At 39.4% G+C, this 121,320-nt stretch overlaps 4 protein-coding genes across 6 annotated transcripts; all 4 read right to left on the bottom strand.

The window, feature by feature from the left end:
• Positions 1-1,016: 1,016 nt before the first annotated feature.
• Positions 1,017-29,400, bottom strand: LOC117300084 (urea transporter 1-like). Of its 3 annotated transcripts, XM_033783769.1 has the most exons (7): positions 28,136-29,400; positions 23,607-23,737; positions 18,112-18,605; positions 13,984-14,188; positions 2,809-2,956; positions 2,202-2,336; positions 1,017-1,556 (listed from the first exon to the last, which is right to left on the bottom strand). In XM_033783769.1, the coding sequence occupies exons 3-7, from the start codon at positions 18,546-18,548 to the stop codon at positions 1,318-1,320; spliced, it is 1,164 nt and encodes a 387-aa protein (XP_033639660.1). In that variant the 5' UTR covers positions 18,549-18,605; positions 23,607-23,737; positions 28,136-29,400; the 3' UTR covers positions 1,017-1,317. The 3 variants fall into 3 exon arrangements, with proteins under 3 accessions (XP_033639660.1, XP_033639661.1, XP_033639662.1); XM_033783770.1 differs by lacking the exon at positions 23,607-23,737; XM_033783771.1 differs by lacking the exons at positions 23,607-23,737; positions 28,136-29,400 and adding an exon at positions 24,776-24,796.
• Positions 29,401-32,328: 2,928 nt separating this feature from the next.
• LOC117299776 (phosphatidylinositol transfer protein beta isoform-like) lies at positions 32,329-40,659 on the bottom strand. The gene is made up of 10 exons (XM_033783291.1): positions 40,497-40,659; positions 39,517-39,547; positions 38,045-38,193; positions 36,925-37,021; positions 36,015-36,095; positions 35,240-35,305; positions 34,641-34,703; positions 34,163-34,255; positions 33,506-33,628; positions 32,329-33,165 (listed from the first exon to the last, which is right to left on the bottom strand). The coding sequence occupies exons 1-10, from the start codon at positions 40,574-40,576 to the stop codon at positions 33,088-33,090; spliced, it is 861 nt and encodes a 286-aa protein (XP_033639182.1). The 5' UTR covers positions 40,577-40,659; the 3' UTR covers positions 32,329-33,087.
• Positions 40,660-43,308: 2,649 nt separating this feature from the next.
• Positions 43,309-58,296, bottom strand: LOC117300210 (transient receptor potential-gamma protein-like). Its single transcript, XM_033783937.1, has 17 exons — positions 58,162-58,296; positions 57,898-58,024; positions 55,515-55,630; positions 54,981-55,088; positions 53,898-54,104; positions 52,824-53,009; positions 51,893-52,089; positions 51,064-51,266; positions 50,418-50,560; positions 50,049-50,077; positions 49,192-49,265; positions 47,928-48,264; positions 46,911-47,106; positions 45,771-45,938; positions 44,439-44,486; positions 44,142-44,266; positions 43,309-43,382 (listed from the first exon to the last, which is right to left on the bottom strand). Exons 1-17 carry the CDS (start codon positions 58,264-58,266, stop codon positions 43,316-43,318), a joined length of 2,436 nt encoding a protein of 811 aa, XP_033639828.1. The 5' UTR covers positions 58,267-58,296; the 3' UTR covers positions 43,309-43,315.
• A 2,998-nt stretch (positions 58,297-61,294) lies between these two features.
• Positions 61,295-93,800, bottom strand: LOC117300075. The gene is made up of 5 exons (XM_033783754.1): positions 92,483-93,800; positions 68,277-68,505; positions 66,616-66,881; positions 65,729-65,886; positions 61,295-64,568 (listed from the first exon to the last, which is right to left on the bottom strand). The coding sequence occupies exons 1-5, from the start codon at positions 92,985-92,987 to the stop codon at positions 63,684-63,686; spliced, it is 2,043 nt and encodes a 680-aa protein (XP_033639645.1). The 5' UTR covers positions 92,988-93,800; the 3' UTR covers positions 61,295-63,683.
• Positions 93,801-121,320: the final 27,520 nt, after the last annotated feature.

Raw genomic sequence — 121,320 nt, 5'->3', positions numbered from 1 at the left:
CGAGAGGCTCAACTTTGACCCGACCCCCAAGTATCTTGGTGTAACTTTGGACCGCAGCCTCAATTTCTCTTTTCATGCTAAAGCTGTCGCGTCCAAGAATGAGGCTCGTGTCAACCTGCTGAAAAGACTAGCAGGCACCGGCTGGGGTGCATCCTTTGACACCATGCGTACCTCAACCTTAGCTCTGGCATACTCGACTGCGGAATACGCTGCGTCTGCCTGGAGTCACAGTTCACACACCAAGAACATCGATGTTGTCCTCAATTCTGCCATGAGGCTTGTCAGTGGCTCATTAATAGCCACCCCTGTTGACAACTTGCCCATACTGTCTGGCATAGCCCCTGCAGAACTGCGGCGCGACTTCATGAAGCTGAAGCTGTCCAGAAAAGCCAGTGAGCAGAGCCTGATCCCTCCACCTTCCCATCCTCAAGATCAGAGGATCCCTCGCAGGCACTTCGCAAGCGACGTGTCAACGCTACTAGCCCGCCACCCTTACCAGCCCTCCTGGACAAGAGACAGATGGACCGATCAATGGGGCGCATCAACATCACCGCTCCGACAGTTCATTAACAGTCCTTCAAATAAACCACATGGTTGTGTTCTCCCCCGCAATTCTTGGGTTAATCTCAACAGACTACGCTCAGGTGTCGGCCGTACCAAGCATTTCCTACACAAAATAGGAGCTGAGCCATCCGACTCTTGTGAATGCGGTGAAGCACAAACCATCAAGCATATTGTCTCCGACTGCAATATTTACCAGGCTCCACATGGTTTTGAAGGCATCATGCAGCTAGACGATGACACGGTAGACTGGCTTTCTTCCAGTCTGCCCGTATAAATCACCTATCTTGAACCTGTTGGCTACCACACGCACAAACAAACAATAAAATACGTGAATATTCATGCTGCATATACATTACGTAGGTTCAGTGCATGCACGCTCGCTTACGTGCGCACATACATGTACAGTCATGTACATGTCCACCGGACGGTTTTTGCATAGCCCCGGACACGATTGCATATATGCAAAAGTGTCGGAAGCGGACAGTATTGCATGGCACAATTGCATCTGACACAGGCATACATGGAGAACAATCGTACAGTGAACAAAGTTTCTTGTTGCTTTCGGACAGAACAGAATTTCTTCTTTTTGGAGAGTGATAAGTTCTGTAAATCTTAACTAGAGACTCTCGGACGGGATGGTCAATATATATATATTATTTTCTAAAAAAGATAAATCTTAAAAGGTCCATCTCCTGTATCAAAAAGGGGCCGAAGAATAGTAAAAAATAATATGCTTTAAAACAGACACTGCCCTCAAGTCACTTCTAACGCCTCCCCGTCTGGGACATCGGCCACGCCCCCTGGTTTAAACTTTCTCCTGTGGTCCTCAGGCCACGTGATCTTGTCCATCGGGACGCGCATGAGCAGTTTACTCTCGCTCGTAACGAGGAGGAACAGTCCGGCCGCAATGCAGAACGGGAACGCGATGTCTGGTAGACCCGCTGGTTTGAGAACGGCAGACAGCGCACCTTTAACAACGGCGGCGAATATCGCTGTGGAAGATAAGAGAGGGAGAATGTGATGTCAGAGAGTGGAAGTTAGACAAACGAAAATTCAGTTTATAAGTTCAATTCAATTGTAACATTTATTTTCTTTGCACAAAACTTAGGGCCCACTTTCTTAAACATGCTTATGCGCTCTCGAACAGGCTGGTCCTGGAGAGAGTGCAATATCAGTTTTATAAATAATTATTATTATTATAAGGCACTGGACTTCTCAAAATAATTGTTAGCGAAAAACCTTACTTGGTATTACGAGCAATAGTTGAGAGCTGTTGATAGTATAAAACATTGTGAGAAACGGCTGTCTCTCTGAAGTAAGGTAGCTTTTGAGAAAGAGGTAATTTCTCACCAAGAACAAAATGCTTCAGACCTGAAGCCTTTTGCATCTGAAAGCTCACAAATTTTTGTGCAACAATGGTGGTTTTCTTTCATTGCTCTCTTGCAACTGTGATGACCAATTGAACCCAAATTGTTCACTGATTTGTTAGGCCTACTTTGTGTAATATGTTGGGATGTACCAAGTGAGAATACCGGTCTTGTGTTGATCATGCCCGTGTGTTACGCATTTTTAAGTTCACAAATCGCTTCTGAACTCAAATTAAAATGGTAATAATACTTAATTCCATGCACACTCACCCGAAAATAGAGCAACCAAATGTGATTGCCACGTTAATACGAAGAAGAACCCACCGACTGACGCACATGTCAGTACCGAATTATAGCTCCAAAGCCCGGCGTAGATATCTGCATGCGGAGCGGCCATGGCTAGTCCTGTTTAAAAGGGAAAAATCATGGTATAAAAAGTTATAACCTAATAGGCCTATAGTTTGGATGGCAATGGGCTTCTCGATTTGAGGTAGGCCTACGTATAGAGAACCTTGTTTGGGGAGAGCGTAAGGAACTCTGCAAACATGTTATTATTATAAGCACCAAACTGACAATTAGCCAACCTCTCCCATAAATACATTGGTTTAACCGTTTATATTTATTAATTATAAATTGCGCAGATCAAGAAATTTTGATTCAGTAACTAGACAACAATACTTATTCTCGTCATTATGAGACCAGTGGTAACTTTGCAGGATTTAAACCCACAACCTATACGGTGATTGACAGTCCCGGGCCCAAATTCATATAGAGCTGCTGGTAACCTTATTTTTGTAAGCAAAATTGTGTTGTGATTAGCAACTTGTTGTGCTAAAGCAACTATGAAATTGGGCCCCCGTAGTATAGGTTACCTTACCGGTGAGGGTGCCGAGTATCGAGCCGATCACCCCGTGTAGGAACACTGTAGGTGAGCAGATGAGCATCGCCAATGCCATTAAGCATCCAGTAGCCAGTTTGTCGCACCCGTAACACTGCCCGATACCAACTGGTATTGTGCTTAGTACCTAACAAACAACACATAGAGAAAGTTACTTGATATTATTATATGAAAACGCCCATTAGAAATCTGAAGGTGAAAAAGGGGCCGCTGGGAAAAGCATTGTTGTCGCAACTCGAGGCCATGACTTTTTGTGTGTGTGTGCAGAATGCCATTTTGGTTGGTTGGAGCAGAATGCAGCTACACTTTCGTATTTCAGTTTTTGGGGGAAAACAGAAGTTCTTGTTATTACGAAATTCTTTTTCTACTTCTTGGGTGCTATGCCATCAAATCCTGAGGTGTGTTAATCAATGATTTAGTGTTAATTAAAGTGTGACGTCACAATGACGTCACACTTGAATGAAATCGCGTCCTGAACTAAGAAAACACGGCATGCACAATTAATTGATCATTATAGGGCCCAAGGACACCAGTCTCAGATAAGCATGTGGGATGATAGCTTGGCTTTTTGGTTAACATAATTTTGTTGTGCTAAGCTACTTGTTGTGCTTAAGCAGCTTATAACATTGGGCTGAGACATTTGGCTGTAGCATACACTCTAAAAGCTCCTGGGTCAGATTTGACAGTTTCTCTTTAATGCTCTTAAAATAAAATCAAAATAATTCCTTGGTCTATTTTCAAAATCATAATAGCAAAAAATACCTTAAACAAACACCTGCCAATCTGAAAGCAGATGTCACTTTGTAATTCGACGGAGTCTATACCCTTTAAATAAACAATATTGACATTCAGTCAAGTAACGGAAAGCGGCTGATTTTTTGCTCGATCAAAGAAAAATAAAAAAATAGGCAGCCACACTCTTCAGAGAAATAAAACGGCCCAAGCACCTTAATAGCTTCTGCTCTCCGTTCAGACCTTGAAATTATTACTGTTTAAATTGAGTCGTAAAGAAAGACGACTATACGGCTCGCAAATTTCAAGGAAACCTGATTAGTTCTGCTCGTGTAGCTAAATGTCAGATGTCGTGAAATTTCAGTTGTGGAGCAAAAACCGGGCAAATTTGCCCTGCTGCGCGGAATGAAAACCAGTAATGCACAAAGAAAAGAAATCAGAAATGCACTTAAAGACCTATTGGGCCTCTGTGAATGCACCTGCTGAAAACGTAAATGCGTGTATTGTGCGTCTGTTCATTGGTCACTTTCAAGGAATTGATATTTAATTTTAAATGACAAATCAATGAGAGGAAAAAGAAATTACTTATTAACTCAACGGTCAGTGGGGAAGTAATTTAATTGGAGAGAATATACTTTGAGAGAAAACGCGCACCACACGCTGGGAGAGATTGGGGAGGCAAAAGAAATTAAAAAAAAATTAGTTACAATTATGAGTAGCCGCGTGAAATTATAACCACTACATATTGAGTGGTTTATTGCAACAACAAAAATCCTTGGATGTCAATATTACTTTGATGATATTGCCGCAAGATACTCGAGTCAAGTGATGATAAAAAATCGACCTTGCTATTAACATAAACTTTTTAAATTAATAAATCAATTCGGTGATTTTTTTTTTCTTATTAACATTTCGCTTACACTTAAATTCAAGTGTCCACATTTAGGCAAAATTCGAGTTGGCGGCTAACGACTACGGCTACAACTGTTGCTTAGAGTAACGTCAACGCACGCGACGCGGTGGTCTAGCCGTAGCCGCAGCCAATCAGCCACAGCCATGTATATATAGCCGCCAATTCGGATACGTCTATTTCGGCTCATGTATATAAAGACTTAGCCCACGTAGAAATTATGACTCGGTAACATACACCATTGACTGAATAAAAATTCTGCTTCTCTGAAAATTATATCTGAAAATATACATCGGGTATGCCTTCACTTTAATATTATTTGCTAGCATGCATATAACAACCCCAAGGCTATACTCAGGTACAGTCGGATATTGCGTGTCGTGTATTGCATTTCTACAAAAACTAGAGGACTTGGTAAAGAAGAATATTACACGGAATTAATGTTCAATCACGCTTAATGTATTTCCACGTTTTTGAAGTTTGTCCTTCACTTTTTTTTTTTTTTTTTTTTTTTTAGAAGGAAAAGGAGGAAAACTGTTTCCACATCACTCGGTACAATTTCCAATCGATTTTATCATCTTTAAGTACCGTTATTATCAGATACTATTCGGGCATTGGATTTTACTGAGGCTGTGTTTTGCTGTTGGACCTTGGTTGACGGACATTTTTTAAAGAACACTTTGCCTCGGATTGGTCGAGTTGGTCTATAAAAAGCGTTTGTAACAATGCATCTCGATTTATTTGTGTTGATGCTTCTCGTCAGTTTCAGGGGGAAATTTCCTCAGCACTAAAGAATTGCCATCCTGACATTTTTTTCCTAATTTGGTTGATAGGATTCCTTTTTTTTTAACCAATTGTATAAAAAATTTGATTCCAGGTCTTAGGAACGAGCAAGGGGGAAAACAATGGCGTGTTGAGATCGAGCACCCATGGGAACGAGGTTGCCAATTAACTAATACTTTGTACAAGCTGATCTGTGCTCACTCCAGGTTTTACAAAAACATCTCGCTGACCTCAAACCCACAATAGGTCCACTCTCATTTATTACCAACCCTCCACAAGGATTTCAGATAGAAAGGACAATACAATTTCTAGTCTACGGGGGCTGTCATGAAATTCTGTTCTCTAAAATTGAACTGTTCCACCTTGAATATCATCTCCAAGATTGAAAACAAGTACATTGTAATTAGATTTTGAATTGTTTTTCGAAGGCTAAAAGCCAAATCAGGGTTGTATTACTTTATTTCTTGATTGTGTTGTCTAGGAATCGTGTAAACAGACGGCCAGATTGATTGTTTAACCTTAATGTCCCTCATTATAATCCACTTCTCTGACGGCCGCTATTGATTTTATTTGTTTGCCTTTCTGTGGTCTTGTCAGCTTATTGTTTTTTTGATTGCGAATACAGATTAAATACAGAGTCATGATGAAGGTCATACATAATAAAGGCGAGTTCAGACATTAAAGGATTTGGGTACTTCTTTCAAACACAAAACATAATGTCCATGGATTTACATCAAAGGGTCTATGTACTTTTGTTTAAAGACAAAAACACAATATCCACGGATTTACATTAAACTTGCAAAGTTTGAAGATAATGAGAGTAGAAAGCTTCCCTTGAAATATTACTTGCTGAGGTGCTGTAGTTTTTTTTTTTAGAAAAGAGTAAAACAATGTCATGAAAATAATTTTCTTCTCGGTGATCATGAGACGAACAAAAATTGGGCCATGTAAAAACGTATTTTCGTGACATTGTTTACTCATTTCTTAAATACTACAGCACCTCAGCAAGTAATATTTTCAGGGAAGTTTAGCGTAAATCTGTGACGTTGATTTTTTGTTTGTCCTACAAAAAGTACCTAGACCCTTTAATGAGATGTGAATGACATAGAAAGAAGGATACAGAAGGTTTTGTTGGTTCTTGTGGAAGGTTTCTTATAATGGTGGGGCAGATAATAAGGAAAATGTGGCGGAGATGTGCATTTGAATTTAAGCTTGGATTTTGGTTAAATAAGAGCATGTCAGAAGAAGGATATTTGGCTAATGGGCAATTTCAGATTTTGTGTTCTTATAGTTAAAAATGAGAAAATATAATTAGCTGTTGCGAACAACTTTCCAACAAAGGATCTATGGTGTAAAAGGCCAAACACATTGTCAATGGCCTGACGTTTCGACCACAGACATAAAGAACCTATAGACGGACAGCACCTAGTAAATCAAAGCAGAGTCTTTCTTGGGAGGCTAAATAACAACGCACGATACACATGAATCCCAAAGGCTATGACAACACAACAAACATGAACAGTAACTATGTTGAACATAAGCAGTGAACAAAATAAAATGTATATCATTCTATATAGGCCAACGGAAGAACGAGAGCATTTTTTCTTCAAAATGGCTTCCATTACTTTTTATTCGCCTTATTTACTTTTCTTTCCCCAAGGACAAACTGTAATGGCATTCAGCCCATCATCTCTCTCGTGTCCTAACCATGGAGGTAGAATTAATTTGAGTATTATACCTCCATGAACCGACTGAGTGCCAATTGATGCTTGCATCATCAAAGTCACACTCCTAAGATTGAGTTTTGTAAAGATTTATCTTGATGATTTGTCTTTAAGATTGAGCAGTCAACCAATGCCCCCTGCCACTTAGCTGTTTGATTTGCGTGAACGACACAGTGTGTAATGTTTGATGTTTCGTGTAAACTATTATAGGATTCGTGTTTCAGGAACTGTTAATATCATATCAGGCCAGATCAAGCGTTACATGTCTCAATTTGGCAGACTGTAGACTTTTGAACAAGTCGTTAACTGTCCCACGCGGCGAGATAGTCGAGTTGTGGCGGTGCTCTCGCGAGGAGCTTGGGATGATGTTAACGTCATCCCCAAAGCTTCTGATGAAGACGAAAAAAGCTGTAGCCAGTCGAAACGTCGAGAAGACCGACGTGTATCGCTCCATGCCTGTTAGTGTCTTGATGAATACAAGATTAGATAAGTCTCTTCCGTCTTCATAAAGACTACAATTATAAATGGTCGAAACGTCAAGAAGACCGCTCTACACGTAAAATGTGTCCTCCATCTCTCGTTAGTTATATTGATGAAGACTAGACTAAACTAAAGGTTAAAACTTATCCACAAGCTCTTACGTCTTGTAATAAAGACTAAAGCTGTATAACGTCAAGACCTGACAAGGGAACGACTAAAGGGTTTACATTATCCCAGATCTCTTCCGTCTTCTAATGAAGACTAAAGCTGTAACGTGTCGAAACGTCACGACTGGACAAATCGACACGATTAAAGGGTTAACCCTTAAGTCAATGTGTGGCAGGAGATTTTATCCCACTCTCTGTCCCCTCATATGGCGATCTTTGTACAAACTTCTTCTGATGTTGCCCTCTTTTCATCACCCTCCAGCCAATGTTCATTTCCCATGGGGGACAGTACCTCCCGCGGACAGGTTTTCAAGGGACACCATCACCATAAATCTTAGAGGTTGTGCTCGTGTTATTTTCGTGTACAATTTCAGGCCTTTTCCTATTGTTTATTATTAGTAACGGCTTAAATATCATGTGTAGAAATATTGACTCATGGGAGAACATACTATTTGCTTTCATCGAGGGGGAACATATTATTATTTGCTTTTATCGAGGGGTTTCAGGCGTTACCGGGCACTAAGGTATTCATTACGGGTTTATTACCCCCCGGGCATCATGTTCGTCAGTATGTCCTCGCAGTGACAGGAAATTAAGTTTGTTTTGTATAACATTAAAGGAAAGGAAAGTTGCCTTGGCAGTGTTTCAATTCCCGTTGCTGGTATAATATTATTATATTAAAACAAATGTCACATGCTTAGGTTTAGAGTTTGAGGTCTAGAAATCAAGCATCTGAAAGCACACAACTTCGTGTGACAAGGGCGTATTTTTCTTTCATAGTTATCCCGCAACTTCGGCGACAAATTTAGTTCAAATTTTCACAGGTTTGTTATTTTATGCATATGAAATGTTGAGATACAGTGAGAAGAATGGTCTTTGACAACATTTTGAGAAACGGCTTCTTCTAAAGTGCCATAGTTTTTGAGAAAGAAGTAATTTTCCACGAACTTTATTTCGAGACCTCAGACTTAGAACTTGAGGTCTCGAAATCAACCATCTAAACACGCACAACTTCGTGCGACAAGGGTGTTTTTTCTTTCATTATTATCTCTCAACTTCGTTGACCGATTGAGCTCAAATTTTCACAGGTTAGTTATTTTATGCATATGAAATGTTGAGATACAGTGAAACGAATGGTCTTTGACAATTACCAATAGTGTCCAGGGTTTGTAAAAGATACCAGATGGGATTTTGGCTGCTGTTTGTTTTCCTTTACTCTTCACCTCCCCCGCCTTTAATTTTTTTCTCATTTCCCCCTATTTCTCTTCCTTCTATTTATATATCATCATCACAGCAATCCACCTGCCATGTAAATTCTCTTTCCTAGTTCAGTGTTGAGCGTTGGCATCACTCAGTAACGACCCGCGCGGATAATAAATCTGTTTGTTTCCGACTCAGTCGGCGAAATGGGAATTCGTAAACGACTCTCCGAGATGCATCGCAGCTCGCACAAAGACACCATCGCACGGTCAATTTCAAAATTAATACTGGGCCATGATTTGTTTAGCTCGCTCGGCACGCACCGCTAAGCTGGATTGGAAAGGATCGTCCGAACAAAGTTAAAGTTGGTGAAAGACCACTCACTTCTCACTTCGTGTATCCCAACAAATGCATACAATTATATAGCTGTGAAAATTTGGGCCGAATTGGTCACCGAATTAGTTTGCAAGAGAATAATGACGGATAATAAAGGCTTCAGCTGAAGTCTTTTATAATTTGATTAAGAAATTAACTCTTTCTCAAAAACTACTTTACTTCAGAGGGAGCCGTTTCTCACTATGTTTTATACTAGCAACAGCTCGTATAACAAGTAATATTTTATGCTAACAAATATTTTGAGTAATTACCAATAGTGTTCAGTGCCTCGAAGTCAATATTGTATACCCACGGTCTTTGCGAGACAAACAAACTCTCTGTGAGTCCACTTGATGCCTATATTGCTATTATGGAAATTGACCGGCGTAGAACAAGGCAAGAGTGTCGCGTGCAGAACTAGAAACACACCGTCTTCAAATTGACCTTATCAGGGGACCTTATCCATTGACGTCATCAAGGGCCGAGTGGGCACCTCAACTTAGAGGTAAACCGATGAGGAATTATTGGAAACACACAGATGTGTACGTGCGGTGCATCTGATTGGTCAATGAAAGTCCCTCTTTGATCTGAGCCAATGGCGCTCTGCTCAAATAAATTGCTAACCTGTGAAATACGCTTAAAGGCACTGCAGCCAATTTCACGAAACGCTAGGATGAATCCTAACTCGAGTTAGGACGAGTAACCTGTCCTGACTTAGGATGGGTTCAATGCGTCCTACGTATTTGGATACGAAACTGAACCCGTCCTAAGTCCTAAGATTAATCCTAAGTTAGGAAGAGTTTGGTGAAATCGACGGCTGGACACTCAGTTAGTATAAACATTTACTTGGTAACGAGCAATGGAGAGCTGTTGACGGTATACAACTATTTGAGAAACGGCTCCCTCTGAAGTAACGTAGTTTTTTAGAAAAGAGATATCTTCTCCAAATATTGAAATTATTTTTTTAGTCTGTTTTTGTGTGTGGAGTCAATTTTTTTTTATTTAGCAGCCTGTGTTCTGGCAATAAATTACCCAAATGTACAAATTCAATTTCAATGGATATTATTTCATGTTAATCCTTCTTCTTTTAAAATACCTTTCCTATATTTGTTTCAAAATAAACGTCTTTAATATATAGCCTAAAGTGCTTAAATCAAGAGGAGTCAGCGTGCCCCTTTAAGACAAATCAATTACTTTTCTTGGCAGCCCCTTTCTCTTTATCATAATATAAAGATAGAAAATGAAGGCACATAATTTGTATGCAAGTAGGTTTGAACATAAAAAAAGCTGCGTCTGGAATTACTGACACTGTAAACACAGGGAGACAGTTTGACGATGTTTGTCTGATCCTCAGGGAGATGTGTTGGCCTACAGTTACAGTGGTCAAACTTCTCTAGTGGACCTCAAGTAAATATTTATCCTGCGTTAATAAAAAGAAGAAGGCTTGAAGGCATGCTGAAAGGCAGTGGAAACTATTGGTAATTACTCCAAATAATTATCAGCATAAAACCGTACTTGGTAACGAGTAATAAGGAGAGGTTGATGGTATAAAACATTGCGAGAAACGGCTCCCTCTGAAGTGACGCAGTTTTCGAGGAAGAAATAATTGTCCACGAATTTGATTTCGAGACCTTAAGTTTAGAATTAAGGTCTCGAAATCAAGCATCTGAAAGCACACAACTTCGTGTGACAAGGGCGTCTTTTTTCATAGTTATCTCGCAACTCCGACGACCAATCAAGCTCAAATTTTCACAGGTTTGTTATTTTATGCATATGCTGAGATACACCAAGTGAGAAGACATGTCTTTGACAATTACCAATAGTGTCCAAATGAAGGTTTGCACGCACCAATAATAAAACATTTTATTTTATTTTTTATAATAGGCCTAATTCATTTCAATATTTCAAAACCAGTCTGACTTCGCGAGTTAAATTCTATAAATCGGCCATGGTGGCTTTGAATAACGGCACATGACTCGCATGAATGCTCTGAAAATAATTGTAAAATATTGAGGCTTCAATAAATATTAAAATTGAGGCTTCAATAATAGTGGCGTAGTTCACCTCTTTTATTTGTGGAATTTTTGATGTAAAATTGTTGTGATTCAGTCTTTGTGCTGCGAGGCCAGTTTTTACCAACATTTATCTATCTAATAATGCTTTCCGCATGATGCAATTTTTAAAAAGAATTTGGAAATACTTTTCTGTGAGGAAAACAAAATCAAATCATCTTCATTTTTTGTCAACCACAGAATTTGATAACAAAGGGGAGAAATTAGCAGGCCTGCGTCGTTCGGCCAATCAGTTCGCTAATTTGCATTCAAGGGAAATGGTAAAGAATTTTGCTGGTTCTCGCTCTACATTTTTTCTTCATCTACCTGAATAATACATGCCTTCATTAAAGGCAGTGGACACTATTGGTAATTACTCAAAATAATTATTTGCATAAAACCTTACTTAGTGACGAGTAATGGGGAGAGGTTGATGGTATAAAACATTGTGAAAAACGGCTCCCTCTGAAGTGCCATAGTTTGAGAGAAAACAATAATTTTCCACGAATTTGATTTCGAGACCTCAGGTTTAAGAACTTGAGGTCTCGAAATCAACCATCTAAACGCACACAAATTCGTGTGGCAAGGGTGTTTTTTTCTTTCATTATAATCTCGCAAGTTCGATGACCGATTTAGCTCAAATTTTCACAGGTTTTGTTATTTTATGCTTATGTTGAGATACACCAACTGTGAAGGCTAGTCTTTGACAATTACCAATAGTGTCCACTGCCTTTAAAGGCACAGTGCACCTCTGTTTTTTTTAACCTTTTGAGTTTTAACATTATAAACGATGCACACAATACTTATAGACGTGTACAATAAAACTAACATGTGAAAGTTTAATTTCTAAAGGTGGCGCGTTTTTGACACATCGCCGAAAATTCGGAATTAATATGTTTCATGTAGGAAGAATAATCCCCAAGTAATAGGGATACCTGAGAAGCGTCACTGCAGTACTGCTTCTCAGATTCAAGTTTCGGGACATAACAAACTTATATTTGTTAACAAAACCCAGTACTTAGAAAGAAAATGTTCCCCAAAATACTTTTAGAAAGCTGATTATGCGCTTCTAACCATTGCGTTTTATTGCCATTATTTTTAACAGTGTTTACTAAACAAAAGAAACACAATGTTCACAGACTTACATAAAACTTACACAGTTTGAAGATTATGATAGTAGAAAGCTTCCCTTGAAATTGTACTTACTGAGGTGCTGTAGTTTTTGAGAAATGAGTAAAAGTAATAATTTTCGTCTCAGTTTTAGCATGTAAAAACTTAGCCGGTTATTGGCTTTCGTATAATGTCATAACTGGTTAAGGGGATTTTACATGCTAAAATAATTTTGGTCTTGTGAGACGAAAATTATTTTGTGACTTGTTTTACTCATTTCTCAAAAACTACACAACTTCAGTTAGTAATATTCAAAGGGAAGCTTTTCAGTATCATTATCTTCAAACCCTGTAAGTTTAATGTAAATCTGTTGACATTTTGAAAAAGTACCCGAATCCTTTAAAGGCCCTAGACAAAATTTTATATTTTTAGCGAAAAACCTTACTTAGTATAACGAGCAATGGGGAGCTGTTGATAGTGTCAAACATTGTGAGAAACGTCTCCCTCTGGTGAAGTAACAGTTTTTGAGAAAGAGGTAATTTCTCACGCAAATGTTAAACGACTTAAATAAAGCCTAAGCCTTATTATGCGTCTTAATTCACACCAATGTGTGCAGCAAAGGTTTTTTTCTTTCTTTCATTATTCTCTTACAACTTCGTTGACCAAAATTGAGACAAAATCTTCGCAGATTTATATTATTATTCCATGAATTGCTTTATTTGTTTGAGAAAACAATCAAACAATTATAAATTCTCGATATCGAGAATTACGGATTTATTTTAAACACATGTCATGACACGGCGAAACGTGCGGAAACACTGGTGGGTTTTCCCGTTGTGTTCTCCCGACTCCGATGACCGATTGAGCCAAATTAATTTGCACAGTTTTTGTTTTAATTTTTATAAATAAGTTGTGATACACGAAGTGTGGGCCTTTGGACAATACTGTTTACCGAAAGTGTCCAATGGCTTGAAGAGGAGAAAAGTATAATCAAAATACGAGGATTGTGTGTCTGCTTCTTCCGGCGAATTACTCATCGGCTTAGGTTCACTCCAAGAAAATTGAAAAAGTAGCACGTATCAGGGGATTTGTGTCTCTTGAGGATGAGGTTTATGCTTTCAGCGAAGATCGCAACAAAATGGGGGGGGGGGGAGAAGTAAGACGTCAGGTAAAACCGAAGTAATCTTTTCCATGGTGCGCTTTACATTAGTAAAACATGTTGGGGGGGGGGGTCCCAAACTGAGATTAAGGACGACGTTTCGGTGAGAATGATGTATAGATTTAACTAGCGACTTGATGATGTATTAACCCTGTGTTTGCACGAAGGTACACTCATACATCGGGAAATTAAATTGAAACTCGATATTCCAACTTGGTCCCGGAAGCAGTTTTTTCCTGTACACCGAAATTGTCGCTGTCGTAGTGCTTTTCAATGGGGATTTTTTTCTTCTTATAAATCGATTTCAAAAAAGGAATCTTAAAAAAAAAGTATCAGGAAAATTTTCAGGATGGCATATACTTCAGAAAAAAAACTGCGTCCTGGATATTCTTATTCACCCGAGATTTGCAAAACCTCTCACACTGCCTCAAATAATAATTACATAAACTTAAAATCTACCCACCATGAGCCAGTTGATCGGTTGATCCGTAGCGTTAGGCACCACCGTCATCATCCCGACTTGAGGTCCCGCTGGAGCGGGGCGGAAGTATGGATGGGTGGGGCCGGATGCAGCCACGAAGAGAAACGTGGCGACGTTGAAGGGTAGGTTGAAGGCAGGTATGCCCCACTGGCCAAGGAGATTGCCGAGTGCACTGGAGAGGAACACGCTGTGTGGTGGGAGATGGAGTAGATGTATCACAGTATTATTGCAGTCTCTGAGAAATGTTAGTGGAGGATCGGTGATATTATTTCAAAATCATGTCAAGCCAAACAGACCATGCAGAATGGATTTGTTGTGAAACCAAGGACTTCCCAAGTTAACTATTTTCTTTTCTTAAAGACACTGGGGTCGATTTCACAAAGAGTTAGGACTCGTCTTATCTCGAGTTAGGACGAGCTTATAGGATTAATCTTAAGGTCTGCATGCTACAGTGCAGGGTTGGGACTCGTCCTAAGTCCTAAGATTAGTCTTAAGTTGGGAAGAGTTTTGTGAAATCGACGGCAGGTCACCCACTGGTAATTGTCACAGATCTGTATTCGCATTGGCGTATCTCAACATATGCATATAACATAACCAATCATAACCAAGTTGCGAGAGAATTGTACAAGAAAAAAATACTATTGTTGCTCAAACTTGTGTTCTTACCTGCTTTCAGATACCTAAAAATGCTCAAGGCCTGAACATCTTTTAATGTTTGAGTGAACAATTACCCCGTTCTCAAAATCTACTTCAGAGGAAGTTCTTCTTTCAACGGTTTTCTGTTGCTCGTTACCGAGTAAGTTTTTTTTTTATTGCTTACAATTTAGTAGTTACCGATAGGTTCCAGTGCCTTTAAAGGTTCTCTGTATTGATGATCGGAAGAGAAAAATTACATCGAAACACCTAACATTTGGGCTATATTTTTTTTTTTTTAATAATGTGAGCATTAAATGTATAACTAAAGGCAGTACAGCTTGAGTGACTGAGATAGAATTTACCAACTCAATATCGTAAAAGAAACTATAGACACTATTAACGTAGAAGGGTAGGAACGGCAGAGTAGAGTTCAACTCCGGAACACTTTCGTGGAAAAATAGGATTTAATCCGGAACACTTATCGTTTGAGTACAGGATTTAACCCCCGTACGTATTTAAAGCCCCCTTTAATGGGCCCCGCATGGCTTGCGAAATACAGCGATTAAGTTCACGCGTGTTACTAACAGCTACACAACCACCGTACAATGTGATAACAGTTTCATTAGGAAAAGTGATGATATTTTTTTTTTCCAACAGTGGATCGTCTCATTTTTCTTTCGATGTAATGTAACAAACTGTTGCTTCAACACGAAGAAGTCATAAGTTTATCTACCCATAATACACAATACAAATAACATGGGAAAATTTCATTTAAAAATGTGGTCAATTAATTGGCAAAAAAAAATAATTCGCATCAGTTGAAATGTGCCCATCTCCTGCGAAACTTTCGCTGCAAAAAAAAAAAACCTTGTGACGTATCGCACTCGAATTCGCAGGAAGTATAAAACGGGCTATATAGGTCGAGTGGTGATATTAAGGCCGAGTTATAGTCGGTCGCGCGATGGTCGGGCGTCGGAAATCTTGACGCGCGATCATAAAAAGACATGGTTTTTAGGCCTCAGTCTTAAGATTGCGCGCAAGTCTTCCGTCGCGCGACCATCGCGCGACCGACTATAAACCGGCCTTTAGTCTTCAACAGTCAGTGGCTACTGGCGTTAGTGTTTGCATATTATAGCAAGGATCCTACTCGTGTGCCATATGGCACAGCTAAATACTCAGTCTAGAGGTAGGACACTAGACACTATTGGTAATTGTCAAAGACCAGTCTTCTTACTTGGTGTATCTAAACCTGTGCATAAAATAACAAACCTGCTAAAATTTGAGCTCGACTGGTCGTTGGAGTTGCGAGATAACTATGAAAGAAAAACACACCCTTGTCACACGAAGTTGTGTGCTTTCAGATGCATGATTTTGAGACCTCAAATTCTAAACTTGAGGTCTCGAAATCAAATTTGTGGACAATTACTTCTTTCTCGAAAACTACGTCACTTCAGAGGGAGCCGTTTCTCACAATAGTTTATACTATCAACCTCTCCCCATACTTTGTTACCAAGTGATGTTTTATGCTGCTAATTATTTTAAGTAATTACCAACAGTGTCCACTGCCTTTAAGCTGTAGATTTGGTTTTCAAGTCAATAATGCAGCACCTATAGATATAGCCTGACATTTTGAAATTGTAGCACGTGGACATAAGTGTAGCCCATTCAAGTATGCTGTATACTCGATTTTACTCTATGCAATTATAATCATGGATAGAACACTTACTGTACACCGTAAACCGTATTGGAATACATGTGAAATTTTTGTGTGTCGAACAGCGTTTTTAATTTTATTTTAGGGAGAGCAAGTGCTGGAAAAAACCTTTCCTTAAAGGCACTGGACACCCTTGGTTATTGTCAAAGACAAGTGTTCTCACTTGGTGTATCCCAACATACGTAAATAACAAGTCTGTGAAAATTTGGGCTCAATGGGTCAACGCAGTTGCAAGATAATAACGGCAAAAAACACACCCTTGTTGGACACATTAATTGTGTGCTTTAAGATATAAAAGGCTTTTGGCCTGCTGAAGTCTTTTATTTGAGTGAGAAAATAACCTCTTTCTCAAAACTACGTTTCCTCAGAGGGGGGCTGTTTCTCACAATGTTTTATACTATCAACCTCTCCCCATTACTCGTTACCAAGTAAGGTTTTATGCTAATAATTATTTTGAGTAAATACCAATAGAACTGGGGGCCAGTCACAAACAATAAAGATTACATAGTATTTTTTTTTCTTCTGATAAACCCTATCTTGTTAAACAGTTTTTTTAGCCAAATGAGAAAGATTGCATTTTTAAATTGCAGTCTATATTCCAATAGTTTTTCTTTTTATAACATTTTTGGAGCAGTAGTGTCTATTTGAGAAGCAGGCAGATGAGTTCCTTGCGAATTGAATTAAGACTTAAAGCTTGGGAAGGTCAACCATTCGGTAATTTGATTAAATTATAAACGTCAATATTGTGCAGTTATTTGTTATTGATATTCAATGCACTGGATGGGGGCAGGTGCGACAACGGATCGGGACTGACTGTTATAAAACATAAAAGACAATTAGATTTAAATTGTAAATATATCTCAGCATGACGTACGTTTTAAATTACGAACATTGTCGAGCTGGCCCGAGAACTGCCGATGTGCGATTTCGTTGGTAAAATTAGATATATAAACCGTGTATAAATCTCGTCATGATAACCAAACGAACACTGCCGAGCAAGACCGAGAACTGTCGGTGGGCGATTCGTTCACATTTGTTTTATATTACCCGTGTTTCTCGGCACTACGTTTGTTTTTTCTGACGAATTTAGCCGAACAAGACCGATAACTGTTGATGAGCGATTCGTTCAAATTTGTTTTCTTTTACCCGTGTATATCTCGGGACTACGTTCGTTTTATCTGACGAATTTTGCCGAACAAGACCGATAACTGTCGATGAGCGACTCGTTCACATTGTGTTTTTTTACCCGTGTAAATCTCGGGACTACGTTCGTTTTATATGACGAATTTTGCCGAACAAGACCGATAACTGTCGATGAGCGATTCGTTCACATTTGGGTTTTTTACCCGTGTAAATCTCGGGACTACGTTCGTTTTATCTGACGAATTTTCCCGAACAAGACATTGTCTGGCATCAAGTATAGCCCTAAAATGGGAGCGAATGCAAGGGGTTGTTTGTGAAAGATAGACTGGTCCCCTGTGAAAGACAGGCACCGATCTTGTGGGCCAAATCATTTGTTTCTACAATTATTTCATTAGGTTATGTCATTATTTCAGGTGTTCATGCTATAGGTGAATTCCTAGCCCTATATAGGACTCTTTCTCTGTACACAGGAACACTGTAGTACAATACGAAAGTGTAAGGCCGCCAGGGCTAGGTGAATTCCCAGCTCTCACTGCCACTGCCAAAGAAGAGCAAACAAACATACAAACGACCAAGCAAAACAAAACAAACAACCACAAACAATACAAAACACCAACCTGAATATAGCGAATAGGGCGACTGGCAGCAGGAGCAACGCCTGCCAGTCGAGCAGACCGGTCAACGCCGGTATCACCAAGCCGGTCAGTAGACCCTGAAACGCCACCCCACCGCTATCCACGCCCCCTCTCGGCTGTCTCATTGCCATGGCAGTCAGCTGGGCCACAACGAGTCCTAAGATACCACACAATGCCTGCCAGGGATTCTGAACGAACAAAGCTACCATGATGATCAGCCCGCTGATTGGGTTGTTCAAAAAGATGGGCTGTCCGAAGCCACGGCAGCAAGCGTTCAGGAATCGTACCGGGCACGGCTTCGTGGCGACCCACCGGTCCAGGGGCTCAACGGTCCCCGTAAAGTAGGCCGTGAAACCGACAAGGCGGGCCATGGTAGTCTTGGCCTCAGTCGTTTCACCGTGACCAAGTTCTGTTGCCATCCGCACGGTTTGATTAGCGTGTCTTGTTGAATCTTCAGTCCTTCCAGCACTTCAGTCCTGAAAATGGAACCATTCGAGTTTTTGTTATCACTTTAAAACTTTGGTAAATATGTACAACCGGTACCCACCATACAGTTTCAAGGCAGTGCATGCACCGCAGCTAGGCTATCATTTTGGCGAGAGACGGTGTTTTTAATAAGGAGCGCGCACGCTGTTTACAACATACGCGCCCAATGATATCACGCATCTCTACGCGCCATTTTGATTCCAAGAGACCCTTCTCCTATGACGTCACTTCTTTGCTACACGCCATGCATGCTAAATAGGGTCAATATTTCACCTCGGCTGAAACAAATATATATCTACCCTTTACCTCTATAATTTCACAAAACACGAAGATTTAACACGAGTTGCCAATGTCACAAAATGAGTAATGTATATTTTGTAATGGCACTTTGCTAATAGCAATTAATAAGAGTGATTTGCAGTTAATACCAATCTTTAGCTCTTTGTTAACCTGAGTCCCGGAGTGCTCATTTTACGGTTTGGACAAAGGGTAAAACAAAGTAGGGAAAATACAGGGGCCTCCCAAGGGGACTACGTATGACTGGGGCGCTCCACAAGAAATGGTGATGCTATATTGAGAACTCTTTCTTGGTAGACTTTTGAACAGGGGAGGGATTTCTTTTCAGCCTGCAATAATGTATAAATGGGCATGGGTTAAATACTAGAAATGCTGATTCTCTTAATGTTGTTCTCCCTAAGCTTTTACATGGAAGGTTTTAAAGCAATCTTTTGATCATTCTGGTGCTGCTAAATGGAGTAAGTTACCAACTGAGGCCCAACATGCATCGTCTGTTGGTGGTTTTAAAATATGTTTACACAAATAAATGTTTAAGTTTATTTTAATGAGAAAATAGAATTAGCTGTTGCAAACAACTTACCAACCAAATGGACCGAGAGTATAAATGCAAAAAGAAAGTTAATGGCCTGACGTTTCGACCCTGGCAGAGTCTTTCTCGAAGGCTAAATGACAACACAACAAACATGAACAGGTAACTAAGTGAAACATAAGCAGTGAAGTGGAAATACATGACTTGGGTTAGAAAGCATACATAAAAAAGCAGGGGGTAAACAAAGAATAGGGGGACAAAAAGGGGGGGGGGTTAATGGAAGGGACTGGCTTGACCACAAGCAAGAAGATGGAAACACAAAGGACAACATCAAGGGTGGTGAGGTTGGGTTAAAAGTAATTTATTAGTGAATGAGGCTCAGGCTAAAAGGCTATGGGGAAAAAAGGAGACAGCAAAACAAAAGGTTTATTAGTCGTTTATATACGCCAGTCCCTTCCCTTCACCCCCCCTTTGTGTCCCCCTATTCATTGTTTACCCCCTGCTTTTGTATGTATGCTTTCTAACCCCAATTAATGTATTTCCACTTCACTGCTTATGTTTCACTTAGTTACCTGTTCATGTTTGTTGTGTTGTCATTTAGCCTTCGAGAAAGACTCTGCTAGGGTCGAAACGTCAGGCCATTAACTTTTATTTTAATCCTAATGTTTTTTTTTTATTTATTTATTTTTTTTTTATGTAAAATCTGTTTACTCTGACTGTTTGTATTTTTTTTAATAACGTTTTGTTTGCCCTTTTTTTATAACACAGGATCATAATATAAACAGCTCTTGTGCTGATTGTTTGTATTCTGTAAAAAGATCTATAAATAAATAAATAAACAAACAAATAACTGTTCAGACAGAGCTTTATTTCAACATTTATTTCATTGTGAAGTCGGCCCAAGGGAAAGGAACTTCCGTGCAAATGAGATAATGGGATAATTGAGGCATTGCTTGATGAGGTATCAATATACATTTGATTTGCGGTAACACCATGTGTGTATCTACTTGCTAGGCAGGTAATCGTATACAAGTTATTATCGTCTTACCGTGACAACTTTGAGCTAAGAAGTAAAACAGCAGTCTATCCTTTCCACGAATTTGATTTCGAGACCTCAAGTTTAGAAGTTGAGGTCTCGAAATAAACCATCTAAACGCACACAACTTCATGTGAAAAGGGCGTTTTTTCTTGTATTATTATCTCACAACTTCGATGACCGATCGAGCTCAAGTTTTCACAGGTTAGTTATTTCTTGCATATGTTCAGATACACCAACTGTGAAGGCTAGTCTTTGACAAATACCAATAGTGTCCACTGCCTATAAAGACACTGGACACTATTGGTAATTGTCAAAGTCAAGTCTTCTTACTTGGTGTATCTCAACATATGCATGAAATAACAAGCCTGTGTGAAAGTTTGAGCGCAATTGGTCGTCGAATTTGCGAGATAGTAAAGAAAAAAAAATAGAACACAATTGTCACACGAACTTGTGTACATTCAGATGCTTCATTTCGAAACCTCAAAATCTAATTCTGAGGTCTCAAAGTCAAAGTCATGGAAATTTACTTCTACTACGTTACTTCAGAGGGAGCCGTTTCTCACAATGTATTGTACTGCCAACAGCTCGCCATTATTCGTCACCAAGTAAGGTTTATGCGAATAATTATTTTGAGCAGCTACCAATCGTGTCCACGGAAGGCTTTAGCCTGCATTTTCAAAATCAAAAGGTACATTGCCCTTAAAAACAAATCATGATGAACCACACACCATGTTGCACGACAATGTTCAATGAAGAATACTGACATCATGTTGTCATGGAAACCAACCAAATCCAATCAAAGTGCTCAATCACCAGGGAATACCAATAATGAAAAATGACGACCTAATTATTTTTGTTTGAGACGCATTCTGAAAAACAAGTGTGAATAATAAACGCTAAGCGGACCCTCAGGGATACTTACTTTGTTTTCGTATGAAATTATAGTATGACGCCCCTACACTAGGAATATAGCGATGAGCCAATTTACCATTTTTACTGAACGTGTTAGTAGGAGAAACAAACGAGGATGAGAATGCGTCTTAAAATGTTCACCTACTTACATCCCGTTTGTACTTTGATTATCTTATTATCTTGTATTTTAAGCCTATATGGTTTTCGTATATAAGCTAAAGTAGTAGTTCAGTCTATTTTCTATACCATCCGCCCTGGTAATAGCTAAAAAGCAGGACAGTTCTTTTCAGAACTGAGAAGTCTCTTGAACCTCCGATTATCTACTCCGCGGAAGTAGAATAAAGTAAGACAGTTCTCTAAGAACAAACTCTACCTGGCAAGTAGATACACATATGGTGTTACCGCAAACCAAATATACATTGATACCTCACCATGCAATGTCTCAGATCATATAATATATATGGTTTTCCTTTACAATCGGGATATAATTGGTAATGCATGGATTGTACATGAGTCATGACGTCATTGGCCGCCATCTTTAATGAAACGTGCACGCGTGAAAGACTATCCAAGTCTGAGAGTTGTGTTGTGCGCAGGCCGTAGACGGGGTTACTTTTCCATTGTTGTGTCTGTGAGTCGACTCTTATAAAGTTTCAATAAGTTGCAAGCCGTCGATTTTACCAAACTCTCCCTAACTTAGGATTAATCTTAGGACTTAAGACGAGTTAAGTTCCGTAATCTTATTATAAGCCTACGTGAGAACGCATTGAACCCATCCTAGGACGAGTCTTCTCGTCTTACTAGTAAAGCGTCCAGTGAACTTATCGTATTCTTTAATATTTTGTAAGAGATTATATCTACATGTACACAAAACATGATAACACCAATTATATATCGCAAGCTGTTCACTGGAGGTTTTGTTGGTAGCCACAAATCATATTTTGAAGTTGTTATGGTAGCGAACTGCCGGTTATCAACGGGTTAATACGGATGCACTCCATTCACAAAAATCACGCTATTTTAAATGTGTTGTTTTGTCATCGCTCATCATAATTCGAGGTCGTTTACACAACACGAAGATAAAGAGCAAATTACGGATTGTTCTTCTTAATTCTTAATTCTATTCAGCACAGCAGGTTGGATATAGATTGGCAGATGTTTCGACGACCATTTGGACTTTCGTCTCAAAAGGCACTGGCCGGAACTTGCCGATATGCGCAGTGTCAACACACGTATTAATTATGATTCCGAAACAACGGAAAGTCAACTGCTGTTTGACATCCTCCCTACCCGACGGATGTTTTGTGTCCATCGGATGCGTTCATACATCGTTGCAAGATGCTTTTGTGGTGAATACTAGTAGTACGTGAAGGCTGCCTTCGATCTTTAAAAAATACCCAAAGGGTTAGAAATAATCGAATTGCTGACCTTTCTCCCTACTGTAAGAATTATCAATGCTCAATATTGCCGCGTCCATTTTGTTTTGCTTTTGGCAGAAAAAGTGAGCGTCATTTGCCGCCTGAGCAGCTCCGATGAAATTTGATCATGTTGTGATTTTTCTCGTCACCAAACAAACGGTCCTTGTCATTCGGGGTAAAAAAAAATCCGAAATATTTAAGGCACCCCAAACCTTCTTCTCGCTTTAACTTACTACCCAAACATAGGCAAGGTTTTTTAGCCAGGATTCGGTAAAAAGGTATCAACATTGCTGGAAACTTTAAAACTGCGTGACTGTTTAAATTGTTTATTTACCATTCGTAAAAGGCACTGGACGCGTTGGGAAATATTGTCAATGACCAGTATTCTCACTTGGTGTATCCCAACATAATGTATAAAATGACAAGCCTGTGAAAATTGGGCTCAATTGGCCATCGAGGTTGCCAGGAGATGATGAAAGAAACACACACACTTGTTGTAAATTTGTGTGCTTTCAGCTTTAAATAAAAGACTTTCAGCTGAAATTGTTTTTATTTAGTGAGAGAACAAAATTACATTACTTCAGAGGGAGCCGTTTTTCACAATGTGTTATACTCTCAGCAGCTCTCCGTTTCTCGTTACCAATTGTTAGTTTTTATGCTAACATTTTTAACATGTATAAACAAAAATTGAACGATAAAATATGGTGTCCAAATTGAAAACAGTGTGTCCATATGTCCCTAGGAAAAATAATGAGAACAACTGAAATGTGAATGAATTTTCCTTATTGAACATTACCTGGAACTGCTGTGTAGTTTCCTGGCTTTATTGCCTCGTATGAATTAGACCGGTCTATGAGTATGATACTGTACTGTACTCGCACACTCATATGTTGATCTTCAGTTATACCCCATCATAGAGACCGGTGCCTAACAACAAAAGGGAGGGTTTACCTTAAAGGCAGTGGACACTATTGGTAATTACTCAAAATAATGATTAGCATAAAACCTTACTTGGTAACGAGTAATGGGGAGAGGTTGATGGTGTAAAACATTGTGAGAAACAGGTCCCTCTGAAGTGATGTAGTTTTCGAGAAAACAATAATTTTGTTACGAATTTGATTTCGAGACCTCAGATTTAGAATTTGAGGTCTCGAAATCAGCATCTGAAAGCACACAACTTCGTGTGACAAGGATGTATTTTCTTTCATTATTATCTCGCAACTTCGAGGACCGATTGAGCTAGAATTTTCACAGGTTTGTTATTTTATGCATATGGTGTTTTTTCTTCCATTAATCTCTCGCAATTTCGACGACCAGTTGAGTTCAAACTTACACAGGTTTGTTATTCTATGCATTATGTTAAGATACACCGAGTGAGAAGACTGATCTTTGACAATTACCAATAGTGTCCACTGTATTTAAGTGTGACATCAGCATGGTCAAATAGAAATACATAACTAGAGAGAGACATGGTCAGAAATCACATGCAGGAAATACAAGGGGGTAAACAATTAATACGGAGACAAAGGGGAGGGGGGGGGGGTTCACGGGTTGGTTTGACCATAAACAGATGGAAGCACATAATTCACAGGATCAAAGGTGGGACGGGGAGAAAAGGTAATTAATTAGTTAATGAGGCAGGCTATGTTATACAATGGAGGTAGAATTATGGTTATACCATAATGACCTCTTGGTTGGTAAACAGCCAATTATATTTGCTAAGTTGTAGCATTATGGCGTATATCTTATCTACATTATCATAGCAAATAAAACATTCAAACGGTAAAAAAGGGTATTCTTTCCCGTTACCAATTGTTAGTTTTTATGCTAACATTTTTAACATGTATAAACAAAAATTGAACGATAAAATATGGTGTCCAAATTGAAAACAGTGTGTCCATATGTCCCTAGGAAAAATAATGAGAACAACTGAAATGTGAATGAATTTTCCTAATTGAACATTACCTGGAACTGCTGTGTAGTTTCCTGGCTTTAATGAGGCAGGCTATGTTATACAATGGAGGTAGAATTATGGTTATACCATAATGACCTCTTGGTTGGTAAACAGCCAATTATATTTGCTAAGTTGTAGCATTATGGCGTATATCTTATCTACATTATCATAGCAAATAAAACATTCAAACGGTAAAAAAGGGTATTCTTTCCCTTTAAATATATTTAACACATAGTTCGAGCGATAAGTCTCGTTATTGTTTATTTAGGATTTAAACATTGCAAACACTAGATACTGCTAATGACCTCACAGGCTTAGTCCATAAGATATTGCTAGATGTATAGGTCTGTACAATTCATAATGTCCCTAAGTACACTCTTAAAGGCAGTGGACACTGTTGGTAATTACTCAGAAAAATTATCATCATAAAACCCTGCTTGGTAACGAGTAATGGGGAGAGGTTGATGGTATAAAACATTGTGAGAAACGGCTCCCTCTGAAATGACGTAGTTTTCGAGAAATAGGTAATTTCCCACGAATTTGATTTCGAGACCTCAAGTTTAGAATTTGAGGCCTCGAAATCAAGCATCCGAAAGCACACAATTTCGTGTTGCACGGGTGTTTTTTTCTTTCATTATTATCTCGCAACTCCGACGACCAATCGAGCTCAAATTTTCACAGGTTTGTTATTGTATGCATATGTTGAGATACAGCGAGTGAGAAGACTTGTCTTTGACAATTACCAATAGTGTTCATTACTTTAAGGGACGGTATTGACAGAGTCATCTTGAATTCTCGTTTCCCATTCAGTTCAGTGTAATCATAGATGTAGATGTGCAATATATGTAGGTCTGTAAAACTTTCAATGTCCCTATTACATTCTTAAAGGGAAGGTACACGTTTGGTAATTAATACTCAAAACAAATATTAACTTAAAAACTGACTTGGTAACGAGCATTGGAGAGCTGTTGATAGTATACAACATTGTGGGAAACGACTCCCTCTGAAGTAGCATTAGATTTTGAAATAGAGGCAATTTCTCACTAAAATAATAAAATACTTCTAGCTAGAATTATTTTATTCCTATCTGAAAGCACAACAATTCGTCCAAACAAGGGTGTTTTTCCTTTCATCATTTTCTCCCAACTCCGATGACCAACTGAGCTCAAATTTACACAGGTTTGTTATTTTATGCATATTTTGAGATACACCATTGACAGTTACCAATAGTGTACCCTCCGGTATCATACAGCATAGGCATCTTGATTTCTCGTTTCCCATTCAGTTCAGTGTAATCATAGATGTATGTAGAATAGACGTAGGTCTATACAGATTCGCAATGTCCTATAGTTACATTCTTACAGGCACTGGACACCTTTGGTAATTGTCAAACACCAGTCTTCTCAATTGGTGTATCTCAACATATGCATAAAATAACAAACCTGTTTAAGTTTGAACTCAACTGGTCGTCGAAATTGCGAGAGAATAACGGAAGAAAAATTACCCTTGTCGCACAAGTTGTGTGCTTTTAGATGCTTGCATTCGAGATCTCAGCTGAAATATCGAATTCAATTCAAATATTTTAGTGAGAAATTACTTCTTTCTCAAAAACTACGTTAATTCAGAGGGAGCCGTTTCTCACAATGTTTTATACTATCAACAGCTCTACCTCCATTGCTCGTTACCAAGTAAGTTTTATATGCTAAAAATTATTTTGAGTAATTACCAATAGTGTCTAGTGCCTTTAATGGACTGTATCAGCAGAATAGGCATCTTGATTGCTTGTTTCCCATTCGTTCGTTTTTTTCCCCATCACATCATCAGGCTGGGCTGATATAACAATAGCCTGGGGCCTGTAAATGATTGGGAAATCGAACTGACATAGACACTGCGTATACAGGATACCTGACAGACGAACACGCTGTGATCAATGTCTATTCTCTATCAGTCTCTCACACATTATTATATAGTCTGAGAGATTCTGCCCCAGGGATAGTGGAAACAATGATAGGTGTTATACATAATTAATCATGGTAAAAATAACGATGTTTAAAGGCATTGGTAATTACTTAAAATAATTATTAGCATAAAACCTTACATGGTGACGAGTAATGGGGAGAGGTTGATAATGTGAGAAACGGCTCCCTCTGAAGTCATGTAGCTTTCGAGAAAGAAGCAATTTCGAGAACTCAGGTTTATAATTTGAGGTTTCGAAATCAAGCATCTAAACGCACACAACTTCGTGTGACAAGGATGTATTTTCTTTCATCATTATCTCGCAAATTCGACGACAGATTGAGCTCAAATTTTCACAGGTTTGTTATTTTATGCATATGTTGAGATACACCAAGTGAGTTTTTACACCGTTCGAATGTTTCGATCCTATACAAATGGAAATATAAAATATAACAAAATGAAAATGTGTTGTTGCATTTTTTAGATATCGCCAAAAATCTGGAGCGAAGTCCACACAGGAAGATGGTCCCTATAGGATGTACACAATCTGTATTATATTAATTTTTTTTGAGAATTCAAATTTATTACTTTTTCCATATATACAACCGCAGTACTTGCAAGTGACAGGTAAAAGTGAAATGAGACAAGGTGAAATGTCTCTTAAAAATGCTTTCTACCCAAACTTGATGTACTCCTTAACTCACGAGTCTTTACCAAACGTATACAGACGAAAACTGATCGTTTATGAAATTCTTACACTTTTTCGAGTGATATAAAATTACTGAAGTCGTTTTTGAGAAAAAATTATCTGGAAACAAAACGCAACAGCTGATGTTTTTGTACAACCAAAGTTAAGGACACTGTGTTAAACATGCTGAACAGCACAGTTTTCAAAATTTTCTCTTGACCCTCTTGTACAACATGTTTCACAAGTTTGTTTCATGTTTGGTTGATCTCACAAAGTATGAACACCCGCGAAGATTTTGCCATCTCTAAATCTTGCACAACACCACCGCCATGTCCACATAAAAGGCACCGGACAGATTGTCAATTGCCAAAGACCCGTCTCCTCACTTGGTGTATCCCAACATGTGCATAACATAACAAATCTGTGAAAATTTTGACTCCATTGGTCATCGAAGGTACGAGAAAATAATGGAATAATAAAAAAAATGATGCAAACAAATAACTTGTGTGCTTTTCTAAAAAGGGCTTTAGGCCTGAAGTCTTCTACCAGAATTCAAATATTTGAGTGAGAAATTAACTCTTTCTAAAAACATACGTTACTTGAGAGGGAGCAGTTTCTCACAATGTTTTATTCTATCAAAAGCTCTCCATTGCTCGTCAGAAAGAAATTATTTTGAGACATTAACATATAGTGCCCATTACTTTATGATGCTACGTACAGTACTCACCAACTTTGGTTTTCAGTGCGTTGTAAGTAGACGGCAATACCAATGCAAGAAAGCTGCGCTCTTCACTGCCGCGTTCTTAAACTCTCACCTCGGGGTATAAGTTTATCCATACTTTATGAACCGGACGTAAAGCATACTCGTATTATAGAGAACCCCTCACCAGCATTCTACAATCAATTCACAGAGTTCCTAGAATTTTAGAGTAGAAGGTGAGGTTTCTGCATCTGGAGACAGTACGAGCCAGAAAGAAAAGGTGTTCCAAGTTCGTATCAGATTGCTGCGGGAGGAAAACTGTTTAAACACCGGCAGTATGTGCAAGGACAAACCCGAACGAGTTTTATCAACGCACGTGTAAACTATACCACACACTTAATTGACTTTACCTAATGTAGATGTAAGGAGAAAAAAACAAGTGCAATGCAGAGCAACATTGCTCGTTGTTGTAGGTAATGATGGTTTGGTGAGAGATCATGCACTGGTTCGTATTGGCTTTCAGATTAATTACACACGACGTTGGTTTCTTTTCCTCCTTGCTGGTTCGTTTTTAACATATCGTATATCAGAGTTGAAACAGGCTGGTGTGTCATCATGGCAGTAGCGAACTGTTTAAAGTTGTGATTAACATGCAAGAGCAGACGACCGAGAGAGCACAACAACTGAGAGAGATCATGCACTGGTTCGTATTGGCTTTCAGATTAATTACACAAGACGTTGGTTTCTTTTCCTCCTTGCTGGTTCTTTTTTAACATATATCGTATATCAGAGTTGAAACAGGCTGGTGTGTCATCATGGCAGTAGCGAACTGTTTAAAGTTGTGATTAACATGCAAGAGCAGACGACCGAGAGAGCACAACAACTTTAGGTTTGCCGCGCATTTAGCAACTGGATAACAGCAGCACGTGTTGACACATGTGGTTGATGGTTTTCCCTGTAGTGATTGCAGTGTTACATGCAATCGTAGCTGAACTGCCTGTTGTTATACAGCCCGAATGGTTTCATTGCTTCAGTGTTACACGTAATCGTGGCCTAGCTTTGAGTAGTCATCCAGGCCTATGGTTGCATGGCTATCCCGTATACAGCATTTGCAGCCATGAAGATGCAGGCCGAAAAGTCGATCTGAGAAGATCTCTTGAAAATGTCACAATCACAAGATGTGTGTACGGCGGTAGCGCGGACTGATTGATATTTATCATTGGTTGCTAGCGCAAAGCCATACAAACAACCACGTGCTCATGCAGTGCTTTTAAAATCTTCGACCGTTATGATGCTATGCATTCCACCTCGGAGCCTTTTTATACGGCGTGCCTCGACGTGTGGGAATATTAAATCGTTGATGACTTGCTCTGAACAGCACCTGCTACGGGTGTCCCTTTTTGATCGAAACTATGCCAGGTACGGTTCAATGTTTGATAAGGGCTTCGGGATCGGTGTGTGCTTGAGTGGAGCATTTGACTCAGCGCTGCGTGAATTTGAGCCTAATTGGCTGGCTGGCACCAATCTACTGTAATCGTCAGAAGGACGTGATATCTCAATTGCTTTAAAGTCAAACAGAAGTCAAAACCAATAACGATGTTTTTGTTTTCCAACAAAATTGATGATTGTATTTTGCGAAACGCAGGATGATCACAATGTTCTTTCTTTATTCACGAAACCGGCTGAAATATAAAGGCGTGATATCTCAAAAGATTTGAAGCCATAAAGAAGTCTAATCCAATGTGGATGTTTTTTTAAAATAAAATTCATGTTGAAAGACTATTTTGTGCAAAACGCAAGACGACAAATCATCAGTTTGATGTACTCACTTACCAATGTTGTAATTGCCACAGGGGTGTGATATCTCTATAATGAAGGCCTATGTATTATAATGTTACTACGCCAACTATAAGTATGTCTGATATGCCTGAATACATGAGATTCCATGTCTAGGGGTTTTCTTTTCCATTGTCTTGATTTGAAATTGCCAGTTTCTCCGGATTATTGTTCTTAGCAATATGACTTGGGACTCTGATTATGCAGTTTCATAATAACTTCAGAATTATGATCATTCAAATCCGTCAGCAAAATGGACTCACCTTGGGTGCTACTGCCTATTTACGGCAATGCCGATCGGGACGTGCCCTCATCAGTTTTTGGTTGGTCACCATGGCAACGCATCCCACTAGAGACACGACTTAACCAATCTGGAGAAGTCTATGACGTCATTGGCTGTCAGGAGTAAATGTTGAGCGGGGAGCGGGAAACCTAAGTGCAAAGCCACAATTTGCAGAAGACCCGGTGTAGAGATTATGATAATAATATAGCTGTGCGTCGTGCAATAGATCTGTATCATGCTGTCTCCATCTTGGTCATGTTCCTTGTATCGAATAACAATAATTAAAGCTAATAATCATTTTGAAAATATGAACCAGACTATTTTGTTCTTCAAGCCTCGGTTTGATTACATATATATCAACTGGAAAATTCAAGATGGCTGCACCATGATAAAGGTCTATCAACTTGTCTTGTCGCCATTTATCGTCATGTACCCCGTGATATTATAGCAATATAATTGCAAAATATTCTGTATATCTCTTTAAAAAAAAAACAGACCATTTTGAGTTGATTAAAAGCACTTGCCACCTTTTCATGGAACTGTATTTAGGATATACCGAAAAGACAAAAATCGGGTTCTACTATTCCGCCCGGCGGATCACTATTCTAAATACACTTCCGTATACCTTTTGTAATATTGTCAAAGACCAGTATTCTTACTCGTTTTGTGTCCCAACATATGCATGAAACAATAAATCTGTGAAATTTTGGGGCTCATTTGGTCATTGAAGTTGCAAGATAATAAATGAAAGAAAGCAAAATAAAACACCCGTGTTGCACAATTTAGGCAATACATAAATAAATGCAAAAACAACACCAACAACAGCTACAACAAACAAACAAATGAACACCCCGACATGGTTGTCACTTTACGGTGGCTTCTGTGTGACATCTCAGATTCATTGTGGCTTTATACGATCATGTCCCGTGTTCCTTCAAGGCCGCTATAGTTAGCTCTGCCAACCAAGTTCATCGCCTTGAATGTACAATTTGTGAATCTCCATGTAGATAAAAATGCTTGAACAGTCAATACGACATAGCCTTGGAGAATTGGTTTAATGCATAGGGAGTTTATTCAATCAACGTACGAAGCTATTGTCTTGTCTTGGGGCACTTTACACTATAATAACGTGACCGGAAAGGTGTGCATTTACTGCTAATTCTTGATGCTTAGTCCGTCTAATGGCCATTGACTGGATGCGATGTGCACTCCAGCGTCAGTCATCCGCATCAATATTATGCTTGCAGATGCAAATGGATCAAGGTTCAGTGGTTTCTGAGAGTTTCAGCCTCAGAGAAGCTAATTGTCCTCCATGATTGTACGCATCCATAGTTTGACGTCATCAAAGATGGCTGTCTTTGTAAGAGAGTTCCAGCAGCCTAGCCATGTGGGGGGGGGGGGGGATACACACATTTTTAGACCCCCCCCCCTCCCAGGTGACCCCACGAAAACAAATTGTGGTAGTGCTCATAAAAGGGAGAAAGAAGAGAGAGAAAAAGAGGAATGTGCGATCAATCTTAGTCCGCGGCCGCGGCAACAAAATATCACAATAGGATAGTGACCCCCTGCAGCGTACCCCTTAAGAGAAATGCCTCAATGTGCCCTCCACGGAAAAGTCCTGGCTAAATCGATGGCAGAGCTGTGCAATGAGAGAGTTGCGACATGGATGGACCAGTTTTCTTTGGTCACGTGGTTGCTCCAAAATGCTCCAAATGCTGCACAACCCAACGGGCAGACTAGTCTGGCACCCTTGTGTTCGCCCATGCGTTTCTTGGGGAACAAAATGACTTCTTATCACAAATTGTCGCAACTCTCCAATGGGTGCGTTCGTTTAGCTTCCCTGGGTCGACCCCGGTGTGTGGCGTTTTTTTTTTCCAAGGACAAAATGTGGGTAATTATCTGCACACGTTCGTCCTTGAAAAAAACCGCCACACACCGGGGTCGACCCGGGGAAGATAAACGAACGCACCCTATATACGGCTCTGGTCGCCGGGGTGTTATAGCAACCCCAATAATGTTAGGAAATATTTATCCGCCATAGTCTATCTCTCGCATAGTTAGTCATGCCTCATCAATATATAAATTTTCCGCAATCAAATTCGATGCAATCATGGACATTATTTATTCCTCTCGTTAATTAAATAAAACACTATTGACTCCCTGCACCCACAATTTAAATTAACCAACACAAACATTTCAGTGATTTACATTGATTCGGTCTCTGCTTTTCTTGTATTATTGTGTAGTAACATGCACTAACTAAAACTGCTTACTTAATATCAAGACTTTACCAACTTAAATAAACATTGATCAAATAATATTGTTATCAATAGTTTTCATTTATTTTGGGATTAACGGCAGAGAAAGAATTAAACCACGGTCATCATGTGCGCCCTCAAGTCTAGCTCTATACATTTTTACAGGCTCTGGGGTCGTCTCTTGTGATTAATAATATTGAATCGTTACAAAACTCCGACCTATTGCGTACAGTCATTTTTGAAAGGGTGTTTGTAAATAAATGATAAACTATTCCAAATATTAACGTAGCCACCCTCGTTAACTTTAAACCATGAAGTAACGTGTACCATTCTCGTTGACTTTAAACCATTACTATTGCAATAAACGTTTACCACCCTCATAAAGGTTTACCATCCCTCGTGGACATTAAACCATCACTATTGTAATAACGTTAACCACTCTCGCTGACTTTAAACTGTTGTAACTAAATTATTCCTTAAGTAAGTTTACAGGCTGGACCGGGTGAAACACCCTCGTTGACTTTGAACCATTACCAAACGTTTACCGCACTCGTTTAATTTAAACCATTACTGGTGTAATCGACATATTCATTAAGTTATGTTTACAGGCTCTGCACCACTCTCTTGTAATTGGGGAATACTCCTTCAATTTGTCCACGCACCTCTCCTTCCTGGCGGATCTGTTGAGGAACATAAATGTTCTTTTAGGAAAAACACTTGAATGGAATGCAATTTTTAGCTGTACTGTTACTTTCGTGTCTGTGTCGTCAATTCGACAGAGCCGGCTACGTAATATTACGTTTGAAAAATTGGCCGTCATTTCGTCAAGGTCTGCTACGTTATCTGTTACGTTCGTAAGTAGGCCGTCAATTGCTCAAGTCTGGTTACGTAATCTGTAATACGTACGTAAGTATGTTAGCAAAGTAATTTGTCAAGCAATATTTGTTCCTGAAAAGTTTCATGAGATTATAGGTTACGAATAGAATCACGTGACTACCGCGTGACAACCACTAGACTCACCCTGTTGAGTTCCGTCTTGGTATCCATTTCCTTCTTCTCAACCTTTTTCTCGGAGAGGCCTGCCCAGTCGTCAGCCCAGCAGAACATCTGACCGTAGAACTTCTTAAGAATGGCTTGGTAGGCCTGTAAATTATACAACAATAATGTGTTTCAAAATATGCGTTTGAGTGCCCTACTTTATGTACGACACAAAACACGAACGTCCACAGATTTACTTTAACACTCACACGGTTTGATGACAGTGATGGTGGAAAGCTTCCCTTAAAATATTACTTTCGGAGGTGCTGTAGTACTTGACTATTGAGTAAAATAGTTTCACGAAAAGCATTTTAGCAATACAATGGATTTGCGAGACTCTCCTGAAAACAATGCTCTGCATTTCCACTTGTAGCTGTAGTGCCCGAAATGTAGTCAAGCAGAACAAAATGCTTATCAGAATAATGCTACAAAATAAAATGGCATCTCACATGCACTATGGCTGGTTTCCTGCTTACCTTTGCGAAGCAGGATTTTCTGCAGCTTGGTCAGCCATAAAAAATAGGGCCCTGGTTTTCTGAGGAAATACTTTTTCGTATTTGTAAGAACAGGGCCCAAGAAAATGTCAAAGAGAAACACGGCTGAAATCGATTAATTATGTATTATTGGCTGTATACTTACACCCATTGCCCTTTCTTCAACTAACTGCATTATCTCCCAGCCGAAGTTAACTTCTACGTAGGTGTAAACACACATTTGGGGTCGGTCGCCACTCTGTCCAAAAATAAACAAACAGTGAAACCGCTTATCAATAAGTCGATAACTGATATTCAAGCGATAATTCCATAGACGTACCAAACATGAATGCGTAAATCGATTCAGAAAGTAAGAAATATTAAGTTGTAAACATGATATTTATATTAACAAATACGTAAACCTAATCAAAGTGCAAATTGAACAACCAGTCAATAAATCAATCAATCAGTCGATAAATTATTCAAAAAATCAAACAACCAATCAACCAATCAGGCAATTAACCATCCATTGTAGTTTTGGTTGTACTATGTTCGTATTGTGCCATTTTACATAACTACACCAGCATAACAAACATACAAATGGTTAAAACCGCAAACAAGTAAAAAAAATCGAATCAATTTACCCTTGCCCAGCCCGGTGTCAAAGGTCCCTGGTCAGAAGCACACTGAGTAGGGTCAAACTCTTGCTGCAGTGGGAAAACAACAAAAATGAGACATAAACAAAAATAATGTGCAGGTTATTACCTTTATGGTAGATACGTGACAATATTATTGATTAAATTTTACAAATTGAAATGGGCGTTGTGTCCCAACTCTTTAAGGACTTTCATCTTACTCCAAAATTTAAAATAATGTTAAATTTGCATCGGGAATAGAGAATATTTATTTTGTTGTTTTACCCATACACCGATGTGTGTTAGCACTGTACAGTCGCTACTCCCCCGAGTTCTGTGAAAACAAATAGCATGCATTATTACTTGGGTTGGATTCGAACCCACGACCTTTGTATGGCACGATCTAGAATTGCAAAAGGCGTGTGATTGAATCCCACCCGAGTTAATATGCCTGTGATAGTTTTTTTCACAGGACTCTGGCAAGTACCGAGTATACAGCGCCAACACACATTGGTGTAAGGGTAAAAAAACAAATATTAACAACTCCAAGTTTTTTTTAATTTAATGACGGTTATTTTTCCTTTCTTTGTTTTAAATGTTACACAAACCTGAGCTGGGATTCCCGCAGTGAAGTCGACCTGTATAACTTCCGCCGACCCGCTCTGTGAGAGGACCTGAAGGACAGTCAAAGACAGATATTGAAAGTCAAAGACAGACATTGAAAGTCACAGACAGACATTTAAAAGTCAAATAACTGCCGTTGGAAGTCAAAGACATACATTAAAAGTCAAGTGACAAACGTTGAAAGTCAAGTGACAGACTTTGAAAGTCAAGTGACAGACATTGAAGGTTAAGTGACAGACGCTGAAGAATAAGTAACATATGTTGAAAGACAAGAGAACGACAAGTGACAGACGTTGAAAGTCGAGTGACAGACATAGAAAGACAAGTGACAAGACGTTGAAAGACAATTAACAAGACTTGAAAGTCAAGTGGAAGAAGTTGAAGGACAAGTGGAATACATTGAAAGTCAAGTGACAGACATTGAAAGACAGGTGACAAGACGTTGAAAGTCAAGTGACAAACGTTGAATGTCAAGTGACAGACGTGTGATCCATTATAAAAATCCATTAAAAAATAAATACAAATTTAATGCAGAGAATTATAAATAAAAAAAAACGATGTGTAAAGACCTGATGCGTATGACGTCATTTAAGATGGGCGCCCTCGGCTGTAGAGACCAAAGGTTGCTCATTGGAACAACCATTCTCTACGCCGTACCCCGTCATATCATTATTTTACCATTAAGATGGCGGCGTGGTGACGTCAATACAAAAGGTCTATACACAATATTCGTCTACGCCATTCTTTATTTATTCTTACGCCTTCAGTTTGGCAGTCGTCGCCATCAATGAATTTTGAGCGTATCTCCATTTCAAACTCGTCTCCCATGATCCTCTTCTCCTGAAAGTGAGCAATAAACAAAAAGTAAATACTAAGATTGGAGAATTTGGAACGCTGGTGGCAGCAGATTACCAGGTAAACGCCATTGTTTACGTAGTTCTGAGCACGTGCACATTACCGAGAACAATGTAATTTACCTGGTAAGTCTGCTGCCACCTAGCATTCCAAAAGTCCCCTATTTAATGTAAACGTTATTTCCGTACTCACAATGAGGAAAGACAGAATCATTTAGACAAACAACAAAGTTGTACTATAAAAGCAAAAACCTAAACATGACCGATGACAATGATACTGAGAAAATGTAGTAATACAAATTGTGAGTAAAGGAGGCCGTACAACATAAGCCGAGGCTTGTGTGGAACAGCCCTGGGTCGATTTCACAAAGAGTTAGACTAGTCCTGGGAGATTTTAAAAACTTAAGGTCTGTCTCCTAAGTTAGGACGAGTGCCTAACTTGAGATAAGATTAGTCCTTACTATTTCTCCACCCCTGGAAAACTAATTCAACACAAAGCAAAAGACAACATAACAAAATAAAAAACACGACACAAGAGAATGAAAAAAAAGTACCAGTGAATAGCTAATTATGCAGATAATGCTCAATGAATAATGACACAATTAGGTCCAGCTCGAAGCAATACAAAAACAGAGCTGACGACGAGTATAAGAGTGAGAGAAAAAAAACTAAGTTAAATAATAAGGGACAATTATTTTCTCTTTTGAACGAGGCTTTAAAGTTCATCAACGTGCGTACCATCAGATTATTGCCGTCTCTGAAAAATAATCACGTTGAATCTTCGCGAGATAAGACGAGAATGGTAGAGAACTTACTGTGTATTGGGTGGTGGCGCCAGATGACGCAAGCCACGATTTCTCGTGTACTTTGAATAAACCTCCGGCCAGCCCGGAGAAGATTGGTGGCGCTTTCCTGAGGAAAACAATAAACAACAATGTCAGTTCCTTTTCTACTTCTATTCGTTACTCGGAAGGATTCATAAGTAAGGACATAAACACCGAGGAGCAAGTATAGAAACAGAGATAGTTTTGGCTGTTACCTCTTAAAGGCACTCTTTGGACATTATTGGTAATTACATCTGATCAAAAATTTAGCCACACCCTAATAAAAATAAACTGCCACACACCCGACACAGACTATGTACGGTGACAATCAGAAATGGGTGGTTGGATGTCCAGATACAGGAGTCGATGACAAGATACAGATTGCTCAAAACAGTTGTTAGCAAACCAAAATATAATAACTTGATCGCGAGCACTGGAGAGCTGTTGATAGCATAACACATTGTGAGAAACTCTGAAGTAACGTAGGTTTTATTAAGAAAGATGTAATTTGAAACAATGAAATATTTCAGGCACGAATATTCCGTAGTCGTAAGCTCAAATCCCAACTCTGGTAAAAATTGTTATCTGTTCAAGCCCGGTTCCCCAAAAACATAAAGGTTATGCTTTGCCTTTTACGGGCGTTGAAACTTGCAATAATTTTTGCAGTTAAAAGGGGGGGGGGGCTAAAGGCTCAGTTGGTAGAGCGCCTGTTCGTTAATCTGAATGTCTTATTAGGGTCCAAAGCCCACTCATGTCAAACTCGTTGCCCAAAACTAAAGTTTTAACTTTTGAACTGTCAATACATTCAAACTGTCAATACATTCTGCTGATATAAGTGAATGGGCTAGATAGAGCAGTGTGTACAACACGTTAATCCGAAGGTCTTTGGTTCAAATTCCACTCAGTTCAAGTGTTCTTTGTTCTACCCCGGCTCCAAAAACTAAAGTTTATGCTTTAGTCTTTAACGAGTATTCAACCTTGCAATACGTTCTGCAGATTCTATTATAAAGAAGTTGGCCTAGATAGATCAGTTTGTAGAGCACGTTTAATCCGAAGTTCGTTGGTTCAAATCCCACTCAAGTTATTATTATTTTTTTAAGTGTTTGCTCACGTCTCGAGATGGAGAATCCTATGTGTGTAGTGTAAGTCTCCCTCCTCTTTGCCGTCAACCGTCCGATCGTCGACGATCTGAACACCCTCCCCTCCGCCCGTCTCAAGAATACTCGACTCGGCGATGGACCAGCGATACCCTAGAAGAAACTGTCACATCATGGAAAAGAAATGATATAAGAAAACATTCATAGATTCAACAACGAGGCTTAGCCAAGTTTTGTTTTAAGCTTTGCAATGGTGTGGATACTGATATGATAACTTGCGGGTAAAACCAAGTGCACGTCTCTCTTTGTTGAATGTTGGCTCTGGAAAGAGCCGTTGCGGTCTCGACGTTTCCAACAGTATACTCTGCTCGTATTCTGCTCGTATTCAGGAGAGGCGTACCCGATTTCACTACGAAAAAAAAAAACCCCAGCTTAAAAACTCCTACGTATACTACTATAACTGTGCGTAGGTCATCCGCACTCGTACGCGTGCCCGCATGCGGAGGCCGTCAGAGAGTGCAAGTAAGTGACATGTACATGTAAACCTCACACCACGTATGCACTGCGTATTAACTTGAGCAATGTACATAGTACAGAGACTGCACATAGCTCGTGCGGGCAGTTTTTTTAGCACAAAGGTGCAAAGGGAAAACACAACAAACTAAACTAAACTAAAAGGGGAAAAATGAATGAAACAACTCCAACGCCTTTGTCGATGCTTGCTTGGATGCCGTGAAAACCATGTGGCTTACAACTCAAACAAAATAATCATTAAGTTCAAGACGAATGGTTTTATGCAACCTGATGGTTCCATGAATGTATATTCAGTGACATACATGGCATTATCTGATATGAAAAGTGATATATATTTCTGTATTTGTTTAGTCATGTAGATCCCTTTAGACAAAGTCATGATACATGTATCAACTTCATAAGTGCGTGTAGTTAAATTTTGTCTCGCAATTTATGATGACTCGATTTGGTTCATTTCAAGATGACAGTCAAGTTAGTTTGATATTGGTTTTTGGTTATTCACATTATGTTTTTTTTGTACAGCGAATACCAATGTTGCTTTTCAGATGGGATTGTGGACATCCACATAGTTTGTAAAGTTTGTATTATTGTAAAGTGAATAATACCCTTACTGTCATATAATTTCACGTCATAGTTTTACTGTCATAGTTTATTTGGCGTCAATGTTTCATTGTCATTATCTTGTTTTGTCTATATCAATTTGTCTGGATAAAAACATGGTACAACTTTGATATAAAAAACGAGAAAAAAACACGGAAAAAAATCGCACAAGACCAGATAAAAAGAAGAAACATCTAAAACAGCAACAGTAAATTGCATTATGCCATTAATATTATTATTTGATCTTTAGTTTCATGACACACACAACACATGGCTTTTCTTTGTTGACCTTATGGAAACTTACAATTAGTTATTCTAAAAAGAACCAAATGAATAATGAAAAAATATTTACCTCATCGACTGAGAATGGCAGCAAAGTCCGGCTGTATACAAAGACAACATAAACAAGCACATCAAATGACAATGGGTTCTAACGGGCTTTTCATAAATGAATTTTATTCACAGAAATATTTAATCTGGATTAAAAGTCTTGGTATTCGCCAAGTTTAAATAACGGGCGTTGTTTTTGTATGCCTCATCTCGTATCTTAAACGACGGCATTTGGAACCTGTTTTTTTTTCGTCCAACGAAAGGTTGTTACTTTGTTAGATCTTTGTAATTGCTTTTCACACAGTTTTGTGATTTGATTCATGGCATGTCTTACGACTTTGTATTTTACCATTTTACTTTTTACTGTTTTTACACAGGGCATTTTCTTAATAGTGAAAACAATTGTACACAATGCTTAAAGGCTACCCTGTCTAAATAAATAAATGAGTAACTAATAAATAACTAAGCAGTCGTTGATAAATAAAAAGGATCAACTAAATAATGTAACACGAACACGGTAAAAGTCGGGTGTGGAAATTGATCTTGAAAGACGAAGTGCCAAACACAGAAAAAAAAGAGATAAATGACCATCAGCTGACCATGTAATAGTGCAGCACACCAGACTTAATCAACCACACCCTTTTTCAACTCGGTAAATCGAGGAATTAACTTTAACTATTTAACATTGTTTTGACTTGGTTTTCTACGCAATTGAACGTCATTTTGGTTCCAAATTTCCAGATGCTTTTGCCCCGCTAACCCACCAACCAAATCAATAATAGAAGCCACACAAAAAGTGTAGCGTATTGACATTGCTCATAATGACACAGGAAAAACTGTTCCTTTCTAGACTCTGATAGGCTTTTTAGTTATTGTCTAATTATTACTTCTGTTCATACTATGGAGTGGGCGCAATGTAAATAAAACAATATAATACTACTTTTGTATTAATATAAAGTTCGTCCCAATTTCCATTAAATCATGCACATTGTATATACTCACAACTCCTTCTTCAACACGGCGTTCCCATCTTGAAGCAAAGATGCCAACACCAGCACAGTAACAGCACAAAACAACTTCATCCTGAGTAATTACTTCGTAGTGTGTATAAACAAAACTAACTGTTTGAAAAAGATACAAGCCAGAAAGTGACCAAAAAGCAACGCGCCCGGCGCTTATAAGGGCTTCAGCTAAATGCCTGTCAGCATGACAGTTCTTGTAAGGCGATACACCAAACCCTTTGCCAAATTTCATAGAGCTGCGTCAGCACAAAAACTAGGCTCACCACAACAAAATTATGCTTTACCAGAAAAATGTTACCAGCCAAACTACTGTGTAACAAGTACAGTTTGTGGTTGGTATCCTGCTTATTGGTGCTTGGCAGAAAGTTTGTAAGCAATATTTTTGTACTTAAGCAGCTCTACGAAATTGGGCCTGATCTCGAATGTCGTATTCGAGCGATACTCAATGTTGGCCGGTGGACGCCTGTACGTCAAATACCATCTGTGGTCGTAGCTATTTTATTCGATATTGCCATGTCAAAATAAATAGTAAACGTTGCTTGTTGTGCCATAGTTTATGGTGTCGATTGCAACAATAATACGGGGGTCATTATCTGGAATGCTGTCATTTCCAGAAAAGACTAGCGTTGAACTCAAATTATGTCAGAATTGTTTAAACAATAGTTATGAGACCTGTCAGTCTGCATTGTGTAATAGAATGCTTTTAAATTTCAACACCAACAAATTGTGCCACACTCAATTTTAGTGTCGATTTATAATGTGTATTAAAGGTTGTTGAACCGATGTAAGTACAGTTTGGGTAAAAATGTTTACAAAAGCCTGGAATATGGCCACACAAATAAATTAATAAAATTAATGACGAGACAACATTCGTTCTCAATTTAATTATTTTATTTCAGTGTGTGTTTTACATATCCATATCCGAAATATTCCAGTTCTGCAAATTTAAGCCACCTGAAGGTTTTAAGTTAACTTGAACACGACAGTTGTGCTTCGCACTTTGAAGTATGCCTAGCAGAAACGGTTTTCCAGCAATGTTGTTTATATCTTTTAGAGTAGTACCCGTTCCTGATCATAATACTATTAAATAAACTCGTTTATAGAATGCGAGACTATGGAACGCTAGGTGGCAGCAGACTTCCATTGATTACGAAGTTCTGAGAATGCGCACATTTCTAAGAATGATGGATTTACATGATAAGTCTGCTGCCACCTAGCGTCTGAAAGGTCTTCCATTGAAGTATAGTTTTAGAATTAAACTAAATACACAATTATTTAATAAGGCATGAAGGTTCACCGGAAAAAAAAAATGAGTTTTAGCTGACGCACAGATTTTCCAACCAAGAATACATTGCTGTGTGGTGTAATTGGTTGCATTTGGATTCTGCATTAAAGTTGTGTTATGGCAAAAATGAAATACTGGACCCATATGCAAGTTCTAAATTTCAAATAAACATGCCTAATTAGGTTATGATGTAAAAATAATAAAACATTCCAAAACAATGTGAACATGATGAGTTTGGACACTTCCAAACGGAAGTAAAACTAATACTATCACTTTCATTCATCAAATACCGGACATCTGTTAAAAGTAGGAACATTACGAGTTTATATGTCAATTCCCGCCATTTTATGTAATTAAGCGGGCAGAACACGTGGCATGCTACATATCTCTGTCATGAACAATAGTCATCAGTGAATCACATGCAACGTCGTATACATTCTTGCATTGCAGTCCACTGTACATTTAAAGGCACTGGACACCTTGATAATTGTTCAAGACAAGTAGGCCCGTTCTCACTCGGTGCATCCCAACATATACAATTAACAAACCTGAACAAGTTTGGACTCAATATTGGTCAACAAAGTTGCAGGAAACAAAACCCACCATTATTTCTCAGGTTAATTCTTGTTTTCCCCTAAAAAACTACCCTACTTCAGAGAGAGTCAATATCACCCGCTGTTTTGATCAAATATCGACAGCTCTCCTTCGCTCATTACCGAGTAATTTGTTTATGTTTATTTGTTTTTTGAGTAATTACCAAACGTGTCCAGTGCCGTTTGAAACAAATTGTTTGTCGAGTGTACGCCACCGCTGAAAACAAACTGGGACAGAAATGTGTTTTAGTGATTCGGCCTGGAGTAGATTACGATACAAGAATAAAGACTATAAGTATTTACCTGGAACAAAAATATCAAGATACAAAAGTGGAATAGCGTTACAGGGATAATGATATTAAAAGATGATGTAATTATGAAATTAAATAAGCCCACTCATTTCTGAAACGGATGCGTTTTTAAAGGCATGACACGTCATGTGATTACTGGAGCAGTACGAATATTCCGTCGAATATTCTCGACTTCCACCCCAACATCTTAAATAGGTTAACTCTTCAAATCGATCACTTCAGATGGCAACAAAGTTTAGTTTTAAAACTACCCTAATTTATAGAAAATCTATTCACACTACATGTATACTGTTAAATTTATTACAGTACTACAATAACATAAACATTTTTCCATGCGCAACTTTAAATTATAATTCTTATTTTTCTGTTGCGCTCTCCCTGTCAGTAGCATACGAAACAATTATTGCCCCAGTCCACAGTTATTAGATTTTTTTTTTGTCCTGGCATCTTATGCTGGCTTTGTATTGACGTTCCCTTGTATTTCGGAATATTGTCTTACTCTGTTTTGTTTAATTGTCATAATGCTGAACATATAATGATAGTATTTATAATAATAACACACATTTTGAAACAATTTCAAGCACACTATTTCCATTTATGAGCCAGTCGGTTACTTTACGTTGTTCTTCTCTGCCGAACTTTGCTGTATTTGCTGACGTAGTTCTTTCATTTCTTGACTGGAAAACAACAAAAACAAACAAATAAATAAACAATCAAAAGTAGGTCATTGAATCAGTGAGCTGAGCATATAAAAGCAAGTGCTTTGGTGATAACATGCCTATTTTGTATAACGCTTAATTTGACTTTAATCGTAACGGTTCATAAACGTGTACTTATTTGCTACACACTCCTTGCGAAGCCATCTTTATAGCAGCATGGAAGCAATAACGTTTCTATATAGAAAGGTTTGCGGTAACACCGTGTAATATCTATATTTAATGAGTTGGGGTGGTTCTGAAAAGAACCGTTGGTTTCAACTCGACGTTTCGATCAGTATGCCCTGATCGTCTTTTGAAGAAAGCGTTTCTATTGACCCACTTTGATGACTCAAGCGCCAGACTTCATCTTCGAAATTAAGAAAAAAAACGTGTTTAGGAAACGTGCCCAGTGGTATGTAAAATGGAAACATGGATCAGACACTTGACAATTTCTTCAGTTCATATCTTTACCTTAGGGTTACAATAACTTATTTCAGATTACACTTGTCATTAAATGACAAGTGTAATTTTTGTTTGTAACCGGTGCAGAATTTTACAGCAGTTTTGGTGCTCGGTACAAGAGGGTTTCACCTCCGCTGCATGGTTGCAATCTCCATTTGTAATTAATTTAGTTTTATAACTTTATGTATGCACCTTTAATCAATATTCATGAACTTTTGTTGTTGTCCAATTTGAAAAAAACAAAAATAAAACAAACAGACAGACAAACAAACAAACCTCATATTTTCCACAGCTTTTTTAAGAAGGTCCATGTCTTGTTGTCTCTTGCTCTGATGGGCCTCCGTCACTTCCTCCATCTTGCACTTTCTTCGACAGCGCTCGGCAAGATCACGACTTAACTCCTTTGGGTTGAAGGAGATGGAACGGATTGTTAATTGAAGATATTAATGCGCTTGACAGATCGAAAAAAACTATAAACGAATGTTTACACACTTTCCTTGTAGACAACTTGGTGAACATAACTACATAAAAAAAAACCGCAGCTATAGTTATCATAAATGCTCGCATTCTTACCATGTAATCATCGTCTGTGTCGCTCAGCGGCTGGCCTGCATGGTTCGCCTTAGGTGAAAAACAGTAAATAGAAAGTAGTAAACGGAGGTACGTGACGTTTGACTTCACTAAAAAATCTCCCGATCCACATAAACTTTCATCATTGTCTTATTATCGAAATGCCTTATAGGGACATTTTGACCAGCGGATAATCTAGGATGTTGCCGATGATTGGCAGTGACCACGTGTTCCTCTTTAGGGGGAAGGGGCACTGGGATTTGTAGGGCAACTTAATTCCCACCCAGTCCCCCTTGGCTTCATCGCTGATGGGCTTTGCAACTGGGGGAAATTATAACTTGTGGAGACGGCCCTAAACAAAAACCATAACCCACAACCCTGTGAAATTCCCCCTCGTAGATAATGTCGAGTGGTGCAGTCTTGGTTACCAATGCTATTCAGCTCGCTCTGGTTATTTCAACTGGGACATAATGGATAAATAACTTGCGAGTCCTGTAGGAGTGGGGGGCGGGGCTTAGTTGCTGTACTATGGTTATGAGGTTGTCTTTTCCCTCTACCTATTACAACAACAAACACCAACCCTCGAAATTACCCCTATTCTTAATGTGCAATAGTCCAGTCTATGATATCAATGATATTCAGTCTTGTATATCAATGATAGTCAGTCTAGGATATCAATGCTATTCAGTCTAGAATATCAATGATATTCAGTCTAGGATATCATTGATATTCAGTCTAGGATATCAATGATGGTCAGTCTAGGATTTCACTTGTATTCAGTCTAGTATATCAATGATATTCAGTCTATGACATCATTGATATTCAGTCTAGGATATCATTGATATTCAGTCTATTATATCAATGATGTTCAGCCTAGGATATCAATGATATTCAGCGTAGGATATCGATGATATTCAGTCTATGACATCATTGATATTCAGTCTAGGATATCATTGATATTCAGTCTATTATATCAATGATGTTCAGCCTAGGATATCAATGATATTCAGTCTAGGATATCAATGATGGTCAGTCTAGGATATCAATGATATTCAGTCTAGGATATCGATGATATTCAGCCTAGGATATCAATGATATTCAGTCTAGGATATCAATGATGGTCAGTCTAGGATATCAATGATATTCAGTCTAGGATATCGATGATATTCAGTCTAGGATATCAATGATATTCAGTCTAGGATATCAATGTTATTCAGCCTAGGATATCAATGTTATTCAGTCTAGTATATCAATGATATTCAGTCTAGGATATCTGTTTAGCTTGCTCTGGGCTTTTCAACTGGGAAAAACAAGGGTCTAATTGGAGTTGCTCACCTGAGCCGAGTCACTTTGGCTGCATTTACGACGGACATACCGAGTGAATCTCGTGATTGATTTAACACTCGGGATCAGATTAAATGGAGGAGGGACAGTCACGCGTAATGACATGTATTCACTCATCAGCTTCGTACGGGCAACTTTCCATTCCACATCTGAGTTTTCCTACAAAGAAAAATCAATAAAATATATCATGTATTACACAATACGATCGGATCATCATCACATTGGACATGAATGGCAAGTCGTTGACATGTCACTGTCGCGGTGATAGCGAGTCGGCTCCCCACAACTATCTCGCGAAAGGGCCGATCCCTGTGCGAGACTACTGCTCTCACAACTACGGTCCCTAGAAACTCTTGAGTAGTCTTGCGCAGATAGTTCGTTGCGTGAGAGCCATTTCGCTATCACCGCGACAGACATTTAACGTCCACAAATCTACATCACCTCAGGCAAATCTTAACACAGATATGAAAAGTTTACGTCACAGCACGTTTATCCAATGAAATCATTGAAGCTGTAGACCAGGGGTGGATTTCTCAAAGAGTGAAATCGAGTGAGTCTTATATCGGGTTATGACGAGTACGAGTTTACTCGTCCTAGGACTGACCTTAAGTTTTTAAAATCTCCTAGGACTTGTCCCAAGTTAGTACTATACTAAATCATGTCTTTTTTTATTTTATTTATTTCGTATTTACCCTGAGGAAACCTCTCAGTGAAACACTATTTTTCAGAGGTGCCCAGCAACTACATACACATTAAAATATAAAAATATATTTATAAAAACATTAATTAATATTAAAAATAGAAAAACGGATATACCATGACAGCACAACAAACTTTACAACACGCAAAATATACAATAGAGACGAAGATAAAAATTCTGGTCCAGCCTGGAAAAACACCACAAGCCCCATATATTAAAAACTCAATTTTTTTTTATTGAACTTTAAAACTTGCTACAGTGCATGGCAATGGATTTTTTAGTGTAAGGGGGAGTTGGTTGAATGAGTTGACCAAACGAGCAGAAAGTTTTCGTTTACCTGAGTTAGTTTTAGGAAGTGGGGGGGGGGACTGAATAACCTTGTGAGCCCGATCTGATGTTTTATGCTAAGGCATTGTGTATGGATAACGTACCTCAACTCTCGTATATGTATTACTCATCATTGCTATGAGGGCATTGAGAAGTACAACAACACACAGCAACATAAACGTAGCGTAGAGTGACGCCCCCACGAGGCCAGTAAAGAACAGGTCCTCATCCACGGTCAGGTTCTGGAGTTCAATCGGGTTGAATAACGACCAGAAGAGAGACCACATCGAATTCGAAAATCTGAAAAGAGAATAACAAGACAAGACAAGATGGATTTTTGTTTATATAAGTCGTCTGTAGTCACAGGAGCTCATGTTATAGTTCACTTGATTCACGTCCCGTTCTCATGCGAAAGATGCCAACTAGAAAACAAAATGTGGCTATTGTGGTTCCGAGAATGAGACTTGACGGGGTACGTGAACTTATGCGGCACAGGTTGGGATCCCACGTTTTGTTACGTTAGACGAAGGGACTGAAAATTAACGACTCTGAAGTTGGGACTTGAGTCAAGTCTAATGTGAAAGCGGTTCTTGGTGTCATATCGGTTATTGGAATGATAGCGCCATCTCGTGGCGAGTGGTTCTTGGGGTGATAGAAGTTTGTAGCGACTATACATTTCGTGCCGATACAGCTGGAGCGTCTTGGAACCAAGACTAGTCTTTCGGGCAGTATGGGAGGAGACTCTAATTATATCGGCAAGGAGACTTTGTTCACCCATAACTGTGTTAACTTATTCTGATAGCATCCCCTTTAAAACGCACCTCCTTAAAGGGGACAGCATTCCAGGGGACAAACCTTGGACACAAGTGTGGCAGAAGATTCTGTCCAACGGATATTATGCTCAACCATAGAGCCAACTGTGCAAAACATTTCTTCTGATTTCGCCCTCTTTTGAATGAAGCCTATGTTAATAATTTCCCATGGGGGAGTACAATTCCTAGTAATGTACAATATTTGTAGCTGCTCCCCCACTTTTGTTTTGCGCAGCAGACAAACTTGCCAAGCATAATTTCCTGCTCAAAAGCTGGGCCCTTATCATCGATGGGGCGGGGAAAACTTACGATAGAAACGGAGTTTCCGGACAATCCTCCTTCTTCTCTAATGCCTCGCACAACTCCTTATCCAGGGCCTCAAACGTCCGGTACAGCTGGGTCAACCCGATGGCGAACGACACCAAGACAAAGATGAAGATGACGAGGAACTTACAGACGTCTACCATCATGCCTTTAATGGAGACGAGAAGAGGTCCAAGGGACTCCACAACCAGGAGGCAGTGAAGAAGGTGGAGGAAGGTCAGGACGTTAGCGACAGAGAAGGCGATTTCTGCTATGAGGAGGGGCTCGTGTTGGTTCCACTCGAAGCGAGTATTGCCTATCTGCATGCCGTACTGTGCTGTATCTAGAATATACAACGACAGTTGTATTAAACGCCAGGTGGATTTGCCAGGGTGGATAACAGGATAACATATTTATCCACTGAATAAATTTATTTAAAAAAAAAACGTAGTTTAATTATCCTTAAGTAATTACACTTCATGCCAGTTAGCATGTTTGTATTACTATAATATAGTAGTAATACAAAGTTGCTATGAATTTAGTTTTCGTCCCATTTTTCTTACTTCTAGAGCATGCGCCCTGGAGAAACATAGTTTCAGGTTTGAGTGACCAGGGCAAGGTGGTTTATCCGCTGGATTTTTTAAAACATAAACTGGTCCGCTGTCTTGAAGGTATTACCACATTGACTTGTACACACATAGTAATACTAATGTTTGACATATCTGATCCCATCCGTGCAAATTTGTATGGGTCTGCAAGTTTGTACGGGTCGCCAATCTGGACAATCTGGGCCTAATTTCAAAGAGCTGCTAAGCACACAAATTTCTTAGCATGAGATGTCTTCCTTGAAAAAAAAAAAACAGGATTACCAACCAAATTTCCATGTGTTGCATATTGCTTGTAACAGGTATTCTGCTGTTGTTTGCTTATCCTGAAAATCACATGGAATTTTGGTTGGTAGTCCTGTTTTTATCACGTTACAAATTTCATGCTGAGCAAAGTTTTGTGCTTAGCAGCTGTATGAAATTGGGCCCTGGATGCCCGTTGGATTGTTAGCTATCAGTTCGTTTATCCCTCGGTATATGAAAAGTAATGCACTGCAATATTTACAAATGTGAGGGTTGTATTACAATGTCACTATACTGGACATTTAAGGGCCACACAATAGTCTTCGATTTTTTTTAACAATGCATTTCATTGTCATCGAGGAATTTCACAGAAGGATGTTGGTAGCTTGGAAACCAAAAAAATCAACCCCGGTATATCTTACCAAGATATGGTAGTTCCATTTGACTTGAAGTGTTTACCATCTCTTCATCTTGAACGGTCTCCCTTAACAGTTTGCTACTTGAAGGAAAAACAATGCATTTGTTATTTTGTTTGATAATTAGTTGCAATGTATAGTCTGTTGACTCGAAAATGAAGAATAGCACACATGATATTTTTTCACAATACTCGGGAAAGTACTGAGTATACAGTGCTAACAAACATCCGTGTCTGGGTAAAAAATAATAATAATAATAATAATAATAATAACAAATAGCAAACTTATTAAGTGTTTTAACAACTGACGAACCAACTCAACAATAGATATATATAACATTGGACTTGAGGTATTTATATGGCGGGGTATCAATTTTAATTTGGTTTGCAGTTCAGTTTTATCTACTCGCCACTATGGGAACTTGTTTTGCTTTATATAGATCATGTGACCGTTTACAATATTAAAGTGTGACCTTGCACATTCTTTGGGTTTTCCGGTAGGCAAGACACTGCAGTATAGTCATATGGGATAGTTGACATTTTTTTGGTCATAATTTCCACATAAATCCAAGAGTTTTAAACGAAAAAGCTGGACAAGTTTCTGATGTGCCCCATTTCATCATAAAATCAAAAGTTGATAAGAATTAGACAGTGCAACCTCCATACAATATAAGTCGTTTTGGTTTTCTTTTATTGCGATGTGCACGCATCGTGCATGCCTTTAGGAAGTCGGCTTGGTGGCTCTTTTGTAAACATGTGACGTCATCACAGGTCATATCGTCTATAAATATATTATAAAAAAACACTAACACCAATCACACAATTAAACGAAATTCCTCTCACAACATCCCTCTCACAACTTACCTTGGTGTTGTTACAGTCTCCTGCATATTCTGAAACAATGGGAACAAAATAAAAGTTAAAACAAGACATTTAGTTCTTGTCAACTACTAAAACAAGGTGTTCGTGAGTGACGTCATCAAATTATATTATGAACACATTTTACCATATCAAATCATTTAGTTTAAAATAAAAATGTAGTGTGCAAGAGGAAATCGAACAAAGTCCGCCTTTCTTTATAAAAGACTCTTTTTTTTTTTAAATTATCAACACATTGTAATAATGCATTAAAGTCAAGCGCTAGTTGGGACACATGTATTATTCTGAGCATGCGCACAATTTCGAAAACAAAGTAAAGTCTGCTGCCACCAAGCGTTTCCTGACGTAACTTACCTTTACGTAAGCCACGATATTGAGTGCTATGTATATCCAGTACAAGATGAGCTGAGTCACTTCAAGAAGGCTCCAGGGTTGTTTCGTCGCGTAGTACTGTATCCCAACGGTCCATATATGTTGCACCTTTGCGACAGTCATTCCTGAAAATTAGAAGAAAAACAAATATTTCAACATTTCAAATTTTAGGAATACAAAATTAGTCAATTGGTCCCCCTTTCAACTGGTGGCATTCTATAAATGCGAGCTCGGATTTTTTTTTTTCGAAAGGTGTGGAGGAAAGATTAAGAGTTGTTAACAACTGACGTGTGGCTTTACACAAAAGGGGCGTGTTCACAACCCGTTTTTGATTTGCATGCATACATTTCGCGGGGACAAATATTGCGGCCAGAGGAAGTTTTTTTTTACCACCATGATCACTCATCATAACACATTAAAAGTGTTTTATTGCAAGAACAGATACGATTAAGGATGAGGAACACCTCAAAACGGGTAAAACTTCGTGAGATTTGAGGGCAACGTGCCCCTTTAAGCTTGGGAAGATTTACTTCTGTTTCTCATCACCAGTGACTGTTGGAAGAAAAAGTACACGCAAGAAGACATAAACACAGGATATTTTCTGAAACTTGATTGGTTGTATACCCACCTATGATCCAAGTAATGATAAGAATCATGCACGCATCCCAACTCTTGGTTTTGTAGTTGAGTAGTCGTGTGAATTGGCCGTTCAGTTCGCTAGCATCCGGGGGGATGACATCAGTCGCATACTGCATGGGCTCCAGTGTCGAGATAACGAGGAGGAATAGAAAGTACAACCTCGACGACAGGGTCAGCATGAATCGAACAAACCTAAACGATTGTAAAAATGATTATAAAAACACTGAGCGAGGAGTGCTTGTTGTAGACTGATTGGATAACCGTGCAGTGACGTAAGCTTTGCATATCTGCGTTTTGATTGGTCCAATGTTTAGCCGCTGCACTTTCGGTCATCTGCATAAAGGTGATTATGGACGGGGGTTGACCTAAAGCAGTATGCTTGAGGCCACTCTCTGGCGTAAAATTCACCAGCCTCGAAGTCTGACGTCAGAGTTTCAGGCTAGGAGAGCAAATGCTTCACATCGGAAAAGTGACAGTTGGGAAGTGCACTATATATGAACGGCTTCCGTAGTGGCTACGCCCGTAACGCCGAAAAAGTCATCAACACTATAATTTTGTAGACAACAGCTACCATAACCGTATCCAAAGACATTTGGTTCAGAATCAGCTATGGAACTTTGTCAAGCTATGGACATCTTGATTTCCCCCAAACACATCATTCCCAAACCGTGGAGGGCAGGGAAAACAGCCTGGTTCCTTTTTGTGCACTGGATAGTATGACACATGACTGTAAAGTGGATATATGGAATAGGACCCAGAATTATATCCAAGGAGTTCAGGGTCTACCTCCTTGAAACAAGGAATAGAAGGATACTTACGGTCTCTTCATCTGAAGACGGACATTGTCAATCGGGATGAAGGTGTAGACGAGACACGGAATGAAGAAGAAAGTCACCATGAAGACATGGAGCAGAGCGGTCTTAACCCACGGCCCTCCGTTGAGATGATCGTGGTACGGTGACGAGAGCTGCCATTGGGATACCATGTAATCCTGGCAACTCGGGTGGCTCACAAACTGCACAAGGGATAATGCAAACGGTTAAAGTTTTTTTGGGGTAGTTAAAGGATAACTCTTTAACTGTTAGGGACATGTTACAGACAATATTTACAAGCAACACCAATCTTGCACCATATCCCGTATGACATTAGCACCATATCCCGTATGACGTTAGCACCACGAGTTTTCATTTCTTCTTGCTTATCTTGCGCTAGGTGTTCCAGGTGAATCGTGCGACAATGTTTGAAAAATTATTCTTGTGCTATCAAAGTACTTCGGTAGCATGCACGTTCGTTGATTGTGACAATGCCCTGTGACAATGCCCTGTACGTATATCTGCCGCCATTCGGCAAATTGAATTTGGTCTATTTAACACCACATTCTTTCTAAATGGGTGGAGATCCTAACGCTTCAGGTCATTAAACTTCCCCACACCTTGCAGATATTGATGAATTAGTTTAAAGGTGTTTTTTATTATAAATTTCAACTGACAATGAAATGTAGTTATTTTGTTGGTGCTTTAAATTGCTTTAATTCCTAATTATTCCCCAGTTTGTCAGCAGTTAAGCAATCCTGGAAAAATCCCACCATCTTTGGAGTATGTGCCACTGTCTGCTAATGTTTAATACAAAGACAATTTAATATCAAACGCAGTAACAATTATGGTTGAGCCACCAGAACTAAATTTAGATTGTAAATCACTCTACCACAAATACACGAGGTCCTAGTTTTATCTTCAAGCGAAGTCTTACTTCTTTGAAGCCCACATCGATAGCTTGCTGTATTCTAAGTGGCACGGAGGGATGAGGTGTGTTTTTCCCTCCACCATTCAGGAGCAAGTCGACCTCCTTATCATCTCGGGTCAAGTTCAACATCCTGACGCTCAGAGCTGAAAGCTTAGCTCCAATGTTCTCACATAGTTGTTTTGATCGTGGCACCTTGAAATTGTGAAACAATCACCAAAAACGTTGAGTTATTGTTGGTTTTTAGTTGTTTGTTTGTCTGTTGTTTAAGAAACGTTGATTTATTGGGGGTTTTTTTTGGGTCTGATTTGGTTTTGTTGTATTGATTTGAAAAACGTTGATTTGTTGTTTGTTTTTATTTTGTTTGTTTGCCTGATTTGTGTTCTGTTCTATTGCTGTTTCCTTGCTGGCCAGCATTGCATTGCATTGCATTTATGAAGCTTGTGGAATGTTGTAAATTTAACTTAATGTATACATTGTACTTGAAACCAAAATGTCTTTTCATTTTTTTCTGGTTTGGTTGTGTTCTTTGAAATTAATTGTTTACTGGTGAGCATTGCGTTTTGATTCGTGAAACTTGTGGCTTGTTCTTTAAGCTCAACTTAATGGGTACTTGAAACCAAAGAATGTCTACACCTATTATTGACCCCATTATTTTTGGAAGTGCAAATGATTTCTTCGAGTTCTCAATGAGTGCACCATTTAACTAAAATATAGTCTTCGAAAAGGGAGTGTTTCTATTTCATAAACACTGCCAACCATTAGCAAAGTAAAAGGCACGCTAGCTTGCTGCCGGCTCTTGTGAAAGCAGATGGGTGAGGCAACAAAATAACTCCATAAATGCAAACGCAAAGGGCCCATATGAAGCTGTAATAAGAGGAAAATACCGCTTGACAAATTTCTTTGCTAAGCAAAAATTGAGTAAGGCACTAGCCATAACAATGCAAACTTTACGTAATTTTGGCTGGTAACCTATTTCTGATGGACCGTACTATTCTGTGCTAAGCAAGTTTTTGTCCTACCAGGCTTCAAAATCCTTTCAATCGGAAAAAAACACCTGATGTTTTATCAAGGAATTCTTACATGGAAGGAGTTCTGAAGCTGCTCAAGACTTTTACCCAATTCAAAGATCCTTTTCACCGGGTCCGTAGAAGTGATAACGATGTAGGCGTTGTCGCTGTTTGCCTCGTACCAATGGATTGACGCCAGGAAGTTCCCATAGCTATCTTTAGAGACTCGCTGACGTAGTTCTTCTAGTGGCGGTATCACTGCGCCGTGTTTGATCAACGTCTGGTTAAAAAGTGGGTAAATTGCATCATTCGTGGACATGAAAGGAGGAATAATGGGTAGACTGGTCCCCTGGCTGGATAAAGACTTGGGTTTACAAACCCATTGATTTTATTGGGAACAGCGATTTCATTGGATAAACGTGTAGTGACGTCAGCTTTCCATATCTGTGTTTTGATTGGTCCGAAGTGATGTTTGTCAGCTACATTTTCGGTCGTCTAATGCATCTTGCGTAATGTTTGTGTGTGCGTGTAAGTGTACAATCATGACTTTTGGGACGCTAGGCGGCAGCAGGTAAAACGACTGTTCTCGTAATGAGCACATGGCTGCATAGAGAACTACGTAGACCTAAACAATGGACATTTTCCTGGTAAATCTGCCGCCACCTAGCGTTCGCAAAATTTCCCATTAAAATCAAAGTAAGCCCACTTCGTGTTAGCGTGAACGTCTGACGTCATTCTTCGAGGCTCGTGAATAACGCCAGGGACCGGCCAAACACCGACGTGTGGTTTGACCTTTGACCTCTCATAGAGATACACACACATTCTACACCAACATTCCAAGCAAGTACCGTATCCACCATGCATGTACTGTATACATACTACCACACACGTGGACACACGCGCGGACGACCGAAAGTAAGCTTTCCATAATGTGTTTTGATTGGCCAATCGAGGTGAGTCAGACCAATCAAAACAAACCCAGCTACTGTAGCTTTCAGTCACGGCATTTATCCAATGTTATCATTATACCCAATGGAATCACTGGATCTGAATAGCTGGTACCTGTCTTTATCCTTGCGGATAAAGACAGGGGCCCAGTCTAACTTCGTGTTTGCTAAAAAAAACATTCAATATTTATTATATTAATTAGCTGTACCTTAACTATTGAGACGTTGTTTTCTAGTCGCGCTGCTAGAAGTAGTGGAACCGTCGTCACTGGCCATCTATGGGTCTTCGGATATCGATTAAGAACCTCTAGTTTGGTCTGTAGAGAAGGTTTACAGAATATAACATGTTGCAGAAGTTGTAAAATAGTTTCAAAGTGGTATCGGTATTTTTTTTCTGACAGTTTTCTCAAATGATTTATTCCATTGAAAAAACAAAATACATTATTCAAAAGGGAAAGTTCAAATGCTTGATAATTTTTAGGGGACGCTAGGTGGCAGCAGACGTCGATATTGTACTCGGGCACAATATGTCCATCTCACCCCGTTGGGTCTATATATAGCCCTGGCGGCCTTACACTTTCGTTTTGTACTACAGTGACAGAGTCCTATATAGGGCTAGGTCTATATACTGCCATTACCACACCAAAGTGTAACTTCCCCAAAGCAAATTATACCAAAAATTGGTTTAAAATCTACCACTGACTGTTTTCGACAAAAAGTTTCCCTAGAGTTGATCTACTTACATCAGGTGGTAGGTGATCACACATTGTGTCTATCGCATGAGTACTGTGCGTCTCAATAGCATGGAGTAATGCATCCTCGGGGTCAAGGGTCAACTCACACAGGCACTGGATCATATCTGACCAAATTAAAACAAAATTGCGATGAGATTCAGGCTGTGTCCGAATTGGTGACTTCAGCTACGGCTACCGCTAGATTTCCGCGTCACCAGGCGTTGAGATATAGGACGTCCTTAGCAACACCCTTAGGAACAGCCATAGCATTAGCCGCAATACCGGGATGCGGCTTTACATTCATTAACATAAGAAGTCAATAAATCCATCAATCAGAAGAAGAAACAAATTATTCTCTGATAGTTATGGCTCAACCACAGCGATACCTAAAGGCACTGGACACCAGTGCAGATGCTCGTTTTAGTGTATCTCAACGTACGCATTAAATAACCAACCTGTGAAAATGTGTACTCATTAGTCATCGCATTTGCACCAAAATAAACCCCGAAAAAACACTGTTGTTTTACTTAATTTGTTTGCTTTCAGATGCCTAAAAGGGGCTTCGGCCATGAAGTATTTTATTATTATTTGAGTGAGAAACACATTTGTCAAAAACTACTTTACTTCAGAGGGAGCTGTTTCTCACAATGTCTTTATCAACAGCTCTCCATTGATTGTTACCAAGTAAGTTGTTATGCTAAACAATTGTTTTGAGTAATTAAAACAGTGTCCAGTGCCTTTAAACCGCACATACGCATTTGAGATAATAATTGTATGCATGGTGTCCCAAATCAAACCTAATATTTAAAGGCAGTGGACACTATTGGTAATTACTCAAAATAATTATCATCATAAGACCTTTCTTGATTACAAGTAATGGGGAGAGGTTGATAGTACAAACCATTGTTAATCGTTAATTTTCCACGAATTTGATTTCGAGACCTCATGTTTGGAACTTGAGGTCTCGAAATCAAGCATCAGAAAGCACACTCGTGTGACGGAGGTTTTTTTCCCTTTTAAATTCATTATTAACTCGCAACTTCGACGACCGATTGAGCTCAAATTTTCACAGGTTTGTTATGTTATGCATATGTTGAGATACACCAACTGTGAAGACTAATCTTTAACAATTACAAATAGTGTTTAAAACAAAGCCGTAAGCCAGCTACCAACCAGTATATTGTACAGCAAAACCTACTCAGCTGGAAAAAGGTCAGCTGAGATATGCTGTTAAAATCGAGAGGTCCTTAACAAAATATTATGACTCATAATCGGTCACGTAGTCACATCATGCTGTAGTGCCAAATGAACTACCAGGATGTTTTGATCTATATTCACAGGTACTTTTTCATGACTTGAAGGACACATACAATTCCTGACAAACATTGTTATTTAAGCCAACATAGTTGTTGCTTTGTCATTCCCGCCAAATTGGTGGGATTTGTTCAAAGTGTTGTGGGAAAAAATCATTTTGATTTATTAGTGGAATGAAGCAGTGGACACTATTGGTCAAAATAATTATACACATAAAACCTTACATGGTAACGAGTATGGGGAGTTGTGGACAGTAATAAGACAGTGTGAGAAACGGCTCTCTTTGAAGTAACGTAGTTTTCGAGAAAGAAGTAATTTTCCACGAATTTGATTTCGACACCTCAGAATTAGATTTTGAGGTCTCGAAATCAAGCATTTGAAAACACACAACTTCGTGTGACAAGGGTGGTTTTTCTTTCATTATTATCTCGCAACTTCGGCGACCAATTGAGCTCCAATTTTCACAGGTTTGTCATTTTATGCATAATATGTTGAGGTGCACCAAGTGAGAAGACTGGTCTTTGACAATTACTAAAGGTGTCCATAGTATCTTTAAGTTCTGACCTATCCGGTGTATATAATAAGCACATGCTTTCCTAGTCGCCTAAACTTGGAGATAACGCCAAATCTAGTGTAGAAATGAGTTTCCACTCAAAAGGATCTGCCTTTAATGGCAGCCAAAAATCAGAGAGCAAATACCATATCATTTTAAATCGAATGCAAACATTTGGAAATGTTTGGCTCGATAATGAAATTGAATGGTTGGCCAGCTCTTGCTGATGGCTTTTACGAAATTGAATGAGACTTGCGGCCTACTGAAATTGAATGATCTTACTTGACCAAGGGAAGGATACACAGGCTGACATTGAATTACTCCTTTATTCTGTTGAGTGCTGATTCAACGGAGCATTCATTTTCAAACAAAAATTAGTGAGCCAGGATTGGGTTATTGTGTTTAACTGGCCGGGAAAACCTATAAAAAGCGCATGCTTTCCAAGCCTATATATAGGGGAAACCCCAAATGAGCACCCACAGGTCGCACCTGACACCCTACACTAAAATAGAAGACGTAACCTACCGTAGTTATCTTGATCAATGGCAATGACCATTGCCGGTCTTCCAAGTTCATCTTTCACACTGGTATCAATGCTTGGGTCTTCCTCAAGAAGTTTTCTAACTGCACCTACGGCGTCTTCCCCTACAAGCTAGAGTAATAATTAGTCGTTATGAAATATAATTTACTTTTTAAATTTCTCAAAATTATATACTTTTTTTGTAAAAAAAATTGTAAAAAAGAGGTTGTATGTTTCAGAAGGTTTCCAACAAAATTTAACCAACTTACCTTGAGAAACTGGGTGCAAGCGGGAGGGTCATCTGGGCAAGCTTTATGGTAGGAGAGCGGCTTCTGTGCCTTTAGTGGGATAGCTTCTGACTGGTCTTCATCCATAATACTCGCGTGTGATAACACGAGATTGTGCGAGATTATATATACCTAGCTCACAATCTTCTCTCACGCCAAATCAGGAGCGAAGATCTTCAACATTGGTTCAATAACGTCTGGTGGTGTGTTGCCTATAATCGATATGGCATATATTATATTATAAATATGATTTCAATAGCATGTTGAGAGCAAGTATTATTTATAAGCAGACTTTATTCCAACCTCGAGTTTACTATTAAATATACTAGCTATGCCAATATCTACGTTGTAATTTAGTTGTTTTCATATTGTTTTTTTTTATTCTTTGTTTTGTTATTGCGTGAGTGGGGTCTCTACTCGACAAGCTGATGCTTCTTGGAGACCTCCATCCTCACAAAAAATCCTATTTTACTTATGTTTTATTTAATTTTATATAAAAATGTAAATTACATCACTTTTCTTTGTGTGTGGTAAAAATAAAAGAAATGTGTGAATGAATAAGCATGAGCAGTGCACCATCAGCCAGGAACAGATTAACAGTCCACCATAAAATGGCTATCGAAACTGACCACTATCAATTCAACAAACCACAGGGAAATCAAAACTCTCACTAGTAAATCACCATCAATCTCGTTGACCCACTTTTCAACCAAAATAAGGACTGTTGCAAATTGTCCTTTGTCTCAAGAACCCCCGGTGAATGGAACCGCCTACCAGTATGTATAATTAAGAGAAGCACCACCAATAGACTCATTCAAGACTAGGCTAGATACAAATATAAAAACAAAATCCTAAGTGGAGCTCACCACTAATTGTTGTCTACTTGCCACACCACATCTGCAACATATATATATTCCGTGAGAAATTTGTCGCAGTATTCGACAGATACAGAGCTCGATGGGTTATACACCAATGTCCGCCATGTTTGCTGATGTTTGTCTGTCATGTCTGTCCCTTCGGTCACTTACTCTATGGTCTGTCTTAATAAAAGGTGTACTGGAGTCCCGTTATAAAAGCATACTTAACACATTGTACTTGCCTGGCTGCCAGTAAATAAAACAGTCTGACCTTGGTAGGGTTTAAAACGACAAGTTACACAGAATCAATAGTTTAATGAATGGCTAGTTACGTAAATCAAAAAAAGAAGAAAAATCCGAATAATTTCTGCTGGTATGTGTGTACCTAATACAATGAGCAATAATGTTATTTCAAATTACGGTAATCAGCCAGATAATTATTGTTCTGTAATGATTTTAAAATGACTTTACGTTGGAATTGCATGTAAAGGCATGGAGGAATGATATATATAATCGATTTCAACTAACAGTGAAAAAAGGCTTTACTTACAATTGCAAAGTAGCATACCAACGGCTGTTTCATGCAAGAGATCAATATTTTCGTCTTAGCATGAAACGGCCGTGCAGGGTAGGTGAGCCGTCATTTATGATGTTCGTGCCACAGTGAGGTTACATAAATAAAGTTTGCCGATTTCACTAAACTCTACGCCATGGTTAAGTAAACGCTTCTCGGATACACATTTGGGGGGATATAAAGAGTGAAATATTTCTCAAAATGGATTTTCCAAAGCTGCTGTATTTCTTACCACGTACGTTTTTATTGACATTCATTTTCAATTCATAATACCAAAAGTATACAGACCCTCCGTTCCTACCCCGCCTCCAATGATCCACTCACTTGCATTACAATATGTTCTATTATTGTGAGTGAGTGCATTTTGTCCTAAAGGCAGTGGACACTATTGGTAAGTACTCAAAATAATTACTAGCATAAAACCTTACTTTGTAATGGGGAGAGATTGATAGTATATAGAACATTGTGAGAAACGGCTCCCTTTGAAGTAACGTAGTTTTCGAGAAAGAAGTAACCTTCCACGAACTTGATTTCGAGACATCAGATTTAAAATTTGAGGTCTCCCCGTCAAGCATTCTGTTAGCATACATTTTCGTGTGACAGGGGTGTTTTTTTTCTTCCATAGTTCGACCACTTCGACAACCAATCGAGCTGAAACTTTCACAGATTGGTATTTTATGCATATGTTGAGATAGACCAAGTGAGAAGGCTGGTCTTTGACATAACTACCAATAGTGCAAAACTAGTAAAGTCACGGTTTTTGACCACGGGGTGGATGGGGGGGGGGGGTCCTGTGATTTCTGAAGTCACTTAAACCATCTCTGTAATAACTCTTCTCTCAGCACAATAATTACTATTCATGTAATGATGAAATCATTTTTCTTTAATACTGACTTGACAGTGATGTCGTAACCATAGCAACATCAAGACAATTATGCGTAAAGATGAGGTATTTACAGCTGTATAATTATTCATACTTCAAAAAGAGTTGTATTTTGTAAGTTCCTGGCTTTTGACAAGTTAACATGTAGGCCTACCTGACATTGAATCCGAAGGTAAAACATACGATTTTATTTTATTGAATGATTTACATCTGTTTAAGTAGAGGTACACGTTTGGTCTAAAAACAAATACTAACTTAAAACCTGACTTGGTAACAAGCATTGGAGAGCTGTTGGTAGTATACAACATTGTGAGAAACGGCTTCCTCTGAAGATTTTGAGAAAGAGGTCGTTTCTCACTAAAATAATAAAAGACTTCTAGCCAGAAGACTTTTATTCATATCTGAAAGCACACAAATTCGTCCAACAAGGGTGTTTTTTCTCTCATCATTTTCTCGCAACTTCCATGACCAATTTAGCTCAAATGTTTACAGGTTTATTATTTTATGCTGATGTTGGAATACACCAAGTGAGAAGACTGGTCTTTGACAATATTACTAAACGTGTACCTTCCCTTTAAATTAATAACTCATTACTAAAAATTATGCCTACCAGAATACGACCAGTTAAAATACCATCGCACATTTTATAGTTATGACTGGTGTCCTGCTATTTTTTGCTCAGCATAAAATGTTTTAAGTACAAATTTCTGCTCTAAGGAGCTCTGTGAAATGGGAGACTTTCGGGACGCTAGGTGGCAGCAGACTTACCAGGTAAAATCCATTGTTCTCGGTAATACGCGCATGCTCAGAACAACGTAAACAATGCAATTTACTCGGTAAGTCTGCTGCCACCTAGCGTTCCAAAGTCTCCTATTGGGCCCTGTTTCACTTCATCACCCTATTTTGATCGCCTAGCTTAATTTGCTTGCCAAGCAGAAGTGAGCAACAACAACAAAACATTTTGTAAAAGTGTGATTCTCACCGCGTGTTCAAATCACCGATAGTAGGCGATGGGCATTGGTAGACATTTTTTGGTAGACTGCATTGTATATGAGTTTAGACATTTCAAATTGACTATTCAATCACCCAAATAACAGTTATCCTTCGTTCACTTAGTGAACATATAAACATGAAGTGCTTCGTCTGCATAGACCTTTTTTTTATTTCACTATTGGCCGCCACTTTTTTTATTGATTGCCCTGTACAGCAAAAGAAAAGTTACAGGTTGCTTGTCATAAAGTCCTTTTTTGATTAATAAATCATAACAACTTGTTTGTTTTAAGTATTTGTTTTAGGGTAGTAGGCAAAAATTGATGCAAACAACATCACTTAGGCCTTCTTATGTTTGCAGTGAAGGCTGCCCGTACAACGGGTAGGCAAAAACTCACGGCTGTGACGTTGCAAAAGAAAGGTCAATACTAAGACAAAGTTGTCCAGCTTCTGCAGTTCGATCATATTAAAAGAAGAACATTTAAATACGAACAATAACTCATAACCAAATTTAAATATCACACATAAACGGAAGTTCTAACAAATGAACAGATACTTGACAGATACTTTAACAGAAACTTAAGGAAACAATTTTAACGGGAATGCCATTTAAACTTGTTTATAATGTTTTTGCTTATCATTTAAAATGTAAATTTGATTTTTTTTTACACTTCTATTTTTTTCCGTTTTCATCGAACAAAAGATAAAGCCCAACTTCACGGTTTTTATCTTAAACTAGCTGCACTTCTGCCGTTGACGGCGTGATTAGTTTTGCGGGGCATTGCATTGTTTTACCTCTATGTTGCAACAAAGCGGCTATACAAAACGGAGCCCCCAAAAATGACGTAGTTTTTCTTATAAGTGATTACGTCACTGCATATTCTTTTGAGAATTTTTTTTGGGGGAAAACCACACGAGAACTGTTCTCAAAATTATTGTGTGTTTTTGGTAATTAAAATATCTGTTTCATATCATGTGAACTCAAGTTTCTTATTGACTGACGACATTTCAACTGAATTTTAGCAAAGATCACTTGGTCACATTTTCGTTCGATCTTATAATTTATTAGTAAAGTTATTGACATTCACCGTTACTATGTATATACTTGAATAATCATCATCATCAAGCAGCAGCTGAAACGACAGGTTTAATTACACATCAAATGACAATACAAAACATTTCGATGAGGAACAATCCAAAATAAGGCCTACCAACATTAAACATAATTACATTTATAAAACTAAGAATTGAAAACCTTAAAATGAAGGTATTATACAGGTTCGGTAGAGGATAAAATAGATAGTCTTCAATTCAATATCAGCTTATCAGTTACGTTTGTTAAGTTTCTTTTCTGGTTTTCAGATACTTTGTTTTCGACTATGACTTAAATTCACAGGAAAAAAATCTCACAGATAAATTGTACATGAACTTCATTTAGTCAGTAAGCTTTCAGACTCAAATTAAACATTTCATCCTTATTATCGATCCTGTATATAACCCCGACAAGTAAATAGGCACATTGACTAGGGTTGGAACACTCGCCATCTGTAATTTCACCTCAGCAGCATTGATTATCGCAATACAATCAATATCCACAAATCAATTGACATATAAGTCGATTTCGCGATATGAAATCATGTTACATTAGAACAATGTATAGACAGTGACCTCACAAACAAAGCAGTTACAACGACACTACTGACCTCATATTAATAACCGTTGCCTGAGTAGAATACACGTGACGTACTTTGACCAATGAGAGAAGCTCTCTACACAACATTACAAACTGAATCAGACAAGAAATTCTCTGAAATAATCCAAGGCAGTTTATGTTATTTAATACACCTTGTAAAATATATCTGACTGTTTTCACACTCATGCGTTCAGCCTACTGTAGCGATGTTTTCTTACTAGAACTGCACTGTCAGGCTTTGCGTAATACTCCGAGGCGCAGAGAAGCAACACCACAAAACAACCCTTCTTGGCTGGGGATCAACGCTGATCTTCTTGCGGCGTCTAGCCTAGCGTCATAAACACACAGCTCAGCTGGGTTTTGTGTCGACAATGTAGTAGTTGTCGAGCAGCTTTTGATCAATTTTGTATTCGAAGTCGCTCATGGGAACGTCGAGAACATATTTATTCTGTCACCGATACTCAAACTGATAATGGCAAGTCCGAGGAGCGGGCGGGCAGATTTCCTTCAGAGTGGGGTACCGGGAATCGGTGATTTGACCCCGGTCGAGTGAGAGGAATTCTTCTGGTCCGCCCTGCCGAAGCTTCCACCAGCACTGCTACTGTCGGTAACGTCAGAGTTTGTCGACATCGACATCGAGTCGAAATTGCTGAGTGACGTCGCCGTGCACCCGGAGAACTCATCCGCCGACTGAGGGCGCTCTGAGTGGTACTCGTGATTGTCCGGAATACTCTCGAAAATAGTGTTTGAGGTGTTGTCATAGTGGCCAGAATCATCGTGTCCCTCGTTCTCAAAAAGAGTCTGGTCTGTGCGGTTGTTTGTTCCGAGTCCGTCGTCCGAATCCACAGTGCTGAGCCGTCGGAGTTCCGGTGATCTTGTTGGGGACCCCATCGAGCCTCGACTGCCACACTCGTTGATGCAATCGTCGGAACCTTCGTCATCGTCCGAGAGATCCGTCCGGTCCGTGTCCGCGTTCTCGATCACCGAGCGGTCTTCGAGGGACAAACTGAGCATGGACAACCTCAGGCGGTTCGGAGTCGCAGAGAGTGCCCGTGCATCAACGCTCCCCGGATCCGCCTGGAACGCCAGGGCAGTCATGATCTTCTGGTCTGGTACAACACCCGAATCCTTCACCTCCTGCATCAGTGTTGAGGCGGGGATCAGATGGAATGCAATGGTGTCTACGAACGGAGCCATGGCGCCTTTGAGAGTCGTTCCGGGCGTGTTCCGGAAATGAAGCGTACTCCAGGCGAGGGCGGCATGGAACTTGGTCAGCTCGTCTGCCTGGAGCTCGTCACGTGATAAGATGAGACGGACCACGTGTTGGGGAAGTTTTAAAAATGCGGGAAAGCGAAGTACATCTTCACCGTTGTCGTCCACAAACTCCAACGCCTGTAAATTAAAACACAAAACATTTCTTCAATAATTTATTGAGTTAATCGCGTCAGAAATCTCACTTGAGATTGTCTGTAAGATGATGTGATCATTGTTATAATGTCACGAATCACGTATACACTGACAATGTCAGTTCTTATTATAATATCATGAAATTGAAAGAACCCAGACTGTATTTCCTTCCAGTCTAAGTTTCGCAGTAAGGCCGTTTTCAGATGCAATTGTGTCCGCCATGCAATACTGTCCGCTCCGGACACTTTTGCATATGCAATCGTGTCCGGGGCTATGCAAAAACCGTCCGGTGGACATGTACATGACTGTACAAGTTTGTGCGCGCATAAGCGAGCGTGCATGCACTGAACCTACATATTATATGCAGCATGAATATTCACGTATTTTATGGTTGCAGCGAATACCCGAACGGCCGAACACTTTCCCATGTCATTCATGACATGCACTTAGGTTGTAAAAAAAATGGCTAACGTGTTCCGTCGACCAAGGGCGTTTAATTAACTGCAAGGACGGTTTTGCACGGGGGCGGACACAACTGCATATGCAAATGTGTCCGGGCGGACACAATTGCATTATGCAGCAGCGTCCGGGCGGACACGATGGCATTATGAAAAACCGTCCGGCGGACATTATTGCATATGCAATAATGTCCTCCGGATAGTGTTGCATAGAGGACATAATTACATGCAACACCATGTCCAAATTGGCGGCTAGGAATACGGCTACGGCTACGTCTGGATCGCCCCGTCATTATGCATTGAAGTAAATGACGTCCTTAGTGTAGCCGTTAGCCATAGTCGGGGCCGCCAATGCAGACCAGGGCCCAATTTCATGGAGCTGCTAAGCACGATAATTTGCTTAGCATGAAATTTCTTCCTTGATAAAAACAGGATTACCAACTGAATTTCCATTTTGTTGCATTTCCTGGTATTCAGCTGTTGAATGCTTATCTTGAAAATCACGTAGAAATTTGGTTGGGAAATCCTGTTTTTATCAAGGCTAACATTTCATGCTAAGCAAATGTTTGTGCTTAGCAGTTCTATGAAATTGGGTTCTGGCCTTACATTGGACCGAATAGAAGTAAAACGCTTTAAGTACAACGTCAATAGTTAGAGTCGTCAGTGACGGTGATTTAGTTTTCGTACCCTTTGGACCAGCGATTTGGTTGCCTTGTACTGTATGTATTTCTCGGCGGAGGAGAGCAGAAGACACACGGTGCTCAGGTTCAAACAGACATGCATGTACTCGATACAGGCTCGCCTTAACTCGTCTAAGCCGTAGTGATCTGCCGCGTTCATAAGGCCTGCAAATCACCAACAAAATAAAATGGAAACAAATAAAGAATACAATAAACGTATGAAATAGGTAAGGTCTTTCATCAACGGACAGTTTTCTAAGCGAATTTATTTGAGGGTGAAAGCCCCTTTTACAAAATTTCAAGAAAATATAATTAGCAGTGTTGCTAAAAAAAAAAAAATAACTAAGGGTGTAAATGCCAACAATAGTCAATGGACTGTATTGTCGACCGTAGCAGACGAGCCTTCGAGGCTGGTAGGACCCAAATTAATAGAGCTGCTTAAGCAGACAATATTGCTTAGCAATTTGCCTCTAAGCGAACATGAGCAGGGGCCCAATTTAATTGCTCTGCTTACCGTAATCAAAGAATCGGTAGGGAACTCTGTGCTTTCGTTAAGCGTATTTCAAGGGTTAGAGGGGAATGTTGGCTTGTGAGCGTGCGTATACCCTAACGTATAGGTATTCTTTGCTTTACACAGCTAGCAACAATTCGGCGCTTGCACGTTAGCGAAGAATGGTGACCGTAAGCGCAGAATTCGGTGGTAAGCAGGGCCATGAAATTTGGCCTAGGAGACCAGTCGCAACTGTTTATGTAATTATGGCATTTCGGCTGGTTAGTCTAGTACTTTAGTAAGCATGGTTTTGTTGTGTTTACTTAATTTTAAGCTAGCTCTATAAAATTGGGCACAATGTCTTTTTGTCTTTATTTAACTAGTTTATTTCAGGGTAGACCAACCTAAGACTGTATCAGCATTCAGAACCACACAGCCCGTATGACAATACTCCACCAACTTGTAGAATACTGTCGGTTCAAATTCCTCAATAATGACCGTTCTTGGACACTTGGAGGCGCTGTTGACACCGTCCGGGTCGCCATTACTTTTCGACCGTGTGAGGAACGAGACGGTCTTCCGAGCGAAGCGGCTCTCCATGCTGTTGGCACGGCGTCGTGGACTGCTCGAGGGTGTGACTGTACCGGTGTATAGAAGCTTGTGGAACACCCTGAAAGAAAGGAACAAAAGGTGAGCTTAAAAATACTAATATTTAGACAACAAAATGTATCTTTTGAGAACTTTCCGTATCCTGCCACCGCTTTTCACTAATTTTTACAAAAAGGTATTGGACCTATCTCAATTTAAGAACGTTATTAATTATTTTACATAGCATGGAAACGAGGTGGCAGGACACAGAACTTTTCCATTTTTTCTTTGTGGTTGCAGGAAATTGTAAAAAATTCCTCTGTGCTACCAAAGTGGTCCGGTGGCATGCACTGCAGCAGTTGTTTTTGCCTTTATGTGTCAAGGTTTATTAAATTTGCCCGCTATGAATGAAGTTGCCGTGCGTTGCCTTTGTTCATTTTTAAACATTGAGAATTGACCTTTTCTCTGTGGTTTTATCAACGATGTTACGTAATGTTTACGTAACATTTATTGTACTGCAAGAATGTTCCAAACATTCGTTTTACTTGTACAACAAACTGCATCTTTGGTGAGGAATTCTTTTGCAGACGACACGTGTACATGTTTGTGTATAATTTTAAGTTTGCCGCTATGATGTTGCTGTGCGTTGCCAAGTTGTTTGTGTTTAAACATGATAATTTACCGTTGTTCTGTGGCTTCAACAAGTCAATGTAACCCAACGTTTACGTAACATTAGTCAACTTGTATCTAAACTCGTACTATTTCAAAGTAGTAAGTACTGCTGAGCCTTGTATCAGACTACGTCTGTAAGCCTATACAGGACATGGGGAAGCGTATAATGTCTATAGCTGTTTATATTGTTTTTCAATGTTGATGGTTTAGGTTGATTATACACCTTACAAATAAGGCAAACACTTAATATACACTTGCCACCCTTAAAAGGCATTTGTGTGCATAGAATGGATTTTGGTTTTTACCCCTTGATAAAAAATACTCGTCTTGTGGTATTTAGTAGCTGAAACGCTCATCATTGACAAAAGGAAACTAATGTGGATATTTTCATCACGGGTTCAGAACTCGCTCGTACTCGTACCTGAAGAGCCGAGTAGCATTTTCAAGCCCGACGTGACCCGAACTTTGACTGTTATTTTTGTTTTAATATTTCGACACTTTGTAACTCAAAGTGCCTGTTTCTCTCTGCCCTATACATTCTGCATAACAATGTTTTTGGTCTGTTTCATACAATATTATGAAATACTGAATGTTTTGAAGTCACTCTTTTATAAACCAGGTTATAAAAATAAAAATAAATGTTTTTAAAAGATCAAACTGAGTGACAGTACTTCAACAAATTAAACCCCCATGGAAAAAAATACTCGTCAAAAACGTTGCTCGTGCATGCCAACTATTGTTCATGTTCCCTTCACTAAAAAACAACAACAAAAAAACAACAGCAAAGTTGAACAAAAACAATTACCTGCTCCTTGCCGCCAAAATTGCTCTCACTGCGCAGACTGGTTCCCGCCTATCCCCAACTAAGAACGTCACATCGCACAGTTCGGGCATACGAGAGATGAATTTGAGGTCCTCGGCCAGACCAAGTTTGTTCTCGAAGAAGTTACGCGTTGCCATTCGGCCCAACGGACTGATGGGGGCGCTCTTCACGCTAAGTGTAGAGTCGGAGGTTTCTTCTTGCACGCTGTAAACTAAATGGAGAACGAGATACATTTATTACAGATTTTGAATTCAAAAATTTATTATTTTGTTCACACAAATATTAATATAAAAGCTTAGGTGTCTGTCAAAACTTCAAGGAAACCTGAAAGTGTGTTCGGAATTTCCAGCTAGATATGGTCCCAATTTCATAGAGCTTCTTCAGTACTCACAAAACAAAATCACAAAAATACTAAGTAGGGGTACCGGTCACAACAAGTTAAAAAGTGATAAATAATAAAAGTGGCAACTAGGCTGGTAACCTCTGATCACCTCTTTTTTAGTGCTTATTATGTTTGTCCTTTAGCAGCTCTAAGATCGGGCTACGCTCCCGGTTGTGTTTTATTCATAATTAACAGGGAATATGGTACGTGTAGCTACGGGGCGTGGTCGACCCTCGCCCAGCCTGATTAAGAAGTTTATTGTTACATCACCGAACTTTAATTTTTACCACCAATTACTTGTATTAAAACAAACTTCTTGTTGACAATGTCAAGCACTGTAGCTTGCAACAACAGCAACAGCTATAGTTTGTATGGGGAATTTCACAACAACTGTATTAAATTAATGCGCTTTACATAGTGCCCTTGTCACTGGGCCAACAGCATTCCTTTAATCTTTCTCAGCTCCCTGGGGAGTATACAGCCATGAGCTGCCGTGGCGCTCCGATGGCTTTTTCATACACAATATCAAACTGTACCCTTCCAGCTACCCATTTATACCCCGGATAAAGAGAAGCAATTACAGTAAAGCGTCTTGCTGCTCAACGACACAAGTGTAATGAGCGGGGTACAAACAATTCACAACAAGTTGATTTTTAAAAACCTGTTTTTACATCCTCCTACAAGTGCGCGATGTACCTGATCTTCAAAGAAGATATCCCCGAGAAACACAGTCCTAACATTCATATAACCCCCAAAATGTGTTTCATTCAAATCCAACTTGTGCTGACAATACAAACTTGTCTTCACATCTGCTACAAGTGCGCGAGGTCCTCTTCTTAAGATGTTCCCGAGACCCATAGGGATTCTTAACAAATAATTGTTCGACCCCGGGCGCAATATTCACCACACGGGAATCATCTCCCCCCCCCCCCCCCCACACACACGCAAACACATACATCGATGAAGGAGAATATCGGTCAAGTAGATTAAACTGACAGTCGAGCCGTAGCACGGTGTAACGCGATGCCAAGGATAGGCGATCCGAGACGTAATCGTTTTTAATACGGTAAGGAGGAGGGGGGGGGGGGACACACCATTTTATTCGGCTGGTTGTGGTTTGTTGATGACGCAAACAAATTGACTTGTCAGATCGAAGAAGGACTATAGTGTAATCAAATGATATTATGCGGTTCCAGTGCTTATGTGTTGAATGGAAACAAATTAGACACTCCCCGGAATTGGAGACTTTAGATCGCTAGGTGGTAGCAGAATTTACACGGTAAATTTACATTGCTTACGACATTCCATAGAGAAAAGCTCTATGGTCATTCTAAAAATGCTCACATTTCGGAAAACAATGGATTTACCAATGTGTACCCAAAAGTTTCCCATTGGACCCATGTCAACTGCACATTGCTCGCGCACTATCATTGATAGGCAAAACAAGTGCACGTATTTTGTTGTATGGGGTGTCTAATGGCATGACGCAATACGCGTTTGGGCGTCTGTCCGGTGCTCAACTCTTACGGCGTTTACCAACCGATTTGTTTTTTCTGTACATCGAAATCGTCACCGTCGTTATGCTTTTCAATGGGGAATTGTTTTCTTTCTACGATTAAAACAAGGGAATCCTTAAACAAAACAGGAACAGTTTTGAGGATGTCAATTCTATTTTACAGAGAAAAGAATGCCAACCGAAGGGGTCTGGTATCGTATGCATGTGTGAATGTAATTAGCCTAGTTCTTCATGGAAAAGACCATTGTGTTTACATATAAGAGATAGACAGAATCAATGATGAACAGACAATCGTTGAAAGACAAACAATCAATATCACATTATTGTGAAACTCATTGGTGCTAGCTCGATATGTGGCATAGTAGAGCCCATTGTGTATTCATTGGCTTTGGGAATCTCAGACATTCTTTCTGTACATACAGGACATGGGCCCAATTTCATGGCTCTGCTTACCGCCGAATTCTGCGCTTACGATCGCGATTCCCCGCTTACGTGCAAGCGCCGAATTTCTACGCTAGCCTTGTAAGCCTATAGTAACGTGAAGTACGCACGCGCAGAAGCCCAAATTCGCCGCGTACCCATGAAATACGCTTGCCGTAAGCACAGCATTCCCTGCTTCCGTAAGCGCCGATTCTGTGCTTACGGTAAGCAGAGCCATGAAATTGGGCCCTGATTCATAGAGCTGCTTTCTGGGCACCTTTGGTAATTGTCAGAGACCAATGGTGTGTATCCCAACATATTATGAATAAATTTGAAAAAATCTGTGATAATTTGGAGAATAATGAAGAAAAAAACACCCTTGTTGCACAAACTTTCAGATGCATAAACAAGACTTCAGGGCTGAAGTCTTTAAATATTTGAGAGAGGAAATACCTCTTCTCAAAAACTACGTTACTTCAGAGGGAGCTGTTTCTCGACATTAATTTACTGTCGGCAGCGCCCCATTGTTCGTTACCAAGAAGTAAGTTGTGAGGTCAACAATTATGTTGAGTAAATACCAATTAGAGCCCGTGCCTTAAAGCACAAAAAATTAGCTAAGCACAACAAACTTCTGCTTACCAGAAATGATACCAACTAACCTGCCATGGCACATGTCCCATTAGTGACACTGGTACCTTGCTTAATTCTGCTAAGCAGGAATTTATTAAGCTAGATTTTCTGCTGAAGCGGCTCTATGATTTTAGCCAAGCTGGCAGTAAAAGGAAAATGTTGGTAAACTCCCCTCTTCTACATAGTGGAACTGCAATAACTGAATAACACAGAGTATCACCTATGGTCATATTATTCTCAAAATTTTATTTTCAAATACATACAATTGGAAACCATTATTAGGAACTGTATCGTTCATCCATATGACAACCGCACTGAAATTCGCCGGCCGAAAAATGGCTATGACGTCGTTTGCGTAAAATGTCTTTCTTGTGTTTGATCAATATCGGCCGACTGTAAAAAGGTCATCCCCAACATCACATGTCCTAATGATAGGTTGTTTCCAGAACTAAATGACCCATAAATTCTACCCTAACACCGTCTTTAAAGCCATTGGACCCTTTCGGTTAAAAAAAAAAAAAAAAAAAAAGTTCACAGATTTACAAATAACTTTCAGGGTTTACAGAAGGCAATAGTGAAAGACTTCTCTTGAAATATTATTCCATGAAGTGCTTTACTTTTTGAGAAAACAGCAAAACAATATAAATTCTCGTTAACGAGAATTACGGATTTGTTTTAAACACATGTCATGACACGGCGAAACGCGCGGAAACAAGGGTGGGTTTTTCCGTTGTTTTCTCCCGACTCCGATGACCGATTGAGCCTAAATTTTCACAGGTTTGTTATTTGATATAGAAGTTGTGGTACACAAAGTGTGGGCTTTGGACAACACTGTTTAGTTACCGAAAGGGTCCAATGGCTTTAAAGTGTAATATATCAGTGAACTCATGCATGTACACATCACCTGATCAAATCTCGCAAGGATACACACTGTGCACGAGAAGCTGTGGTGTTAGAGATTATCTCCCCGTCACACAGACAGGAACTATTTATTTCAAACTCACTCAACAATAAGATGATTATCAGTAAGCAAACTGTTAAACAATATTGTGTATCACACTATTTGATTTACTGAAAATTAATGTACATGTACATGAGTCAATATTTGGGGGAAAATGAAGCAAACAATATTTATACTTTTGTACTTTTATCTAGTTGACAGACTAACTACATACACACGAATACACAAGCTGACAGCTGGGCCCAAACAAACATAACCAATTAAAAAGAACAACATTAGATTGTGATGACATTATATCTATGTACCTAACAAGAGTAATGTTAAGTGTTCTTGTATTGATTGAACCGGGGGGGGGGGGGGGTAGTACCACAGGGGACCCTCACTCGACACGGTTGGTTGGTGAAAACTGACAGAGTGTAGCAGTCAAACGCGGTTGTCATTATAATGTACTTAAAACTGGCTAATATGTTATCGACAACACAGATGTAGTTAATGGAAGAATCGCGATAGGCCGATCGTAACGAGCGAAGACGGACATGGTCGTCAAATATTGATATAGTCATCAATGCAAATATTGGATCAACTGGAGTCAATTGTGAGACTTGAGCAATGTCTTATTGTGAAGGCACGCGTGTTCAATCTGTCATCTTAATGATCTATAGTGGTTAACCAAATACAAATCAACTGGAGGTTGCTCAGAGCCTTGCTCTTGTCAACAGCCCACTACCGCAAGTTTTGTTATCAGCGTCTTGGGTCTCCATAAACAGTGGTCCGCTGGCCAAATGCCTTATATAGGCACTCTGGACAACAGCCTTTCGTCAAATTGTCAAAGACCAGTATTCTTACCTGGATCCCAACATATGCATGAAAATACAAATCTTTAAAATCAATATTGAATGATTGAAGAAAACGCGTTCGCTATCGCGGTTTTTATTACGTCTAGCATCCATTTCATTGCCGCAATTAAGCAGTGCATGTTCGTCAAGGCAACATGCTCCAACCCAGACAATTAGAGTCCAGTTAATGCATTACTGTCTGGTGCAGAAAAATAAACGAATGCATACATTGCAATTAATTATTGCAGTAAATAAATCATGGCCCGTGGGACGCTGCAGACCACACTCTGATATTATATTCTGCTATAGGGTCTAAACGGTACGCTATGAACTAGAGTTACTGCGTTTGATATGGAGGTTCAAAGTGGAAATCTGCTTTTCTGCTCTCAAAATAGCAGAAAAGCAGATTGAACGTCTTGTGTAAAGTGTGTTTTCTACTTTTCTGCTTTTCTGCTATCAGAAAAGCAGATTGAACGTGTAAGACAAATGCATTTTTCTCCTTTTCTCCTTTTCTGCTAGCTGAAAAGTAAGTTTTACATTTTGGCATTCACTGGCGGTCGAAGAGTGGACATCTGCGTTTCTGGTTTCATACCACCAAAAAAGCAGATTGAACGTTGGTCATTACGGTTTGATACACAGTTTGCAACAGCTATTTCGTTTTGATTAATTGATCAGTTATTAAGATCCGCACTTCAAGAAACGACCAACAATGTTCTTTCAATTTCCTTGCCAGGTACCCGACTACCTGCTTCCCAAAATATATTGCTTAATTAATCTTCTGAACGTTGGAGGTGAGTTATCCTCTTTTGTATTCAAGGGTGCATTTATATCATACTATACAGATAATCAAAATAATAAGCGCATATAAAGGATGGAGGGAAATATTTAATTTTTATGTACACCAGCATAACATGAGTATGAGGCTGTCAGATTAAGCCAAGTGTGTCTAAGGCCAAAAAAGGAGAAAAATACCAGTTGATCGTCCGGATTTTTCAAAAAAGAGGAGGATGAGGGCCTTACTATTTACTATTAACTACTATTTTTCTCCAAGATGGCCGCTTAGTGTTTCAAATTAAACAGGCCACCAGTTCATCAGTTTGAACCCATTGCAAACTTATTTTATACCTATTTGTTGCATGAGGACCTGTGTTAACACTATTCCTGTATTAGTATTAACAGGGTCGGATTTGTAAAAAGATTTCTTGGTAGGCACTCACTAATTATTGTTTTATGAAACAGACGGTTACACATGTTCGAGAGCATCACGTTAGATTCAGAAAAAGCTCCTAGGCCAGTCCTTTTGAAAAGATGGAGTTAAAAAATCGAAACATAACAAACAAATAGTAAACAAAAAGGATGCGGACGAGGACGATCAACTGGTATTTTGTTTTGTTTTTTGTTTTGCCCAAGACAGCCAGTACAGACATACTGCAATCAGGTAGCTAACAGTATACAGGTAGCTAGAAAGAATATTACTCCCAAGGGGAAAACATGGTGTGTTATTGTGTGCCATATATCGTCTATTTTCCCTATAAAGCTTCCTATGCTCTATTTGAGTGCCATTTGATATAGGCCAGCATGCTGTATAGTCGATTCTAATATCTACAGTGTGGACGTGGCAACACCATGGAGCATCTTGAGCAACCATGGCAACCCTTGCCCAAAGAGAAGTGTAAGGCCACATACAATCAAAATCATGTTTAGCGTCCACACTCACGTCCTTTTTAGAGGCCGCCTCTTTTTTCTTTTTTTTTCCTTTTTCCCCCCTTTTAAATTACTGCTTTTACACGAAGAAAGGGGATGTATTTTATGAACTTATCATCATTAACAAAAATTCAGTTTAAAACATAGCCCAGCCGTTTGTATAAAATAATGTGTCGGGCGCGGCCATTTATAAACAAAAAACTCCTACTTACTTTTTTTTCAAAAAGGGAGTGCGCAAAACATTTTTATTTTGTTGCCTTATGAGGCAGACAAACGCTTTGTGTAATATTGCCTTAGAGTAGCCCAATACACACTGTACGATGTTAACGGCACTGCACATTATTGGTAATTACTCAAATTAATTGTTTGTATACAAACTTACTTGGTAACGAGCCATGGAGAGCTGTTGAAAATACATTGTGAAATGCTCCCTCTGAACTAACGTAGTTTTTGAGGGGAAAACAGTAATTACCCACTCAAAAATTCAAATATTTCAGGCCTGAAGCCTTTTAATTAATAGGCATCATAAATCACACAGATTTGTTTTCAACAATGGTATTTTTCTTTCATTGTTCTCTTGCAACTTCGATGACCATTTGAGTCCAAGTTTTCACAGATTTGTTATCCCATATGTTGGGATACACAAAGTGAGAATGGTCTTTGACAATTACCAAATGTGTCCAGGGGTGGATTTCACAAAGGTAGTCCTAACTTAGGACTAGTCCTAGACAATGCTAAGAGATAGGACCAGTCCTAAGTTAGGATGAGTTACTGGTCCTAACTTAGGACCAGTCCTATCTCTTAGCATTGCCTATAGGACAAGTCCTAAGTTAGGACTACCTTTGTGAAATCCACCCTTTGCCTTTAACACTGTATCGTAATGAAACACAAAGGCATGCCACACACACAAAATGCCCGCCGTATATTCAAGCACTTCTCCCGCTTCTTTCAACGTTTCCAGCTTCCTGCGGTGTGGCGCCGGACAATAAATCTACGCATTTCGTTTTTTAATCAACTCTCATTGTGCAATTTTTCGAGACTCGGAGAGTAAAGGTAAAAAAAAGGTACTCAATAATAGACATCTGGCTTGAGGGCGAATAAGGATGAATATGGTTTTATTTATAAGCTTATCGAGTTACAGTCGCATGCGGATACACGTGCGTTTACCTGTGTAATTTGATCTCGCGTTTTGTGCTCTGCCGTTTTGAGGTAAAAAAAAATTGTATTCACAAATACCTCTCACTAAGTATTGTTTGTCACGATCGTAAGTGACTCTAAGGTAACAAATACAAATTGCGTTCTGACAGTTTTCTCTAATTCTTAATTATAACGTATCCCCCCACCCCCTACAAAATGAAAAGAGATGAAAAAAATAGTTACTTTAAAGGGAGCTAACAAATATTTTAAGAAATTACCAAGAGTGTCAAGTGAGTGCCTTTAAATTGTGTCATGGCAATACTCGATCAATCTCCAATACTCGATTTCCCGTGTTCACTCAAGCGCACTCATGGCACAGTTATTATCCATCGTTTACTTCCGAAGAGATTTCCCACCCAAATCTCATTATTTACTGAAGTGGCGTTTCGGTTGAGCGATCTTATAATGTGAGCATCGGAGCGTAGAGAAAAAACGCGTCTACGTCGATACCAACCGACTGTAGACAAACTATTGGCCCATGAACTTCCCTCTTATGTTGGGACTTTTCAAAGGGCACCACAGCAAGTGCACTGGGCCCCATTTCATAGAGCTGCTAAGCACACAAATTTGCAAAGCATAAAATGTCTTCCTTTGATAAAAACAGGATTACCAACCAAATTTCCACGTGATTTTCAGGATAAGCAAACAACAGCTAAATACCAGAAACAAGCAATATGCAACAAATAGAAGTTGGGTTGGTAATCCTGTTCATGCTAAGCAAATTGTTGTGCTTAGCAGCTCTATGAAAATTGGGCCCAGGGCACCGAGGCAATTCCTGTGGGTGCCTTGAATGTGTTATTTCTAGGCCTGGATGTGCGCAAAACGTTCCACATTGAAAACACAGGGTCAGGCGTGGGGTCATGCCCACTCATCCTTTAAATTATACTCATTTTGTGCCTGTATAGATTGTGCAGTTTGACATGTTTTCCCTCAGAACAGCCCGGGCATGATCTTTTGAAACGAGTTTCATGGAGCTTTTGGAAATAATTACGCTCGGGATCCCAGGTTTCGCAAAACGGGAACAGGTTCACAACAATATTGTGATTTGGGTATTGTTCCCCTGTAATTAATGTTCCCCAAATTATACTATTTCTCAGCATTTATTATTGAGTGATGTTTGATTTTACTATAGTTCAGAAAGTTACATCGGCGGAGGCAAATTGTTCGAGGCGTGCTGTAGTTGAATCATAATTATTCACTTGATTTCCCACTCGTATTTATTAATTCGTATATATATATATATGTTGCATTTATTATCAAGTTTTGAGAGTGACATTTCCACGGGCAAGCGTTTGGGAGGCGCGCTGATGTGTAAAATCCAAAATTAATCCGGAAACAAACACTTTTCTTTTCAAAGCGTCAGGCATAATTTCCCACAACTCCATGTTGTTTTAATTAAGGTCATTATTTATCTAAACACATCTTTATGTTAATTTATTTACTACATCGACTGAAACATAACAAGACAGCATTATTGGAAAGCCTTGGCAGTCCCCAGGCTGCAAATAATATAGCATCCTTCTTCTCCCAAAGACACATGCATTGCCCACAGCACGTCTGGGAACTCGACACAGAGCGTAATTCGATTACTAGACGCCTTGAGACAAAGACTACTCGAGGCTGACTTTGCATGTAACCAGAAAGACTTAGTCTCCAATGTTAGTCTATCCTCGGGTCCCTAAATGGAAACCCAAAACGCAGAACAAAAACAATACTTTTATCAGTAAATCAATGTTTATTTAATTTACAGTAGTCTTGGACGGAATAGAAATAAACCTGCAGGCGGTTATCACAACAGGTGAACTTCCATGTCCTTATGCGAAGGTTAGGGTATACGCGTATACGTAAAGGCACTGGACACTATTGGTAACTGTCAAAGACTAGTCTTCACAGTTGGTGTATCTCAACATTATGCACAAAATAATAAACCTGTGAAAAATTGTGCTCAATCGGTCGTCGAAGTTGCGAGATATTAATGAAAGCAAAAAACACACTTGTCGCACCATGGTCACACGAAGTTGTGTGCTTTCAGATGCTTGATTTCGAGACCTCAAATTCTAAATCTGTGGTCTCGAAATCAAGTTTGTGGAAAATTGCATCTTTCTCGAAAACTACGTTGCTTCAGAGGGAGCTGTTCCTCACAATGTTTTATACTATCAATCTCTCCCCATTACTCGTAATCAAGAAAGGTTTAATGATAACAATTATTTCGAGTAATTACCAATAGTTTCCACTGCCTTTAAAGGCACTGAACACTATTGGTAATTACTCAAAATAGTTGTTAGCATAAAAACTTACTTGTTAACTAGCAATGGAGAGCAGTTTATAGTATAAAACAGTGTGAGAAACGGCTCACTCTGAAGCTAACAAATTTTTTTTAAGAAGTAATTTCTCGTTATGGAAAGGTTTGCGGAAACACCATGTTTTGACTATCTTTTAATGAGTTGGGTGGTTCTGAAAAGAACTGTTTGTTTCAACTTGACGTTTCGATCAGTATGCTCTGATCGTCTTCTGGAGAAAAGTAACTTCTCACTAAAATATTTTATTTGAATTCGAGACCTAAGCTAAGGTCTCGAATTCAAGCATCTGAAAGCAAAAAAACTTGTGTAGTACGGGTGTTTTTATTATTCCATTATTCTCTCGCAATTTCGACGACCAGTTCAGTTCAAATTTGTACACGTTTTTTTATTTTATGCACATGTTGAGATACACCAAGTGAGAAGACTGGTCTTTGACAATTACCAAAGGCGTCCCGTGCCTTTAACCATTTTTATTTTACATAGCGCTCACTGTTAATTTCCACTTCTAAGTCGTAGGTCCAGGCCTAGAAAGGGATTTGGGTTTGTATTCAGCTTCGGCTCTAACTCTGTTTCGATAAAAGCTTCCAGCTAGAATCTCACATGAGAGAACCAACTCGTTTCTTGGTTCTTCTGAGATTTTGTTATTTGCTGCATGGTTATGTTAGAGTCATCTGATACGGTGTTGTCGTTCCATCTGGTTTTACGCAATCCGGAGGGGAAAGAGTTTTCCTTTCTCTAAATAGATTAAACCGATGTTGCATTACTGGTAAGCCCCAATTGGGAAAACCAGCTTAAGGGCGATTGTTGGATGATGTTTGATGTATATTTATACACTATTTACAATCAGTAAGCGATACCTAGCATTGCGCAATGTGTGTCCAGATCTAAACAACAAATCTGGTGTTTTATTAAACAGCTTCCGAAGACCTGACATTCCCTCAACCTATAGAATTGGGATAATCTCTACTTGTATCCATTTAGTACATAAATAATTTATGGATTATATCAGCGTCAATGAATCATCGTTTAACTCGAGAGTAATTTCGCCAGCGGGGGGATGATATCTAACATCGCGAGAGTGATGTACAAGGATGATTTGTGTTTTGACTTGACGTATCACCCTTGGGGACGGTGTCGTCTCTTTATCATGGGTGAGCAAAACACTCTTGCAAATGATGTTTTTGCCCTCACCGCGCAATCCTTCAAAAATAGTTTCTCCTCAATACTGAGTCAAGATGAAGAGGGAGATGTTTTCATGATTTAAAACCGGGGACAGTGAGGTGATTGAACTGGGGAGCGAGTGAACGGCTGTGATGAAGACTAGAGCGGGCATCGTTTTGTGGCTTTTTCTTTTGTGTTGCCAATAAAGTTCATTTCAACAAATATTGCACTCCCACGTGAGAGGCATGTGTATATGCATATAGTATTGGTCCCTTCTCTATTGTACGGTACAATGCTACAGCAGAACAATATTATGGGATATGTTTGATGGGACGTGTTTGTTTTGTGTGTTTGTTTGTTTGTTTGGCAAAGACTATTTCAAAAACAACACTCCCTATGTCATAGTTGTTGTGGTAATTGGGAGTTCGGGTAATTGAACTGAAGAGTGACTGAACGGCTGGAACGAAGAGCGGACATTATTTTGTGACTTTTTTTTCCCCCATCAAAGTTCATTTTGACAAAATATCGCATTCCCACGTGGGAGGCATGGACTAAAGTGTACATCAACATGAGCCCGTGGGATGTTTGTTTTGAGAAGACAACTTCAAAGCAACACAACACTTGTCACAATTGCTGTGGTATTTTGTAAGTTGTTCCTGTCGACAGAGGCAGTTGTTTGTGTACCGAGCATGTGTCCATCTTCAATCTAGGTATTTCTGAGATGTTGTCTATCAGTTGTTTTCGTGTCCCGTGCTTGTTTTCGTGTCCCGTGCACGCCGTCTACTTTAGCCGGGTTTTCCGCGTATGTTTCTTGGCTCGAAGGTGGTGTATCGTAAAGGTTACATGTGCCCATAGGCCCGGCGCTCATCGTCTCAAATATCAGGAACGGACGAATAATTACGGCAAAACCTAGTGCTATAATTGCAAATAAAAGTCACTGTGTATACCTTCGAGGCCTTTATAGTATCCAAATGATATTAAAGAAGAGTCTTGTAAATGGCAAACCGCAAAAGAGACAGGGACACAATACCGCAAGTTTTTTTGTGCGTGGAGAAGTTTGTAAAGTTATCTGAGTAAAGTTTAGATTGGTTATAACTAACAGAGGATCACTGGTGATTTTCACAAACAGCTAAAACTTTAGTCTTATCTCGAGTCGGGACGAGTTACTCGTCCTAACTTTGGGACTAGCCTTAATAAGTTTGTGATAACTCCTAAAGAGACCTAGGACTATAGTCCTATGTTATTACCATCTTTGTGAACTCGACCCCTGTTCACACACACTACAAAATATGGGGTGTAGAAATTGACAACATGTGTGCTGACACACAATAGATATTAAATTTACATCATCATAGGCTGGAATAGTGTTGGCAGACACTATTTTCTAACATCCTCTGGTGAAAATGTTCATTCTTTTTTTCGGTATAATTTGACAATACCAAAGCTGTACATTTTAACACCCCTGTTTCTGTAGTGCGCACAGCACATAAAACTACGGTCACTTGTACAACATCAACATAATCAGGCAAGTTGATTTTAACATCTACATGATTATTGGAAACGAATATGTACATTTGTCACATCTAAGCATTGTGTTCACGAAGGGTGTCGTGTGGTGTAGCTCTTTTATTTGCATTTAACACCCCCACTCTGTGTGTCATTTACAATGTGTTGTAAGTGAATAACTTTGACAGTAGGTCTTCTCTGCTTTAAGTTAACACAAAGACACGATCTCGTGATAGGCGTAACTATGTATGGGCGAAGGGTGGGGGCGGGAGGGTACGGTCTCCCGTTAAGAATGTCGGTTCCACCAATTGTATTTTCAATTTGTAAACCTGTTCTTCTATTTATAAAAATACGAGAGAATTGGTTTTTAATTTTCGTCCTCTGACACGAACATTAATTTCGTGAAATTGTTGACTCATAATCTTTTCAAAAACTAGCCTACGGCACCTCAGCAAAGGTAATGTTTTTAGAGAAGCTATCTACCACCATTATCTTTAAACCATGCAATAAGATTAATGTAATATGTGCTTGTGTGTTTAGTGTCGTACAAAGTACAAAACCCCTTAAAAGATCCTTCTTGACATGTTAACATTAAATTCTCACTTGGACTTTTGCGGCACTTTGTGACTTTAAGGAGTTGGCGCTGAATATGTAGCCTACAACCGCATGTTGAATAGATCGCGGGCAACTATGAACTATGTCTTGTTTTTCTAACGCTGAATTGTAAGACTCGTTTGAAGAACCCTTCAAGACGGGAGAGTGTTGGTTAGGGCTTGACCAACATCTGGTCAATTTCAGCGCAAACAACACCTCTTTTTCAGCAGGTGCGTTTTGTTTTGAGCTTTGGGGGTCGATGTGCCAACAAACGAGGTTGTCACGTTTTGGGGCCACGGGCATGATGATGCGGTGACATTTTTAGTCGCTTCTAATTGCTCATGAAAAAACATACATTATGAAGTTATCAGAGGGACTGTGACTCTGGTTGACCGAGGTAGTCTCTGATAGGTTGACTCAGATTTACCGAGGTTGACTCTTAGTTACTTAGGATTTACTATGATTGACATATGTTGACTCTGAATTACTTTTAAGCCTACTCTGATTGACCGAAGTTGACTCTGATCTACTTAGATTCACTCTGATTGACCGAGGTGACTCTGAATTAATTAGATTTACCTTATATTCCTTATATCGACTCTCTTGTTAACCGAGGTTTACTCTAAACTTTTAAGGGTCGACTCTGAATTACTTAGGTTGACTCAGATTGACCGAGGTTGACTCTGAATTACTAAGGTTGAATCAAATTGACCGAGGTTAGGTTGACTCTCTTATTAGCCGAGGCAGACTCTGAATTATTTTGGGAGACTCTGATTGACCGAGGTTGACCCTCTGATTGACTGTAGATTGACTCTGATTTACTTAAAATTGACTCTGATTAACCGAAGTTGACACTAAACTACGTAGGGTCGACTCTGATTGACCGAGGTTGACCATCTGAAGGACTGAGCTTGACTGCGATTGTTATTTCCATTTTGGTTACGCAATACCTATTGGGATTTCCCGTGCTGTATGCACTCCTACACAATATTTGCCTCATATGTTAATTAATCAAAATGACAGTAATGGACATCTACAGATGAAGTTGGATTATATTTACATTTGTACATTCGCCTCGTTTTTCATTATCCTAAAAGGTTTTCTTCCTTCTTACTGTCCCTCTCTCGGGAAGGAATGCTTGAGCCATGTTGAGAGCATGGAGTTGAGAGCAAACAATTTTATCCGAACCTTACCTTTTCTGTATCTACCTGCCGTCATACACGATGGAACTACCCTATGGGGTTTGCTTGGAGATAGACGCTCCGGGCACGTTGCCTGTACGTGCCGGCGAGCCATCAAAACAATTGTCGACTTTTGCGCTGTTTTTAAATCAAGTACATGTATTGTGCTGTGCTAGCTGTTGTACATCCACGGGCAGCCACGCACTGTCGCGATAATCTGAGCCTTGTTTCTCAAACACTCGTATTGCAAGCTATCCTCTGGTGCTGAAATTGGTGTCTCCTTTATCAACGCCCCGATGTTGTGTTGTTCTCCCCACTCGAGGGAAGCAGTGCGCTCTGTTATTCTTCCGGATGAAGCCGAACTGTGGCTCACATTAAAATCCAGGCCTTAACTTCACGCAATGTGGAAAGATGTTCTCTCTATCTGGTATAGTATGCGGTAGCACAGTCTTGACTACCACAATAGGTTCTCTGTGTACGTCTTCTTTTGGACCTCTTGACACAGACACACGGGGGGAAATACACCTCCTCTCCCCGTGTCACACAGTCCAGAGATCACGCTCAAGTCTGCTCCTGTCGGACTTTGCTCCCTTCTTGAAAATTATGTGTTGTTGTAAATTCTCAATGTAGACACTGTTCACATGTGTTTGATTTATGTAACATTCCTCTGGGTTTCTGTGTTTGATTTTCCAAGACGCGAGTCGCTCACAGAGTCTTCTTCCAAATTCGGTTCGTTGAGTCAATAATGGTTGTCGGTTTGGGAGGGTTGAAAATCAGCGCGGTGTTGCCAACAATGAATCACATTAAAACACACATACACACCGTATGGTTTATAGCCTTTTGGTTGCACGACCTTAGATTTTCCCGGAGTGGAATCTAATTATACAGTAGACTTCTTTTCTTTCAGTTGGTAGATGCTGTTTCCCCTCTCACTGTAAGCGAATTTTAACTATATCTATATATCCCTGGATTATCCGATGGCCTCATGTAGGTTGTTTAGACGGTTTTTAGACTGTACTGGATGCTAATAGAAACCTTGTTAAGAATGGGTTTGGCACTGCTCCAAAACAGCTGCCCAAAGTCTTCCAAATGGGTACAAGCAGTTCTTTAGCATCAAGCAAGAAGTCTTAGTATCTGGTTAACGCATCACATATACGATAGCACCACTAGTTTATGGTGATATGTACGAACCGGTACGTTTGCCACTTTACACGAAATCAGCAAAAACTCCTGTCAAAATCGGCGAGTCAACACTCTTCCAAAGTTGCTCTAAGCAGTTCTCTATCGTCAGACAGAAATCTCAGTTTGCGGTTAATGCAGCACAGATAGAAGATGACACCACTGTAGTAATGGTTAACATGTACGAACTATTACGTTTACCTAAAAGGAAAACATACAAGCCCTAATACACGAGATGCTTTTTAGAAATCAGCGAAAAACTTCTATCCAAATCAGAGAGTCTTGTCGAGTAAAAGTTGACGACAACTTCTGGTGGTAGTGGTGGTGGTAGGTACGCACGTATACCATTCTAAGAAACAACCACTCACATTATCAGCTTATATTACTTACTCCTCGGGGACCGAAGAAATCTTAAATCCGCATTGACGACTGTTTGCCCAAGTTGTGCGCGTCATCATCCAACCATCTCAGAGGTCCAACCGCACTTGTAAGGTTTACACGGGTGAAACGGTAGAGGACAAACAGTTCTGGTTCCGTGGTAAGGTTTACACGGGTGAAACGGTAGAGGACAAACAGTTCTGGTTCCGTGGGTCTTGGACACCAATTCAAACAGCTTAGTACAACTCTATACTAAACATCAAAACACCTGTAAACATTTGGGGGTATCTTTTTCCAGGCTCAAATACCAGATATGCGACCTCCAAGTGCAGTTTTAATGTCGCACAGGAGACTGTTTAGCGGCACCTCTGCGGCCAACTTGATATTGCTTATCTTTGGTTAGGTTACACTGAAGTTGTAAACACATGCGTTGCAGATTCGGCAGAATTCTCTAACTGCGAGAATTTTGTTATTTGTTACGCTTGGGAAAGGGCGAACGGAGAAACTAAAAACCGTTCATTGTTCGAAGGTTTTATGGGTGGTTCTGCTTTAGTGTTTAAGAGTTTTCACCATACTGGTGAAACACTATCGCCACGGTTCTTCAATTCATAGAGGCAATGGTTGTTTCATTCACGCGTCGGTGGGCAGAGACTATGTGAGAAAACCATTAGAGGCGTCTCAGGTATAAAACTGATCCCCCCATCATACGTAATTATTAACCGATAGGGCCGCTGATGCGTGACACGTTGCCATGGGAACTGTCTTAAGCATCGCCAAGGCGCGCCAGCAGGAGGTATGCAATTTCACACCTTGCCTAAGACAGATCAAGTCTTTGACTCTCGCAAAACGCGGCGGGAGCCAGTCGTTGACTTTAATGGTATTCTTGGAAGACTTAATTTGTATTATAAGAACTACAAATTAATGAACGGTGTGCGAACAAACCAAACTGCATAATATTTCTAAATACATAATTTTGGACAAAGGTCATATTAAAAATCATCCAGATGCTAAATTTAAGGGCAAATTGTAACTTTCATTTTTTGAAGCGTTCGATTGATGCGATATTTGCGTAACTGGATGATCGTGTAGGAATGGTTTGCACACTTTACGATCTTGCAGGTTATTGATTTTTGCCCCTTTCAAAATGTTACCCTATGTAAAACCCTACATGCAGAAGAACCATGTACTCGGGAGAGCTAGAAAACATGAATAAATTAGTTTCTCATATATGTACAATGGCGCACCAGAAGTAATCTGCGCAATTTGACGATTGTGCAGGAATAGTTTGCACAACTTTACGGTCTTGCAATTGATTTGCCCCCTTTCAAAACGTTACCCTGCTGAGAGCCTTGCACTGGTGTTATAAGGAACGTTTCAGAATTGGTTAGAAACAAAAATCGTGAAGATCACAGATTTACATAAAACTTACAAGGTCTAATGATGATGATAGTTGAAAACATCCCTTGCAATAGTTCTGTCTGAAATGTCATAATTTGATGAGGAATAAATAATCTAATTTCGCGTTTTGAGTTTATCGCTCAGTGAGTGTTTTATTCATTTTTTATTTTGGCATCTTTGCAATGCAAAATTTGTAATCGGTTGTTCACTATTCTCTCGTGACCCAGATGGCCAATCAATCTCAAACTTCTGCAGGTTTGATGGTGGTTTACAAAAAGTGTTTACACTGCCAGCAACTGTTTTGTTAGCAACAACCAATGTTGTAATTTTCCGTTATTTAGGTACCCTGGAGAGCTAAAATACTATGAATACATTAATTTCTCACTATAAAAACAATGGCACACCGTTCCTCATTAGACATTTAGTTATACACTTGAAACATTGACGTGTGTGTTGTGCCCCAAAGATTTCCATTCAAAACACTCTCCGGTTTCCATGCACGAAAACTGTGTTCTTTTAAAAGCACAATCGATGCTTGGCAAAAAAAAAAGAAGCTGACAGTAAAAGGTTGCAATAATACTTAGACATGAGACTGTATACATTATAAAATTGACCATGATTTTTTACTTGTGCGTTAACGTTGTAATACACTGCACATAATAAGGCACGCGTCTTGTATTATGGCTCGGTCATTATCACAGAAAAATTATCATATCTTAAAGGAATGGTTTGAGTGCCAGTCTCTGTCAAATTAATACAGAGCAGTCAATTTGAACTGTCGCTTTACTATCGGGTGATAATGTTGTCAGTTGAAAGAAAGGTGTGTATTAGTGGGCTTAGGTAAGAACCATGACGAGGTGATGGATATGTTTAGGTTTTTTGTTTGTTTTTCTTTTAGAGGTACATTCACTTTAAATAGCTGGATGATCTCGAGGGGGGGGGTTGGGGGTGGGGGCTATACTGTTATATGACATAGAACATGACAATCGCCTCTATCTCGTTATCTTCCAGATATAAAATTTGGCATGTACAATGATTTGGCACATTGGCATGGCATGGTATTATGTGTTGTCACGTGTTTCGATATGTACCCCCCCCCCCCACCAGAAACTTAGAGGAAGGTTACGTGAATGCTTTTGAAGAGTTAATTGTTAATTAATATCATTTTTTAGTGTTAGGTCAATCGAAATTTGAAAATTATGAAACTCGTCGACATAAAAGTTGATTTTTTTTGGGGGGGGGACAAATTTAGTGATAAAATGTTATGTACGTGATAGTAAAAATTGACAGTAACATTTTATAGTTCTTTGCACTCGGTGTATCCCAACATATGCATCAAATAACTAGTCTGAGGAAATCTGGCTCAATTGGTCATCGAAGTTGCAACAGAGAATATTGAAAACGAAACACCCTTGTTACAAAAGTTTGTGTGCTTTCAGATGCCTAAACAAGGCTAAGTTTGAGTGAAAAATTACACCTTCCTCAAAAACTATAGTGACATAGCAGTCATACTTAAGTAATATTTAAGTGATACTTAAAATATTACAAGGTGAGGCAGTCATTAAATTATATGCAATGGGGGGGGGGTGCTCTAATTGGAAAGCAATTCATTATAACGGCCTTTAGTGCATACCACCACATACGCGGACCTCGCTCTAGACTTGATTGAAGTCCCGTTCTCGTGCGAGAGGTCCCTATAACCACCTGCTGTCAAAATATTGCTATGGTGGTGGCTGGGGTAGTTTTTTATGTTAGGGGATTTGGACTTGAGTCAAAGTCTAACCTCGCTCAGTCAGCAATTTAAGAACAATCATCCGACCTCGCTCTAGACTTGATTCAAGCCCCGTTCTCTATATACGCCGTCAAAATGTAGCTATGGCATGGTTGGGGTAGTTTTCGGATTTTAGGGGATTGGGACCGTGGGTCAAGTCTAACCTCGCTCAGGCAGGCAATCTCACCGCTGTGTTGGTTTGGTTGAGGTTAAATTATTCATGATTGTATAGAACAAAAATGCAAATGAACGTTGGAAGTCGTGAATTAATCATGATGGAAATTGCAAATGAAAGGTTGGAGTTGGGATGTAGGCCTAAGTCAGTTATGTATTCTCAACATCTGATTTATGGGTTGGTTAAGTTTGGCACTCAGATAAAGCTTTTCTGAAATACGGGGCTTGCTTTTTATTTATGATGATTGTCTTGTGAGAAGGTTTCAATCGATGACATTTGAATTCCACATTAAAAAAATATATAATCCATCATGTATTAATGAAATTTGTATTCAACATTTTTAAAACAGACATGCAACTTTTCAGCTGATCAGCTGGTTTCTTCTTTTTCTACTCAAAACACAGTGCCATAGCAAACTGAAAACACTGTACAAAAGTTAAGTGTGATCGGCTGTGTCCTCGCTTCTTCATTTATTCATTCAATGGTTTATTAAAATTCTATTCAATTCGCTGCCAGCAGCAGAATTACATGAACAGTTACAAAGTTACACATTTTGGGGTAAAACATTAGTTGCAATATAAGATCATCAGCTGTCATAAGTTTTGCAGTTAGTTGTCCGGTTATAAGATAAGAAAGAGGTTATTTCTCACTCAGTTAAATATATCAGGCCTGAAGTCTTTTAGGTAACTGGAAGCACTCAAGATTGTACAAAACAGGTGTTTTTCTGCCATCTTCTCTTAAAGTTTCAATGACCAATTGAGTCTAAATCTAAACAGATTTGTCATTTTATGCATATGTTGGGATACACAAAGTGAGAATACTTGTCTTTGACAATTACCGGAGGTTCAGTGCCTTTATAAGCATGCCAGGTTTGGTAACACTTTATAGTATTTTAAGAAGCTGTACGCATTTACTGCGTGGGTTATCAACTAATGTGCCGTTGTTCTCAAAATGAGTGATATCGATAACTCGTGCCTTCCAGTTCAGATGTCTTACATGCTCTTAAATTGTGTCCGCGTAGAAGACTCAATGAGCATGCTGCTTACCGCATCTTCCGTCTTCAGGAATTCGTAGCCTCTTTCTCAGCCGTCTTTAACAAATCATCAACCTTTTATTTTCTCGCAAAAAAAACACACACAAAAAAAACACTTGTGTTTTCGAAGGCAGGATGTTTTGGCAAGTTATGCTGTGTAATGTTTGCTCACTCCCCACTTGGCGCTAATTCATCTTTTCTGTTGACGACCCTCCAGCAAACACGGCCATTGTCCCCCTGTCAACTCCTTCATGTACCCCTCTTAACAATCTCATGTTGAGTTAAGTCATTAACATCGGTGTCATAATACATGTACACAACGCCACAAACAGCCGGCCAAAAGTGTTCCCCAAGTACCGCTAAGCTCTTCTTGGATAAACCCCCGTGTATATAACCCCCTCCACCCCCGGTGATGGAAAGACATTAAAGGCACTGGACATCTTTGAAACTGTCAAAGACCAGTATTTTCCACTTGGTATATCCATGGTATATATATCCCAACATTTGGACTTAATTAGTCACCGAAGTAGCAAAAGAATAATAACACAAAACAATCTTGTTGCATAATTAATGTGGGTGCTTTCAGGTGCCTAATATTAAAAGGCTTAAGGCCTAAATTATTTTAATACTAAATTGAGTAAGAAATTACCTCTTTTTCAAAAATTACGTTCTTTCTGAGGGAGCTATGAGAAGAAACTATAAATAAATAGTAAACGTGCGGGTACAACCATGTGTAAATCTCAAAAGCTCCCCATTAATTGTATAATATACACGAACTCAGCTTTTAGGCCAACAAATACTTTAAGTAATACCAATGGGGTTCACACAGTGCCTTTAAGGCGAGAGAGGAACCCTGGCTTTATAATTTATTTCAACTAGTTCATGGTGAGTGGGGGTAGGAGGAGTTTGGTGTGAGTAAGTGCCCGATGGAGGAGGACATGGGGATTGTGCGTCTTCGGTACGTCCCAGAGGATGGGGACATTTTTTACTGAAGACAAACAAGTGTTTTTTTTGTGTTCTCCAACCTCCTTTTTGTGAGATGTTGTGATGGTGCAACAGTACGCAAGTATGTAAGCTTCGTTTTTAAAAAAGCAACCATTGCATTTTCTCCTTGGTAAAGGGCACCATTATAAGGCAATTGTACATTTTTACTGGAGCATTTCAAGAGCACCAAGGCAATGACCAAGGGACATGGATGCAATCGTCTTTGTTGCCTCCTTGAAGAATCGGGCCTGAATGTGAATGTACCCGTAGGTTTGCTATTGATGTGGATGAGACTTGGTTCGACTTGTAACCTTTTATAATTAACACAATTTCATCTTTTCCTCTTGCCATTTTTTTCATGTCATACTTTCATTCAAAAAGTCACTGGTATGTTACCAGACATGGCCTCAAATTAAAAATGTAATAGCATCAAAATAACAAAGAAATAAAATAAAATAGACGTGGGTTAAAAAAAAAATGACCGTGCCACAACAACAACAACACAAACGACAACGACAAGAGTGATGGAAAAAAAAAAAAAAAAAAAAAAAACGACAACACAAAACAAGCAAATAACACTAAACAAAACAAAACCAAGCCAAAACAGTTTAATGTGTGCGTTTGCAACTGATAAATTCGCCATGCAAAATAATGATCTGGAAGTTTGTAACAGTGTTAAATGTGTGTACAATCTATGAATTCTCTTTATTGGTGTGGCTTTTGATGAATTTCGTTTTTAAAATGATTCTTCTTGGGGTTTGCCAATCGGTCTTCAGGGGTGAATGAAATGGAGGGCAGACAGAGGAGTTCATTGAACGGGTGACAGACCCTTATACACCGGCTGCCTGCTACGTGTGTTAAAGGCACTCCAGAAATTATTGGTAATCACCCAAAATGACTGTTGTTATATACATTTGCTTGGTAACGAGCAACGGAGAGCTGTTAGCGGTATGATATAAACATTGTGAGAAACGGCTCCCTCTGAAGTAACGTAATTTTTGAGAAAGAAGTAATGTCTCACTAAAATATTTAATCGAGTTTGAGCCCTCATCAGCTGAGGTCTTGAATTAAAGCATATGGAAAAACACAACCTGTGCAACACGGGTGTTTTTTCTTCGACTATTCTCTCGCAACTTCGATGACCAATTGAGTTCAAATTTCCACAGGTTTTTAATTTTATGTATATTTGTTAAGATACACTAAGTGGGAATACTGGTATTTGACAATTACCAAAGGTGTCCACTGCCTTTAAGAAGATGCGAAGACAAGTGATGGCTTCCACACGCGGTTGCAAACACTCGCCTTTAATTAAGTTTTACGTTTCGTAATTAATCGTAAAATTAATGACAATGTAAACTTGAGAGCATGTTGGGATACACCATTTGAAGTGAGAATAAGTCTTTGACAATAATTACCAAAGGTGTCCGTGCCTTTAAAGTCAGTGCCCCCGCACCGTCAAACCAATCATTTTACTGACGGAGGCACGTCAGCAATCAGACGGAAAAACTACAGATTATTCCTAAAATTGATTTGATTGATGGATTTACATCAGCCCGCTCAGTGCGTAACATAGACGTACACGTGACGAGACGTGCGTAACAGAGACGTATACGTGACGAGACGTGATTATTCACGTCTGAACTTTTGCACCTTGATTTTGTTTTCTTCGGAAAATTTCGGAATTTGTTCGGAATTGTTTTCGGAATTTTTTACAAAATCATAATTGCTATGTCAAGTTGTTGTTAATGTAGTGAATTCTGCTCTAGTCATGTTTACGTGGTTCAACCCACATGTCCTTACGGACTGTCATGGTGGGGTTACCCTGTTTCAGTAGAAGTTGGTTACACCGTGGCCCTGTTTACAGTTGTTTTGGGTTGACTTGTGACAGACGATTTTACATTATTAAAATGTCAATTAAAATTCAAGCAATAATTTTATTTGTCCATCATTAAAAACACTGTACACGTTTGATAATTGTCAAAGACCAGTGTTCTCACTTGGGGTATCCCATCATAAGTATATAATAACAAACCTGTGAAAATTTGGGCTCAATTGGTCATCGAAGTTGCGAGAAAAAGATGAAAGAAAAAAACACCCTTGTTGGACGAATTTGTGTGCTTTCAGATAGGAATAAAAGACTTCTAGCTAGAAGTCTTTTAATATTTTGGTGAGAAATTACATCTTTCTCAAACACTACGTTACTTCAGAGGGAGCCGTTTTCCACAATGTGTTATACTATACAGATAAAAGGGGAAATTTACATGTCAAACATTGATAAGAAATAACAAATACTAATGATTTTATGGTCTATTTTACGGTAATTTCTGTTTTACTTTTCTCAATCATCAACATGTATTAATTGAGTGGAATCGGCCTACATGAATAATAGCCTGTCCGAGAAAGACTCTGCTGGGTCGAAACGTCAGGTTGTTTTTTGTTTTTCATTTTAAATCCTGGACTTTTGGTTTTGACCTTGCGAACCGGCGACCTTGAATGGAATTCGTTTTAATATAATGTGCGCGGCTTTTTAAGTGCTGTTTATTTTATATTTATTACAACCATAGCCCATTTCTTTTTATATTTTTTTCGCGAATAATATAAGGTGCTGTAAAGTTTAATTACTACAAAAAGTTTTCGATCCCCATAATTCCCACCATGTTTTCAGATATTATTTGTACCACTAGTTTTCGGTCATGTATGATTTGAATCCAAATAACACATGGGGTTTAAACTTATGACTGATGTACTTGTATAACATGTACAAACATCACTAACACAGCGTAAACTTAGATATCACATTTGACATTTCCCTTTCATTGTCAAGTTTGATATCTCAATACCTCTCACTGTTTTGTCAAATAAATGACGGCTAAATATTTTACCTTTTGAGACCGGAAGACTTTGTCTCCGCACACCCGTCTCCCGCGGGGTTTCCTTCGCCTTCCACACGGCATCAAATCGCCGGGGTGAGTAACCTACCGAGATGTCCTCCGTGTGGCCCAGGGCAATGATCGCATGCCTGAACTCGGGGTCAACCATGAAGGCCTGAGAGTCCGAGTTTCGCCTTGGCTTGGTGGCGGGGTTGCTGCTGGACGCTGCCGTGAGACAGTCCGTCGGACTGGTCACACGAGGTGGCGTGCAACACAGCCCCGGACCCCGGGTATCCCCCTTAGGTAGTATGTTCATACCAGGGACGTCATCTATGACGTCATAAGTAAACGGGGAAGTGTGAAAGGAGGCATCGTCCCCGTCGCTGCTCCCGAAGGAGTAACCCCGGGTTCTGTTCATGGCGTTGGTGTTGTCCCGATTACCTGTTGGGGAAGTCCCCTTTTCTTGAGTCTTACTCGCGTCTTCGGACTGGGTGATTTGGATCTCGGGAGTTGCCATTGATATAAACACGGCCTTCTGTTGTTCTCTTATGGGTGGAGTGTCCGATCCCCTTTATACAGGAGTCTTGTACAGGCTGAAGAAATACTTCCAAGGAGGCAAAACCCTGTCTAGTCTTCTGAGAGCTTTGTAAAGACAGACTAACTGAAGAGTGTCTTAAATGGTGATGGATGATATCCGTTTCGGAGCATAAAGTCAGTGCACAAAAGAAGAAAAAAAAACGGAAAATAATCCTCCTCCCTCGCTAACTTTTTACTTCTTCTCTTTCACTCCTGGAAAACTCCGGTCCCAGAGAGCTCGATTGCAATATATCTCCAAGAAAAGATGAAGCATATGGATCACCGTCTTGGCAGCATAGGGGTATCGATGAATGAGACGAGGCGGTCGCCAAGCACAGAGCACTTACCTCATCACATCAAATGATGAATTTGAGATATCGCAGAGAGCAATTCAATTACCAGCAACAAGGCAGAGTTTCGCTGTACTTTTTTCTTCTTCTTAAATGCTAGTTTATCAAGATTCTGGAAGGCTCGACGACTCCGTGTGGAAAGATGAAGAGAGGAGGATGAAGTCTCCTGATCTTAAATCCATAAGCTTATATCAATTAAGTGGATGGTGTAGTGCAGAACGTGGGTATCAGTCAACACGATCTCAATATAGCGAAGAGGAGTAGTGGTGGTCCGTACAACGAAAATAGGGATAGGTTTTAAGGGTACGTGATAAGCATCGTATTCCTGGGCAAATAACCGCTTGTGGTTCGATCGCTTCTCAGAGAGTGTCTGTTCCAAATCTTCGCTCGTCCCCTTCGTCTCGGATGCTATTCAATATCACTGGTGTCCGGGGTTTCTTCGGGACTGTAATACTAAACTCAGTCTCTTGTAACAGTATACCCTCATGTGGTAGTGTCTATACGGCTGCACAAACTGACACTGTATGCACAGTGCCTCTCGAACAGAATGCTAAATTAATGTACGGCAAACCGTCAGAAAGCTGCTCCTTTATTTAGTAGTGGTGTGTTATTTGATTTACTACGTGTTGCTGGAACCGTCTTTCCGGCTTGTCCCGGAGGCAGGTGATAACGACGAGGCACCCCGTGTGTGAATTGGAAACAGCCAACATGAATCCCGTGATTACGGAGATACAAAACCAATGTTTTGTAAAAGTTACCAAGATGTTCCAACTGATCATCTCTAGCCAAAAACCTAATCGTGTTGTGTCCAAGAGACGTGATCGTTTATATCAGTCATGGGGGGTGGGGGGGGGGGGGGGGGGTAGGTGACAGAGAGCGAAACACCCCGATGGAATTGACAACAGACAGCATCAAACTCGTGATTGCAAATAGCGAATCAATGTTTTGTGAAAGTTACCATGAATCTGTGTTGGTCGTTCCGACTGATCAACATCCACAAACCTAATCTTTTTGAGACCGAGGGACGTGCTCTTTTATATCAATCCTTGGGGTAGGTGGCAGCGACGAAACACCCCGATGGAATTGGCAACAGCTAGCATGAAGCTCGTGATTGCATACACAAAATCAATGTTTTGTCAAAGTTAGGATGAATGTGTTTTGTTTGTCCCAACTTTTCATCATCCAGCCACAAACCTAATCTTGTTGAGGCCAAGAGACGTGCTCTTTCATATCAATCCGTGGGGGTAGGTGACAGAGACCGAAACACCCGGTTGGATTTGGCAACAGCCAGCATCGTGATTTCATGTTTGTACCGAATCAATGTTTTCTAAAAGTTACCACAACGAATATGAGCTAGTCTACCCGTTGAAACCGCGGACTCCACTGAAAGGGGTCGGGGTGTTTGATGACAGAGCGAGGACGTACTCGCTTCTCTTTCGTGGACAAAACTAAACTGGGACCGCGCCCCCTAAATCAAGTCCAAACAGTGGAAGATCAACGAGAAGTCTTCGATTAGCGGGATCCACAAACCTGTGTGTTGGTTGTTCCATTGAGGTAGAAATCACCATCCAGCCACCAAAATTGTTGAGGTCGAGAGACGTGCCCTTTTATGTAATTCCTCGAGGTCTATATATATCCACAATTCTCTTGTAATAAGTCTGTTGGGGTGGGCCGGGAAGAATCACACTTTACATGTCCCGGGTCCGAGTGGATTAAGGTATTATGGTCTTAGACATATATCGGATCAAGAGTGTGCCCTTCTCTTCAGGTGCAAAACATACAGCTATTTATGTTCGTGAAGGCCAGACGGCACTCAGCTGCATGTGACATTTTACACATGCGAGATATCTTTAAAAGAAAACTAGGTATTTAGATATCTCTATCACGGTGCAGTCATCTTGAATTTATCCCATCGGTATCAATGTTACCAAACCGAGGCTGGAAGAACAAAATAGTCTGGTTCCTACTTGCAAAACGATTATTGGCATCCGTTATTGACATCGAGACGAGGAACATGACCAAGATGGAGGCAGCATGATAACGATACATTGCTATTCCAGGACGCCGTTGGAATCCATTGATTTCAAATGGGGGTGAGGAGTGGTGTTGAAAACACGATGGTTCCGCCCCTCATGAGGTCCGCGCTGTTTTGGGGACCCTGGATAAAAACCCTTGTGTTTGTGGGATTAAGCGACTGCATAAAAACCTACTTTAAAAACAGATTTTAAATAACGGTAATCAGCGTTGACCACTTCTGATAATGCGATTACGACCCCTCCGATCCCATCTAGGGCTGTTTTAACCATGGAGGAAGGTTTCTGGTCAAACCAAGGAGGGACATTAGACTAAACACTCAGCAGTCACAGACTGGCTCCCAAACAAAATTTCTTTATAAATTACTTCAATACGCATGGAAATAAAACTTAGGACGATCTCTGGGAAAGAAAATAACGGGGCTGTTTTAACCATGGAGGAAGGTTTCTGGTCAAACCAAGGAGGGAAATTAGACTAAACACTCAGCAGTCACAGACTGGCTCCCAAACAAAATTTCTTTATAAATTACTTACAATACGCATGGAAATAAAACTTAGGACGATCTCTGGGAAAGAAAATAACGGACGATCTTCAGTTAATGAGGGTGGGAAACTTGTACGGTTGCCCCGTGCCGATAGGAGAAACACTACAAACAGTTTTATTTGGGTGCGTTCGTTTAGCCTCCCTGGGTCGACCCCGGCGGTGTGTGGCGGTTTTTTTTGTCCAGGACGAACGTGGGTAATTATCTGCACATGTTTGTCCTGGAAACAAAACACGCCACACACCGGGGTCGACCCAGGGAGGCTAAACGAACGCACCCTTTAGACCCTTGTTGTCGCTTTCCGGTGACGTTGTGTTTGAAATTTCAATCCGAAAGGGCGGTGACAAAAATAACACTATTTTTATCGTGATTTTAGAGACTTGTCATTTTGTCCACTGATTTATGATGACTCTATCAATTGGAAAGTGAATGCATCACAAAACTCAATTTGACCTTGAAGCCCCCTATCATTTAAACAAAATAAATAATATTCGACGTATAGGTACACTGTTTACAGATGTATCTCATACAGAACTGTATTACACAAATGTGTTCACAATTTACAATGAGTTAGGGCCTAATGCACTGCGACTGCTGTACATAGTGCGCGTGCACTTTTGTCTGTACTGCCGATGTTCTTTAATGTACACGAACGTACTTGTACTTTTCATTTGCGTCTTATTTATTAAAAAGACGTTGGTTTACATAGGCTCTATTTGATTCTGCCTCCAGCTATGTTTTCTCTTTCTCATTTTAAAAACTAACGTGGATCACATCATAGAGAAAGGACAACAGAAATCACATTAAGTCTAGCTTGGCTCCGTGGACAGACCACTGCCTGCTTGGCTGCAATGAAGTGGAATGCACTGACGACAACATACGAGGGATTTACACCTTTAATCCCAATGCTGATCCTATAAGAGATCTAAGCGGATTAAAGGCTTACTCTTCCCTGGATTCGATGATGATCCTCACGTACAATCTAAGCTCTACTTGTGTGCCTGAACGAGTTAACTCTGAAATTAACGCACGGGTCTTTCTTTTTGCATGAAATCTAGTTTTTATGAGCACTAAGGTTTCTGATTATAGTCCAACGTGCAATCTAAATGGCTTGTGCTTATACGTGCTTATAACTCAATTTGTAATTTTGCTTCCAGTGGATGTATTGTAACTGTGGACAATGGCAGACATCTTGTAAACAGAGAGTGAGATGTGTACTGTTGATTATTGTTCGCAACAAATTTCCTTCTAGCATCTTTTAAAGGCAGTGGACACTATTGGTAATTTCTCAAAATAATTATTAGCATAAAACCTTACTTGGTGACGAGAAATGGGGAGAGGTTGGTGGTATAAAACATTGTGAGAAACGGCTTCCTCTGAAGTGACACAGTTTTCGAGAGAGAAGTAATTTTCCACGAATTTGATTTCGAGACCTCAGATTTAGAACTTGAGGTTTCGAAATCAACCATCTAAACGCACACGACTTCGTGTGACAAGGGTGTTTTTTCTTTCGTTATTATCTCGCAACTTCGATGACCGATTGAGCTGAAATTTTCACAGGTTTGTTATTTTATGCATATGTTGAGATACACCAAGTGAGAAGACTGGTCTTTGACAATTACCAATAGTGTCCACTGTCTTTAAATTCGTTGCGGTACCCGTCTGTCAAAAACACTAGGATTCGAACTGCCTCTATAGCCACCAGCTAGCTGGGCGGTCTATAGCGGTAATAAAATACATCTGCTCTAGTTAAAATGCAAAGGTCGTGGATTCGAATCCCACCCGAGTGATTTGCCTGTGGTTTGGTGCACAGGACTCGGGAAAAGTACCGGATATTACAATATTCATCAGTGTAAGGGTGAAAACAATGGGAGACTATTGGGACGCTTGGTGGCAGCAGACTTACCAGGTAAAACCTATTGTTCTCGGTCATGTGTGCACGCTCAGAACTACGTAAACAATGGAAATTTACCTGGTAAGTATGCTGCCACCTAGCGTCGAAAAGTTTCCTATTACTTCTTATCCCGATGCAAAACTAACATCTAAACTAAAATCTATTCAACTGTTCCCTTTTCTTGACAACATCACATAAAACAAAAACATACAAAAAAAACAGGAGTAAGACTAGTAAGACAAATTTTGGTGTTAGTAATCTCGACCCCTGTTCACCTGTATAGTTGCGGTGAGTGACATCCATACTGATCTAAATTACATTATACACAATTAGAACACTATTGCCTTACAAAGTGCCGAAGGTACCTCGGGGGCCAAATTACCACTCCCAAATGAATGCACAGACGATGGGGGAGGTCTGTTTCCTGTCAGCACTAACAATGCCTCTTTGAGTTGCGACATGTCGTCCATCCAGTGACTATACAATGTTGACAAAAGAGCATGAGCGACTGTCCAGTCCAGTGCAATATACAATTAGTAATCGAAGCCCAGGCTTCATTCAGTTGTTCATAGTATGATACACTTGTCCCCTTTTTTTTCTTCAAACCTCTCGCGCCCATCTTTTCAAGAAGATTTCCAATCTCATATTTTCCGGTTCTCCCCGGGCTTTACGGACTCAGTTTACTGCTCAGAGAAGCCGAGAGTATTTTCACCCTGGAATCTCCCCGGTTCAGAGCATAAAGCCTTGGCCGGCTTTAAAGAGTACAGCTGGCGAGTTTTGGTCAATTGACTGGAAAAGGTGCTGCTTTTATGGGCTGTTGCTCTTATTAGTTTAGGGGAAGTTTGAATCATCATTGGGTTTGCGTTGAACGGTCACACGCGAGATGGCCTTTTAAATTTCACTTTGGTAATTGTCAAAGACCAGCAATCTTGGTCATCGAAGTTGCATGGGAACAATACAAGGAACAACACAGTTGTTGCACAATTAATTGGTGTTCGAATCCCCAGCCGTTACACTTGTGTCCTTAATCAAGACACTTAACCATTGCTTCGTCCTTCGGATGGGACGTTCAGCCGTTGGTCCCATGTGTTGTGTTACGCATGTAACAGAACCCAGTGCACTTATCGAAAAGATAAGGGGTTCTCCCCGGTGTTCCTGGCTGTGGCTGCTGTTTGCGCCGTAGTACCTTGTAAACCCTTATAAGGTGCTAAATAATAGGGTCTCAGAATTCATCTCTGCAATAACCTATCTTCCTGAAAGTTTGTAATACTCAGCGCCTTGAGTACCTTGTTTGGTAGATAAGTGCGCTATATAAGACTTGGATATTATTATTATTATTAAAACGGGCTTATTGGTCTGATATATGAGTGAGAGAAATTACACAGAGCTTTCTCTTTTCTGGCTGAGAAAACTGTAGTGTTAGTGAAGTACTTTTCAAGTCGAGTATCAAGTACTGCTGAGTGCTTAGGGTGGCCGAGTATATAGTACTCAAGTACAAATGTTTGGACCGTCGAGTACACTATTTGAACTCTGATGTCCAAGTTAGTACCGAGTCCAACAGCTCGAGTTCCAAGCTCTCAGATCTCCCAAAACGAGTACTCGTACTTCATAAGATAATGACTAGTGGACACAAGTAGCAGTTTATAAGATATTAAATTGCAGAATGAGATATCAAACCATGTTACTGCTTCTTCGACTTATTTGTATGCGTCAGTGTATAAGTACTTCATAAGATAATGACTAGTGGACACAAGTAGCAGTTTATAAGATATTAAATTGCAGAATGAGATATCAAACCATGTTACTGCTTCTTCGACTTATTTGTATGCGTCAGTGTATGCTTGTTAGATATCCCCCCACCCCCCCCCCCACCCCCTCTCTCTCCCTCTCTTTTCTAGTCGGCCGAGATTTGTCCATTCTTGTTGTAAGCACCCCTATGTCCCTGGCGATTACATCTAATTACAAGAGCTTTTGTCTGCCACTTTTTCTCCTACTACTGACACGCTCGGTCTAGAAAACAACAATGTTGTTTAACATAGGCATATAGCAATACGAGCCGCTCCATTAAGTGGGCGTGGCTTCGTCTTCATTATCCAGGGGATGTTAATAACAATACGACGAAATAAACTGGGGTTGCGGACACCCATCTGCCGCACACGAGGTTTTTTTAATTGGTCAGCTTGGAACAACAGCACTATTGATTGTAACTCCACCAGGTTGCCACCAAATTGTGGCAATTTGTATCCCACTCACCATAACCACAAGATAGAAAAAGAGTGAAATTACAGGAGGATGCGTTGCCATGGAGATATGGGTCAATGTGGGGGGGGGGGGGGGGTGGCGAATACCAAGGTGCAATTAACGATGGTATATAAGAGACTGCAGTTTGGTTGTGCTTGCGGTGTGTTTATTGATTGTCAAACAGCAAGGTGGCTGCAACCATCACATTCAAGACAATAACAACATGTTCAATGTCGTTTTAAATCCATTAAGGTATTGTTTAGTATCCCACGTTATCGTCCACTCTCACGTTAAGAATCCCGTCTAAAGGCACCTCACACTTTTGGTAAATTAAATTAAAAAACAATTATTAGTATGATCATTTACTTGGTGACGAGCAATGGGGAGCTGTTGATCATGTAAAACATTGTGAGAAACGGCTCCCTCGTAGTTTTTGAGAAAGAGGTAATTTCTAACTCAAATTTTAAAAGACTCCCGGACTGAGGCTATTTATTTATGCATCTGAAAGCACACAATTTTCTGCAAAAAGGGCGTTTCATTCTTGTTATTATTCTCTTGTAACTTCGATGACCAATTCAGTCAAAATTTTCACAGATTTGTTATTTTTATGCTGGGATACACCAAGTTAAAACACCCCTTTTGTTAAAAACACATTCATTCCGTATCTGTATTAGTTTCGAAGACACAACTTAATGGCTGATTACTACTTGTTTTGGTGGCTGATCGTTGTTTATTTGTTGGAGTGATGAGGTGTTTATTTGTATGTTTTTTATCTGGGATTTCGTTTTTTTTTCAGTCCTTTAGTTCTTAGTAATTAAGATGTGATGGGACTGTGCATGTAATGACACAAGCATTGAATTGTGCACACAGTCAAATTATGTCTTTGTTAAGATATTTGACAACAGGACTCGCAGGTCTGAACATGGTGAACAGTTTTAAAATTCCTCGATTATTCTACATTATTTTCAAAGACAAATCAATCAGCAAGTACTCTGACTGTAGCCGAATTCCATGCTTATAACGTCAAATTGTTCCCATATCTGCCCCATGTTGGTTTCAACTCGACTTTGCCAGAGCAGGGTAAGTCGACATGCTAGTTTAAATAGGGCGACTTGGCAAGAGAAGGGCACGTCGACTTTTTAAATCAGTAGGTCGACTTGGCTAGAGCAGGACAAGTCGACATGCTTGTTGCATCAAGTCAACCTGGCCAGAGCAGGACAAGTCGATACCTTAGTATCAACAAGGCGACTTGGTCAGATTAGGGCGAGTCAGCTTCCTAATGAGCCATATATGGTGGTAATTGTTCTATATGGCCGTAGCGTGGTGTGGCACTCGTGGAGCTCCGTATGAATATGAACGCATTTTCTGCATACGTGCTTTGGAATCCATAATGATACCAATTAATTGCTGCCGTGTCGTCAAGGTTTCAATGGGGGGGGGGTAGGGGGTATTTGGGGTGGGGGATACTGTTTGTAATGTTTACGTGGTGGCTTGCAAGAATTCTTAGATAACCTTCGACTACATCGACGTAGTATCTAGTAGTGTGCTTTAAGCCACGTTTAAGCCAGCAAGCCCCTGTCTTTAAAGCAAGTATGAACTTTAAAGACAGGGGCCTAGTCTACCCAGAGAAAGTAGATCGGTTTAGGATACCCCCCCCCCCTTGTCTGTCCCGGTAAAAAAGAAAGAACATAGCTGAGTTGAGTTGTATTTCCCTGCAAGTGCAGTCATCGTGAGTGTTATTGCATAGGGTCGGAATTGACGCACGTCACCTTCCCGCAAGGCTGGAAAAACCAAATTGAAGTTTCTGAAAAGAGAATGAAGCCACATCTCGGCTCTTCGGTTTTGAAACGTCTGGTCGGGTAACTCAGAAAGCTCTAAGAAGCTCTACAAATTGTACATGACCTCTTCGTTAAACATGCCCCAAATCATTGTGGACACTTAACGAGCAGATCATAGTAGTTGGATTTGCTGCTACACTGATGTATGTAGTCACTCCGAAGCAAGGAAAGGTAGAGAACATCTCGAGAAGAAAACCATGTTACTAAAAAAAAAAATTTACTTTACAGAAAAACAAAAGGACAGTTGGTAAATGGTGGCTATGCCGATAAGTGTTTTTCTCGACTATTTCCCATTATGAAGATGGAACTTGCGCAAAGAAAAACAGCATTTTGGGATTGATGGCAACTCCGATTAGTTAACTCTCTGCTATGAATCAAGATAAGGTACATCAAAGGTAATGTTGACGAAACTGTAGATTCTTACTCTCTTTGAACTGAGATAAGGTACAACATACGTAATGTTTACGAAACTTTATTCTTACTCTCTTTGAATCAAGATAAGGTACAGCATACGTAATGTTGACGAAACTATAGATTCTTATTTTCTTTGAATCAAGATAAGGTACAGCATACGTATTGTTGACGAAACTGTTGATTCATACTCTAATTGAATCAAGATAAGGTACAGCATAGGTAATGTAACGAAACTTTAGATTCTTAATCTCTTTGAATCAAGATAAGATACATTAAGTAATGTTGACGAAACTTGATTCTTACTCTAACTGAATCAAGATAAGGTACAGCATAGGTAATGTTTACGAAACTTTAGATTCTTAATCTCTTTGAATCAAGATAAGGTACAGCATAGGTAATGTTGACGAAACTGAAGATTCTTACTCTCTTTGAATCAAGATAAGATACATTAAGTAATGTTGACGAAACTGTTGATTCTTACTCTAACTGAATCAAGATAAGGTACAGCATAGGTAATGTTTACGAAACTGTAGATTCTTAATCTCTTTGAATCAAGATAAGGTACAGCATAGGTTAATGTTGACGAAACTGAAGATTCTTACTCTCTTTGAATCAAGATAAGATACATTAAGTAATGTTGACGAAACTGTTGATTCTTACTCTAACTGAATCAAGATAAGGTACAGCATAGGTAATGTTTACGAAACTTTAGATTCTTAATCTCTTTGAATCAAGATAAGGTACAGCATACGTAATGTTGACGAAAGTGTGGGTTCTTACTTCGTTTGAACCAAGATACATACATACATTGATATATATAGAAAGTACCGATGTTTTTGAAGGTACAATCTCGTTGAGTCAACATAAGATACGGCATTGTCGATGTTGACGAAACGTATCTTATACTCAGGCTGGTTGGGAATGTACACAAAGTAACATTGTCGTGTCGTAGGATTGCGATCTAGTTCACCGGACCCACACTCTGGACCCAATTTCATAGAGCTGCTAAGCACAACAATTTGCTTAGCATGAAACGTCCTCCTTGATAAAAAACGGACCAAATTTCCATTTATTGCAAATTGCTTGTTACTGGTATTCAGCTGTAGTTTGATTATCCTGAAAATCACGTGGAAATTTGGTCGGTAATCCTGCTTTCATAAAGGCAAAAATGTCATGCTAAGCAAATTTTCGAATCCCAGTAACGACACTTTTGCCCTTGAGCAAGACACTTAGCCATGATTGATGTGTCGAAAGTTGGGAAGGTAGTGCATTCTGCTCTACCAGCCAGGCTCCTAGTGGAGGAAAGCCCATGCCTACATCCTTATGGACTGTGATGGGGGTAATCCTGGTTCACCCACTTGAGTAGGTGGCAACGTGCCCCTGGTGGCAACGTGCCCCTGGTGGCAACGTGCCCCTGGTGGCAACGTGCCCCTGGTGGCAACGTGCCCCTGGTGGCAACGTGCCCCTGGTGGCAACGTGCCCCTGGTGGCAACGTGCCCCTGGTGGCAACGTGCCCCTGGTGGCAACGTGCCCCTGGTGGCAACGTGCCCCTGGTGGCAACGTGCCCCTGGTGGCAACGTGCCCCTGGTGGCAACGTGCCCCTGGTGGCAACGTGCCCCTGGTGGCAACGTGCCCCTGGTGGCAACGTGCCCCTGGTGGCAACGTGCCCCTGGTGGCAGATGATTTTGGTCGACGGCCCAAAAGTGTAGCCCTCGCCTTAAAGTGATATTAGATTTTAACGAAGATTTTTGGACCCATTTCAGGGTCACCTCGACACAGATTCCGGATCAAACTGACCCGGAACGGGTCAGACCCCACAGGGCCAAGAATCCGGGTTAATGATCCGGATGTTTCCAGAGTAAAGTAGAGACACGTTAGGTTAAATAGAGAGATGGTATCAGCCTTAGGTAGACAAACTGAAATATTCTTTTTTCGGAACAACCGAACTGCAAATTATGCAAACATAAACCTAATTTACACGCCCATATCTTGACGCATTGAGATACTATTTTGTCGTTAGACCTTTCATCCGTGGATATTAAATAATTATGGACACCTAGGGGATCCCCCCTTCTTTGTAATAAGCGCTGCAACCAAGCATAAACAACATTTGGGAGTTTGATCAAGAGATATTCTAAGCCTGGCTGACTGAGTTTTACTTTCTTGTAAGTGCTGCCCGGGGGACGTGGTATAGGTCTACTTTGTTTAAACAGCCAAATACATTGACGAGTTTGTGATGTACGAGATGTCACTTCCTAGAATGTGATTTTTTGTATAACGTTTGTCTGAAATGTTTCATGGGGAAATTGGGTACATGTAATCAATCCCATGGCTACCTTTTTAAAGTCAAGCTATCAAAAAGTAGGCGCAAGACACGTTTAAAACATCCAATAATTGTTTGTCGCAGTTAGCCTATTGCAACTTGGTTTAAATACGAAGGAGGTCGTCCTTGAGATGGTATTAATTGTGAAATATTGGTGCTTAATTTAAAGTTCAATTCCACAAAATGTTTTTTACAGTGCTGTCTTTAAAAAAATCGTTTTGCTGACCCCAAATTATTGGTGGTTTGATACAGAATTTCCGTATAATCCGTTTTGTTGTTGTTGTGGTTGATGTTGTTGTTTCTGTTGGGATGTTGCTGCTGCTGCTGCTGTCATTGTCGTTATCGTTGTCGTTGTCGTGTTCAGATGTTAGTTGTTACAATTATGATTTGAATAATAAATTAACTTTTCAAAAAAAAACCGCTGCATTTCCCTTTAAATGATTGGAATCTATACAGTAACATAATAATTCTTGCACAAACAAGTCTCTCAATAAATAAACACCAGACCCTTTTCCATGAGAAGCAGAGGCCTGCCCGGTATCACAATTTCATTTCCTCCACAAACTGCTTCCAGCTTTCTCAGAGAAATACATCTCAGACCCAGTTTTAAAATGGCATGACGACGTCAATGCAAGCCGAGTGTATCGCAAGATGCTATCAACACTATACCGTGTATATATAATGACCACGGGGGCCGGGGATATGCGCCGCGAAACACTAACAATAATTGCCTAAAAGTTCGGGAGGCAGCCTTTTTATACGAGAACCAGGGGGAGAATACTTGATCCAGACCAGGGCCCACTTTCATGGCTCTGCTTATCGTAAGCAAAGAATAAGCGCTTACGGAAGCAAGGAATTATGTGCTTACGTCGTATTTCACGGGTAAGCAGGGAAATTTGGCTCGTGCGCGTGCGTCCTCCACGTTACTATACACGCTTGGGCTGTATCTGAGTAGACCTTTACCACGGTGTGGCCATCTTGATTTTACTCCATTCCAACCCATTGTTACCAAACTGAGGCTGGACGAAATAATAGTCTGGTGCCATGTTTGCACAATGAATTGTATCATTCATTACTGTTATGTAAACAGGGAACATGACCAAGATAGTGACAGCGTGATAACAGTCTATTGGAGGCTCCGGTCGCGGCTACGGCTAGATTTCCGCGTCATCATGCGTTGAGGTATAGGACGTCCTTAGCAACACACTTAGCAACAGCCTTAGCCGCAGCTAGCTGTAGACGCCAATCCGGACATGGCCTTACACAGCTAGCGCAGAAATTCGGCGCTTGCAAGTAAGCGTAGAATGGTGATCGTAAGCGCAGAATTCGGCGGCAAGCAGAGCCATGCAATTGGGCCCTGAGCTTTCCTTCTCTCCGCACTATACAAGAAACTTAGGAAGTGTGTTCAACTGACCGTGTAACCCATTTATCTGTTTTACTAGTTTTGTTTACAACCGACGTCAGCTAGATGTTCAGTTGATGAATAACTTGACCTAGTACTCTCATGCTTATTCAATAGATGGACGCGACGCATGATCGAGTCCCTATTACGTTGCCCTAATCCAAGGGGTGTTTTCTCTCCTCATAGCGCTAAATTGGCAATCAAACGTGTCGCATTACAGGAAAACATGTCCCGCATTTTGGAAAAGAGAGTCTGTTTTTAAGCTTTTCGAAGAAACGGGTAACGCTTGATACAAATGCGAAAGAGAACCCAAGAAGGGCAAGAGTATATCGCAGGATCGAATTGGGCAAAACATCATAAACATTGAGTGTATTATTCAGGATTGGTTCCACACGCTTTAACTTAACCGTTTTACCGAAGCTTGATTGTTCGTAATATCGACACAATTCGTAACTGGTCGTCAGAATGTGAACAATTCGACAGATTGCGTGTAACCCATCGACATGTTGTGAGAATTATTTTGATAAACAGTTGAATGGACGTTTTGCTCAGTATTCTCCGATCACAGAGCTACGTCATCACAGCGTCGCGTTCTGTTCAAAGGCATTGCCCATGTATGGGCGTAGAACCTACGGTATAAGATGTTCTTCAGGTGTTCTTTGTCTAATGGACAAGAGTCTGACTGTTTATAGAGTAGTTCCTCTACTACATTCTTTAAGATATTCTGGTCTTCATGCGTCTTTTTCTGTTTAAATAAACATTCCTTTGCCCAGCGAGACATTTCAAACCAGGTTTTACATGGTACTTCTGAGGTGAGAAACCTCTCATCTGCTCCTACCTCAGAGCAAATCCAGAAGGCACAATTCCCTCTTAATGGAAAGGGCATCCTCCTCTCTTGTCCCCAATCTTCAAGAAGTCTTCAAGACGACACTAAGTGTATGCACGTCCACGATCCACGGCTGCCCCTCGGGGTACCACTTTGGAGGTGCAGCGAAACAATCCTAAGAGATAGTCTACGACCGGCCCAAATCAAAGCCTCGATCAAAGACTAAATTGGGACGATACTCTTTATCTGAACAACCGATTCTAACTAAAAACTCAAGAAAGAAAAAAGAAAAGAGGACTTAACTTTTATCCCGAAGGCAGACCTTATTTTGTAAGTTGTACAAAAGTTGTTACAGGTTGGGGGATTGTCTGAACACAATACGTTATCATAACACTCGGAAGTGGTCTGGGGGACTCGTTTATAAAGGTTAACGTGTGGGGCCTATCTCACCGGTTGACACGTCCTAACAAAAGATGTTTATACGGTACTGACACACTTTTGCTGAATACACCACTCGTTTTTCTATTGAAGTGAAATCATAGATATATAAAGGTGATCATAAAATGGGAAATGTGTTTACTTGTTTGACGGGGTTGATGTACTTCCTTTGAAAGGAGGGGACTGTATCTGTTGTTGTACTGTAGCAACGGGCCAACCATGGGTGAAGGCTGATAATTGTGATTGCACAGCGACGTGTGATTGTTAACTACAACATGTAGATACAGTATGCTTTAATATTTCAAGTGGTACAAAAAGGGAAAATACTTGGAAAACGAGCTGATGTTTACGTATTTTGAGGGTTTTTTTTAAGTACGCGGCCAACATTGGTAAATGTCAGAGTTCTTAACAACAACAACAACAACAACTACAACATCATCAGCAAACTTAACATTAATAACAAGCAACAACAACAACAATAACAACAACGGTAAACTCGACATCAGTGTCAGTATCAAACTAAACAACAACAATAACAACATAGATGACATAAGTTTAACAAATCAATTATCCTATACGTGACATTATCACTTGAAGGCCTCAGAGATCGCAAGCAAATCTTTCAAAAACAAACTCACAAAAATTATATGAAAATGGTTTAACAAATCAAATAAGAAATGAGTGTCCGATTGTTGATGACAAATATTGCAATTTCACATTACGATAACGTATATACAACAACCACCATCCCATCGACTCATACGAAAATACGAATACATGTAGTTAGAAAGTGTGTATTTGAAACGAGTTCGCGTCATTTCTAGGCTGTTGTTAAATCCACCACACAATTCCATGCACTCTGCACCTTTTAATATGCTGCAGCGGAGCGTAACACATCTGTAATAGAGTTGTTAAATTATTCATTTCCTCTTAAAGCAACCAGGGTTGGGGGAAACCAGTTACATCTGGGGCTAAGCCATTGTCAATTTAATAACCATTCCAGAAATATTCGTCATTTATTCAGAGTGAGCGATTATTGCTTTGCGGTTCATTATCAATGTATGTTCTTTTTGTTTTAGTTTTTCCTTTATCATTATTTTTTTAAGTTCATTTCTATTTTGATTTATCTGTTTTAAAATTGAAAAAAATCAACATTAATGGAAATATTATTTGTTATTGTTTTCAAAGCAAATAAAAAAAAATATATATATATACAATCGTTCAAATATGCATCTCAACAAATGACTCCAACAGTATTTACCAGAAATCAGTATAACATATTCACAGTTGATGATAAATTAAATGCAATATTAGACATGAAAATTTTTACTTGAAGAACACACATGACTGTAAACAAAACACCTTGTTTCTAGAAATGTGCGCCTGTACTCTCTTAAACCCAAATTCCAGTTCACTCAAGTAACTGACACCACGTTGAAACATGCTTTTTGTTTAAATGTGAAGTTCTGTTATGTCACATACGAACAGTTGAATACAAGAAATAAAGAATCCGTTAATGGTTTCTTCCCTGTGTTGAATTATAGACTGACATAATATAAATCGTTACAAACAATTACTCAAAAAAATTATTGTATTGTTCATAAACATTATACTCTAATGTTTGAAGGAAAAAAAATTATATTTTCAGGTGACTTTAAGTTAATAGTTGTTTTGAGTAATTACCAAACGTGTACATTCCCTTTAATGGTGTATTCCATGGTTTAACCATAGAGGTTCATAGGATGACACTCTGTATCGAACAAAAAGAAAAACGACAGAAACGTGCGCATTTTTTCTCTTTGAACAAAATGTTCAGTATATTTAAGTAACTGGCATCACGTTCAAACGGGCTTTTTCTAAAATGGGAAGTTCTGTTATGTCACATACGAACAGTTGAAGGCAAGAGTTAAATAATTCTTTAATTGTTTCTTCCCTGTGTTGATCTATAGAATGACTGACGTTCATTGAAATATAGTCTTTATATAACAAAACGACAAGAAATGTAAGCATTTGCTCTCTTTTAACGCCATTTCCAGTTTATTCAGGTAACTGCACACCATGTTGAGATGGTTTTTTTTTCTTTTCTAAAATGGGAAGTTCTGTTCTGTCTCATGCGAACAGTTAAAGACAAAAAAAAAATAAAGAACCCTTTAATGGTTTCTTCACTGTGTTTAACCATATGTTCATCATAGGATGGTATTCTTTATCGAACAGAACGAGGGAAATGTGCGCCTTTACTCTCTTATACCCAACATCCAGTTCATTCAAGTAACTGACACCACGTTGAAATGGGCAGTTTCTAAGATGGGAAGTTGTCCCATACGAACAGTTGAAGACAACAAATAACGAACCCTTCAATGGCTTCTTCCCTGTGTTTAACCATAGGTTCATCATGGGGTAATATTCTTTATCGAGCAGAACGAGGGAAATGTGCGCCTTTACTCTCGTTTAACCCAATTTTCAGTTCATTCAAGTAACTGACACCACGTCTAATTAATAGTAAGTTATGTCAGTCCCAAACGAGCAGTTGAAGACATGAAATGAAGAACCCTTTAATTGTGTCTTCGCTGTGTTTAACCATAGGTTCATCATAGGATAATATTCTTTATCGAACAGAACGAGAGAAATGTCCGCCCCGGGGCATGCATTATCTTTAGTCGCGTAGGTTTACATTGCAATCAATATTTGGCAGTGTTCTCTCTCAATAAAACTACATACCATAGCTCCCTAATGGGATTATAGTGTCTGCTACATCCCAGTCCTTGTCTTTTTTTGTTTTGTCCTTTTCCTTTTTCGAAGAAAATATTATTGTGTTTTTAGGTTGTTTGGTAATTCTTTTTTTATTGCAGCGGTATGGTAAGAGAGAAACACAAAATAATTACATGCTAATCCGAGTTCGTTATTTTAACAATGCGTTAGAGAACTACAGCATTGAGTCTTTGGCTTGTCTGAGAACATTTATGTCTGGATGCTCGTTTATTTTTATTAGTGACCCGGTTTGACATCGAGACCAAACCGACAGTTCAGTTATTTTTAATGAGTTGTATGTCCATATTATGACTTTTGATTTAACTGTTGATACTTAGAAACACCACGTGTGTGTAATTTTACAAAGTTTTTTTTCCCCATTTCTTTTTTGCATTAAAGAAAATATGTTTTATGCAGGGAGATTTACATGACCGTGGCCATGCCATAAAGCATGCAGGGATGTGTTTGGCCTTCCCAAATTATACTTTTCAAAAATATCTTATTTAAACAAAATTATTGAGTGATATTTTTGTATATAAACAGAAAGCATGTATCCAAACGAACAAAAATAAAATTGATAAAATTTGCTATTCCAATTGTATTCTCTCCAAAACAGTCAGGAAAATATGTATTTAATAGCTTGCAAATCTATTGAAGAATATACCACATGTACATGTAGGTCAGCCTATGTAAATGGTAGTTGTTCCTACCTTTTCCCCCCACTGGCCAACTATCACATCTGGGGTCGATTTCACAAAGAGTTAGGACTCGTCTTATCTCGAGTTTAGGATTAATTTTAAGGTCTACATGCTACAGTGCAGGGTTGGGACTCGTCCTACGTCCTAAGATTAGTCTTAAGTTAGGAAGAGTTTTGTGAAATCGAAGGCAGGTATGATAAGCAAAATCTAAAAGCCCACTGGGCAGGTTAGGATAATTCATCTTAGGCTTCTGAGAGCAACTCAACTAGGTCTCTTTAAGACTGAAGTCCCTTCTAAGTGTCTGTCCCATCATCGACTAGTCCAAGTCTCTCAATACAGTCTTTCCACCGGGGTAAGGTTTCAAGACAATCCACTAAATCTTGACAACATAATTTCCACCCGGCGCACGCAATAAGTGTCAAATTCAACGCCTTAATCGGACCCCAGAACATAAGTCGAAGCTGAAAAAAACTGTGGTGTTGGTGGCAACAAGAAGTAAAAAAAAAGAATGGAAAAACTTAAAGGCCATGGACACTATTGGTAATTACTCAAAATAATTCTTAGCTAAAAAAATACTTACTTGTGAACCAGCAATGGAGAGGTGTTGATAGTATAAAACATTGTGAAAAACGGCTCCCTCTGAAGTAAAAAAGACTTCAGCCGAAGTCGTTTATTATGCATCTGAAAGCACACAAAGCAATGGGTGTTTTTTCTTTCATTATTTTCTTGCAAATTCGATGACAATTTTAGCAAACACTTTCACAGGCTTGCTATTAAATGCATGTTGGGATGCACCAAGTGAGAATACTGGCCTTTTACAATATTACCAAAGGTGTCCAGTGTCTTTAAAGGCCCTTTTGGCATGTAAGGGTTCTCAAGCCCGCGTGTATAGCTTAAAAAGTACATCCCGACCCATGCTTCACTCGCGGTAACCCCCGGTCACAGGTCTTACACACAGACGATTTCATTTTTTACCGCCTTCCAAATTGCTCTGTAGGTGACCTATATCTTCTCGAAATTGAGCGGTACAATTTTTGTTGTAGTTCGTCGTGTTGAATAAATTTGTAGAGGCACAGCCTTTAATAATATTAACCGTTTTTTATTGAACCTGTGAATGATGTTTTGAGACCAAAGCACGCCGGTTAAGACTTCGAAGCACTGTTGGGTATTTTTTCCGTTGGTCCGCCATTTTTGAATCTATTTCAAAGCAATGTTGTCATTGTGAAGCTCTGTGTAAAAAAATAGTCTGGTAACTATTTCGGTATTATACTTGGGAACCCTTTATCCATCATTTCAGAGACAGGAAACTCTATATATTAGACAGTGGTCACGAGGTTAAACGTCCAGAGAAGAACCATAAATAAATTACTAAAATGAGAGGTTCTGGTATAATTTTAATTTTTTTAATGAAGAGAATTTTCAAGAAATCTTCTCTGACTAATTTTACATGTGAAATCGCGGTTCAGCAGATTAAAAGGTCGCTTAAAGACATTTGACACTATTGGTAAGTGTGAAAGACCAGTCTTCTCACTTGGTGTATCTCAACATAATATGCACAAAATAACAAACTTGTGAAAATTTGAACTCAATTGATCGTCGAAGTTGCGAGATAACTATGAAATAAAAAACACCCCTTGCCACACAAAGTCGTGTGCTTTCATATGCTTGATTTCGAGACCTCAAAGTCTAAATATTATGAGGTCTCGAAATCAAATTCGTGGAAAATTACTTCTTTCTCGAAAACTACGTTACTTAAGAGGGAGCCGCTTCACCCAATGTTTTATACTGTCAACCTCTCCCCATTACTCGTTACCAAGTAAGTTTTCATGCCAAAAAATGATTTTGAGTAATTACCAATAGTGTCCACTGCCTTTAATAACTAGCAGAACCAACCATGCAACCAACCAAAATACACATCTCATTTGTATTAATAGTAACGACTGGTTCCCTCCATGTTTTTGCTGAGCAGAAAAATTTGCCATTAAACAAAATGTTCTGCTAAGCTTAGCATAATTGTCTTGAAAATAAAAGGGGAAAAACAGGATAAAATCCATAGACTTACAAGGGCTTAAAAGGCGATAGTTTTACCTTGCAATTTCGAGAAAGACTCTGCTAGGGTAGAAACGTCAGGCCATTAACTATTGTTTGCATTTGACATAGGTCCTTTGGGTTGGTAAGCAGTTTGCTAATTTTATTTTCTCTTGCAATATTTTAACAGGGTGACATTGAGTAAGAAACTGTACTTTGAGAGAGAAAAAAAACTAAACAAGTGCGAAATTACAAAGCCAGGCACAAGGTCAGTTTTTCAATCATACTTGACACGTTTACCGGTGTCTGTGTTAGAAGAGTACACATGATGACGTCATTGGACCCTAATGGTTAGTCCACACAGCTGAGACCAATGGTATTATGAAAAATGTGTATAATATGTCTTATACTGACGTCATGGTTGTTGTTGTTGTTGTTGTTGTAGTTGTTGTTGTTGTTGTTGTTGTTGTTGTTGTTGTTGTTGTTGTTGTTGTTGTTGTTGTTGTTGTTGTTGTTGTTGTTGTTGTTGTTGTTGTTGTTGTTGTTGTTGTTGTTGTTGTTGTTGTTGTTGTTGTTGTTGTTGTTGTTGTTGTTGTTGTTGTTGTTGTTGTTGTTGTTGTTGTTGTTGTTGTTGTTGTTGTTGTTGTTGTTGTTGTTGTTGTTGTTGTTGTTGTTGTTGTTGTTGTTATTGTTGTTGTTGTTGTTGATGTTGTTGTTGTTGTTGTTGTTGTTGTTGTTGTTGTTGTTGTTGTTGTTGTTGTTGTTGTTGTTGTTGTTGTTGTTGTTGTTGTTGTTGTTGTTGTTGTTGTTGTTGTGGATGTCTGTGTTACTGTTGTTGTTGTTGTTGTTGTTGTTGTTGTCGTCGTTGTTTTTGATTTTGCTATTGCTGTCGATGTCTATGTCGCTTTCGCTGACGATGTCGATGTCGATGTCGATGTCGCTGTCGCTGTCGCTGTCATTGTCGTTGACACTGTCACTGTCGCTGTCGCTGTCTCTGTTTCTGTAACTGTCGCTGTTGCTATTGCTGTTGCTGTTAATTGTTGCTGTTACTGTTGTTTACGGTTAATATTGATACTGTTGATGCTGTTGCCGATGCTAGTCCCGGAGTTTTCAAAGTGATAATATAAAACCACCATTCAGATATATTATTCACAACCAAGAATTAACCTAAATAAAAAATGCAAATAAAAAAAGCACTCCTCTATATACCGCTGGTGTTCTCGTCATATGCCGCAAAAACTCTAAGTAACCGGTCACTTCTTCCCATAAAAAAAAATTGCTCCAAAGATTCCAGAATCGAATCAAATCCAGATTACTTCAAGAGAAACTAGGGCTCTACCGCTCCATATTTTCATATCTAAACTATTTGCAGAAATGCATTTTTCATTAAGTACTCGTAATTTTCCCCGGCATACGAACACTATTCTGAATCGTGTGTAAGTGCATGGTTGGGATCGCTTTGGCCAATACTCGCTTCCCCAAACCTTTACACGGCATCCTCTGGAAAGGCATATCATCTTTCTGTTATAGTTTCCTCCATCAAACTCCAAGAGGCAAATGAGGTATTGTTATTGACCAACACCGTCATAATATTCCTCAGCAAAAATGGTTAAAGGCACAGGACACTATTGGTAATTACTCAAAATAATTGTTAGCATAAAAACTTACTTGGTAACTAGCAATGGGGAGCTTTTGATAATATTGTGAGAAACGGCTCCCTCTGAAGTAACGTAGTTTTTGAGAAAGAGGTAATTTCTCACTCAAATAATAAAATACTTCAGCTTAAGTATTTGATTATGCATCTGAAAGCACATAAAGTTGTGCAATATTGGTGATTTTTTCTTCTTCTTTATTAGCTTGCAACTTCGACGACCAATTGAGTCCAAATTTTCAAAAGGTTGTTATTTGTACATAATGTTGGGATGCACCAAGTGAGAAGACTGGTCTTTGAAAACTACCAAAGGTGTCCAGTGCCTTTAATTGGGCACCCTGTCGACAGGCATATCATCTTTCTGTCATGGTTTCCTCCACTAAACTCCGAGAGGCAAAAATGGAGTCTTTGTTATTGACAAACTCATTCCCCAGCATATTAATGATGAAGGTCGTTCAGATTCTAAAAGGGGATCCCCCCACACCAACTGATGGTTGTTTAACTTACAGCGTTGAAAGAAACAAAACCACACCCAGTTAACAAAACCTAGACAGTCTCCACCACAAACTGGTCTGCGAAGAGCAATGGCATATTTGTTGTTTGCTATAGTTTTAGATTAATTCATTAAATAGTAACACAAAATTATGTTGAAAGCTTACTCAAAACCTCCTTAAAAAAACTTTACGGATACTGAAGCAGTATACATAATTGTTAAACGTTTAGCTGTTTGTAACCGTTGGTTTTAATTGAGAGACTCGTCTAATGACAGTAAACTTAAACGCCTAAACGGTTAGTTATGTATGCAGATACATTCGTACTAAATTTTAGTTGAGTTTAGTTATTTTAACGCATAGCGGTTTAGTTACTTTCATATAACCAAATCCGTATTATACTAAACGGTCAAAAATAATACAAGTAAGCGTAATTTTTTTTTTTTTTTTTTTTTTACTTTACACCGACGCAAATAAAACATTGTATACAAAGTGTCGATGGTTGTTAAACTGATGTAGTTGTGATTAAACGTTTAGTTTCTCTAACCTACAGCGTTGAACACACAAAACGTTTAGTTATTTCAAACCAAAAGATAACAAGTTGTCACTTACCATCTCCACTACTTGCACTTCTGTTCATCTTTGCAGCAGTTTGAAGAAACAGCACCGTAGTGAAAAAACCTCTCACTCCGGGTCTGTTGTTGACCGAAAAACGCAGAATGAGCAATCCTTGAAGAGAGGGAAGCTACTACAACATCACTCGTCTTGTCACTAAGCTTCGAGTGGGTGGCTAATCAACACGATGATGCCACAGTCGACCTCCAACGCAACACTAATCAGGTAGGCCTAGTCTTTTCGCTTATGTTTTTTAAACTTCAGCGCTGATCATTCGCCCTCAAGTCCGCCAGAGTCAATTCACTTGATGTGGACTACTTGGCTCACACGGTCAGTCACTGTCGTTCTGCAGTTGCATTTTGTTGCGAGTTTGTTCTTTTGGAATTCAGACAGAGTGCACCATCGCCAGTTAAATACACTAAAAGTAGAATATTGTCTAGCAAAAAAAAAAACCGCTTGACGTTTTAAAGTTGGTTTTGTTTTTGCAATCCGAAAGTAGACCTTCAATTTGGCTTGATTTACTTGCTAATTTGATCATTGAGGAATCCTTATAGATAGAGATAAACACGATAGTCTTGACGGAACATAGAATAAATCGGAGTATACTAAAGCGGCATCTCAAGTGAAGTTTTCTGCACGCTTGCGGAAACTGGCGATCACTTACTTCGGAAACCGGCGATCACGAGCCGCAGGAAAACCTGTCGCATCAGTCAGTGTATTCAGAAGACGAATCGACTGTCGCGAACTCGAACTCCTCGTCAGCTTTAAAGCAGTGGTGTCCCTTCGTCCAATCTATCACTCGAAATAAATGTAAATACACAACACTCTTGAACTTCGCGTTCAAGCATCCGGGTCGCAATCGAGTCACTATGGCTGGCATGACAGTGTTTAGTTAGACCATAGAGACAGGACTTTCTCAATGGTTAGGCGAGTCCATTCCGGTGAGGGCGAGACGAACGTTTTGGAAACCCCCGTTGAACGGTCGTAATTCCCCCGTGGGTGCTGGCTGGTGTAGTTCCCCCTCGATCATACAGACGCCGCTGCCAGGTGAATTAACACCGGTGTGTTTACCTGCTGGTGATTGTTCCCTACGGGGCTACACCTGAAGCATGCAGTGAGACAACGTGCAATGTGGACTCGTGCAATTATCATAAGGCCAAAACATAATAAAAACATGTTCAACGTCCTTCCTTTTTGAAAAAGAGAAGGAGATTTTTTTCTTACCCGGCTGGGCTATTTTTCAAAACGATACATTTTTTTTCTGAGATCTTTAAAAATAATAATAATACTATTTGTTTTCGTAACAAAAAACCTCTTCTTATTTTCGTTAAAAAATAATAACAATACTAACAAATAAAATAAAACAATTAAAAGGGAGGCGGCCTCTTAAACGGGAAGCAGGTGGGGACGCTTAACATAATTTTATTTTTTATTTGGCACAATGCAAAACACTAGCCACGCGGGGTTGGTATTTAGTAGGTCAGTCAACGCGTGGTGTTGATGTCGTCGTAGTTAGTGATCCATTAAACAAAATTACAGCATATTGAGGTTGCGATGAAAGACTAATAATAGTGGGAATTATTATTACACGTTGGGAAAATAAATACCGCCCTCTTCGACGGGAATGTGTTTGAGCTCGATCGCTAAACGCCGATAAAAAGACTAGCCTTCACAGTTGGTGTATCTCAACATATGCATAAAATAACAAACCTGTGAAAATTTGAGCTCAATCGGTCATCAAAGTTGCGAGATAATAATTAAAGAAGAAAACACCATTGTCACACGAAGTTGTGTGCAATTAGATGGTTGATTTCGAGACCTCAAGTTCTAAACTTGAGGTCTCGAAATCAAATTCGTGGAAAATTACTTCTTTCTCCAAAACTATGGCACTTCAGAGGGAGCTGTTTCTCACAGTGTTTTATACCACCAACCTCTCCCCATTACTTGTCACCAAGAAAGGTTTTATGCTAATAATTATTTTGAGTAATTACCAATAGTGTCCACTGCCTTTAATTGTGATCTTAGCTTTGGTCGAATATGAGAAGTAATGCTTACATTTCCTTCGCTTCAAATTAGCCGTTGACTTGTCCTTTTTGTAACTACTTGCGACCGTTTTATTGTTAAACTATTGTAAATTTTGTTTTTATACTTTCCTTTTCTACCATTCACCCTTTCTGAATGATTTAGCAGTTTTTTATTTCACACCCACTCGTTTTCACTTCCAGAACTCTTTCAATCAGATTTTCATTTAGGCAATCTTTCCAAACAAATCAGCTTTTGAAAGTAAAATTAATTTGCTTTGCGTGTAAGTCCCCTAAACCTGCAAGGTATATTAAATATAAATATATTTTTCACAGCGCTCAGCGATTGCCTTCGTATTGTATCAGGGTATCTTGAACAAGCAGAGTTGCAGTTTTTACGGCAAAAACACCGAACATGTTTGGGGAAAAGTCAACCATGTATTATTGGACTTATCAATATTTTGATCAGGTTGTCAAAATGACCTCAGGGCGAGTGTATTCCTTTTCACAAGAAGCAACTGAACCGACTTCCATCTTTAATTAAAAGTAAACACTGTTGTTATTACCAACCACTGTTTGTGACGTCATAAAACGGATTTGATGACGGGTGCTTGTGTAGCCGATATACTTCCGCCTGTGTTTTAAAGTCACTGGACACGTTTGGTAATTAATTTTTCAAAGACGAGTATTCTCACTTTTGCGTTTTGCTCTACCGGCCAGGCTTCAGATTGATGATACCAAAGCCTACATCCGTACTGTAACGGGGGTAACCGGTAACCCTTATTCAGCCCTAGGAGTAGGTGGCAATGGCCTCTGGACAAAAATAGCCCACACCTTGATGTGGCCTTCAGGCCTTGTGTGTCTAGCGACTGGCATTAAAAAAAAAAATCACAACATACGCATAAAATAACAAACCTGTGAAATGTTGACTCCATTGGTAATCGAAGTATATCTTTGGGTTTTTTGGAACCCATTGTTTTTAATCCTATACAAATGGGACCCGTGAGAAATTTATTTCAAAATGTGGTAGCGGTTTTGAGATCTCGCCGACAATCCGGCAGGGGGAATAATCTCCGATAGGATAGGAATACACAATTTAAAGGAACGTTACAGAGTTGATAAGAAAACAAAATCGTGAAGATCACAGATTTACTTCAAACTTACAAGGTCTAATAATGATGATAGTAGAAAACACCCCTTGAAATATTTCTGCCTGAAATGTTATATAATTTTTGATGAGAAATAAATCATTTAACTTTGCGTTTGGAGTGTATCACTCAGTGAGTGTTTTATTATTAATGTTTTGCATGTGTTTTCGGTTTTTTACTATTTTCTCGTGACCCAGGTGGCCGATCGATGTCAAACTTCTACAGGTTTGTAAGTTTATGTTATTATGGTAGATTACATTAAGTGCTTACACTGCCAGCAACTGTTTTGTGAGCAAAACAAATTCTGTAATGTTCCTTTAAGAGGCGTTACTGCAAGAAACACCTTCTCAGATTCATATGTTGAGCATAGCAACTGATGTATTATTATTTTTACAATTAATTTAAAAGTGATTAGCAAACACAAACCTTCCCTTTAAGACGTACACGCATGATTTGGTCTGTCATCGCGTGGGGGGGGGGGGTACTCGAGTCGACGTTTCAGCGCACAGAATGTCTAACTTAATAATAACCGATGTTGGGATTTGAAATGCCATTTTGATTGTCAGTTTTTTGCATGTGTGTGCACTCGTCACGACGTAAAGGCAGGTTTCATTTCCATGGTTCAACCATTCTATTATCTGACAGCACGTAGACGTTCACTTCAGATTGCATTAAATTTGAAGGTGCATTTAGTAATGATGGAGTATCCTCTCCTAATATATACAGTTTTTGTTAACGACCATAAAAAAAACAAGAAAATGTCATCGGTATTATTGTAAAAATGAAAAATATTGTTTGATGGATTTTGCAGTGAATAGTGCGATGTGCTTTTTCCTAAATCGGGCTTATTTCAGTGGTGGCAATATAAATAAACAGTTCGATGTATGGTATTTCACTAACATCGGTTAACAACTTTAACATTAAACATTTGGAACATTTCTCCAAAGGACTAGAGTAAACCCAGGGGGGCTGACCCGATTTGGGTCAGGTTGACCAGGAAACTGGTCAGTTTCTGCGTCACATTGACTCCCTTTGGGTAAATTTGACACTGATTCCGGGACTCAATGCATTTAGGCCTCACGGAATCCGGATCCGGGTCCATTGAATTATGAATGTGTGTCCCTTTAATTTCGGATTTCTTGGAACTACTGGATGCTTTATCCTTCAAGATACGCAAATTTAAGTGAAGACATTAACAGATTTACATATCACGATTGATCATTCTCACAAACAAATTATTCAGACAACAAAACAGTTTTGACGTCACTCAGACTGTGTACATCCGATATGATGACGTCAAGAGTTAGAGTGCCTTCTATAGCGCGAGGGATTAGTGTTTTTTTAGCCGACAATTTCAGACTCGATTAGAAACTATTTAAAAAAGAGCGGCTCGCTCGATTGGTTTTAATTTCTCGCTTGGACACCTCGTTTACTTGATCCCAGTGGATGATCATTTTGTGCAGTTTTGTTTTTGTCGCAGGACAGGAGGGTGGGGGTGGGGGGTATGGGGGGCTTGCCACCAACGACAGCCAACAGGAATGTTACCTGATACACTACGAATGAGACAATACAAGAAACTCTTTCATTATTATAGGCCTACAATATTTTTTAGAGGTCAATAACAGATCGATTTATGTGTGTTTTGCTTTATATGAAGCACATTCAACAAAACATTCACTTTACAAACGTCCTTGCGATCTTCTCAATTTTTTTTAACCAATCCTTCTTTTTTTTTTCTTGAAAAGGGATCACTTTCATGGGGGACCACAAGAGCAAAACACAGCTCACAAAATAACTTCAACAGCACATGGAAATGGAATTTGAAATGTTGGTCAACTGTTTCTTTAGTAATGTTCTATTTTGGATGTCCACGACACACAGTGTATAATGCACTACAACTTATTATTTAGTGCATGTTTTTTAATGTTTTTTTTAGTTCTTCTGTTTGTCTTCCGTGCTAGATCGTTGAAATGTTTGTTGGTGTTGATTTTGCCGTGGTTTTATTTCAGGTATGGTTGTTTTGTATTTGTTTTTAGGGGATGAGGGTGGCTTATCGAGCCTTGTATAAATATAGTGACACTGTTGTATGTCTTGTCTGCCTCGAACCCTATGTGACCGCATAGTTGCATGGGTTTTTCGGTGTTCCTTGGTTCCACGAGCCCTCCAGAGATCCAAACCCTATGGGTTAGTTTGATCAAATAGACGGCCCCGTGTCTCACCTTTTCACGGTGACCCATTTCCAGTTCGAGTAATGGATTCGACTGCAGGGACTGTGGTGGTTACCCTAGAGAGTAAACTTGAAACTTATGAAGACAAAAATGTGACCACGTACTTGAGACATGTTACAGTAGGTACCTTTATTCCCCAACATTGAAGTATTCGCTTGCAAATTATTTAATATCTTTTTGGGTCAGAGATTAGACTCGAGAATATTTCAACTTTTGCTCAACCCTGGGAAGATTTCGCGTCTTGTAAAAAATTACACACTGCTGACATAATGTATTGAAGGCAATTATGGTTGGAACCAGTCACAAAGTGAACGCATTACTATGCGTTCGTTGGTTGGTTCTCTA

This window comes from Asterias rubens, chromosome 15 (assembly GCF_902459465.1).
Source record: "Asterias rubens chromosome 15, eAstRub1.3, whole genome shotgun sequence".
Classification (NCBI taxonomy): Eukaryota; Metazoa; Echinodermata; class Asteroidea; order Forcipulatida; family Asteriidae; genus Asterias; species Asterias rubens.
This window is presented reverse-complemented; position numbering and strand designations above follow the sequence as displayed.

Bases quoted from the DNA above. Each gene is read 5' to 3' on its own strand.
- LOC117300084 (XM_033783769.1), bottom strand. From the start codon at position 18,548: ATGGCAACAGAACTTGGTCACGGTGAAACGACTGAGGCCAAGACTACC. The intron at 14,189-18,111 runs GTTGGTGTTTTG...CCCACCACACAG, and splicing joins GCCCTATTCGCTATATTCAG to CGTGTTCCTCTCCAGTGCAC. The intron at 2,337-2,808 runs GTAAGGTAACCT...CCTTTTAAACAG, and splicing joins GATACTCGGCACCCTCACCG to GACTAGCCATGGCCGCTCCG.
- LOC117300210 (XM_033783937.1), bottom strand. From the start codon at position 58,266: ATGGATGAAGACCAGTCAGAAGCTATCCCACTAAAGGCACAGAAGCCG. The intron at 55,631-57,897 runs GTAGGTTACGTC...TAATTTGGTCAG, and splicing joins CATTGATCAAGATAACTACG to ATATGATCCAGTGCCTGTGT. The intron at 55,089-55,514 runs GTAAGTAGATCA...CCTTCTCTACAG, and splicing joins GTGATCACCTACCACCTGAT to ACCAAACTAGAGGTTCTTAA.
- LOC117299776 (XM_033783291.1), bottom strand. From the start codon at position 40,576: ATGAAGTTGTTTTGTGCTGTTACTGTGCTGGTGTTGGCATCTTTGCTT. The intron at 37,022-38,044 runs GTGAGCAAACAC...TGTTTTCCTCAG, and splicing joins AGGATTCTCCATCTCGAGAC to GAAAGCGCCACCAATCTTCT. The intron at 36,096-36,924 runs GTAAGTTCTCTA...GCTCACTTTCAG, and splicing joins GCGCCACCACCCAATACACA to GAGAAGAGGATCATGGGAGA.
- LOC117300075 (XM_033783754.1), bottom strand. From the start codon at position 92,987: ATGGCAACTCCCGAGATCCAAATCACCCAGTCCGAAGACGCGAGTAAG. The intron at 68,506-92,482 runs GTAAAATATTTA...TTCTCCATTTAG, and splicing joins AAGTCTTCCGGTCTCAAAAG to TTTACAGCGTGCAAGAAGAA. The intron at 64,569-65,728 runs GTACGAAAACTA...TTTAATTTACAG, and splicing joins CCAAATCGCTGGTCCAAAGG to GCGTTGGAGTTTGTGGACGA.